At 49.2% G+C, this 121896-nt stretch overlaps 11 protein-coding genes, 1 long non-coding RNA gene and 1 pseudogene across 19 annotated transcripts in view; 6 read left to right on the top strand and 7 right to left on the bottom strand.

Annotated features, from left to right (window-relative positions):
* Window positions 1–3128: 3128 nt before the first annotated feature.
* znf234 (zinc finger protein 234) lies at window positions 3129–5653 on the top strand. The gene has a single exon (XM_031893025.1). The coding sequence runs from the start codon at window positions 3227–3229 to the stop codon at window positions 4850–4852; it is 1626 nt and encodes a 541-aa protein (XP_031748885.1). The 5' UTR covers window positions 3129–3226; the 3' UTR covers window positions 4853–5653.
* Window positions 5654–10231: 4578 nt separating this feature from the next.
* Window positions 10232–11044, top strand: LOC101734370 (gastrula zinc finger protein XlCGF7.1-like). The gene has a single exon (XM_004920944.4). It carries the CDS (start codon window positions 10232–10234, stop codon window positions 11042–11044), a length of 813 nt encoding a protein of 270 aa, XP_004921001.2.
* A 2793-nt stretch (window positions 11045–13837) lies between these two features.
* Window positions 13838–32083, top strand: LOC101733321 (annotated as a pseudogene).
* On the bottom strand, window positions 24262–26468 carry LOC101733272. The gene is made up of 3 exons (XR_208558.3): window positions 26427–26468; window positions 26212–26284; window positions 24262–24272 (listed from the first exon to the last, which is right to left on the bottom strand). It is a non-coding gene; the product is annotated as an uncharacterized LOC101733272 (long non-coding RNA).
* A 441-nt stretch (window positions 32084–32524) lies between the features above and the next one.
* Window positions 32525–38047, bottom strand: LOC101731242 (oocyte zinc finger protein XlCOF7.1-like; the record flags this gene model as incomplete). The annotated part of the gene is made up of 4 exons (XM_018097401.2): window positions 32525–37034; window positions 37525–37657; window positions 37755–37892; window positions 38003–38047. Coding segments are annotated over 4 exons (2091 nt in total), but the record flags the coding sequence as incomplete, so codon positions are not given.
* Window positions 38048–41007: 2960 nt separating this feature from the next.
* Window positions 41008–44364, bottom strand: LOC101730877 (oocyte zinc finger protein XlCOF8.4; the record flags this gene model as incomplete). The annotated part of the gene is made up of 4 exons (XM_004920157.4): window positions 41008–42914; window positions 43845–43974; window positions 44072–44209; window positions 44320–44364. Coding segments are annotated over 4 exons (1752 nt in total), but the record flags the coding sequence as incomplete, so codon positions are not given.
* Window positions 44365–45504: 1140 nt separating this feature from the next.
* Window positions 45505–55094, top strand: LOC105947078 (E3 ubiquitin/ISG15 ligase TRIM25-like). The gene is made up of 4 exons (XM_031893326.1): window positions 45505–45645; window positions 47451–49006; window positions 53016–53122; window positions 53487–55094. The coding sequence occupies exons 1-4, from the start codon at window positions 45620–45622 to the stop codon at window positions 55092–55094; spliced, it is 3297 nt and encodes a 1098-aa protein (XP_031749186.1). The 5' UTR covers window positions 45505–45619.
* A 10241-nt stretch (window positions 55095–65335) lies between these two features.
* On the bottom strand, window positions 65336–80313 carry LOC733566 (oocyte zinc finger protein XlCOF29-like). 7 transcript variants are annotated; one of them, XM_031892713.1, is made up of 7 exons: window positions 80225–80307; window positions 70996–71107; window positions 70253–70890; window positions 69866–70007; window positions 69551–69736; window positions 68282–68360; window positions 65336–67206 (listed from the first exon to the last, which is right to left on the bottom strand). In XM_031892713.1, the coding sequence occupies exons 3-7, from the start codon at window positions 70879–70881 to the stop codon at window positions 66581–66583; spliced, it is 1662 nt and encodes a 553-aa protein (XP_031748573.1). In that variant the 5' UTR covers window positions 70882–70890; window positions 70996–71107; window positions 80225–80307; the 3' UTR covers window positions 65336–66580.
* On the top strand, window positions 80301–87374 carry LOC101733085. 2 transcript variants are annotated; one of them, XM_004913824.4, is made up of 6 exons: window positions 80301–80389; window positions 82074–82769; window positions 84337–84487; window positions 84592–84768; window positions 85389–85476; window positions 86219–87374. In XM_004913824.4, the coding sequence occupies exons 2-6, from the start codon at window positions 82138–82140 to the stop codon at window positions 87106–87108; spliced, it is 1938 nt and encodes a 645-aa protein (XP_004913881.2). In that variant the 5' UTR covers window positions 80301–80389; window positions 82074–82137; the 3' UTR covers window positions 87109–87374. The 2 variants fall into 2 exon arrangements, with proteins under 2 accessions (XP_004913881.2, XP_004913882.2); XM_004913825.4 differs by having other exon boundaries at window positions 80306–80389; window positions 82061–82769.
* A 4343-nt stretch (window positions 87375–91717) lies between these two features.
* Window positions 91718–99797, bottom strand: LOC101731361 (gastrula zinc finger protein XlCGF53.1-like). Its single transcript, XM_031893002.1, has 5 exons — window positions 99681–99797; window positions 99433–99570; window positions 99203–99335; window positions 98422–98724; window positions 91718–93473 (listed from the first exon to the last, which is right to left on the bottom strand). Exons 1-5 carry the CDS (start codon window positions 99795–99797, stop codon window positions 91933–91935), a joined length of 2232 nt encoding a protein of 743 aa, XP_031748862.1. The 3' UTR covers window positions 91718–91932.
* Window positions 99798–100409: 612 nt separating this feature from the next.
* On the top strand, window positions 100410–101717 carry LOC116407629 (protein PELPK1-like). Its single transcript, XM_031893324.1, has one exon. It carries the CDS (start codon window positions 100410–100412, stop codon window positions 101715–101717), a length of 1308 nt encoding a protein of 435 aa, XP_031749184.1.
* Window positions 101718–108601: 6884 nt separating this feature from the next.
* LOC101731420 (oocyte zinc finger protein XlCOF7.1-like) lies at window positions 108602–113217 on the bottom strand. The gene is made up of 3 exons (XM_031893323.1): window positions 113144–113217; window positions 110598–110626; window positions 108602–110191 (listed from the first exon to the last, which is right to left on the bottom strand). Exons 1-3 carry the CDS (start codon window positions 113215–113217, stop codon window positions 108873–108875), a joined length of 1422 nt encoding a protein of 473 aa, XP_031749183.1. The 3' UTR covers window positions 108602–108872.
* Window positions 113218–119899: 6682 nt separating this feature from the next.
* The window catches only part of LOC116407571 (oocyte zinc finger protein XlCOF6.1-like), a gene marked incomplete at its 5' end in the record, with an annotated part of 2825 nt that continues 828 nt past the window's right edge, over window positions 119900–121896 (bottom strand). Inside the window, one exon of the mRNA XM_031893074.1 lies at window positions 119900–121236. Coding sequence (XP_031748934.1) covers window positions 120017–121236 — 1220 coding nt within the window. The remainder of the gene's footprint in view (window positions 121237–121896) is intronic.

The following is a 121896-nucleotide window of genomic DNA, read 5'->3' as shown; positions in this document are numbered from 1 at the left end:
TGGAGCGGCGCCACAGTCTTAGCCGAATATTCCCAAAAAAGCTTTTGATGCTCTTCCAGCATCTACACAACTACTTATATTCACAATACAGCTAGAAAGGGGAGCCTCTGGCTATACTGTCCAATTGCATGCTGGGTATTGTAGTTTTATATGAATCCTAGCTTTGGCTACTTGTTAGCTATAAACTACATTACCCAGCATGCAGTGGGACAGGCACACTAGGACGAAAAATTTTGACTAGTTTCCAAACTACAAACCCAAAAAATAGCCCAAAACTGTACCTTGGCGGGTTTGTACTTTGGAAACCCACACTCCGTCGCACATCCTCCCGCTCCCACCTCTGTTACTAGGGGAGAAGCGACGCGCAGCCTGTAGCTGTCAGAGGAAACGAAAAGCCGTCACTCGTTGGCTAAAAGAGATGAGAAGGCGGGACAGAAGCAGCCAATAGCACACGTTCTGCCGTGCCAACCAAACCTGATAGTGTCAGTGCTGCCGGTTCTTCTTATAGAGGCAAGCGCCGATCTACAGAGGCGAACGATTGGATTAACCGGCAGGGGGCGGGGCGGGAAGTTAGGGACAGTGTCATTTGCTTCATTTATCTAAATTGATGCTAAAAAATAGGACATTATGGATGAGGGGAGCTGGGAGATATCTGTGCGGTACATAGATATGTAGGGAATTGTCTCCCATCCCTTACTGAGCAGCTCTCACTCCCACCTCCCAAGCCCCCGGGACCATTGGTTTGTAGCCGGAGCAGGGAACTCTGGGAACTTCCGCACAGGTAGGTACTGACCCCCCACAATATACTGAGCCCATATGTGCTGCTAAATCCCCTGCTGCCTCCCTTATTCCTACCTTGTGTGGCACCGACCGACCGCCATTTACCCCCCTCACTCTCCTGTACTATGGGCTGTGTGTGTGGCACTGGGGTTACTCCTGCTGGGAGCTGTGGGACTGGGGGTCGGTGGGACTGGGGGTCGGTGGGAGCTGTGGGACTGGGGGTCGGTGGGACTGGGGGTCGGTGGGAGCTGTGGGACTGGGGGTCGGCGGGAGCTGTGGGACTGGGGGTCGGTGGGACTGGGGGTCGGTGGGAGCTGTGGGACTGGGGGGCGGTGGGACTGGGGGTCGGTGGGAGCTGTGGGACTGGGGGTCGGTGGGAGCTGTGGGACTGGGGGTCGGTGGGACTGGGGGTCGGTGGGAGCTGTGGGACTGGGGGTCGGTGGGAGCTGTGGGACTGGGGGGCGGTGGGACTGGGGGTCGGTGGGAGCTGTGGGACTGGGGGTCGGTGGGAGCTGTGGGACTGGGGGTCGGTGGGAGCTGTGGGACTGGGGGTCGGTGGGACTGGGGGTCGGTGGGAGCTGTGGGACTGGGAGTTGGTGGGAGCTGTGGGACTGGGGGTCGGTGGGACTGGGGTCGGTGGGAGCTGTGGGACTGGGGGTCGGTGGGAGCTGTGGGACTGGGGGGTCGGTAGGACTGGGGGTCGGTGGGAGCTGTGGGACTGGGGGTCGGTGGGAGCTGTGGGACTGGGGGGCTGTGGGACTGGGGGGCGGTGGGACTGGGGGTCGGTGGGAGCTGTGGGACTGGGGGTCGGTGGGAGCTGTGGGACTGGGGGTCGGTGGGAGCTGTGGGACTGGGGGGCGGTGGGACTGGGGGTCGGTGGGAGCTGTGGGACTGGGGGCGGTGGGAGCTGTGGGACTGGGGGTCGGTGGGAGCTGTGGGATTGGGGGTCGGTGGGACTGGGGGTCGGTGGGAGCTGTGGGACTGGGGGTCGGTGGGACTGGGGGTCGGTGGGACTGGGGGTCGGTGGGAGCTGTGGGACTGGGGGTCGGTGGGACTGGGGGTCGGTGGGAGCTGTGGGACTGGGGCTCTTTGATAGCAACTAATATAAGTGTTTATACTATGCTTCTAAATCACCGATATCTGCACCCATTAATTCCAGGCCAGTCCCTCCCACAAGGAGCCAATGGGAATGTGGGAGGAAGCGAGTGACCCAGTGATGGGGAAGAAGGATAAAAATGAGGAGCGGAAGGAGAGAATCCTGAATCTCACACTGGAGATTATCTATCTGCTGACTGGAGAGGTGAGGGGGGCACTGTGAGTGGCACAGTAAGAAGAGACTGTCTGTCTGTACAAAGGGGGTCTCTCTGCTGCGTTACACACTCATCATTCTCTCTCCCTCTCAATATAGGGCTACGTCATCCCTAAGAAGAAGAGCCCAACTGTGGGTTTGGGGGACCTGCATGCCCCTGGCTCCGTCATACAGAAGGAAAATGACAAGAAGATCCTGGAACTCATCTCCAACATCATCCAGCTGCTGACTGGAGAGGTGGGTGCGGCCCCCCAATCCCCCCTTATTGTTTAGTAACAGTGTATGATAATCCCTTTCTCTGGCTGGGGGATGACTGTAACATTGTGTGTGCCAGGTTGCCATAAGGTGTGAGGATGTTTCCATCTATTTTTCCTTGCAGGAGTGGGAGTATATAAAAGCAAACAAGGCCCTTTACAGGGAAGGGATAAAGGAGGAGGAGCCCCAGCAGCTCCGCCCACTGGGTGAGTAATGGGTGCAGGGCACCAAGTATCAGAACCCCGTGTGTAACGGAACTTATTAACAGGAACAGTACAAGGGCTGTGAGGGAACAATAGAAAGACAAATGCGCTGCTGACAGTAAAGCAGGGGCAGTGAGTTACATATGATGGCGGCACAGTGATACTGAGGATATGGGGACAGGATACTAAGGAGCAGTTTGCACATAAGGAAAGCTCATTAGATGTTTATCCGGGGTTGGGAGAAATGTCCCCCATGGATAGAAAAGGACCACAAAAGCAAAAAGTATCTGCACACCCAAGGAAAGTAAATACATAAGAAAAATGTATTAATTACAAAATCATATCAGGAAAAAAAAGCCCAACGCGTTTGAACCCAATAAAGGGTCTTCATCAGGGGCAAAAAATTAAAAAAAGGGCCCCTTTTCACCCTGTATCAGATCCTGTCGGGGTGACAGTTCCTGCGCTGGTGCTCCTTCTATTCCTGCATTCCCTGACACAATGAATCCCTACATATATGTATAAAATGTGATAATGATTTCTCATGCTTGTATCTCTGCCAGACGGTGAATATGAAGATAAGAGAGAGATTCCAGCTGATCTGGGAGGAACATTATGTTATAATAATGAGCCAAGCAAGATTGGGGCTGAAGGAGCAGATGGAAATCTCACAAGCCCTGAAATGTCTCCAGCGGAACAGCCCTCACCGGCCAATGGGATTAAAGAGAGAATTTCTTTGTGTAAAAAGAGAAACCAATCAGATTGCTGCATTAATCCACTTCCAGAAAAAAAACAGGGAACAGACACACCTACTCCTGTTGCAGGATGCAGCCGAAATGACAGCTCGTCTGACGATTATTTGTTAATTGTTGTGAAAGAGGAACCGGATTCATCTGAAGAGGAAAACCAATCAGATTGCAGCAACAGTTCACTTACAGAACAGATACAGGGAAGAGATACACCTACTCCTATCATGGGTCGCAGCCTGAATACCAGCTTATCAGATGATGATATATTAGATGGTATTGGAGATGATCCGGCTTCGCATGAAGAGGAAAACAATTCAGTTTCCAGTAGGAATAATCCAACGGAACAGACCCAGAGACCAAGTACATCTGGCAGTGATCATAACGCAACTGAAACGGGCCACGCCTCACACCCAGCGGCCATTAAGGGGATGCATAACTGTAATGAGTGCCATCAGAATTTTATGACTAAGGCCGGTCTTATCAGGCACCAGAAAACTCACACAAGACCACAGCAGTATATGTGCCCTGTGTGCGACAGGGGGTTTCCGCGTCAGGCAGAACTTATTGTCCATCACCGAAGTCACACGGGGGAGAAACCGTTCTCCTGCCCAGAATGTGGGAAATGTTTTTCTCGCCTCTCTTACCTTAACAGACATCAGGGAATACACAGCGGAGAGAAACCGTTCACTTGCTCCGAGTGTGGCAAACAGTTCAGATATCTGTCGGAGCTTAGCGTCCATTTTAGATGCCACACAGAAGAGAGACCGTACTCTTGTTCTCAGTGTGGGAAACAGTTCAAACATCAGTCAAACCTTATTATACACAACAGACTCCATACGGGGGAGAGACCCTTCTCATGCTCCGAGTGTGGGAAGGATTTTAAGGAACGCAAAAGCCTTAACGTGCACAAGAGAATACACACAGGGGAGAAACCATATACATGTTCCCATTGCGGCAAGAGTTTTGCCCACAGCTCCTATTATAATAGACACCGCAGGCTCCACAAAGAAGAAAACCCCTTTTCCTGTTCTCACTGCGGGAAACGTTTCACGTCTCAGTCCCAGCTGCACGTACATCGCAGGGTTCACACAGGAGAGAGGCCATATACCTGTGACGAGTGCGGGAAATGTTTCAAACATCACTCGCACCTCACTGTGCACAGCAGAATACACTCAGGGGAGAAACCATTCTCCTGCCTAGAATGCGGCAAAAGTTTCAAAGACCGCTCGTATCTGAAGGTGCATTGCCGAACTCACACAGGGGAGAAGCCATTTTCCTGCGCTGAATGCGGGAAGAGTTTTACCAGCCCCTCGTGCCTAAAAGTCCACAAAAGGATTCACACAGGGGAGAAACCCTTCAGCTGTTCTGAGTGTGAAAAATGTTTCGTTTCATACTCGGACCTTAAATCTCATGGCAGGGTTCACACGCAAGAGAAACCCTATATCTGCATCGAATGCGGGAAAAGCTTCATGCGTCATTCCCAGTTCGTCGCACACTCCCAGTCTCACGCGGGAGAGAAGCACCTTTCTGATAACGAATTCACAACAATAAATGAGTAACGTCGACTGGATTACTGTCCGTTCATCTTGATATTCATACTTTGGGTTCAATACACGGGAACCTCCTAACCAAGTTTTACTCTTTAGTAGGTATAGTCACTGTTCCACTAACACTTGTTTATCTGTGCCGTACGGCCATACGTGCATATTCACTACTCACATTATTAGGCTGTTCATTCCCCTCCCCCCAACAGTATAATTACACAGTAAAGTGAGCTAAATAACTATAAAAGACTTCTGCTTAACAGTAAACCCAATACTGAATCAATAATCCTGCATTAGTTTGCCGGAATCAGTACCTACATCCTCAGCCGGACTTGTTATCGTTGTACCAGGATGGCGTGATGTTTCCTACAGTTGATTCTACGGCATGACGTTATTGCACGTTGTGGATATTTTCCTCCATCTTGTCTCCTATGTGATTGAGAGAGCCTAAAGCAACGGCGCCTGTAGTGCCACCAAGACACATGGTGTCCAGTTCATCAAGGAATCTTTAGATATTCTATATTTCAAAGAAAGTGAAAGGGGAAGAGCCGCCTACAGTTATCGTACGGTTAAATATTCAAGAAAATGGAGGCGTTAACATAGATACAATTCATAATGAAGGAAAAATACTGATAGAAATACTTCACTTAACGAGAGAGAGAAAGATGGGAAGGGAAAACCGTTTAGTTACCACGTGTTCATATTATATGTTATGTTAACATAATCATCTATGTACCCCCTTCCTTCTTTTTTTCTCTACCCCGCTTATAAATATGTAAAAATAAATAAAAAAGTGTAATGGTTTGTGGGACGCGGCCCCAGCAGAGCCCGTATTATTATATAAGACTTTGAGGTGGGCCGTATTGGAGGAAAAGGTTTCTACGACGCCGCGATCACACACTCGCTGAAGGGTGAGGCATGCTGGGAGCTGTAGTCCAGCAACATCAGGGTTGTATTCTTAAAGCAATATTGCACAATAAAACTTTCCCAGCTCTCTAGGGCCCGCATTGGCAGCATTGAAATGCAAAAGAATCCTCCAATGAGAATCCCAGCTGATGTGAGTAAATCCTGTTCTCTGTTCCTGCAATTGGAGTTGGGGGCAATAATTACATTTTTTGACAACTTCTATAGCAAAACTAGGGCGTGCGGTGGGACAGTGTTATAATTGGGTTTACATCCCCTTTAAGCAACAAGCTGAACCCTGGTATATCTTTCGTTCATATTGCTCCAGATCACCTGACATTGCCAGGCCAATAGGGATGCCTGTAGACAAAACAAGAGGTCCCCTGTGCTTATCCAATAGGGATGGCTGACCTGACGCCCAAACCTAGAGACCCAACCAGCAGTTTCGGTTGTATCTGACACAGGAGGGGAAGGACAACAACTCCCCTACATTCTCCTCTGAATCCCCATATATACCTCAGGCCGGGTGTATTATGTTTGGGGTGGGGGTGGGAGAATACACTTTCTTTCCCTCTACCTTAGACTAAATTGATGCTTTCTCAGGGGAAGGTCCTCTCTATGGTTGGACCTGTAACTACGACTGACCCAGACTTGTTTCTCCTCCTTACTGACAGAGCCGGGTCTATTGATACTCAGGGCAATAATATTACGCTTCCATTCCTGCTGCCCTGTTCTTCCACCATCCCAGCGAAAGGTTCCATGCCTGCCCCTAACCCTGTAGGCAATTATGAATAATATCCGGTGCTGGTTTCCCTTTGGGCTAAACATTAACCCTATCTGTAACAATGGCCCCTTTATTGGAGCTCCCTATAGATCCTCTCAGGTCCCTGTCTGGGTTTCACATGAGGGGTGGGCGTGTCCTAACGGTCCTTGACAGAAGCACAGTAGGAGGGGGAGAGCCAATCACAGCCCTGCAGTCACACAAGCACAGACAGGCTTCAGTTCCCTATCAGGTCAGCCTAGCTGCTGATTGGTTCCGATCCTACAGTGCCGCCGGCCCCCCTGCACAGCCTGGGAAAGGAGGCAGCAGGAAGTGGCACAGATGGGCGGGGCTAGTTGGGTTTTTTTGAAACATTTTCAATAAATCAGCCCAAAACACTACTTTCTAAAGCCCATTCCCTCTATATTTAGATGAGTAAAATCATTGGCACAATATTGTTTTACACGCAATATGTCCCCTTTAAATCTGAGGGATTGGCATGATGACATCAGTAGGGGGCAGGGTTACGACAGTTCACACAATATGTCCCCTTTAAGGGATAAAGTGTAATGGTATTTGAGGTGAATAACACTACTTGTTCCACACACTGTAGCTCTTTAACTACAAGAATAAACACAAGGAATTCTGGGAACTAATCCCAAAATACATATATCCATGTGGTTTATCTATTAACCATTCCATAAATTCCAACAGCCATTAACATGGGAAAGGGATTCTTTCTCCCTTGTAGCTCAATGGCTGCAGATATATATTTATTAGCTTTCCTATGGTTTCCCTACAGCCTCTGTCCCTTACTAACCTGCCTGTAACTGTGCAGGAGCAGGGGGGCGGGACTCAACCGCTCATTGGCCAAGGGGAAGGGGGCGGGACAGAGACAGCCAGTAGCAGCTGCCAGTGTGCCCGGCCAAACAAACCTAATAGTGGAGAGTACGATTGGCTTGATAGGTAGAGGGGCGGGCATACAGTTAGGGACTGAGTGTAACTTGCGGTACTTTTCTAACTGTAAAAGGCAAATATGAAAGTAATTAGCTGCATTTAGTTAGAATAAAGCTGATAGGACTGGCGGGTATCTGATTAACCCTGGGATATACAGTAGAGTGATACAGTGTGGGTGAGGGGAGCTGGGAGATATCTGTGCGGTACATAGATATGTAGGGAATTGTCTCCCATCCCTTACTGAGCAGCTCTCACTCCCACCTCCCAAGCCCCCGGGACCATTGGTTTGTAGCCGGAGCAGGGAACTCTGGGAACTTCCGCACAGGTAGGTACTGACCCCCCACAATATACTGAGCCCATATGTGCTGCTAAATCCCCTGCTGCCTCCCTTATTCCTACCTTGTGTGGCACCGACCGACCACCATTTACCCCCCTCACTCTCCTGTACTATGGGCTGTGTGTGTGGCACTGGGGTTACTCCTGCTGGGAGCTGTGGGACTGGGGGGCGGTGGGACTGGGGGTCGGTGGGAGCTGTGGGACTGGGGGTCGGTGGGAGCTGTGGGACTGGGGGTCGGTGGGACTGGGGGCGGTGGGAGCTGTGGGACTGGGGGTCGGTGGGAGCTGTGGGACTGGGGGTCGGTGGGACTGGGGGGCGGTGGGAGCTGTGGGACTGGGGGTCGGTGGGAGCTGTGGGACTGGGGGTCGGTGGGAGCTGTGGGACTGGGGGTCGGTGGGACTGGGGGTCGGTGGGACTGGGGTCGGTGGGAGCTGTGGGACTGGGGGGCGGTGGGACTGGGGGTCGGCGGGAGCTGTGGGACTGGGGGTCGGTGGGAGCTGTGGGACTGGGGGTCGGTGGGACTGGGGGTCGGTGGGAGCTGTGGGACTGGGGGTCGGTGGGAGCTGTGGGACTGGGGGTCGGCGGGAGCTGTGGGACTAGGGGTCGGTGGGACTGGGTGTCGGTGGGACTGGGGGTTGGTGGGAGCTGTAGGACTGGGGGTCGGTGGGACTGGGGTCGGTGGGAGCTGTGGGACTGGGAGTCGGTGGGACTGGGGGTCGGTGGGAGCTGTGGGACTGGGGGTCGGTGGGAGCTGTGGGACTGGGGGTCGGTGGGAGCTGTGGGACTGGGGGTCGGTGGGAGCTGTGGGACTGGGGGTCGGTGGGACTGGGGTGGGACTGGGGCTGGGGTCGGTGTCCAATTCTGTAATCTTTATTAGCAACTAATATAATTGTTCCAGGGGCACTTCCAGGCCAGTCCCTCCCACAAGGAGCCAATGGGAATGTGGGAGGAAGCGAGTGACCCAGTGATGGGGAAGAAGGATAAAAATGAGGAGCGGAAGGAGAGAATCCTGAATCTCACACTGGAGATTATCTATCTGCTGACTGGAGAGGTGAGGGGGGCACTGTGAGTGGCACAGTGAGAAGAGACTGTCTGTCTGTACAAAGGGGGTCTCTCTGCTGCGTTACACACTCATCATTCTCTCTCCCTCTCAATACATAGGGCTACGTCATCCCTAAGAAGAAGAGCCCAACTGTGGGTTTGGGGGCCCTGCATGCCCCTGGCTCCGTCATACAGAAGGAAAATGACAAGAAGATCCTGGAACTCATCTCCAACATCATCCAGCTGCTGACTGGAGAGGTGGGTGCGGCCCCCCAATCCCCCCTTATTGTTTAGTAACAGTGTATGATAATCCCTTTCTCTGGCTGGGGGATGACTGTAACATTGTGTGTGCCAGGTTGCCATAAGGTGTGAGGATGTTTCCATCTATTTTTCCTTGGAGGAGTGGGAGTATATAAAAGGAAACAAGGCCCTTTACAGGGAAGGGATAAAGGAGGAGGAGGAGCCCCAGCAGCTCCGCCCACTGGGTGAGTAATGGGTGCAGAACCCCGTGTGTAACGGAACTTATTAACAGGAACAGTACAAGGGCAGTGTTGGGAACAGTAGAAACATGCATTAATATTTGAATGTGCTAAGAACTGTAGTTTAATCACACAGTCAGTATGATGGGGATGGGGAGGCAAACTCTGTTGGGTTGTGAGTAACTACAAACAGAAACGGATGTGGGTCACAGGATTCTTGAAGACTTAATTCAGTGCTAGAAGAAAGGATTCCATGAGGCAGTGGGAAGTAATTAAATAAACTGCTTCCATAGTGTGTAATGGGAGCCTTGTATGTCAGTTATATGGCAGTGCTTGATTACAGATCTAAGGCTTAACACACAAGGCTCAGCGGAACACTCCATAGAAACCATTTTTATCTTTATCAACACGGTATGTATCTGATATATTTTAGCAGAGTGCACAGTAGATGGGATTGTGGGAGTGAATACTCCCGACTGACTTGTTTGTTTTCATTTCTAGACGGTGAATATGAAGATAAGAGAGAGATTCCAGCTGATCTGGGAGGAACATTATGTTATAATAATGAGCCAAGCAAGATTGGGGCTGAAGGAGCAGATTTTTGTGCCGACGGAAATCTCACAAACCCTGAAATTTCTCCAGCGGAACAGCCCCCACCGGCCAATGGGATTAAAGAGGAGGCGGCTTCATGGGAAGGGGGAAACCAATCAGATTGCAGCATTAATCCCCTTACAGAACAGATACAGGGAACATACACACCTACTCCTATCATGGGGTGCAGCCTTAATAACAGCTCGGCAGATGATTACATATCAACTGATGTAAAAGAGGAGGTAGCTTTATGGGTTGAGGCAAACCAATCAGATTGCAGCATTAATCCCCTTACAGAACAGATACAGGGAATGGATACTCGTATCATGGGGTGCAGCCTGGCCAGTGCTTTGTCAGGATGTTATGGTAGAAGCAATGATGGGAATCCCGTTTCTCCGTTTCCACTAATATCACAACCCTATTACTGCGCTGAGTGCCACAAACATTACAGCAATAGGAGCTCGTTCCTAAGGCACCAGAGGACTCACAGAATGGAGAAACCCCACCACAAGTGCCGGGAATGTGGGAAGGGATTTGCCAGACTCTCCCAGCTCTCTCTGCACAGCAGAACTCACACCAGGGAGGCAACGTGTTTGGGAAATGGGCTGAAAGAAAGCAGCGATCTCCATCAACTCTTCTGGCCTCGCAAGGAAGAAATCAGATGTAATCAGAGCTTCCCCCAAAGCTGCGATCTTGATTGGCACCTCGGAACCCACACGGACCGCACCCCGTATACTTGCTCCGAGTGCGGCAAAACCTTCGGGTTAAGGTCCGACCTCACGAACCACTTCAGGATTCACAAGGGGGAGAAGCCATTTTCCTGCTTGGAATGCGGCAAATGCTTTAAGCGCAGCTCGGAGCTCGTCATCCATTACAGGAATCACACGGGGGAGAGGCCGTTCGCTTGCGCCCAGTGCGGGAAATGCTTCTCCCAGCGCCCCGCCCTCAATAAGCATCGCAGGAGTCACATGATCAGGAAGCCATTTTCCTGTCCTGAATGTGACAAGTGTTTTATACAAAGGTCCGACCTTAACAGGCATCAAAGGATTCACACCAGAGAGAAACCATTTGCTTGTGGGGAATCTTTCCTGCACAGCTCGGGCAGCCACAAAGGGAAGGAACTGTTTTCCTGCACTTAATGCAGACAGTATTTTACTGAAGTTGCCCAACTTGCCCTACACTTTCAGGGTCCTGCCAGCAAGAATCCCTTCTCTTCTCTATAAGGGAAATGGTTTAGGCCAGGGGTCCCCAACCACCGGGCTGTGCTGAACCGGGCCACCTGGTCTCCCATCCATTTTGTATTATGGTGAGCTGTATTATATTTATAATGTAATAATATCAATAACTATAAAAATAAAGTGCATAATATAAAATATAATAAATACATTTACATTAGATATGTAATAATTAACTTATATACTATGCACTAGTTGCGCCCTCCAACAGGTCCGTGGTGCAAAAAAGGTTGGGGACCACTGGTTTAGGCCATTTGTCATCTTAACATCTTGTTTTTATTCCAGCAATATTCCAGTTGAATTAAAAAAAATCTCATCATTTTCCGTGTTCTGATTGTGGAATATGATTTACCTGGGTCTCAATGAACATCAATAATCAGGTTCTGAGCTCAGGGCTAAATGCCCAGTACAAAAGTCACACAGGGAGAAACCCTCTGCGGGGCCACTCTGTTTCTTCCTAAAGTTGGCCGCTCGGATAAAGAGAGTGAAGTGCCACAGATTGTAGATTCCCAGTTTGGGAAGCAAAGGAGTGGCTTTTAAAGGCCCCTCCCTCGTTCCCCAGCCCTAGGCAACAAGCAGAGTAAGGGAGTGAGTGGCCCCTGCGACGCAATCACCCAGGGGCCCCATAGGAAGTAGCAGGAACATGGAAGCTACGTGTCTGCCACTTCAACTATTTCCTGCTCCCCCTCCCCTCAGTAGATCTCCTGCGTATGCCAGGTTAAGGTCCCCATACATGGGCCGATTGTAGCTGCCGATATTGGTCCCTTAGACCGTTTCGGCACCTAATCTGCCTGTTTAGGGGCAGTAACGATGGGCCTGCCTGACATCTGGCCTGAAATCAGCCAGATCTCGATCGGGCAGGTTTGATTTTTAGTCGGATTAGGGATTGCTTTGGCTCATTGATATGGTCCCTGAGCCGACGGACGCCTATACCCGTCGTTCGAATTTGATCATTTGGCCCCAGGTAATTACAACAACACCAAAATTTGCTCTAAGCCACTCTGCACATCAATTCTAATTTAAAATTTGAAACAGCCAATCTCAATTAGCGTTCCCTCACAAAGTTGGTCTGGGGGCCGTGCCCTGGACCCTTCAACCAGGGAAAATTATTTTCACGACTATTTCTTCATTAAATTATCATGTAAATCACAGTTTTTCATGGACATTCACCCCACTGATCCGGTGGTCCGGGTGCCCCAGGCCCGTAGCAAAGGGAGACCCAGCAGTCACAAGCACAATTTCTCGATGGGTAGGCACTCCAGACACAGGTGAAGTTGGTTTAAGAAATAGCTTTATTCACATTTGTCCTGACGCTTTTCGTGTCTTTCAACACGTAGTCATAGGCCCGTGGGCTGTATTTTGAGGATCCCTGATAGAACGTCTAATGAGCCTAGTCCCTTCAATGTTAGAGCCTACATAGAACTGGCCATGGAGAAGGTATCCTCGTTATGGGAGACCAACAGACAAGTATTCCGACAGGACCTAGCAGGGTAGGACTGGGACACCGGGAGAAATCCCAGTGGGCCCCAGCGGCCTAGACCCGACCCTTGTGGCGCTCCCCCTGCCCGACCGCTCCTGCCCCGACGTGTTAAATTCACGCACTCGGGGAAGGACGTCGGGTGGGGGCCTTGCGAGGGGGGTTAGGGGGCCCCCTCGGGGGGGGGAGGCTATGGGTGCGGGCCATATGGGTGTGGGCCCCGGTGGGCCCTTCACCCCCCAGTCCGACCCTGGCACCTAGGAAGGGCTGCTTGCATCCATAGAGGCAGGTATAGTTCTGGCTGAGTATTTAGTTGCCTGTTGGGGTTTGGCCTCATGCGGTAACCGTGGCTACTTCCTGGGCAGCAGAATCGGACATCTTGGCTGACTTTGAGGAGCAACTATTTTGGCAGCCTCCTTACCTTTCATTAAGCATCCACCATGGATTCTTGTGGCCTTAGCTTCTCACTGTGCCACTCACAGTGCCCCCCTCACCTCTCCAGTCAGCAGATAGATAATCTCCAGTGTGAGATTCAGGATTCTCTCCTTCCGCTCCTCATTTTTATCCTTCTTCCCCATCACTGGGTCACTCGCTTCCTCCCACATTCCCATTGGCTCCTTGTGGGAGGGAGGGGCCTGGAAGTGGAATTAAGCAGATATTACAAAATGTCAGTATCTGCGGCTACAGCACAAGATGACAATAACCCCAGTGAGATTAGTTGCCCCCCAAACTCTTTTGCAGCCTAAATCTGCAGTTTGCCCCTGGGGAAGAGAGGCAGGGGTGCAATTTGAAGCAGAGGGGGCAGTTTGCATGGGGCTGATAGGTGGGACAGTATCTGTGCCAGGGGCAGAAGTCAGGATGTTGCACAGGCAGCTCCACACTATTTGCTCCATGTTACAGTACAACAGCCCTGAGTGTGATTTTACCACATGAGCTGCCAAAACACTAGCCAGTTGGCAGCCAACCCTGATAGTCCCAGTGCAGCCCCTCCCCCTCACTGAGCCGCTTCCGCCCATTCTGCCAGTAGTTGAACAGGAGAAACATTCCCACGTTGGGTAAAACAGAAGGGGCGGGGCAGAGAGAAGCAGAGGGAAATGATTGGACATCACATGCAGTGAGCCCGCCTTTGGGATTTTGGGATTTAGGGAAAAACAGCTGCTTGTTTGCTTCCCTTCCCGTCTGTACGCACCGGCAATCTCATATTTTATTGGGTTTTTTCTATTAATAACAATCAAGAAAGGAATTTTTTCTGGCCACCTTGGAAAAATAGTATCCACGGGTAAAGTAGGTTCCTCAGTGATTTCTGCACAAACTGCCCGAGTAACATGTGATCATTCCCCTCCCTCCCTAACTATGCCCCGCCTCTTCATTCAATCTACCTATCATAGTGCTCTGTCCCTACCAACCTGCCCCTTCTGGGAACTCGGCAAACTGGCTTGCTCTTATCTGCAACAATATGGCTCCCTCAGCACATACATGGCAAGCAATGCTGGAGAATAAATAGAAATAAGGTTTGTACTATACCCTGCTAGGACTGGGGGTCGGTGGGAGCTGTGGGACTGGGGGTCGGTGGGAGCTGTGGGACTGGGGGTCGGTGGGACTGGGGGTCGGTGGGAGCTGTGGGACTGGGGGTCGGTGGGAGCTGTGGGACTGGGGGTCGGTGGGAGCTGTGGGACTGGGGGTCGGTGGGACTGGGGGTCGGCGGGAGCTGTGGGACTGGGGGTCGGCGGGAGCTGTGGGACTGGGGGTCGGTGGGACTGGGGGTCGGTGGGAGCTGTGGGACTGGGGGTCGGTGGGACTGGGGGTCGGCGGGAGCTGTGGGACTGGGGGTCGGTGGGAGCTGTGGGAGCTGTGGGACTGGGGGTCGGTGGGACTGGGGGGGGTCGGGGGGACTGGGGGTCGGTGGGAGCTGTGGGAGCTGTGGGACTGGGGGGTCGGTGGGAGCTGTGGGTCGGGGGGAGCTGTGGGACTGGGGGTCGGTGGGACTGGGGGTCGGTGGGACTGGGGGTCGGCGGGAGCTGTGGGACTGGGGGTCGGTGGGAGCTGTGGGAGCTGTGGGACTGGGGGTCGGTGGGACTGGGGGGGGTCGGGGGGACTGGGGGTCGGTGGGAGCTGTGGGAGCTGTGGGACTGGGGGGTCGGTGGGAGCTGTGGGTCGGGGGGAGCTGTGGGACTGGGGGTCGGTGGGACTGGGGGTCGGTGGGAACTGTGGGACTGGGGGTCGGTGGGAGCTGTGGGACTGGGGGTCGGTGGGAGCTGGGGGACTGGGGGTCGGTGGGAGCTGTGGGACTGAGGGTCGGTGGGAGCTGTGGGACTGGGGGTCGGTGGGACTGGGGGTCGGTGGGAGCTGTGGGACTGGGGGTCGGTGGGAGCTGTGGGACTGGGGGTCGGTGGGACTGGGGGTCGGTGGGGGTCGGTGGGACTGGGGGTCGGTGGGAGCTGTGGGACTGGGGTCGGTGGGAGCTGGGGGTCAGTGGGACTGGGGGTCGGTGGGGGACTGGGGGTCGGTGGGAGCTGGGGGACTGGGGGTCGGTGGGAGCTGGGGGTCGGTGGGAGCTGTGGGACTGGGGGTCGGTGGGAGCTGTGGGACTGGGGGTCGGTGGGAGCTGTGGGACTGGGGGTCAGTGGGGGACTGAGGGTCGGTGGGAGCTGGGGGACTGGGGGTCAGTGGGACTGGGGGTCGGTGGGAGCTGTGGGACTGGGGGTCAGTGGGACTGGGGGTCGGTGGGACTGGGGGTTGGTGGGAGCTGTGGGACTGGGGGTCAGTGGGACTGGGGGTCGGTGGGAGCTGTGGGACTGGGGGTCAGTGGGAGCTGTGGGACTGGGGGTCGGTGGGAGCTGTGGGACTGGGGGTCGGTGTCCAATTCTGTAATCTTTATTAGCAACTAATATAATTGTTCCAGGGGCACTTCCAGGCCAGTCCCTCCCACAAGGAGCCAATGGGAATGTGGGAGGAAGCGAGTGACCCAGTGATGGGGAAGAAGGATAAAAATGAGGAGCGGAAGGAGAGAATCCTGAATCTCACACTGGAGATTATCTATCTGCTGACTGGAGAGGTGAGGGGGGCACTGTGAGTGGCACAGTGAGAAGAGACTGTCTGTCTGTACAAAGGGGGTCTCTCTGCTGCGTTACACACTCATCATTCTCTCTCCCTCTCAATACATAGGGCTACGTCATCCCTAAGAAGAAGAGCCCAACTGTGGGTTTGGGGGCCCTGCATGCCCCTGGCTCCGTCATACAGAAGGAAAATGACAAGAAGATCCTGGAACTCATCTCCAACATCATCCAGCTGCTGACTGGAGAGGTGGGTGCGGCCCCCCAATCCCCCCTTATTGTTTAGTAACAGTGTATGATAATCCCTTTCTCTGGCTGGGGGATGACTGTAACATTGTGTGTGCCAGGTTGCCATAAGGTGTGAGGATGTTTCCATCTATTTTTCCTTGGAGGAGTGGGAGTATATAAAAGGAAACAAGGCCCTTTACAGGGAAGGGATAAAGGAGGAGGAGCCCCAGCAGCTCCGCCCACTGGGTGAGTAATGGGTGCAGGGCACCAAATATCAGAACTCCGTGTGTAACTTATTAACAGGAACAGTACAAGGGCTGTGAGGGAACAATAGAAAGTAGAACACGAAATAACATAGTCTCTGAGAACAAGCCCAGATCTTTATAGGAAACAGGCAGGACTTGAGATCTGTAGCACTCACTATTGACAGGTAAGCAGAAAGGCAGTGAACAATAAAATATATTATGAGGACTGAGCATAGAAGCAGTTTCAGGCAGCGAAAGATGGACAGACCCACCCAGCATGAGGCGGGAGAAAGAGAAAGTGAAAGGGAATAGAAAGGAATATCTAGCATCACAGTAAGTACTGCATTGGTCCATTTTACAGTGGTTTAAATTCTTTCTTAACTGGGATAATGTTACTATGGGCCCAGCACTGACCCTATTACTTACACTTTCCTAGTAGATTTGTATGTGAAATATTAATTCTACTTGTATCTCTGCCAGACGGTGAATATGAAGATAAGAGAGAGATTCCAGCTGATCTGGGAGGAACATTATGTTATAATAATGAGCCAAGCAAGATTGGGGCTGAAGGAGCAGATTTTTGTGCCGACGGAAATCTCACAAACCCTGAAATTTCTCCAGTGGAACAGCCCCCACCGGCCAATGGGATTAAAGAGGAGGCGGCTTCATGGGAAGGGGGAAACCAATTAGATTGCAGCATTAATCCCCTTACAGAACAGATACAGGGAACAGACACACCTACTCCTATCATGGGGTGCAGCCTGAATAGCAGCTCGGCAGTGGATTATATATTGGTTGTTATTAAAGAGGAAAAATCTTCATCCGAAGGGGGAAACCAATCAGATTGCAGCACTAATCCCCTTACAGAACAGATACAGGGAACAGACACGCCTACTCCTATCATGGGGTGCAGCCTGAATAACACACCCATATGTACATCCATCCCAAAGGAGACATATCGGTGTGCCACGTGCCAGAAACACTTTAGCTACAAAAGCACCCTACTTAGGCACCAGAAAGTTGTCCATAAAGAGGAGAAACCATATTCATGTTCCGAGTGTGGGAAATGTTTTAAACTCCGCTACGACCTCACTATACACGTTAGAACTCACACAGGGGAGAAACCATTTAGTTGCTCTGAATGCGGGAAATGTTTCAAACGGAGAACAGAGCTGAATGCACATTATATCATTCACACAGGGGCGAGACCGTTCTCTTGTTCCGAGTGCGGGGAAGGCTTCAGGCGAAAAGCAGAGCTCATCGTCCATTATATCAGTCACACCGGGGAGAAACCATTTCAGTGTTCTGAATGTGGGAAATCATTTAAGCGGAGAGCGGATCTCAATGAGCACTGTATCATTCACAAAGGGGAGAAACCCTTCTCTTGCTCCGAGTGCGGGAAAAATTTTATGCGAAGAGGAGAGCTGAATATACATTATATCATTCACACGGGGGAGAAACCATTCTCTTGTTCCGAGTGTGGGAGACGTTTCGCTAGGGGCTCAGACCTCACCTCACATAGCAGGACCCACATGAAACACAGACCTTTCCCCTGCACTGAGTGTGGGAAATGCTTTAAGAGGAGGTCAGATCTGAATACTCACGTTAAAATGCACACAGGGGAGAAACCATTTGCCTGTTCTGTATGCGGGAAATGTTTCTCCCAAAGCTCCAATCTTAACGCCCATCTCCGGAGCCACAACTGAGCCCTCCGCATGAGAGAACTGGTTCAGCAGGGGTGGCCCTAAGGTGCTTATACACAGGTAGATTTTAGACCATTTATCTGGGCACCCCCTACAGGCCTACCTTGGCCAGATCTCCATCAGGCGGGTTTGATATTTCGTTTAATGTGGTCATTGGTCCTACAGCGCTTATTCCTGCTGTTTTAATTTGATCATTTGGGTCTAGAGCCAATCAAATTAAGCCAATATTGTCCACCTTAGATATAAAGGAATATTATCACGGGAAAACTTTTTTTTTTTTTAAAATGCATCAGTTAATAGAGCTTCTCCAGCAGAATCCTGCATTGTAATTTGTGTTAAAAAGTGTTTCCATTTATTTCCTTGGTTACAATGTAAAAATAAACTTGTCCTTTGATTCGAGGAGATACGTTGCAGAAGGAGCGTCTCGGCTGCATGTACCTTATTACATCTATCCACACCAGGTACAATCCTGCATTTGGTACGGGGTTTGGGCAGGTAGCAGATAAATATCAGTAAGGCGTAGGGATAGTTACATTGAGGGTCAGCTGTTGGAGAGGATTTTGCTGCAATCAGCTCCTCCTCTCCCCTTCCCACTCTCCAATAACTTTGTTTCTGTGTTTAAATGGTCAACCAATAGCTGTTGAGTCAGGTTGTGGTTCATATCAGCTAAAAATGCAGGTTGCAGGCAGGGTTGGACTGGCGGGCTTTGTCAGCCCAGAACCGATACCGGCTGGGTCTCCGGGGCCCGTAGGTCCCCCTTTCTCACATACGTGCTCGGGGGAGGGGTGTGTGTATATGGGGACCATGGCGGGGGTCCCTTTGGGACCTTGTGGTGGCAGCCCTAGTGCGCCCTGCACCCCCTTTAGTCCGACCCTGTTTGCAGGTCAGGGATGGGTCCTGCTCTCTGCAGACCTGTGATATCAGCCAGTCTGTGCCCACAAAGTCACCACTCTGATAGGAGGCGGCTATATAATTACTCGTAAAAGTGCACCTGTTTAATAAATGCGTATGTTATTTCTGTGCTTTCTGACAACTACACTAGAGACTGGGTTGGCTGTAACTGACTCGCATCTCTCCATGGGCAATGATGGTCTCTGGAGACCCGGCAGGTAGAAGAATGACATCTAGGCGGTGCCAGGTAGAAATCCCTGTAATCATAGTAATGGCAGAGTCTGAAACGGTCTAACCAACTCCAAACTACAGGTAATTGATGGTGTTCTACTGCTACTGGGACCTGGGGATACACATCTTTTATACCTGTGGAAAGCAGACATTAGGGATGTAGCGAACCTCAAAAAAAAAGTTAGCGAACCTGTTCGCGAACTTCCGCCGAAAATTGCGAATATTTGCGAACCCCATAGACTTCAATGTGAAGGCGAACTTTAAAAAATAGAAAAGCCATTTCTGCCCAGAAAACTGATTTTAAAGTTGTTTAAAGGGTGCCACAACCTGGACAGTGGCATGCAGGAGGGGGATCAAGGGCAAAAACCTCTGAAAAATTGACACACGCCGTTTTTCGAAATGATCGGTAATTTTGCGACTTTTTCGTATTTTTTGGCGCTTTCGTAAAGTTATCGTAAGTTTTGCGACTTTTTCGGAGCTTTCGTAACGTTATCGTAAGTTTTGAGACTTTTTCGGAGCTTTCGTAACGTTATCGTAAGTTTTGCGACTTTTTCGGATCATTCGTACCGTTATCGTAAGTTTTGCGACTTTTTCGGATCATTCGTACCGTTATCGTAAGTTTTGCGACTTTTTCGGATCATTCGTAACGTTATCGTAAGTTTTGCGACTTTTTCGGATCATTCGTACCGTTATCGTAAGTTTTGCGACTGTTTCGGATCATTCGTAACGTTATCGTAAGTTTTGCGACTTTTTCGTACCGTTATCGTAAGTTTTGCGATTTTTTCGGAGAATTCGTACCGTTATCGTAAGTTTTACGATTTTTTCGGTGCCGGCGAACCCAAATTGCGAACATCACGAAAAGTTCGCGAATTTGCGGACTTGCGAACACCCGATGTTCGCGCGAATTAGTTCGCCGGCGAACAGTTCGCTACATCTCTAGCAGACATTCCCAGTTGACTCTTCAGATCCAGCTGCCGTTGAAATTGAAGAAATCTCTAACTGGTAACCTCACCAGGAGACACTTCTAATACATGCAAGTTACGGGGCTCTACTAAGTGCAGTCTGATTGCATTGGAATAAAATACATACAACATTTCTTGAGTAGTCGCCAATTTTACCCATGATCTGTGTGTGTAGTTAACAGGCGCACCCATTTGCCTGGGGATTAAAGGGGTCGTATGGTGTAAAGCAGGGGTGGCTGGACCTTTCTCATCGGCGATAGACCGATGACCAGGGAATGTGTAGGTAGGCATTTGCGCAGCTCTTCCGCATCCCCGGCTTCATCGCGGTCCACCAGAAATCCACGCGGGATCGACTGGTGGACCGCAATCGACGTATTGGACACCCCTGGTGTAAAGCCAATTGGAAATGTACATTCATGCGGCATAGCAGTGACATCACACTTACTCACCCCGTGGGCTCATTTACAGTTGGCTCCCGCTGCAAAGGGTAGGAAGCCCAACCCCTACCTGCTTGGTTCATGCAGGGCTGATTGAGTCCAGCTGCCAGGCAAGTGCTTCAATGGTTCCCCAATCATAATCATGTTTAATCCACACCATGCATTGCATCATCAATGTCCATCCCAACCATATGGTGCGAACACAGGGATCCCCAACCTATTTACCTGTGAGTCACATCAAATATAAAAAGAGTTGGGGAGCAATAAGTATGAAAAAGCTTCATGGGGTGCCAAATAAGGTGAGTGGCTATTTAGCCCCTATGTGGACTGTCAGCCAACAGCAGGTTCTGATTGGTAGTACCCCTGGTTTTATGCAACAGAAACTTGCCCCCGAGCCAGGAATTAAAATAAGCACCTGGTTTGAGGCCCCTGGAGCAACATCCAAGGGGTTAAGGAGCAACATGTTATTCACGAGCCACTGGTTGGGGATCACTGTGCTAAAACTGCCTTATTAATGCCTAATGCCTCCTTAATGGCTTTGTTCATTATCTATAAACCTGGCAACCAACTCTAAAAAAAAAAAACATATACATGGACATTAGGAAAGTCTAAAATAACTTATTCCAACCAAAATAATACGATAATAAGATTGCCTTGACAATTCATCCTGTGAAGAACTCAAATCACTGCAAAATCTTAGGTCGTCAGCTTGGAAAAATACAAAAATATCAGCCAATCCTTTTGATTCCTTCTCTCGAGATGTTGGTGACCAAGGAGTGTGGGTATATAGATATATTTATATACAGTATAACGTACATAGAACCTGTCCCTAACTGGCAAACATCACGTACAACAAGTTTCATTTTCATCATATACATCATTGTATGTGTGAGTATCATTTCCTACAGAGACATGCGTCAAATGTATTTTTTCTTTGTGCCATGAACATCCAAATGCTCTGATTGGTTGGTTCTTACTCTCCCCATTTCCGTGTAGGTAACAATGAGCAATCCCACTCCAGTGAACAACTCCTACGTATTCAGTTTATAGAAGTATTAGTGTCACTGGGGCTTTAATGTCAGAAGACTGCATCGGGGTGTTGATTTTCGAACCTGCCCAACTGATATCTGCCTCGACATTAGTCGAACGGGCCTTCTTGAGGGCCTAATACACAGGCCAATTAGCTGGCACCTTGGTTTGGCCAACTTTTAGTCTTTCCTGTTGGGAGAGGTTAATCCCTAAATCTTTTCTTTCTCCTACAGAGGACTGAGGACGACCCTCGAGGGAGCCTAATTTTAATTAGAATGGTGCACTGTGGCTCTATAATTACTTGTGTTTTTTGCCCCTTGGATATTCCTAGCAAGCTAGTCTGCACTGCAAGGCTACTTACCGTACTAGCAAGTTTTATCAGACATTAAGGGCTCTGGCACACGGGGAGATTAGTCGCCCGCGGCAAAACTCCCTGTTCGCGGGCGACTAATCTCCCCGAGTTGCCTTCCCCTGCCATCCCACCGGCGAACATGTAAGTCGCCGGCGGGATGGCACACGCGGCGGCGCAATTTCGCGCAAATCGACGAAAAAGACGCTCCGTCGCGTCTGCCATCCCACCGGCGACTTACATTGTCGCCGATGGGATGGCAGGGGAAGGCAACTCGGGGAGATTGGTCGCCCGCGAACAGGGAGTTTTGCCGTGGGCGACTAATCTCCCCATGTGCCAGAGCCCTAAGGGTGAATGGCGAGTTTTCATGATTTTCTTTTCTTTCTAAAGGCCATACATGGGCCAATATAAGCTGCTGGCCCGTCTCCTCTAGACCAAGACAGCAGATTATTGCCATGTACGGGGCCTCCCAAGTTATCAGGCTGATGCGGCCCTTGTCTAATGGATATGCATAAGCCGATATTAGGATCCTACAATAGGCCCAGTGGCCAAACGACTGTATCAGCCCAAATTAACCCCCATACAATGGTGCCAAAACCAGGCAAAGCTCCATCTGGTTGGCAACTTATGAGCAAATCTCTCATTGTACTGCCAGCTTTAGCTTCATGTCTGCAGATGCAGCTTCCTGCCTTTCAATTGGTTCTTAGCACTTTTGTGCACAGACACTGAGCAAGACTACTGTATACCAGGCATAAAGCAAATCTTTTCTTACAGATGAATCTTCCTGTGTACATTCAGGTGTGTGCGCTGTTTAAAACTTTTCCCACATTCATCACAGGAAAAGGGTCTCTCTCCCGTGTGAGTTCTACGATGTACATTAAGGTAGGAGAACTGCGAAAAACATTTCCCACATTCGGGGCAGGGAAACGGCCTCTCCCCTGTGTGAAGCCTACGATGGATGTTCATGTCTGAGCGTTGGGTAAAACTTTTCCCACATTCGGGGCAAGTAAAGGGTTTCTCCCCTGTGTGAGTTTTCAAGTGCACAATGAGGTGCGAGCGACGTGTAAAAGATTTGCCGCATTCAGAACAGGGAAATGGATTCTCCCCTAGGTGCAGCCTCTGATGGACTTTAAAATCAGCTCGATACTTGAAACCTTTCCCACAGTCGGAGCAGGTAAACGTTTTCCCGTCTGTGTGAGTACTGGAATGTGCGGTAAAGTTTGAGCGCTTTGCAAAGGATTTCCCACATTCGGAGCAAGAGAAGGGCTTCTCCCCTGTGTGGACTATCTGATGCCCTTTAAGGTGCGACCGGCGTTTGAAACATTTGCCGCATTTGTCACAAGAAAACGGTTTCAGATCCGTGTGAGTCTTTACGTGCGCAGCAAGGTTTGCGCGGTGTGTGAAACATTTCCCACAGTCGGAACAACAAAATGGTTTCTCTCCTGAGTGAACTCCCTTGTGGACATTAAGATCTGAGCGACGGGCAAAACATTTCCCACATACAGGACAAGGAAATGGTTTCTCCCCTGTGTGGGTTCTTTCATGTCTAACGAGGTCCCTCCTATTGGTAAAAGCAAAATGACACTCGTCGCTAGTACTTTTAAAAATTTTTAGGGGAGATTCACGTGATCCATTACTGTTAATGTTTTTATCACATTCATAAGTCTTTGTTTCGGCCGAGCTGTTATTCAGGCTGCTCCCCATGATAGGAGTAGGTGTGTCTGTTCCCTGTATCTGTTCTGTAAGGGGATTAATGCTGCAATCTGATTGGTTTCCCTCTTTCCATAAAGCCGGTGCACTGCCTCGCATTCCAGAAGATATAGAATTATCTGCCAAGCTGTTACCCAAGCTGCTTCCCATGACAGGGGTAGGTGTGTCTGTTTCATAAATGAATTCAAACTGCAACCTGATTGGTTTCCTCCATCATGCAAAGCTGTTGCACCTTTAACACTATCGGCTGCTGTTTGCTGTTGGCCCTGTGGGATATTCCCAGAGTGAGTTCTACGATGTACATTCAGGTTAAAGCGCCGAGTAAAAGATTTGCCACATTCCGAGCACGAAAAGGGTTTCACCCCTGTGTGAGTTCTCAGGTGCCTGATAAAATCATAGCTTTTAGTGAAAGGTTTATGGCAGGTAGGGCAGTTATAGGTCCCCTGGGTGGGATGTTTGGCAAGGTGGGCCGCATGTAGGGCATTTGTATGTATGTTTGTATCAAACCTATTGTGATTAACGTCTGAGCCTTTATTGAAAGTGTGTGCCATGATAGGAGTAGGTGTGTCTGTTCCTTGTCTCTGTTCTGTAAGGGGAATAATGCTGCAATCTGATTGGTTTCCCCCTTCCCATGAAGCCGCCTCCTCTTTAATCCCATTGGCCGGTGGGGGCTGTTCCGCTGGAGAAATTTCAGGGTTTGTGAGATTTCCGTCACAAAAATCTGCTCCTTCAGCCCCAATCTTGCTTGGCTCATTATTATAACATAATGTTCCTCCCAGATCAGCTGGAATCTCTCTCTTATCTTCATATTCACCGTCTGGCAGAGATATAAGCATGAGAAATCATTGTGCTGTATTCCTTTGATTGGTTAGCAGTTTATCAACTGACACATAACATAAAATGCTAAAAGCAATTATTGATTTCATTAAAGGGGCACCAACAGTTTGAGCAAAATAACAGTGGCTTGTATACTGCACGTGCTTTCATGGCTGAAGGCAATGGCCAAGACCTACTCTTTAGTTTGGCACAGATCTCCCAGCAGGCTGAGTGAGGTTTACAAACATACAAAAAGAAAAAGGGATTGATCAATGCACATTCCCTGGTCCCCTGTTTCATAACAGACAATTTACTTATGAAACAGGGGGCCAGGGAATGTGCATTGATCAATCCCTTTTTCTTTTTGTATGTTTGTAGTTAATTTGGCCAGATCAGTTGCACTTCCATTGTATTTTATACTTTATTTAGCCCTGGGTGCTCCCATAACTTCCTTTTGTGTATTTATGTATTTTAGCAGATTTAATTCTGCAGGAAGAATGGCCAAACTTCCATGTGGGTTCAGCACCCCCAGCACCCCCACACCCGTCTTATGACTTTAAAAAGAATGGGTGTTGGTTAATGGGCAGTCTTCTCCTGTACAAGCCGCAAGCGGGGGAGGATTAAGCCTGTAAAACCTGGCAATCTCTCTCTATATAAGCAAAAGGCATGGGAGTGACTAAGCCCTCTGATTCAAACCAGCCCCCAGGTCAAGAATGGCAACAGTGCCCGGGAGTGCCAGCCTTTGAAAAATATGACCAGAGGTAGATAGTGTAGATAGGGCCACCATACGGGGTTAACCTTGACGTGGTATGGTGGCTTACCCATCTTATGATCATAATTTTGTAACTAAAAACCCCTGTTTTTTGTCAATATACTGTATGCACTAGCATGAAACTAACAGACAATTTACTTATGAAACAGGGGGTCAGGGAATGTGCATTGATCAATCCCTTTTTCTTTTTGTATGTTTGTAGTTAATTTGGCCAGATCAGTTGCACTTCCATTGTATTTGTATACTTTTTTAGCCTTGGAGTGCTCCCACAACCTCTTTTTGTGTATTTGAGTGAGGTTTACCCTGGGCTGGAGCACTTTTCAACATGGACCAGCCCAGGATCTAAGGTTATCTATTATAGTAACTATATACACAAATAAGCAACAATGAGTGATTACAATCCTTTGCTTGTCCTTTTACATTAACATTTATTTATAAAGCGCCAACATACCCCGCAGCGCTGTACAATAAGTGGGTTCCATACATTGGGCATACAGAGTAACATATAAAGCAATCAGTAACCGATACAGGAGGGGAAGGGAGCCCTGCCCAAAAGAGCTTACACTCTACAAGGAGTAACATATAAAGCAATCAGTAACCAATACAGGAGGGGAAGGGAGCCCTGCCCAAAAGAGCTTACACTCTACAAGGAGTAACATATAAAGCAATCAGTAACCGATACAGGAGGGGAAGAGAGCCCTGCCCAAAAGAGCTTACACTCTACAAGGAGTAACATATAAAGCAATCAGTAACCGATACAGGAGGGGAAGGGAGCCCTGCCCAAAAGAGCTTACACTCTACAAGGAGTAACATATAAAGCAATCAGTAACCGATACAGGAGGGGAAGGGAGCCCTGCCCAAAAGAGCTTACACTCTACAAGGAGTAACATATAAAGCAATCAGTAACCGATACAGGAGGGGAAGGGAGCCCTGCCCAAAAGAGCTTACACTCTACAAGGAGTAACATATAAAGCAATCAGTAACCAATACAGGAGGGGAAGGGAGCCCTGCCCAAAAGAGCTTACAATCCTTAAATACAATTTATTGTTTATCTTAAGGCCAGAACCTTTACACAGTGCACACTTACAGACTCTTCTATTCATTAGTAGGATAATATCATTTTTAAGCATGAGGTTCTGATATTTGGTACCCTGCACCCATTACTCACCCAGTGGGCGGAGCTGCTGGGGCTCTTCCTTTGTCATTTCTTTAATTAGGTCTTTTTTTAAATTCTCCCACTTCTGCAAGGAAAAATAGATGGAAACATCCTCACACCTTATGGCAACCTGGCACACACAATGTTACAGTCATCCCCCAGCCAGAGAAAGGGATTATCATACACTGTTACTAAACAATAAGGGGGGATTGGGGGGCCGCACCCACCTCTCCAGTCAGCAGCTGGATGATGTTGGAGATGAGTTCCAGGATCTTCTTGTCATTTTCCTTCTGTATGACGGAGCCAGGGGCATGCAGGGCCCCCAAACCCACAGTTGGGCTCTTCTTCTTAGGGATGACGTAGCCCTATGTATTGAGAGGGAGAGAGAATGATGAGTGTGTAACGCAGCAGAGAGACCCCCTTTGTACAGACAGACAGTCTCTTCTCACTGTGCCACTCACAGTGCCCCCCTCACCTCTCCAGTCAGCAGATAGATAATCTCCAGTGTGAGATTCAGGATTCTCTCCTTCCGCTCCTCATTTTTATCCTTCTTCCCCATCACTGGGTCACTCGCTTCCTCCCACATTCCCATTGGCTCCTTGTGGGAGGGAGGGGCCTGGAAGTGGAATTAAGCAGATATTACAAAATGTCAGTATCTGCGGCTACAGCACAAGATTACAATAACCCCACTGACAGACTTAGTTGCCCCCCCAAACTCTTGCATGGGGGCAGTTTGCATGGGGCTGATATGTGGGACAGTATCTGTGCCTGGGGCAGAAGTCAGGATGTTGCCCAGGCAGCTCCACACTATTTGCTCCATGTTACAGTACAACAGCCCTGAGTGTGATTTTACCACATGTGGTGCCAAAACACTAGCCAGTTGGCAACCTTACTGTACTGCCCACTGTGCCCCGCAACCAAACCTGATAGTCCCAGTGCAGCCTCTCCCCCTTACTGAGCCGCTGCTGCTTCCGCCCATTCTGCCAGTAGTTGAACAGGAGAAACATTCCCACGTTGGGTAAAACAGAAGGGGCGGGGCAGAGAGAAGCAGAGGGAAATGATTGGACATCACATGCAGTGAGCCCGCCTTTGGGATTTTGGGATTTAGGGAAAAACAGCTGCTTGTTTGCTTCCCTTCCCGTCTGTACGCACCGGCAATCTCATATTTTATTGTTTTTTTTCTATTAATAACAATTAAGAAAGGAATTTTTTCTGGCCACCTTGGAAAAATAGTATCCACGGGCAAAGTAGGTTCCTCAGTGATTTTTGCACAAACTGCCCGAGTAACATGTGATCATTCCCCTCCCTCCCTAACTATGCCCCGCCTCTTCATTCAATCTACCTATCATAGTGCTCTGTCCCTACCAACCTGCCCCTTCTGGGAACTCGGCAAACTAGCTTGCTCTTATCTGCAACAATATGGCTCCCTCAGCACATACAAGACAAGCAATGCTGGAGAATAAATAGAAATAAGGTTTGTACTATACCCTGCTAGGACTGGGGGTCGGTGCTACTGGGAACTATGGGACTGGGGGTCGGTGATAGCTGTGGGACTGGGGGGTCGGTGGGAGCTGTGGGACTGGGGGTCGGTGGGAGCTGTGGGACTGGGGGTTGGTGGGACTGGGGGGTCGGTGGGAGCTGTGGGACTGGGGGTCGGTGGGACTGGGGGGTCGGTGGGAACTGTGGGACTGGGGGTCGGTGGGAGCTGTGGGACTGGGGGGTCGGTGGGAGCTGTGGGACTGGGGGTCGGTGGGAGCTGTGGGACTGGGGGTCGGTGGGAGCTGTGGGACTGGGGGTCGGTGGGAGCTGTGGGACTGGGGGTCGGTGGGACTGGGGGGTCAGTGGGAGCTGTGGGACTGGGGGTCGGTGGGAGCTGTGGGACTGGGGTCGGTGGGAGCTGTGGGACTGGGGGGTCGGTGGGACTGGGGGGTCGGTGGGAGCTGTGGGACGGGGGGTCGGTGGGAGCTGTGGAACTAGGGGTCGGTGGGAGCTGTGGGACTGGGGGTCGGTGGGAGCTGTGGGACTAGGGGTCGGTGGGAGCTGTGGGACTGGGGGTCGGTGGGAGCTGTGGGACTGGGGGGTCGGTGGGAGCTGTGGGACTAGGGGTCGGTGGGAGCTGTGGGACTGGGGGTCGGTGGGAGCTGTGGGACTGGGGGTCGGTGGGAGCTGTGGGACTGGGGGTCGGTGGGAGCTGTGGGACTGGGGGTCGGTGGGAGCTGTGGGACTGGGGGGTCGGTGGGAGCTGTGGGACTAGGGGTCGGTGGGAGCTGTGGGACTGGGGGTCGGTGGGAGCTGTGGGACTGGGGGTCGGTGGGAGCTGTGGGACTGGGGGTCGGTGGGAGCTGTGGGACTGGGGGTCGGTGGGACTGGGGGGTCAGTGGGAGCTGTGGGACTGGGGGTCGGTGGGAGCTGTGGGACGGGGGGTCGGTGGGAGCTGTGGAACTAGGGGTCGGTGGGAGCTGTGGGACTGGGGGTCGGTGGGAGCTGTGGGACTAGGGGTCGGTGGGAGCTGTGGGACTGGGGGGTCGGTGGGAGCTGTGGAACTAGGGGTCGGTGGGAGCTGTGGGACTGGGGGTCGGTGGGAGCTGTGGGACTGGGGGGTCGGTGGGAGCTGTGGGACTGGGGGTCGGTGCTACTGGGAACTGTGGGACTGGGGGGTCGGTGGGAGCTGTGGGACTGGGGGACGGTGGGACTGGGGGGGTCGGTGGGAGCTGTGGGACTGGGGGGTGGTGTCCAATTCTGTAAGCTTTAACAGCACCTAGTGTAATTGTTCCAGGGGCACTTCCAGGCCCCTCCCTCCCACAAGGAGCCAATGGGAATGTGGGAGGAAGCGAGTGACCCAGTGATGGGGAAGAAGGATAAAAATGAGGAGCGGAAGGAGAGAATCCTGAATCTCACACTGGAGATTATCTATCTGCTGACTGGAGAGGTGAGGGGGGCACTGTGAGTGGCACAGTGAGAAGAGACTGTCTGTCTGTACAAAGGGGGTCTCTCTGCTGCGTTACACACTCATCATTCTCTCTCCCTCTCAATACATAGGGCTACGTCATCCCTAAGAAGAAGAGCCCAACTGTGGGTTTGGGGGCCCTGCATGCCCCTGGCTCCGTCATACAGAAGGAAAATGACAAGAAGATCCTGGAACTCATCTCCAACATCATCCAGCTGCTGACTGGAGAGGTGGGTGCGGCCCCCCAATCCCCCCTTATTGTTTAGTAACAGTGTATGATAATCCCTTTCTCTGGCTGGGGGATGACTGTAACATTGTGTGTGCCAGGTTGCCATAAGGTGTGAGGATGTTTCCATCTATTTTTCCTTGGAGGAGTGGGAGTATATAAAAGGAAACAAGGCCCTTTACAGGGAAGGGATAAAGGAGGAGGAGCCCCAGCAGCTCCGCCCACTGGGTGAGTAATGGGTGCAGGGCACCAAATATCAGAATCCCTTGTGTAACTGATTAACAGGAACAGTACAAGGGCTGTGAGGGAACAATAGAAAGTAGAACACGAAATAACATAGTCTCTGAGAACAAGCCCAGATCTTTATAGGAAACAGGCAGGACTTGAGATCTGTAGCACTCACTATTGACAGGTAAGCAGAAAGGCAGTGAACAATAAAATATATTATGAGGACTGAGCATAGAAGCAGTTTCAGGCAGCGAAAGATGGACAGACCCACCCAGCATGAGGCGGGAGAAAGAGAAAGTGAAAGGGAACAGAAAGGAATATCTAGCATCACAGTAATTACTGCATTGGTCCATTTTAAAGCGGACCTGTCACCTTAAGAAATAATTTCAAATTGTTTTCTATTGTGTTTGGCAAGCAAAATAAACTTTACTTACACTATATAAATTATTTTAATCGTATTTTCTTCAGCCTTGGAGTTCACAATTGCAGCAAGCAGGCAGGGGCCATTTTGTGGACACTGTTATCAAAGCAGGCATTGCATTCTGCCAAAATCTTGTTTCTGTGCCAGTATGGGGGGAGCTGATGCCCATGTCCATGCACTGGTTACACAATTACATGGTGAGGAGGGAGGGGGAATGTGAGGAGGGCAGCGACATCTAAGAAGTTCTGAATTGAAAGTGAAAGTAACTGTCTGCCTAAGGCATAGAGGCGGGGCAGGCATTATATGATTGACAGCTGGGATTTTAAAATGCTTTTATAATGGGTATGGATGTGGTAATAAAAAAGTTATTTTGGGTTTCATGTTTAATTTGAAAAGGGCTTTTATTATACAGCTTTTTATATCTGGGTGACAGGTCCACTTTAACTGGGATAATGTTACTATGGGCCCAGCACTGACCCTATTACTTACACCTTCCTAGTAGATTTGTATGTGAAATATTAATTCTACTTGTATCTCTGCCAGACGGTGAATATGAAGATAAGAGAGAGATTCCAGCTGATCTGGGAGGAACATTATGTTATAATAATGAGCCAAGCAAGATTGGGGCTGAAGGAGCAGATTTTTGTGCCGACGGAAATCTCACAAACTCTGAAATTTCTCCAGCGGAACAGCCCCCACCGGCCAATGGGATTAAAGAGGAAGAGGCTTCATGGGAAGGGGGAAACCAATCAGATTGCAGCATTAATCCCCTTACAGAACAGATACAGGGAACAGACACACCTACTCCTATCATGGGGTGCAGCCTGAATAACAGCTCGGCAGAGGATTATATATTGGTTGTTATTAAAGAGGAAGAATCTTCATCCGAAGGGGGAAACCAATCAGATTGCAGCATTAATCCCCTTACAGAACAGATGCAGGGAACAGACACACCCATATGTACATCCATCCCAAAGGAGTCGTATCGCTGTACCACATGCCAGAAACACTTTAGCTATAAAAGTGCCCTACTTAGGCACCAGAAAGTTGTCCATGAAGAGGAGAAACCATATTCATGTTCCGAGTGTGGGAAATGTTTTAAACTCCGCTACGACCTCACTATACACGTTAGAACTCACACAGGGGAGAAACTATATAGTTGCTCTGAATGCGGGAAATGTTTCAAGCGGAAAACAGAGCTGAATGCACATTATATCATTCACACAGGGGCGAGACCGTTCTCTTGTTCCGAGTGCGGGGAAGGCTTCAGGCGAAAAGCAGAGCTCATCGTCCATTATATCAGTCACACCGGGGAGAAACCATTTCAGTGTTCTGAATGTGGGAAATCATTTAAGCGGAGAGCGGATCTCAATGAGCACTGTATCATTCACAAAGGGGAGAAACCCTTCTCTTGCTCCGAGTGCGGGAAAAATTTTATGCGAAGAGGAGAGCTGAATATACATTATATCATTCACACGGGGGAGAAACCATTCTCTTGTTCCGAGTGTGGGAAATGCTTTAAGAGGAGGTCATATCTGAATACTCACGTTAAAATGCACACAGGGGAGAAACCATTTGCCTGTTCTGTATGCGGGAAATGTTTCTCCCAAAGCTCCAATCTTAACGCCCATCTCCGGAGCCACAACTGAGCCCTCCGCATGAGAGAACTGGTTCAGCAGGGGTGGCCCTAAGGTGCTTATACACGGGTAGATTTCAGACCATTTTTCTGGGCACCCCCTACAGGCCTACCTTGGCCAGATCTCCATCAGGCGGGTTTGATATTTCGTTTAATGTGGTCATTGGTCCTACAGCGCTTATTCCTGCTGTTTTAATTTGATCGTTTAGAGCCAAACAATCAAATTAAGCCAATATTGTCCACCTTAGATATAAAGGAATATTATCATGGGAAAACTTTTTTTTTTAAAAAAATGCATAAGTTAATAGAGCTTCTCCAGCAGAATCCTGCATTGTAATTTGTGTTAAAAAGTGTTTCCCTTTATTTCCTTGGTTACAATATAAAAATAAACTTGTCCTTTGATTCGAGGAGACACGTTGCAGAAGGAGCGTCTCGGCTGCATGTACCTTATTCCGTCTATCCATGCCAGGTACAATCCTGCATTTGGTACGGGGTTTGGGCAGGTAGCAGATAAATATCAGTAAGGCGTAGGGATAGTTACCTTGAGGGTCAGCTGTTGGAGAGGATTTTGCTGCAATCAGCTCCTCCTCTCCCCTTCCCACTCTCCAATAACTTTGATTCTGTGTTTAAATGGTCGACCAATAGCTGTTGAGTCAGGTTGTGGTTCATAGCAGCTAAAAATGCAGGTTGCAGGCAGGGTTGGACTGGCGGGCTTTGTCAGCCCAGAACCGATACCGGCTGGGTCTCCGGGACCGTAGGTCCCCCTTTCTCACATACGTGCTCGGGGGAGGGGGGTGTGTATATGGGGACCATGGTGGGGGTCCCTTTGGGACCTTGTGGTGGCAGCCCTAGTGCGCCCTGCACCCCCTTTAGTCCGACCCTGTTTGCAGGTCAGGGATGGGTCCTGCTCTCTGCAGACCTGTGATATCAGCCAGTCCCTGCCCACAGTCACCACTCTGATAGGAGGCGGCTATATAATTACTCGTAAAAGTGCACCTGTTTAATGCATATCTTATTTCTGTGCTTTCTGACAACTACACCAGACTGGGTTGGCTGTAACTGACTCGTATCTCTCCAAGGGCAATGATGGTCTCTGGAGACCCGGCAGGTAGAAGAATGACATCTAGGCGGTGCCAGGTAGAAATCCCTGTAATCATAGTAATGGCAGAGCCTGAAACGGTCTAACCAACTCCAAGTTACAGGTAATTGATGGTGTTCTACTGCTACTGGGACGTGGGGATACACATCCTTTATACCTGTGGAAAGCAGACATTCCCAGTTGACCTGTGGAAAGCAGACATTCCCAGCTGACTCTTCTGATCAAGCTGCCATTGAAATTGAAGAAATCTCTAACTGGTAACCTCACCAGGAGACACCTCTAATACATGCAAGTTACGGGGCTCTACTAAGTGCAGTCTGATTGCATTGGAATAAAATACATAGAACATTTCTTGAGTAGTCGCCAATCTTACCCATGATCTGTAGGTGTAGTAAACAGGGTGCACCCATTTGCCTGGGGATTAAAGGGGTCATATGGTGTAAAGCAGGGGTGGCCGGACCTTTCTCATCGGCGATCGACCGATGACCAAGGAAAGTGTAAGTGCGGCGTGAATGTGTACATAGGCATTCACGTAGCCCTTCCACTTCCCCAGCTTCATCGCGGTCCACCAGAAATCCACTCGGGATTGACAGGTGGGCCGTGATCGACGTATTGGCCACCACTGGTGTAAAGCCAATTGGAATTGTACATAGATGCTGCATAGCAGTGACATCACACTTACTCGCCCGGGGGCTCATTTACAGTTGGCTCCCGCTGCAAAGGGTAGGAAGCCCTGACCCCTATCTGCTTGGTTCATGTAGGGCTGATTGAGTCCAGCTGCCAGGCAAGTGCTTCAATGGTTTCCCAATCATAATTATGTTTAATCCACACCATGCATAGCATCATCAATGTCCATCCCAACCATATGGTGCGAACACAGGGATCCCCAACCTATTTACCTGTTAGTCACATTCAAATGTAATAAGAGTTGGGGAGTAACAAGCATTAAAAAGCTTCATGGGGGTGCCAAATAAGAGCTGTGAGTGGCTATTTAGTAGCCCCTATGTGACTGTCAGCCAACAGGAGGCTCTGATTGGCAGTACCCCTGGTTTTATGCAACAGAAACTTGCCTTCGAGCCAGGAATTAAAAATAAGCATCTGGTTTGAGGCCACTGAAGCAAAATCCAAGGGGTTGGGGAGCAACATGTTATTCACGAGCCACTGGTTGGGGATCACTGTGCTAAAACTGCCTTATTAATGCCTAATGCCTCCTTAATGGCTTAGTTCATGATCGATAAACCTGGCAACCAACTCTAAAAAAACAAAAACATATACATGGACATTAGGAAAGTCTAAAATAACTTATTCCAACCAAGATAATAAGATTGCCTTTACAATTCATCCTGTGAAGAACTCAAATCATTGCACAATCTTAGGTCGTCAGCTTGGAAAAATACAAAAATATCAGCCAATCCTTTTGATTCCTTCTCTCGAGATGTTGGTGACCAAGGAGTGCGGGTATATAGATATATTTATATACAGTATAACGTACATAGAAATAATACCATCATTCAGACCTGTCCCTAACTGGCAAACATCATGTATAACGAGTTTCATTTTCATCATATACATCATTGTATTTTTTCTTTGAGCCATGAACATCCAAATGCTCTGATTGGTTGGTTCTTACTCTGCCCATTTCCGTGTAGGTGACAATGAGCAATCCCTCTCCAGTGAATGCCTCCTATATATGCAGTTTGTAGAAGTATTAGTGTCAGTGGGGCTTTAATGTCAGAAGACGACTCCATCGGGGTGTTGATTTTCGAACCTGCCCAACTGATATCTGCCTTGACATTAGTCGAACGGGTCTTCTTCAGGGCCCAATACACAGGCCAATTAGCTGGCACCTTGGTTTGGCCAAATTCAAGTCTTTCCTGTTAGGACAGGTTAATCCCTAAATCTTTTCTTTCTCCTATAGAGGACTGAGGACGTCCCTCGAGGGAGCCTAATTTTAATTAGAATGGTGCAATGTGGCTCTATAATTACTTGTGCTTTTTTGCCCCTTGGATATTCCTAGCAAGCTAGTCTGCACTGCAAGGCTACTTACTAGCAAGTTTTATCAGACATTAAGGGTGAATGGAGAGTTTTCATGATTTTCTTTTCTTTCTAAAGGCCATACATGGGCCAATATAAGCTGCTGGCCCATCTCTAGACCAAGACAGCAGATTATTGCCATGTATGGGGCCTCCCAAGCTATCAGGCTGATGCGGCCCTTGTCTAATGGATATGCATAAGCCGATATTAGGATCCTACAATAGGCCCAGTGGCCAAACGACTGTATCAGTCCAAATTAACCCCCATACAATGGTGCCAAAACCAGGCAAAGCTCCAACTGGTTGGCAACTTATGAGCAAATCTCTCGTTGTACTGCCAGCTTTAGCTTCATGTCTGCAGATGCAGCTTCCTGCCTTTCAATTGGTTCTTAGCACTTTTGCGCAGGTTCTTCTGTCTGCACAGACACTGAGCAAGACTACTGTATACCAGCCGTATAGCAAATCTTTTCTTACAGATGAATCTTCCTGTGTACATTCAGGTGTGTGCGCTGTTTAAAACATTTCCCACATTCATCACAGGAAAAGGGTCTCTCTCCCGTGTGAGTTCTACGATGTACATTAAGGTAGGAGAACTGCGAAAAACATTTCCCACATTCGGGGCAGGGAAACGGCCTCTCCCCTGTGTGAAGCCTACGATGGATGTTCATGTCTGAGCGTTGGGTAAAACTTTTCCCACATTCGGGGCAAGTAAAGGGTTTCTCCCCTGTGTGAGTTTTCAAGTGCACAATGAGGTGCGAGCGACGTGTAAAAGATTTGCCGCATTCAGAACAGGGAAATGGATTCTCCCCTAGGTGCAGCCTCTGATGGACTTTAAAATCAGCTCGATACTTGAAACCTTTCCCACAGTCGGAGCAGGTAAACGTTTTCCCGTCTGTGTGAGTACTGCAATGTGCGGTAAAGTTTGAGCGCTTTGCAAAGGATTTCCCACATTCGGAGCAAGAAAAGGGCTTCTCCCCTGTGTGAACTATCTGATGCCCTTTAAGGTGCGACCGGCGTTTGAAACATTTGCCGCATTTATCACAAGAAAACGGTTTCAGATCCGTGTGAGTCTTTACGTGCGCAGCAAGGTTTGCGCGGTGTGTGAAACATTTCCCACAGTCAGAACAACAAAATGGCTTCTCTCCTGAGTGAACTCCCTTGTGGACATTAAGATCTGAGCAACGGGCAAAACATTTCCCACATACAGGACAAGGAAATGGTTTCTCCCCTGTGTGGGTTCTTTCATGCCTAACGAGGTCCCTCCTATTGGTAAAAGCAAAATGACACTCATCGCTAGTACTTTTTAAATTTTTTACGGGAGATTCATGTGATCCATTACTGTTAATGTTTTTATCACATTCATAAGTCTTTGTTTCGGCCGAGCTGTTACTCAGGCTGCACCCCATAATAGGAGTAGGGGTGTCTGTTCCCTGTATCTGTTCTGTAAGGGGATTAATGCTGCAATCTGATTGGTTTCCCTCTTTCCATAAAGCCGGTGCACTGCCTCGCATTCCAGAAGATATAGAATTATCTGCCGAGCTGTTACCCAAGCTGCTTCCCATGACAGGGGTAGGTGTGTCTGTTCCCCATGTCTGTTTCATAAATGAATTCAAACTGCAACCTGATTGGTTTCCTCCATCATGCAAAGCTGTTGCACCTTTAACACTATCGGCTGCTGTTTGCTGTTGGCCCTGTGGGATATTCCCAGAGTGAGTTCTACGATGTACATTCAGGTTAAAGCGCCGGGTAAAAGATTTGCCACATTCCGAGCACGAAAAGGGTTTCACCCCTGTGTGAGTTCTCAGGTGCCTGATAAAATCATAGCTTTTAGTGAAAGGTTTATGGCAGGTAGGGCAGTTATAGGTCCCCTGGGTGGGATGTTTGGCAAGGTGGGCCGCATGTAGGGCGTTTGTATGTATGTTTTTATCAAACCTATTGTGATTAACGTCTGAGCTTTTATTGAAAGTGTGTGCCATGATAGGAGTAGGTGTGTCTGTTCCTTGTCTCTGTTCTGTAAGGGGAATAATGCTGCAATCTGATTGGTTTCCCTCTTCCCATGAAGCCGCCTCCTCTTTAATCCCATTGGCCAGTGGGGGCTGTTCCGCTGGAGAAATTTCAGGGTTTGTGAGATTTCTGTCGGCACAAAAATCTGCCCCTTCAGCCCCAATCTTGCTTGGCTCATTATTATAACATAATGTTCCTCCCAGATCAGCTGGAATCTCTCTCTTATCTTCATATTCACCGTCTGGCAGAGATACAAGCATGAGAAATCATTGTGCTGTATTCTTTTGATTGGTTAGCAGTTTATCAACTGACACATAACATAAAATGCTAAAAGCAATTATTGATTTCATTAAAGGGGCACCAACAGTTCGAGCAAAATAACAGTGGCTTGTATACTGCACGTGCTTTCATGGCTGAAGGCAATGGCCAGACCTACTCTTTAGTTTGGCACAGATGTCCCAGCAGGCTGAGTGAGGTTTACCCTGGGCTGGAGCACTTTTCAACATGGACCAGCCCAGGATCTAAGGTTATCTATTATAGTAACTATATACACAAATAAGCAACAATGAGTGATTACAATCCTTTGCTTGTCCTTAAATACAATTTACTGTTTATCTTAAAGCCAGAACCTTTACACAGTGCACACTTACAGACTCTTCTATTCATTAGTAGGATAATATCGTTTCTAAACATGAGGTCCTGATATTTGGTGCCCTGCACCCATTACTCACCCAGTGGGCGGAGCTGCTGGGGCTCCTCCTCTTCCTCCTTTATCCCTTCCCTGTAAAGGGCCTTGTTTCCTTTTATATACTCCCACTCCTCCAAGGAAAAATAGATGGAAACATCCTCACACCTTATGGCAACCTGGCACACACAATGTTACAGTCATCCCCCAGCCAGAGAAAGGGATTATCATACACTGTTACTAAACAATAAGGGGGGATTGGGGGGCCGCACCCACCTCTCCAGTCAGCAGCTGGATGATGTTGGAGATGAGTTCCAGGATCTTCTTGTCATTTTCCTTCTGTATGACGGAGCCAGGGGCATGCAGGGCCCCCAAACCCACAGTTGGGCTCTTCTTCTTAGGGATGACGTAGCCCTATGTATTGAGAGGGAGAGAGAATGATGAGTGTGTAACGCAGCAGAGAGACCCCCTTTGTACAGACAGACAGTCTCTTCTCACTGTGCCACTCACAGTGCCCCCCTCACCTCTCCAGTCAGCAGATAGATAATCTCCAGTGTGAGATTCAGGATTCTCTCCTTCCGCTCCTCATTTTTATCCTTCTTCCCCATCACTGGGTCACTCGCTTCCTCCCACATTCCCATTGGCTCCTTGTGGGAGGGAGGGGCCTGGAAGTGGAATTAAGCACTTACACATTTCTATAGGGGATTATTCCCAGCAATATCCCCCAAAACAATTACAGGGGCCCAGATCTATAGACTCTCATAAAATCTCCCTACCCTCTGTGTCCCGGCAGCGGGGGTCTGTTCCTGGATTCCCACATTGATGTGCAGAGTGGGATGTTCTGCCAGTGTCACCCTGGGGCAACACTATTCCTTCCTGCTTATGTAATAAAAGGAACTAAAGGTCCCCATACACGGGCCGACTATAGCTGCCGATATAGGTCCCATGGACCGATTTGGCAGCTAATCGGCCCGTGTATGGGCAGAACAGAGCGGCCTGGCCGACCGATATCTGGCCTGAAATTGGCCAGATCTTGATCGGCCAAGTTAGAAAATCCGGTCGGATCGGGGACCGCATCGGCTCGTTGATGCGGTCCCCGAACCGACTGCCCCATGGCTGCAAATGTAATCTGATCGTTTGGCCTCAGGGCCAAACGATCGGATTATTTTTTTTTCAAGCCACTTGCTACCCGATATCGCCTACCCGTAGGTGGGGATATCGGGTGAAGATCCGCTCGCTTGGCGACATCGCCAAGCGAGCAGATCTTATAGTGTATGGGGGCCTTAAGTTTGCCCAGGAGCAGTAACCTATGGCAACCAATTAGATGTTTGCTTCCAAACAGGTGACCAGTAAATTCTACCTGCTGATTGGTTGCTTAGTGTTATTACTCCGGGGCAAATTTAGTGCTTTTTATTATATAACCCTCCCCCCCCTTGTGCATGAACAGCAACATGTTTGGAGAAACCCTATGGAAAGACAGACTTCCCCCACTATTAACTCCTTATGGCAAGCCTTGTGTTTGTGCCAGTGACATATTAACGCATAGACTACAAATCCAACATCTACTTGAGTCTGTCATACATTTCTCATCAGTCTCAGGCAGCCTCCATGGAAGCTCCGCCCCCCGCTCTGTGAGGAAGCGTCAGGGGGAGGGGCTTATACCAGTAAAAGTGAGGGCTGATACCTACGAGCCGTGTGGTACTCGGCACATTCCCAAATTCCCGCCCGGGGGGGTAAAGAGCGTAAGGGTTGGAAATCCCACAACACGAAACCCCTCACTAACCTTATGTCTTATTCCTGCCGGGAACTCGCAGCCATCAGCCGCGGCATCATGTGACAGGCAACCTCAGGGAACCGGAAATGCCCCCAAATCCTGGCAGGAAGTGCTGAAGCCGGGACAAGTGACCGGAAGTGCGGTCTGGCCACACAGCAAAAGCCCTCACAAGACGTTATTTGCCCTGTTCTTGGCAATATTTTGTTATAAACGAATGTAATACCCAGTATATCGTCCATAAACATGTCATGTAATTCTGTTGGATGGTGGAATCATTTCTCTCAGGATCATGGAAAAATACACACAAACACTAGTAAAGTCTATAAATATAATTTATTCCAACCCAAATAACGTTATTATACCTGAAGATGAATGCAGTAAAGAATGTAGATCCTCACAGGAACCTAAATAGTCCCTACAATTAATATGAAAATATAAATAATGCCATTACCCACTCACACATGATCTCAAGTGGCACAGTTCCATTTAACCACATACATTTGAATGGGTTGTTTACCCGTGAGTTTACATCATACTAAAAATTGAGAGTAATCACAGACAATTCACAATCAGTCTTCATTTTTTATTTGTGGTTGTTTAGTTATTTCACTTTTTGTTCAGCGGCTCTTTAGTTTGGCGTTTAAGCAGTTATCTGGTTGCTAGAGTCCAAATTACCTTAGCAACCAGGAAGTGATTTGAATGAAATATGAATAGGAGAGGATCCGAATTGAAAAATAAGCTGTAAAATATAACAATTTCCCATTGCTCTGCTGATCGGCTGCTGGGGGTGAGGAGGGGGGATATTACTCCAACTTGCAGCGCAGCAGTAAAGTGTGCCTGAGTCTGAGCTTTCAGAAGGAGCCAGCGCTACACATTAGAACTGCTTTCAGCTAACCTATTGTTTCTCCTACTCCCATGTAACTGGAGGAGTCCCAAGCCGGACTTGGATTTCTTACTATTGAGTGCTATTCTGATACCTACTGGGAGCTGCTATCTTGCTCCCTTCCCATTGTTCTGCTGATCGGCTGCTGGGGGGAGGGGGGGGATATCACTCCAACTTGCAGCGCAGCAGTAAAGTGTGCCTGAGTCTGAGCTTTCAGCCAGCTCTACACATTAGAACTGCTTTCAGCTAACCTATTGTTTCTCCTACTCCCATGTAACTGGAGGAGTCCCAAGCCGGACTTGGATTTCTTACTATTGAGTGCTATTCTGATACCTACTGGGAGCTGCTATCTTGCTCCCTTCCCATTGTTCTGCTGATCGGCTGCTGGGGGTGAGGGGGGGGTGGATATCACTCCAACTTGCAGCGCAGCAGTAAAGTGTGAGTGAAGTTTATCAGAGCACAGGTCACATGGCTGTGGCACCCTGGGAAATGAAGAATATGGCTAGCCCCATGGGAAAAACAGATTACAATGCAGGATTCTGCAGGAGAACTCAATTAACTGATGGGTTTGTAACAAACATGTTTTCACATGACAGTGTTCCTTTAATCACTGGTGGTAAAACATTTGGATTGCTCTCTCCTGCATTTTCCATTGCTTAAGCAATTCAAATGTATTACCACCGTAGATTTCTTGTTGGGGTGGTTCACCTGAAAATTAACTTTTAGTATGGTATAGAATGGCTCATTCTAAGCAGCTTTTCAATTGGTCTTTGTTGTTTATTTTTTATAGTTTTTGAATTATTTGTCTTCTTCTTCTACAGTTTTATAGATACTGTTGCTTTTTATTTTTTTTTTCTATTCTGGTCCTCTCCTATTCATAAACCAGTCCCCCATTTAAACCACTCCCTGGCTGCTAAGGTAATTTGAACCCTAGCAACCAGATAGCAAATCCCAGCCCTGCAGACAGGGTTCAGTTCCCTATCAGGTCAGCCTAGCTGCTGATTGGCACCTATCCTACAGTGCCACCGGCCCCCCTGCACAGCCTGGGAAAGGAGGCAGCAAGAAGTGGAACAGATGGGCGGGGCTAGTGGGGTTACAGGATATGCCCCCTTTAAGACAGGTGAGATTTTACAGCCTCACTGAAACTGAATGAAACATTGCAATTTTCATTTGTGATCAGTTTTTCTACCGAGATTATAGTTAACCCATTCATACCACTCTATTTTTTTGGCTATTCGGCTATTTTTTCCCCTACCTTTTCTTCTCACAAAGCAACTGTCAGTTTGGGGCAGTTACTCTGCCCAATCAAATCCTAGCATAGTTGCCACTTCTTTTTTACATCACAGATGAATTTTGCAGTGCACGTTTAGGTGTGTGCGCTGTATAAAACTCTTCCCGCAGTCATTACAGGAGAAGGGTCTCTCTCCCGTGTGAATTCTGCGATGTATATTGAGGTACGAACACTGGGAGAACCGTTTCCCACATTCAGAACAAGCAAAAGGTCTCTCTCCAGTGTGAGTCCTTCGATGGATGTTCATGTCTGAGCGCTGTGTGAAGCATTTGCCACAGTCGGGGCAGGCAAAGGGTTTCTCCCCTGTGTGAATTTTACTGTGCACGTTGAGGTGCGAGCGACGAGTAAAAGATTTGCCGCATTCAGAGCATAAAAATGGTTTCTCCCCCAAGTGAAGCCTCTGATGGACTTTAAAGTCGGCTCGATATTTAAAACTCTTTCCACAGTCGGAGCAGCTGAATGGTTTCCCCTCTGTGTGAGTACTGCGATGTGCGGTGAAGTTGGAGCGGTTTGTAAACTTCTTCCCACATTCAGAGCAAGAAAACGGTTTCTCCCCCGTGTGAGTTCGCTGGTGTCCAATAAGGTGCGAACGCCGTTTAAAACTTTTCCCGCACTCGTCACAGGAAAACGGTTTCAGATCCGTGTGCGTTTTTACATGCGCGGCGAGGTTTGCGCGGTGTGTGAAGCACCTCCCACACTCAGAACAAATAAATGGTTTCTCCCCTGTGTGAACTCTCTTGTGGACATTGAGATCTGTGCGACGGGCAAAACATTTCCCACATACAGGACAAGGAAATGGTTTCTCCCCTGTGTGAGTTCTTTCATGCCTAACGAGGTCCCTCCTATTGGCAAAAGCAAAATGACACTCGTTGCTAGTACACTTGAACTTTTTCAGCTGAGATTTATGTGTTGCTTTATCATTGCTGTATTTACTGCTCTTTTCTCCAGACAAGTAGTTTAGGCTGCATTCCATGATATTAGTGTTTGTATCTGTTCCTTCTGTCCATTTGGGCAAAGAACTATTGCTGTTTTCTGCATCATTTCCTCTTTCCCATGAGGCAGCCTCGTCTTTATTAGAATTTGATATAGAATTATCTGACAAAGAGCTAAAATGTTGCTTACATCTCATTATATAATTACATTCACATGAAGGCGGTTCCTCTTTAATACCATTCGATACATAATTCTCTTTCGAGCTGTTATTCAGGCTGCACCCCATGATAGGAGTAGGTGTGTCTGTTCCCTGTATCTGTTCTGCAAGGGGATTAATGCTGCAATCTGATTGGTTTCCCCCTTCCCATGAAGCCGCCTCCTCTTTAATCCCATTGGCTAGTGGGGGCTGTTCCACTGGAGAAATTTCAGGGTTTGAGGGTTTTCTGTCGGCACAAAAATCTGCTCCTTCAGCCCCAATCTTGCTTGGCTCATTATTATAACATAATGTTCCTCCCAGATCAGCTGGAATCTCTCTCTTATCTTCATATTCACCGTCTGGCAGAGATATAAGCAGGAAAAATCACACACAAACTAATTTTTTATAGGAAAATATAATATTGTGATTATACCACAGTGCCAGGGATCTCCCCAGAAAAAGCAATACATATTTATGTGCCTTCCTTGCCTCATCTGCACCCCACTCTGTCCCCAGCCACACCCGCTCCACTGCATACATGCAGTGAAAAAATAAAGATGGCAATGCGTTCCAGAGTGGAACACGCAGCCATCGTTATTTTTTCACAGTAAATAAGTAAGTAAGCAGCGCAGGAGCAGAAACAGCAGTGGGCCCTTGAGTTGGGTACCTGGTGGGCCCCGGGTCCCCCAGTCCGACTCTGGCGTGCAGTGCTACTGACTGACTGTAAGAAGTGGTCTGTTATAGCAAGTGAGGTGGGGAACAGACTGGGGTGGCTGAGGAATAACAGCAGCCAAAATGACCTTAGAACACTAAGGGGGAATTCACAAAGGTGGAGATTACTATTTTGCTTTTGAATTTTTTTCCTCTGTATCCATTCACACCTCTCTCAGGTGCAGTATGGGGTGGGGTTAAAGTAGGTGATAAAAGCTTACTTTTAGGGGACAAGCCCTACTTTTTGTTTCACCCTAGAATAACAATAGATCTAACAAAGCCCCATTAGCATTAAGTGTATTTTATAGAATTTTATATAAAAATGTAGATTATTGTCAACATGAATCAGATTACAAAAACATATTTCTACCTCACATTTGCTATTTGGTAGCATTGCTTAGTAAATGAGGAAATGAGTGTTGAGTGAATATATTAGTAAATATTTTGTCTGAATTGTTAGTTTCCCATAGGCCTGTCATCTATATGGGACATCTTTAATCTGTTACAAAAACCTCATGACAATTCTCACATACATTAGATAATATATTGTCAAAAAATGCCCTAAAACCATTACTCACCCAGTGGGCGGACCTGCTGGAGCTCCTCCTCCTCCTTTATCCCTTCCCTGTAAAGGGCCTTGTTTCCCTTTATATACTCCCACTCCTCCAAGGAAAAATAGATGGAAACATCCTCACACCTTATGGCAACCTGGCACACACAATGTTACAGTCATCCCCCAGCCAGAGAAAGGGATTATCATACACTGTTACTAAACAATAAGGGGGGATTGGGGGGCCGCACCCACCTCTCCAGTCAGCAGCTGGATGATGTTGGAGATGAGTTCCAGGATCTTCTTGTCATTTTCCTTCTGTATGACGGAGCCAGGGGCATGCAGGGCCCCCAAACCCACAGTTGGGCTCTTCTTCTTAGGGATGACGTAGCCCTATGTATTGAGAGGGAGAGAGAATGATGAGTGTGTAACGCAGCAGAGAGACCCCCTTTGTACAGACAGACAGTCTCTTCTCACTGTGCCACTCACAGTGCCCCCCTCACCTCTCCAGTCAGCAGATAGATAATCTCCAGTGTGAGATTCAGGATTCTCTCCTTCCGCTCCTCATTTTTATCCTTCTTCCCCATCACTGGGTCACTCGCTTCCTCCCACATTCCCATTGGCTCCTTGTGGGAGGGAGGGGCCTGGAAGTGGAATTAAGCACTTACACATTTCTATAGGGGATTATTCCCAGCAATATCCCGCAATATAAGCATTTTTTGAGTTTAAAGCAACGTTAGATCAGTGACACTGCCATTAATATTACACCCTATTTAGCCATGTGTTGTTCCCACCACAACCTTCTGTAATGTTCTATATTAGCACAGTTGATTAGAACCAGTACCTGATAAGCTGATAATTCCATTCATATCAGTGAAGATTCCCCAGGTATAGGGAAAGCCATATTCCCATTAGGATATCACACACTGCCCCAGAGTAACTAATGCAACAACTAGTTTAATTCTCATTGTCTCATTATTTCCAGTTATTTCTGGTGCAATTCCATAGAATATTCCCTGAAAATGTTTGAATTCACCATGAACTATTAACTACTTTCACCAGTGATCTTAGTCGTTTATGCCAAGACTTATCGTATTTATTCTCTTCTTAGCCAGGTTCCCAGTAACCGCCCCCTATTAGAACTATGAATGGTAGGTCCTGCAGGGCTCTAGAAACAGGAGAGCGATACCATGATGACCAGTATAGGGGGGTAGCAAACTGCACCGTATCATTCACTAACCTGATATATATTTGCTGGCACCGGTTATCCCTGGAATGGGTGGAGCAATAGCATCGGCAGCATCACATGACCGCTTAGTTTCTTCGACAGGAAGTTGTCTTTGGCCCTTTCAGGAAGTCCTGGAACGGGGCGATTGTTTATACGACAAATTGCTGAATTATATTACTATAGATGGCAAATGTGACTATCGAGTCTGCCCTGACACCGATAAAGCTCAGCATTTTCTATATTAGTTTGCCTGACGCTGCAGTTCTGCAGCTTGCGTTCCACAGCTTGCGTTCCACACCTCCTTTAAACCCACCCCCATCACTTTGTTGAATCCCTGCCCCGCCCCTTCAGCTAATAAGAAACACGCTGTTTCTAGTTGGTCACTTCTCGGACCGCCCCCTCTGGCCTTACAGCCAATCGTTTTCAAAAAGTCGACAACTTTTGTCCCGCCCTAGTGGGTACTTAAAACTTTACTGTGCGTTGTCTTTCAGTTTTTTTTATCTTTCTTACTCTCTTTGCTTCTTTCAGGCGCTGATAAGTTGTTGCTGTACAGCTGTGTTCGTACGAAACGGGAAATGATACCGAGCCTGGCTTCTTGTGGGTGGGTGGTGATTCCCTCACGTTACTCTGTGTGAGACTGTTTGTATCTCCTGTACTGTCTGACTCTTATTCCTGCCATTTACCCACCTCACTCTCCTGTACTATGAGCTGTGTGTTTGTAGGAACATTGAAGTGGCTTTGGGAAGGGACTGGAGCTGTGGGATAGCAGGTATAGTAGGGAGAGATGGTGCCTATAGTAGCAGTGGGGGGATAATAGCCTCTGGGAAGGGACTGGGGCTGTGGGATAGCAGGTATAGTAGGGAGAGATGGTGCCTATAGTAGCAGTGGGGGGATAATAGCCTCTGGGAAGGGACTGGGGCTGTGGGATAGCAGGTATAGTAGGGAGAGATGGTGCCTATAGTAGCAGTGGGGGGATAATAGCCTCTGGGAAGGGACTGGGGCTGTGGGATAGCAGGTATAGTAGGGAGAGATGGTGCCTATAGTAGCAGTGGGGGGGTAATAGCCTCTGGGAAGGGACTGGGGCTGTGGGATAGCAGGTATAGTAGGGAGAGATGGTGCCTATAGTAGCAGTGGGGGGATAATAGCCTCTGGGAAGGGACTGGGGCTGTGGGATAGCAGGTATAGTAGGGAGAGATGGTGCCTATAGTAGCAGTGGGGGGATAATAGCCTCTGGGAAGGGACTGGGGCTGTGGGATAGCAGGTATAGTAGGGAGAGATGGTGCCTATAGTAGCAGTGGGGGGATAATAGCCTCTGGGAAGGGACTGGGGCTGTGGGATAGCAGGTATAGTAGGGAGAGATGGTGCCTATAGTAGCAGTGGGGGGATAATAGCCTCTGGGAAGGGACTGGGGCTGTGGGATAGCAGGTATAGTAGGGAGAGATGGTGCCTATAGTAGCAGTGGGGGGGTAATAGCCTCTGGGAAGGGACTGGGGCTGTGGGATAGCAGGTATAGTAGGGAGAGATGGTGCCTATAGTAGCAGTGGGGGGATAATAGCCTCTGGGAAGGGACTGGGGCTGTGGGATAGCAGGTATAGTAGGGAGAGATGGTGCCTATAGTAGCAGTGGGGGGGATAATAGCCTCTGGGAAGGGACTGGGGCTGTGGGATAGCAGGTATAGTAGGGAGAGATGGTGCCTATAGTAGCAGTGGGGGGATAATAGCCTCTGGGAAGGGACTGGGGCTGTGGGATAGCAGGTATAGTAGGGAGAGAAGGTGCCTATAGTAGCAGTGGGGGGGATAATAGCCTCTGGGAAGGGACTGGGGCTGTGGGATAGCAGGTATAGTAGGGAGAGATGGTGCCTATAGTAGCAGTGGGATAATAGCCTCTGGGAAGGGACTGGGGCTGTGGGATAGCAGGTATAGTAGGGAGAGATGGTGCCTATAGTAGCAGTGGGGGGATAATAGCCTCTGGGAAGGGACTGGGGCTGTGGGATAGCAGGTATAGTAGGGAGAGATGGTGCCTATAGTAGCAGTGGGGGGGATAATAGCCTCTGGGAAGGGACTGGGGCTGTGGGATAGCAGGTATAGTAGGGAGAGATGGTGCCTATAGTAGCAGTGGGGGGATAATAGCCTCTGGGAAGGGACTGGGGCTGTGGGATAGCAGGTATAGTAGGGAGAGATGGTGCCTATAGTAGCAGTGGGATAATAGCCTCTGGGAAGGGACTGGGGCTGTGGGATAGCAGGTATAGTAGGGAGAGATGGTGCCTATAGTAGCAGTGGGGGGATAATAGCCTCTGGGAAGGGACTGGGGCTGTGGGATAGCAGGTATAGTAGGGAGAGATGCTCCAACCTGGTGGTTTTGAATCACTAGAGGTGTTAGGTTTAATTTCTTCTTTCTGCTTCCCAGGATGGCGGCGGCTGATCTGAGAGACGAGCTGAGCTGCTCCATCTGCCTGAGCATTTATACTGATCCTGTAATGCTGCCCTGTGGCCATAATTTCTGCCGGGGCTGCATTGGGAGGGTGCTGGGTACCCAGGAGGGGTCTGGGGGTTATTCCTGCCCTGAATGCAGAGCCGAGTATCGGGAACGCCCGGCCCTGCCCAGGAACAGAACTCTGGGGAACATTGCAGAGCGATTCCTTTCTGCTCAGCCGGAGCCGGGGGAGACTGGGATCCTCTGCACTTACTGTGACTCCCCTGTGGCTGCTGTTAAATCCTGTGAGCAGTGTGAGACCTCCCTGTGTGATACCCACTTACACAAGCACAACAAGTCTGTACGGCACGTACTAACTGAGCCCACCAACTCCTTTATGGAAAAAAAATGCTCCACCCACAGAAAGATCCTGGAGTATTACTGCCCTGAGGACTCTGCCTGTGTCTGTGTGTCCTGCTGCCTGGCCGGGGGGCACCGGGGCCACAGGGTGGAGCTGCTGAGTGAGGCCTCTGAGAAGAAGAAAGAGAAACTGAGGAAAGTTCTGGAGAAACTGAGCCCAGAGAGAGAGGAGACTGAGAGAGGAGCCCAGAGGCTGCAGGAGCGCAGGAGAGACGTGGCAGAAAGAGCAGCCGGTGAGACAGAGAGAGTCACTGCCCTGTTTAGAGACATCAGGGAAGAGCTGGAAGCCCTAGAGAAGAGACTCCTGAGTAACATCTCCAGGAAGAAAGAGAAGCTTTCCCTCCAACTCACTGAGCTGATCCAACAGCTGGAAATAAAGAAGGATGAGCTGTCCGGGAAGATCCGGCACATTGAGGAGCTGTGCAACATGGCAGCTCCACTCACTGTCCTACAGGAACAACTGGAATCAGATGGAGCTGCAGATACTGAGGGCAGAGAGACAGAGGGTATAAAGATTCCTGCTTTTGGGAATCTGAATAAAGGACTGATCTCAGAGACATTACTCACAGGCTTAGCTGGGATTGTGACTGGGATAAAGGGAAGGATCTATGGGCAGGAGGCTACAGACCTGGTACTGGATATAAATACAGCGAGTGATTATGTTGCTTTATCAGAGGACAGGAAAACTGCATCCGGGTCAGAGACTGCCCTGTGTTACCCACACACACCAGAGAGGTTTATAGAATACGCCCAAGTGTTAAGCAGCAGGAGTTTCCCATCAGGGCGACATTACTGGGAAGTGGAGGGCAGTGAATCAGGGGAGTGGGATGTAGGGGCGGCCTATCCCAGTATAGAGAGAGAAGGAGATGATTCCAGTTTTGGAGATAATATCAAATCCTGGAGTTTGCGTAGATTAAATGATAAATTTACTGTGGTACATGACTCCATAAAAACTCCTGTATCCCCCTCCTGCCGGAGATTCAGGATCTCACTGGACTATGAGGCCGGACATTTGTCCTTCTATGAGCTGAGTGAGCCAATCAGGCACTTACACACCTTCACTGCCTCCTTTACTGAGCCCCTGCACCCTGCATTCTATATGGATTGCGAAGGCTGGGTGAGAATCTGCAGCTGATCCCATTGATCTCTGACTGGAATATTTCCTGCTCCTCCTGTGAGCGACACTATGTTACTTAAATGATACGCAGGTTGGTATCACCCATTCTAAGGCAGTGGCCTCCCATGTTACAGGCACTTGTAGTTTGTATATTCATTGTCTATGCAAAATATTCCTATTAAAGTCCACAAACATAATAAAATGGGGCTCACCATTACTGTCCCAGTATAAAATCACACATGTACAAACATGGCGGCAATAGGATATGGTCACAACACAGACTAGAACGTTATATAAAGACTGCATGAGATATATTGATGTATTCTTTTGGGAAGGTTACAGGATTGAATTGGGAACATTTTCTGAAATCACATTTAAATGTACCTATGAGGTGTCTGAAACTGCGTTTTTATTTCTTGATTTTTCTTAGGTGAAAGTTCTGTTATCACACAGGACATATTTAGGAAAAATCCTTTATTCTGATAGCGCACCACTCCGGCAGTACAGAGTGTGATACCCAGGGTGTGATTGGATTTTTGAATTTCTTTTTACCCTTTAGGTACCTGATGGTCGTTCCCCCTAAAGCTTTCACCCTAGGCCCTTGAGTGCCTGTATGGTAAACACAATGTATTAATAGTTAATACGTTAGAATATATTAGTCTCTGTTCCCTAGTGGCTATAATATTGAGCAGCCTGTGATAGATATAGTGGGTGGCCACTACCCTAATAATCCATCATTTAGCCAATTCCCTATGCTACATGCATTTAATAGACTGCTATGTATACCAAAGAATGTTTTAGGCTATAGGGATACATTGCTTTCCCTAGTGCTATTAATGACTGCCTTGGGAATCCTCTAATACTTTGCCTATAGAAAGTATTTACCCCCTTGGAAGTTCCTGGTTTATTGCCACACTATATGGAATTACAGTGGATTAAGTTGTTTCTTTCTTACTCGGGAGCCACAGTCAAATCTAAAAAGACTTGGAGAGCAACACAAGCATCATAAAAGTTCATGGAGGTGCCAAATAAGGGCTGTGATTGGCTATTAGGGGCCTCTATGCACCCTATCAGCTTACAGGGGCTTTATTCGGCAGTAAATCTTGTTTTTATTCAACCAAAACTTGCCAGGAATTCAAAAATAACTCCCTGGTTTGGGGGCACTGAGAGCAACACCCAAGGGGTTGGGGAGCAACATGTTGCCCCCAGAGCCACTGGTTGGAGATCATTGTGTTAAAGTGAAAGTTTTCTTCAAAGCGATTGGAATGAATGAGTGAATACAGAAGTATTCACCCCCCTCCCTTCAGGTAGATGCACCTTTAGCAGCAATGCCAGCTTCGGCCAATCCCTAAAATGACTGATATCCATAGTGTGCTGTTATCAAACATTAAGCAAAATGAATGGCCCCTCTTTAAAATATATAGAAGCAGAAGGCAATTTAAAGGCTCTTAAAGAGAAAAAACAGAATATGCCTCATAGATCTATATTTCATTTGCTTCATCTTCTAAAACTGACAAAGAGACCCGAAGACTGGGTCGGCTGAGAGCAATTAAAATGGTGGTCGCTCAGATTCACTCGCTCAGTTGAGGCAAATAACGTAGATTAAGATAAAATGGGAAAGTGAGGCCAATCTGCTTGTATTTAGGAGCAAAGCTTTGGTTTGCCAAGAGGGTAGACTTCCCAGACTGACTGCCCAAGTGGGAGGGTGATAAGCAACAAATGCCTTCTAGGGCCCAGATAGCATGGAATACAACATAATATGCCCAACGTCACAAGGCCTGGACTTCTGGAAGGACTATGATGGCTTTAAAAATTTAGACCAGAGACAAAGCTATTATTCAGGGATACTTGCTAGATAACAATAGGTATTGGTCAGTGGTGAGGTGAGTACTAATGTGCGGTGGGTTTTCTTTCCCACCAAGGGTCTGCTTTAAAGGAGACATATCCTATAAAAATGATGAATGTACCAGGGAATTATACTCCTCTAGATATAGAAGGATTGGGCTTAAAGTTGTGTTTCTGACTGATTTATTGAGAAATTCCCCCAAACCCCACTAGCCCCGCCCATCTGTGCCACTTCCTGCTGGCTGAATTCTCTGGATGAGCTGGGGGGCCGGCGGCCCTCCGTACCCTGCACTGTAGGATAGGAACCAATCAGCAGCTAGGCTGACCTGATAGGGAACTGAAGCCTGTCTGTGCTTGTGTGAGTGCTGGGCTGTGATTGGCTCTCCCCCTCCTACTGTGCTTCTGGCAGGGACCATTAGGACACGCCCCCCCTCATGTGAAACATGGACAGGGACCTGAGAGGATCTATAGGGAGCTCCAATAAAGGGGCCATTGTTACAGATAGGGTTAATGTTTAGCCCAAAGGGAAACCAGCACCGGATATTATTCATAATTGCCTACAAAATTAGCCACAGGCCTATCTGAACAACAATCAGACACTGCACTTACCTGCCCATCTTATCAAGGGACACGTCACATAATCTTGCCTGATACATTCTATCCCTGTAGAAATGCTGCACTTACTGTACGGTAGTTTCATATTCCATTTCTGTAACCTGTATAAGACACTCTAACAGGAAACATTTGAAGTTAATTTGATCGTTGGACCCCTTCGGTTGCATTGTATCCAATAACCTCATCCATTTGTTTTCTTTTTGTAGCAACAATTTAACTCTATTACCCCCTCTTGGAAGCGGATCAAGTGAGCTGTGAAATATGATGTTCTGCTTCAAAAAAAAAAAAAAGGTTTGGCTAACAGGGATTCATTGGGGTTTTCCTTATATAACCCCTGTGTTCACCTATACGGGTTCTGATTGGTCTAATGCTCTGTCCCACATGTGCATACCTGCACAGACATTTAATCACATAAACTACATATGTGCTCCTCATGTGCTTAAGGGTATATCGAAACCTTTCACTTATTCTCCTTTAATGATTGAGTTACACAAACTACAATTAAGGCAGGGAAACGTCCCCATTTTTGGTTTATTTAGGAACTACATGAGGTTTTTTTCTTTTTAAGATCAGAGCTGCATAAACCATTTTTTAATGACCTGCCCTGTTCCTTGAATATTCAGACTGATTTATTGAGAAATTCCCCCAAAACCCCACTAGTGTCCTAACGGTCCCTGCCAGAAGCACAGTAGGGGGGGGGGGAGAGCCAATCACAGCCCTGCACTCACACAAGCACAGACAGGCTTCAGTTCCCTATCAGGTCAGCCTAGCTGCTGATTGGTTCCTATCCTACAGTGCCGCCGGCCCCCCTGCACAGCCTGGGAAAGGAGGCAGGAGGAAGTGGAACAGATGGGCGGGGCTAGTGGGGTTTTGGAGAAATTTTCAATAAATCAACCCAAAACACTACTTTTTTCAGTACATTCCTTCTATATTTAGAGGCGTATAAGGCACAGGCATATTCTTGCTTTTCACACAATATGTCCCCTTTAAAATGCCTATAGCAGTCAGCAACCCCTTCCTTTAGAGTTAACTTACCTGAGAGAAGTTGCTCAAATAAACATGAAGAAGTGTCTCATAGAGCTCTGCAAATACAGAGAGAGAGGATCCCTTATGGGAAGCAGGCTGTGCTCTCTGTATGGGACCCATAAAACATCCATTTTTGTTCCTATCTAAGCCCCACCCCCAACACACATTCTTCTCTCATACCCAGTTCTTTCTGTTCCGTTACACATTCTTATTAAATGTGGGAGGAGCACCGCCTCACCTGCCCCATAACTGTGGGTTTCCAGGCATTCTAGATGCTGATTGGCTAATCAGGGTTCATTCCTTCCAGCTGATAGGAAGAGAAATGTGAAATGTCAAACAAGTATAGAAAGCTCCCATTTACTGGACTGTGGGACTGTACAGATCACTGCATAGGTAAATCCTTTTAGGATAAATCATGGGTCCATTTACATTGGCCTAACAAGGCTCCTCCCCCTGGGTAAGTGAATCCTATCTCCCCCCACAGCTCTGACTCTCTGCACTTCCTGTCCCTGGGCTGCTCTCTTTCCCATTGGCAGCTTGGGTGAAACCAAGTAGCTGGGTGTGTATGTTCCTGTGCATTGATCTGTATAATTACTGGGACCAACGTTCCCCTCCGTTTAGCAGAAAGTGGTTTCTCTCTTGTGTAAGAGGAAATGTGGGGCCCCATGTATAGCAATGATCTCAGTCTGTAAGGCTCTGTGTTCCCATCCTCTGCCGAATGGGCCGCTTCCACATACTGTGCTTATTGCAGTGATATATAGGACACAGCTTTTCTAGATGAGTTGAGGCAGATGGCTGAGGATTATGGGACTTTTTACTACAATCACTGCAATTTGCCCAATCAATTTACGGCAATTTGGAGTCAGTGGAAGGTTTTGAGGCTTGTTTTACATTGCCTATAATTAGTTTCATGATAATGACTCGGGGAATCTGATGTTGGATCCTGATGTTGCTCTAATATGGGCAGGGTACATAGGGTTAAGGAATAAGCCCCGCCCACCGCTGAGCTGAAGCATCAGACACTTTCTGTTTCACTTCTTTTCCCGCGTCCCAGGATGGCGGCTGCTGATCTGAGAGACGAGCTGAGCTGCTCCATCTGCCTGAGCGTTTATACTGATCCTGTGTCCCTGCCCTGTAGCCATAACTTCTGCCGGGGCTGCATTGGGGGGGTGCTGGGTACCCAGGAGGGGTCTGGGGGTTATTCCTGCCCTGAATGCAGAGCCGAGTATCGGGAACGCCCGGCCCTGCCCAGGAACAGAACTCTGGGGAACATTGCAGAGCGATTCCTTTCTGCTCAGCCGGAGCCGGGGGAGACTGGGATCCTCTGCACTTACTGTGACTCCCCTGTGGCTGCTGTTAAATCCTGTGAGCAGTGTGAGACCTCCCTGTGTGATACCCACTTACACAAGCACAACAAGTCTGTACGGCACGTCCTAACTGAGCCCACCAACTCCTTTATGGGAAAAAAATGCTCCACCCACAGTGAGTTTCTAAAATATTACTGCTGTGATGATTTGGTCTGTGTCTGTGTGTCCTGCTGCCTGGCCGGGGAGCACCGGGGCCACAGGGTGGAGCTACTGAGTGAGGCCTCTGAGAAAAAGAAAGAGAAACTGAGGAAAGTTCTGGAGAAACTGAGCCCAGAGAGAGAGGAGACTGAGAGAGGAGCCCAGAGGCTGCAGGAGCGCAGGAGAGAAGTGGCAGAAAGAGCAGCCGGTGAGACAGAGAGAGTCACTGCCCTGTTTAGAGACATCAGGGAAGAGCTGGAAGCCCTAGAGAAGAGACTCCTGAGTGACATCTCCAGGCAGAAAGAGAAGCTTTCCCTCCAACTCACTGAGCTGATCCAACAGCTGGAAATAAAGAAGGACGAGCTGTCCGGGAAGATCCGGCACATTGAGGAGCTGTGCAACATGGCAGCTCCACTCACTGTCCTACAGGAACAACTGGAATCAGATGGAGCTGCAGATGCTGAGGGCAGAGAGACAGAGGGTATAAAGGCCCCGACTGTAGGGGATCTGGATGTGGGACTGATCTCAGAGACATTACTCACAGGCTTAGCTGGGATTGTGACTGGGGTAAAGGGAAGGATCCCTGGGCAGGAGGCTACAGACCTGGTACTGGATATAAATACAGCGAGTGATTATGTTGCTTTATCAGAGGACAGGAAAACTGCATCCGAGTCAGAGACTGCCCTGTGTTACCCACACACACCAGAGAGGTTTATAGAATACGCCCAAGTGTTAAGTACCAGGGGTTTCCCATCAGGGCGACATTACTGGGAAGTGGAGGGCAGTGAGTCAGGGGAGTGGGAGGTTGGGGCGGCCTATCCCAGTATAGAGAGAGAAGGAGATAAATCAGGTTTTGGAATTACTATCAAATCCTGGTGTTTGTGCAAATATCATGATAAAATTATTATGGCACATAACTCCATACAAACTCCTGTGTCCCCCTCCTGCCTGAGATTCAGAATCTCACTGGACTATGAGGCCGGACATTTGTCCTTCTATGAGCTGAGTGAGCCAATCAGGCACTTACACACCTTCACTGCCTCCTTCACTGAGCCCCTGCACCCTGCATTCTGTGTGTATAACAAAGGCTGGGTGAGAATCTGCAGCTGATTGCCCCCCCCACCCCGGTCTCTGCTCCTATTTTGCTCCCCGTGCCCTGGCTGCCTGGAATACTATCGTTCCAGCTCCTCCTGTGAGTAACACCACGTTGCTAACATGCTGCACATACAAACCTCCCAACATTTAAAAGTACAAAGAGGGACAAAAATATCAACCACACCCACTTTATGGCCACGCCCCAAACAAGCCCATTTTACAAAACCACACCTTAAAAGCATTACACGCACAAAGTGCACCAGAAGATAGACACGGTGGTACCTGCATGCCATGACTCAGTGTGGCACAAGCACCCCATGTTACACTTTGCCCCTCAGCATCTCTAACCCCACTGTGAATCTACTCATAAGCCAAAGTGCATACCAGCAGTACCACCAGTGTCACAACATGGCTGCCGGCTGATTTGCACATAATTATAAATGCTCCCATGTATGAAATGAGATACAAATGGCCCTGGGTGGGGAAGGTGGCATTTCTAAACAATTCAAAACTCAGAAAATCCAGCACCGCATGAAGTTGCAATGTTTTATATATTTAAAAAACAACCCCTTTATACTCCATTCAGTTCTGTAAGCTGTTTTTGCTAAAATCAATTGCACTTATTTACTTTACATTTGTTCACTCAGCACTTCCCTGCTGCCCACACTGCTGTTCCCTAGGCACCTCCCCCCCCCCCTCAGCTTTTTGACTACTCCCCCCTCCATCTGGGTATTGCCATTCCTATTTAGTGTTTATGCCCCCTCCCTCCACTTTCAATGGAGTAAATCTTTCTCCAAGCACCTTCATACACTGGGCTTCAACCCCCTTTCCCCAGCTCTGTTCCCCCTACGTGCTCCTCCCTGAGCTTTCCCCAAATTGAGCGTTTAAGATAAGAAATTCTCAGTGCTTCAAGAAGAAAGAGGAGGCACAAACACTAAAAAGCCACAGCTGGAACAGAAGGAGAATTGAAGCATAGTTTCAGCAGAATCTATATGGGTGTATACTCTAAATATGCAGATTTACATACAAAAACAACTAGTAACAGATCTAAGAGGTAAATAGGGCCCTGCCCAAAAGAACTTACATTCCAAAAGATGATCTGCTCTGTATCTTAATGCTTGGGGAAGGGAGGGGTTTGTTTATACAGAGCTTCCTATCTTGCTTTGAACACATTAACATGTATACCAAGAGTAAGGTTAGTGGAAAAAAAACTTTTTACATTTGTGCTTTATAATGGCAAAAAAAATCAAGTTTTTAAAATAAAACACATGTTAAACACATGCTATTTGTTGTGCTCATTTGTAGAAAAGTTTTTCTTAAGTGTATACTGAGCAGGCCAATGGGAAAGAGGGAGCGGGCCAATGGGAAAGAGAGAGAGCTGGCCAATGGGAAAGAGAGGGAGCGGGCCAATGGCAAAGAGAGAGCGGGCCAATGGGAAAGAGAGAGAGCTGGCCAATGGGAAAGAGAGGGAGCGGGCCAATGGGAAAGAGAGAGCGGGCCAATGGGAAAGAGAGAGCGGGCCAATGGGAAAGAGAGAGCGGGCCAATGGGAAAGAGAGAGCGGGCCAATGGGAAAGAGAGAGAGTTGGCCAATGGGAAAGAGAGAGCGGGCCAATGGGAAAGAGAGAGCGGGCCAATGGGAAAGAGAGAGCGGGCCAATGGGAAAGAGAGAGAGTTGGCCAATGGGAAAGAGAGAGAGCTGGCCAATGGGGAAGAGGGAGCAGGCCAATGGGAAAAAGAGAGAGCTGGCCAATGGGAAAGAGGGAGCGGGCCAATGGGAAAGAGGGAGCGGGCCAATGGGAAAGAGAGAGAGCTGGCCAATGGGAAAGAGAGAGAGCTGGCCAATGGGAAAGAGAGGGAGCGGGCCAATGGCAAAGAGAGAGCGGGCCAATGGGAAAGAGAGAGAGCTGGCCAATGGGAAAGAGAGGGAGCGGGCCAATGGGAAAGAGAGAGCGGGCCAATGGGAAAGAGAGAGCGGGCCAATGGGAAAGAGAGAGCGGGCCAATGGGAAAGAGAGAGAGTTGGCCAATGGGAAAGAGAGAGCGGGCCAATGGGAAAGAGAGAGAGTTGGCCAATGGGAAAGAGAGAGAGCTGGCCAATGGGGAAGAGGGAGCGGGCCAATGGGAAAAAGAGAGAGCTGGCCAATGGGAAAGAGGGAGCGGGCCAACGGGAAAGAGAGAGTGGGCCAATGGGAGAGAGAGCGGGCCAATGGGAAAGAGGGAGCGGGCCAATGGGAAAGAGAGAGCAGGCCAAGAGGGGGAAATACAGAGAATTACATTCTGTACATTGGTAAGAACTGAAGAGAGAGAGGATTCACTTACCCAGAGAAGTTCCTATTGGGCCCAATACATACCCTGTGTTCCATACCCATTAACAGCAAAGCACACAGTGCATCATAGAAAATAATGTATTTATAATTCAGTAAAATATATCCGTCTTACACAGTAGGTGAGGCTGGAAAAATCAAATGTATTCCCCCCCCAGCAGACCAGCTGCTAATCCCTACATATTTATTACTCTGTACAGCCCCCAGAATAACATACCTTTCTCTCTGCATCCAGATTTATTTTGTTATTACAGGCAGATGAACTGCAGCTCTTTTACAGACTTCCTTGTCTAGTTTGAAGTTCCTCCCAGCTTTGTGCTAGACAAGGAAGTTAGTAAAAGAGCTGCAGTTGAGCTGGATGTAATAGAGAAACAAAATAAATCTGAATGCAGGTAGAATGGTAGTATTCCGGGGGGTGTACAGAGTAATTTTAGAGAGATTATACAATAAAAGGCTTCATTATACTTTCACAAACATATTAATGCAAATAATCTCTGGCAGAAAGACACAGTATATCATTAAGACCACAGTGACATGTGGCGTATTTGTCTGCTTCATCTGAAAAAGTGGTTCCGCTCCCATCCGCACCCATGACAGGTACAGTTTCAGCCTGAGTGCCGCTACACGGAGCAGAAAGCAGACAGAGAAACGCCAAAAGTGGCCATTTTGGGCTGATCTCCTCTGTGGGGCTGCACTCAGGCTGAAACTACCTGTCGGACCAGCGAGGCACAGAAGCATATAAAAGTCAACAGGGCCCCATACAACAATATTATCGGGGCCCCACAGGAGCTTAGTGCATAAAACCCACATTGGTGTCCCTAATGGTCCCAGGATCTCCATTAAAAAAGAAACCTGTCCCCCACCCCCTTCCCATTTAGCTGAGTGGTTTTGTTGTTTATTGAACCTTTTGTCTCGCTTTGTGACTCTTGCAATGTTTTTTCAGGTCTGTGCTGTATATATAACATTTCCCACATTGGGAGCAAGAGAATGGTTTCTCCCCTGTGTGAGTTCTCCGATGGTCTTTGAGGTTGGAGAGACGGGTGAATGGTTTCCCACATACGTTACAGGAAAACAGGTTGGTTCCTGTGTGAACTCGCTGGTGTCGGACAAGGCTGCTCTTACTGCTAAAGTCCTTGTGGCACTCGGCGCAGTTATACCCGGCACCGTTATACCCCCCCGGCGAGGGCTGTTTTGCTTGGCGACACACACGCACGGGTCTGGTAACATTTTTACTGGGTTTATGTACTATGGATCCCATGATAGGAGTAGGTGTGTCTGTTCCCTGTATCTGTTCTGTAAGGGGATTAATGCTGCAATCTGATTGGTTTCCGTCATCACTTGAAGCCGCCTCCTCTTTAATATCAACTGATATACAATTAACCAATGAGCTGTTACTTTGCTTACATCCCATAACAGGTGACTCTGTCCCTTCTTTACATGAAGCTGGTTCCTTTTTTATTCCATTTAATATATAATCCTCTGCCGAGCTGTTATTCAGGCTGCACCCCATGATAGGAGTAGGTGTGTCTGTTCCCTGTATCTGTTCTGTAAGGGGATTAATGCTGCAATCTGATTGGTTTCCCTCTTCCCATGAAGCCGCCTCCTCTTTAATCTCATTTGCTATATAATTGGCTGACAAACTGTTATTCAGGCTGCATCCCATAATACTAGAAGGTATATATGTTCCCTGTATTGGTTCTGAAACTGTAATAATGTTATAATCTGATTGGTTTTCCTCTTTGCAGGAATCCGGTTCCTCTTTAATACCCTCCGATATATCCAGTCTGCACCCAATGATAGGAGTAGGTGTGTCTGTTCCCTGTATCTGTTCTGTAAGGGGATTAATGCTGCAATCTGATTGGTTTCCCCCTTCCCATGAAGCTGCCTCCTCTTTAATCCCATTGGCTGTGGGGGGCTGTTCCGCTGGTGGAAGTTCGATGCTTACGATATTTTCTTCCGAATATAAAACCGTTTCTTCAGTCAGACTGTTGCTTGGCTCATCTTTACAACATACCATCGCTTCCAGAAAGGCTGCAACTTCGCGACTCTGTTCCCGTTCTGGAATATGACAGAGAAATGATCATTACAGTGTATTATTATTTATTAGTATTAATTAGTATTATTGCCCATATAGTTCAGCTCAAAGAGGAACTCCAACTTCCGAACCAAAATTTGTTAAAGAGTCCCACACAACACAGAAACCCCTACTATCCCTATCCCTGTAACCTGTTCCTTCATAAAGAATAAATACCATGTTTATATGCTGAAATACTGCTGTTCTTCTCTTCTGCATCATTTGAAATCCTGGCAGGGGAGGAGGGACTAAAACACTGATACTACAAATTGTAACTCTCCCCAGCTTAAAGACAGCATGCAGGAACTACATAACCCACAATGCATTGCACCGGTATGTTCCTTTCCTTATTGACATCACGTGTGCAGCAGGGAATTGTGTTTCGTTGTGTTACTTATGTCCGTCTACAAACGTTACTCACCCAGTGGGCGGAGCCGCTGGGGCTCCTCCTCCTCCTCTTGTATCTCTTCCCTGTAAAGGGCCTTGTTTCCTTTTATATACTCCCACTCCTCCAAGGAAAAATAGATGGAAACATCCTCACACCTTATGGCAACCTGGCACACACAATGTTACAGTCATCCCCCAGCCAGAGAAAGGGATTATCATACACTGTTACTAAACAATAAGGGGGGATTGGGGGGCCGCACCCACCTCTCCAGTCAGCAGCTGGATGATGTTGGAGATGAGTTCCAGGATCTTCTTGTCATTTTCCTTCTGTATGACGGAGCGGTACAAATGCGCCACAGCTGGGGTCACGTGGCGCTTGCAAGATCCCTCCAACAAACAGTCAGTGCAGATTTGTGAACGGACAAGGTGGGACTTCCTCTTAGGGACATATTCCTGTATAATTGAGTGGGAGAGAGAATCGTTCGTTCAGGATCTGCCCTCAGTTTGCACCACAAATCGCCCCATCTTCTCAAGCATCTCTGTATCTCTGCAGCAAGGCAAGTAAATAAAGGGCTGCTGCCATTGGGCTATACTGCTTGGGGGGTCGGCCTGATCAGGTCAGTCCCTTGGTGAGACCAATTGTCAGTGCCATGGTAGACCCAAAATTATTTGACTTTTAATAATGGACTTATGTTTATAGGATGCTGGTGTCTTCTTGTCATAGGGCTGATTCCACACAAAGACGTGTCTACATGGTACCCTACCTACCTCTCTAATAGCTAGCTGGACCTGACAGGGAACCATGTCATCTTGTGCTTTTTGAGAAGAACTATTAGGAGATGCCCACTTAATACCTTCAATGTTATACAGGTGTTTTAAAGGTTAAGGGGAATACATTATAAGGGACATGCATGGCCAGCTTAATATTGCTGTGGTCAACTGACTGAACATTCGGAAGAGTAGAAGGGAAGAGGAGCCAAGAGTTCCGACCTCTGTGAAGAAAAATAATCCTCGATCAACCAGGATCAAAGGATCATTAGTCTGAACAGCCCCGCAACTGATTAGCTATTTCCAACAGGCACGTATGGCCAGTTTAGGAGGCGTCTCACTGTGCCACTCACAGTGCCCCCCTCACCTCTCCAGTCAGCAGATAGATAATCTCCAGTGTGAGATTCAGGATTCTCTCCTTCCGCTCCTCATTTTTATCCTTCTTCCCCATCACTGGGTCACTCGCTTCCTCCCACATTCCCATTGGCTCCTTGTGGGAGGGACTGGCCTCTGTGATTCCTCTGCGTCCTCTGTAATTCAAATGAAAAGGTTTCTATAGACCAGCATTCCCACCAAGACCTCCCTTGCTTGCCATAGGCTACTCCCTGGCCTCGGCATTACACTTGTACCATGTACGTGGGGGAGGTGGCTACCTAAGCCTTGGCAGGACTGTGGCTGAATGGATCATAAGGATGAAGCTTTGCACGAACCTTTGAGATTTGTCGAGCGTCGGAATCAAGGAAGGATACAAGTGATCGTGGTGAACTTTCCACAGGTCCCCCCTATAGACATACTGGTGCTTGGGGCAGTGCGAGCATCGGTCCGCAATCAGCTTCTTGCAGTCGACACAGAATCTTTTCTTGGTCGAAGAGACCTGCGGGCCGAATATGGTGGGCACGGCGTTCCTGGAGAGGTACATGACTCCGTTCATGCTGGTGTAACATTCCTGGGCGAAATGCTCCGAGCAGATCCGATAAGGGTTTGTCTTCTTTGTTTTTAAAATCTCCTCGGCAAAGGAATCCTGGTCCCTAAACTGCTGGGGAATGGCCCGCAGCCACACCTTGATCCGCTCCAGGGTGTTGGGGAACGTGTGCATTCGCACCCCTCTCTCCGACGCCTTGTAGCTGTAGTTGCTACAGCTCCGAACTATACAGCTCGGCATCTTGAGAGTCTGACGAAGGGAACATTGGTCACAGAGTTAAAGGCCACAATAACCCCACTAGCCCCGCCCATCTGTTCCACTTCCTGCTGCCTCCTTTCCCAGGCTGTGCATTGGGGCCGGAGGCACAGTAGGATAGGAACCAATCAGCAGCTAGGCTGACCTGATAAGGAACTGAAGCCTGTCTGTGCTTGTGTGACTGCAGGGCTGTGATTGGCTCTCCCCCTCCTACTGTGCTTCTGGCAGGGACCGTTAGGACACGCCCGCCCCTCATTTGAAACCCAGACAGGGACCTGAGAGGATCTATAGGGAGCTCCAATAAAGGGGCCATTGTTACAGATAGGATTAATGTTTAGCCCAAAGGGAAACCAGCACCATATATTAATATCCCTATCACTATAATCTGACCAGAGGGTTGGTTTGGGGCAGCTCTCCCTGGGGCAGTGAGAAAAGGGACTCAGGCTTAGTATTGACTCCCTGCTCCTTTCTGCTGGGGATCCCAGAGACACTTGCTGGTGGTCCTAAAGGTGGAACCTGCCAGAGCATCTCCCCAGTGGGGCACGTTACCTCGGTTGATGCTGTGAATATGAACCCCCTCTTGAGAGCTGTAGTGCCACTACTCCCCTTCTCCGCACAGCGAGGGCCTGGCTGAGAAAGATAGTGCGAATTTAAGCTGTGTATGTAACAGTGTGGGGTCATCTGGGCAGTAACCCATAGCAACCAATCAGACATTTGCTTTCATTGTTCTACCTGCAGCTGCACGGATTGGTTGCTATGGGTTACCGGCAATGTGCAAATTTGCCCAGTGTTTATAAATGAGCCCCTCGGACCATGGGAGCCAGCCCTGGGATGGGAACGGGTAGCTCAGCTACAAGCCTCAGTACTGGTAACCCCCAACAAAAATGGCTGCCTGGGGTCTTTATTATGGGGCAGGGGGGAACAGCACATAGTATAACAAGAGAAGCAATAAGCAAATACTCACAGGCAGCAGAGCGGTACGATTGGCAGATAATCAGTCACATGACACCACCCAATCCTGAGGGAACCCCCTAAATCTCACAGCGAGGGTGTCACACTGTGTTTATAACTGCACAGACTGGCACTGCTCCATATAAACACACTTCCTGGCACATGGTTTGGGGGAGGAGTCAGGGAGGCACTGCTAGCAGAACAAAAGTGACATCATGGAGAGGAGGAGCCAAGCTGCACCACTCAGTGGAGTTGAAGGGGGAGACTGGGGTTCTTTCCTCCCCCCCAGCGGCTGTATTGTGCTTCCCAATGCTGCTCCTACACAGGCATAAATGTGCCGGTACAACTAGAACTCACACTGCATGCAGAACTCTTCCCTGGGATACATATAAAGCATAGAAATAGAAAGCATATACACAGTGGCTGCTGAACTACAACACTCAACCTATATTTATATAATATAAAAGCCTGACTATACCCCCCCCCTATATTTATGGAACAGTTTAACCCCTTACCTGCCGCAGAGCCAATGGCCCTGTCCTGCAAGCACCTGAGTGGCAGCTGTATAGTAAGTGCAGCTCCTTGTCCCTCAGTAGGGGGAGGGGCCAAGCAGGTGAGGCCTTCATTGTTGCTAATAGCAACCAACACTAATGACTCATTTCCTCTGCTAAAGTAAAACTACAACCCCCACAATGCATTGCACCCCTCTGAGTGAGATATTATAGGGATGAGTTCTTACTGCCCCTCCTGCAAGTGCATTGTACCAAGTCCTTACTGCCTGCGTGGCGCTGAGGATGCTGGGAATCTGAGGCTGAACTGTAAGACTATGAGCCGACTAGTGCAGCCAGTGATAGTCAGACTGAGCAGGGCCCCTGAATGAACTCCCTCATACACTGCCAGTATTTATATAGAGTATTTCTGAGTGACCAATGGGTAGAAGTTATACATACTGGGGCGCAGGGAGTGTTCCTGAGTGGAACCTACCAACAGCGTAGGCGGGGGAGCTGCACAACTCGACTAAAGGGTTCTAATTTCGCCCGTGGCTACAATATTGAAGAGGCGATTCTTAGCAACTTTTCAATTGGTCTTCATTTTTTTCTCTTTTATAGTGTTTGAATAATCTTCCGACTCTTTCCAGATTTCAAATGGGGGTCACTGCCCTGTAAGAATGTGGCAACTGTTTGTGATTGGTGGGTTGTTCTGTCAGTACCCTGGGTCTCTCTGAAAGTCTCTCCAAAAACCCCACTAGGCCCGCCCACTTGTGCTGATTGGATGTCTGATTTTTATAGTCTCATTCCTGCATGTTGGGTGGGAGGGAAAACCTTGACTGAGGAGGAGGAGGGCCCCCTATTCTGTACAGTAGTCCTAGCTTATCAGCCAACCCCGCAACCCATTACTTCTGCACCCCCAGAGCAAGCCGATTGGGTCTGTGGCCTTTGTGCTTGGGCACCATTGGACAGCAGCCTCGGCTATTAAAAAGAACAGAAGCAGAACCTTATTCCTGAATAAGCATTTAAAGTGGTAGTTTTCCTTTAAATTAACTCTTAGTATGATGTAAATATTAATAATCTCAGACAGTTTGCAATTGGTCTTCCCTTTTTAATATTTTTTTTTCTAGTTATTAAGCTATTGGTGTAAGCAGCTCTCCAGCTTGGGATTTCAGCAGCTGGTTGCTAGTGTGTTATTAACCCTAGCAACCAGGCAGTGGTTTGAACGAATATAGGGGGACATGAATAGAAAGAAGGCCTGCCTAGAGAGATAAAAAGTAGCAACAATATTGTAGCCGCACAGAGCAATAGTTTTCGGCTGCCGGGGTCAGTGACCCCCTTTTGAAAGCTGGAAAATGTAGAAGAGGATGGAAAATAATTAAGTTTCATAGTTTTTTAAATAAAGACCAATTGCAACGTTGCTAAGAACTGGTCATTCTATAACATACTAAAAGTTAACGTAAAGGTCAAATCATCCATACCTGTTATAAATGAATGTAAAAATCTGAGCTGTCAATCATATATTGCCTGCCCCGCCTCTATGCCTGAGGCATAGAGGCGGGGCAGGCAATATATGATTGACAGCTCAGATTTTTAATTACAATTGCTTCAACTTTCCATTCAGCACTTCCTAGATGGCAAATGCATAAGATTTTGGGGGGATAGAAAGCTTTGCCTTAATAACGGTGCCCACAAAATGGCGGCTGGCTGTTGGTTGTGACTGTAAATTCCAAGACTGAGGGGAAAAAACAAGTCCCCTTTAAAAGAACCTTGAGTGCTGCAAGTGCTAGAACTGAACCAGAACCACACTTGGCATCTGTACGTCACTGCATAGTGTAACTGCTGGAGTTGGCAACGGTTACATATGGAACTACTTCTCACTCAGAACTGGATCGGAGGCAGTTATTCCCACTGCCATAATGGATGGGTCCGGCTCTTGCAGGAATGGAATTATGGGAAAGTCTCTATTGTATATATAAGGATACAGGAGCAGGTAGGGCGCAGCTTTATATGGTGGGCATTTGTACCCCCAAAAAGGAGTTGGCAGAAAGCCATGTGGCACAAAAAGCGGAATTTTTTAAAAAAAATTCTCTACTGTTTTGGGCCCTTTATTGGCGCCAACCCCACAGTTTGGGAACCACTGCCCCAGGGCAGGGCAGGATCCAGTAAGGATGCACCCCCCCCCCCCCCCCCGACAGATTCATCCGAATACAGAAAGGTTATGCTAATTTGTGCTAATTAGGATTCGGTTCAGCCAAGACTATAGATTTGGCCGAAACCGAACCCTGCCAAAAAAGGCCGAATACCGAACCCAATCCTGGATTTGTTGCATCCCTATTATCCAGCTACATGTACTTACCTCTATCATCAGTCTAAAGGTAAGAGCCGAGGTCGCCAAGCGAGTGGATCTTCTCCCGATATCCCCATCTACGGGTGGCCGATATTGGGCTAATTCGGTTGTTTGGCCCTGGGGCCAAACGATCGAATTACATGGGCGGGTATATGCGTCCGTTGGTTCAGGGACCATATTGACGAGCCAATGCAGTCCCTGATCCGAGGAAAAAATAAAACCTGCCCGATCGAGATTTGCTCGATATATTGGTCGGCAGGCCCGTCGTTACTGCCTATACATGGGCAGATAAGCTGTTGAATCGGTCTAAAGAACCAATATTGGCGGCTAGAATTGGCCCGTGTATGGCCACCTTCAGCCATTATGTCCCATTCACCAACCTAGTGAAGCCATAAAACAAACCATATATTTGTGCTGAGCCAGGCCGGGGGTTAGTAAGGCATGGGCAGGATTTATACTCCATAATATTGAGTGTGTATACATACCCCACGCTTACAGAACAGGGGGAATATTGCTGGGGGCGGGACACAAATCAATAGATCACTATATAAACCATATGTATTACTTTGTGACGCATGTTTAATTACACCGCAGGACATTATCAAGTGACTGTGTGCGCGGTTTCTTTTATCCTTTAAAAAACGTTAATTGTAGTTTAGCAACAGAAAAACTGACCCAACACGTCGATTCTAAAAGCCCAGCGAGCAGATACAAACGCAGAATATTTACAGAGGAATCCCGCGCGGTAAAGGGTTAGCATTGAAATACTGAGGGGTGTGCGTTGTCCAGTGAGGAGTAACGTGTGTCCCGAGTACGAGGAATCGGTCCCTGCCCAGTTTGCTCCATACTATGGGCTTATGTACAGTAAAAACACCCCCCCCCCCTCACCTCACATACCGTCCTATAAAATCCCCCCACAAAGCAACTGTCTTTTCTACATGGAAATGTTTCCTCTTCTGCCTCCCTATGAATTCCGTCAGACTACCTGTTATCCAGGCTGTTCCCCATGATAGGAGTAGGTGTATCTGCTCCCTGTATCTGTTCTTTAGGTGCCTTACTGCTGCAATGGGAAGCCAGCTTATCCTTATTGGCATCGGATATATAATGAGGCGCCGTGCCGGTGTTTGGGCGGCACCCCGTGATAGGAGTAGGTGTGTCTGTTCCTCGTATATGTTCTCTAAGGGGATTAATGCTGCAATCCGATTGGTTTCTCCTTTTACATGAACTCGGCTTCTCTCTGGTTGTAGAAACAGGGCTGGGTGTGACTGTAGGTGTCTGTTCTGTCACTGCGGCAGAATGGCTTCCCTCTTCTTCATATGAAATTGGCTCCTCTTTAACAGAAGTGGCTATAACATTAGCACTGCGCGCCATGGCGGGGGACGGAGCTGCTCCCTGCCACTGGGCATTTATACAGTAATAGTTTTCTTCTTCTTCTTCTTCCCATGAAGGCGGTTCCTCTTTAATAGTAATTTCTGGGGTAGGGTGCTCAGGTGTAGGAGTGTTTGTCAGACACCCACCTCTGCCCACAGTCTCGCTGGAACCAACTCTACTACACAGTGTTGCTTGTAAGTGGGCGGCAGTGCCCGTCGGCTCTCCATAATCACCATCTGGCAAAGATAGAAGCACCGGAAATCATCATAATGTCCTGGCTACCGGTCTATGTGCCGGCTATATGGGTATATGCCATGCATACAGTGATCACGCCACTGTAGCCAATGAGAAGGATGAATACATTACAATTACAGCTCGTGGAACGATGGGTTAAATGGGTGGTTCACCTTTGAGTTAAGTGTTAATATGATGTAGAGAGTAATATTCTGAGACAATTTGCAACTGGTCTTCATTTATTATTTGTAGTTTTTTTAATGATTTCACTTTTTGTTCAGCAGCTCTGCAGTTTGGCGTTTCAGCAGCAATTAGGTTGCTAGGGTTCCAGTTACCTTAGCAACCAGGTAATGAATGGAAAGAGAGACAGGAGTATGAATAGGAGAGGGCCTGAATGGCATGATAAGGAATGAAAAGTAACAAAGAAAATTGTAGCTGCACAAAGTTTTTTGGCTGCTGGGGTCAGTGAAAGCTGGAAAGAGTCAGAAGAAGAAGGCAAATAATTCATAAACTATAAAAAATAAATAATGAAGACCAATTGAAAAGTTGTTTAGAACTGACCAATTATAACATATATTTATTTATATTCAATTGGTCTTTGTTTTTATTTGTTGTTTTTAAAATATCTTCTTTTCTCTGACTCTTTCCAACTTTCAAAAGGGGGTCACTGACCCTGCAGCCAAAAAACTTGCCCTTTGAGGCTACAATTTAATTCTTATTGTTACTCTTTATTATTTACCTTTCTATTCAGACCCTCTGCTATTCATATTCCAGTTTCTCATACGAACCACTGCCTGGTTGCTAAGGTAATTTGCCCTCTAGCAACCGTATAGTTGCCGAAATTCCAAACTACAGAGTTGCTGAATATAAAATGAATTAATTCAAAAACCACAAATAATAAAAACTGAACACCAAATGCAAATTGTTTCAGAATAGCACTCTCTTCAACATTCTAAAAGTTAATCAAAAGGTGAACAACCCATTTAAGAAAAGGCACAGTGATTACACCCTGCACACCAAGCTCTAAATGTTTTGTAAATGCAATATATAACCTGGCACACCCTCATCACTACTCACCCTTTGTGCAAAGCTGCTGGAAATTCTCCATTATCTCTTCCCTGTAAAGGGCCTTGTTTCCTTTTATATACCCCCACTCCTAAAATGAAGAAAAAAAAATATGGTTATATATTATTAAGGTTGGGCAGTTTGGACTCCTGTGACCCTGGTGGATGGCTAAACATGGCCAGGATAATGTTGGGCAGTTTGGACTCCTGTGACCCTGGTGGATGGCTAAACATGGCCAGGATAATGTTGGGCAGTTTGGACTCCTGTGACCCTGGTGGATGGCTAAACATGGCTAGGATAATGTTGGGCAGTTTGGTCTCCTGGGACCCTGATGGATGGCTAAACATGGCCAGGATAATGTTGGGCAGTTTGGACTCCTGGGACCCTGGTGGATGGCTAAACATGGCCAGGATAATGTTGGGCAGTTTGGACTCCTGGGACCCTGGTGGATGGCTAAACATGGCCAGGATAATGTTGGGCAGTTTGGACTCCTGGGACCCTGGTGGATGGCTAAACATGGCCAGGATAATGTTGGGCAGTTTGGACTCCTGGGACCCTGGTGGATGGCTAAACATGGCCAGGATAATGTTGGGCAGTTTGGACTCCTGGGACCCTGGTGGATGGCTAAACATGGCCAGGATAATGTTGGGCAGTTTGGACTCCTGGGACCCTGATGGATGGCTAAACATGGCCAGGATAATGTTGGGCAGTTTGGACTCCTGGGACCCTGATGGATGGCTAAACATGGCCAGGATAATGTTGGGCAGTTTGGACTCATGGGACCCTGATGGATGGCTAAACATGGCCAGGATAATGTTGGGCAGTTTGGACTCCTGGGACCCTGGTGGATGGCTAAACATGGCCAGGATAATGTTGGGCAGTTTGGACTCCTGGGACCCTGGTGGATGGCTAAACATGGCCAGGATAATGTTGGGCAGTTTGGACTCCTGGGACCCTGATGGATGGCTAAACATGGCCAGGATAATGTTGGGCAGTTTGGACTCCTGGGTCCTTGGTGGATCAAGCATAATCTGACGGAAAATATCCATTATTTGGCTAAAGGAAAGTGAGAAGTACCTGCGGCAACTCTTTGCTTCCTAATGTTCTGATTACTGGTGCTTTGGGCCAGAACCAACTGAACAATAGAAGAGAGGCCATTCGTATGGTAGCCCTGCGCTCCAGTCAGACAGGGGCCACCTTTACAGTCATCCCCCAGCCAGAGAAAGGGATTATCATACACTGTTACTAAACAATAAGGGGGGATTGGGGGGCCGCACCCACCTCTCCAGTCAGCAGCTGGATGATGTTGGAGATGAGTTCCAGCACAATCTTATCATTCTCTTTCTGTATGGCGGCACTGGACGTTTGCGACACCGTCGGGGTGTGGCGCCGGCAGAACCCTTCCAACATACAGTCGGTGCATCTCTGCGGGACGCCATCACCTGACTTCTTCATTACGGCAAAATCCTACAGGTTCAGAGGAAGAGAGAATGGTGAGGAAAATCCCTTTCCTGCCCATGTGGCTCCCCCATACAGGCACACATTTGGGGAGCAAGGTGATGGTTTAAATAAACAATATGAACAAGGGGGGCTCACCTCTCCACTCAGCAAGTAGATAATCTCCAGTGTGAGATTCAGAATTTTCTCATTCCGCTGACTTTTATCCATGTTTCCCATCACTGGGTCCGTCTGCTCCTCGGAGAGCTCCATTTCCTTCTGACAAACCTTGAAGCGCCCTCTGTAATTAAGCAGCCGGATTTTAACAATGGGTTGCTGGGGTCAGGCCCCCCCCTGCACAGGTTTATACTATAAATATAAATGTGTTTTCCCTACACAGACATATCTGAAGAGTGAATTAGTTGCTATGTACACAGTGTCATTTAGAAACACTACACTTCTGTATAGGTGCATTTGGCGCTGCTTAGTCCGTCCTGCCTTCCTTCCTCTAACACCAACCCAGAATAATAAGACCCCCATACTGACCTCTGGCTCCGGTAGAAATCATACTCGGGGCACTGTGACCATTTATCCGCTGTACTGACCGACGGCCTCGGGGTGATGATTTTCACCTTCTTCCCCCAGCTGCTGATCTGCGGCTCGGCCGTTTGTATCCGTGGGTCCGTGAATGTGGCCACGTCCCTAGTGAAGCTCTTGGGTTCCGTGGCGACCTTCCTGCTCTTCACTCCATAGTAACGATCAAACTGAGTGCCCCGGTCCCTGCCGAAGTTGTATATGTCCGTGCGAGTGCTAACGTCGACCCCCTTGGGTTTCTCTTTCCAACCGGCGTGGGCCGGATCCATGCAGAAGCGCTTGGCGGGCGGGGGGAGGCAAGAGAAGATACTAGGGACAGCATTTTTGGACAAGATAAATTTCCCGTTTGTCTCAACGTAACATTCCTTGGGGAAGTGATCGGAGCAGACGCGATACGGGTTGGTCTTTTTGGCCTCTAAAATCTGCTGAGCAAAAGAATCCAGGTCCTCGTACTTCTGGGGAATGGCCCGGAGCCACAGTTTCACCCGCTCCAATTTGGTGGGAAACGTGTGCAGTTTTACTCCTTTCTCGGACGCCTTGTAGCTGGAGTTGCCGCAGTTCTCAACTATACAGTTTGGCATCTTGGCAGCCTGTCAGTGACAATAGGTGTGAAGCTGTTAAATACAATCCCACGTAACCCTGTATTTCCCACAGGTCCATATAAATAGCTCATATACACTGTGTATATTACTTACTGGCCCAGAGTCTGGCCCCGTGCATAGGCTCTTCTCTGAGATCTCAGGGGCACTGCTGTCTTGGGGCTGTTGGACTGACCCCCCTGCAGAGATGGCCTTATCTACAGCTCCCCTACAGATACAAATATAATATATATAATCTCAATATTCAGGATGTCACCCAACCTGATCCCAAGAAACAAGGCACAAATAAGCACTCACCCCAAATCCCCCCCTAACTGGCCTTCAGGCTGGGCCCCCTTAGCCCATAACAAGGTTACAGATATATAGAAACATTGGGGTAACAGTCACCCCGCTATAGTTCCAGGGGTACCCAGGGCACATATAAGCACTCACCCCAAATCCCCCCCTAACTGGCCTTCAGGCTGGGCCCCCTTAGCCCATAACAAGGTTACAGATATATAGAAACATTGGGGTAACAGTCACCCCGCTATAGTTCCAGGGGTACCCAGGGCACATATAAGCACTCACCCCAAATCCCCCCCTAACTGGCCTTCAGGCTGGGCCCCCTTAGCCCATAACAAGGTTACAGATATATAGAAACATTGGGGTAACAGTCACCCCGCTATAGTTCCAGGGGTACCCAGGGCACATATAAGCACTCACCCCAAATCCCCCCCTAACTGGCCTTCAGGCTGGGCCCCCTTAGCCCATAACAAGGTTACAGATATATAGAAACATTGGGGTAACAGTCACCCCGCTATAGTTCCAGGGGTACCCAGGGCACAAATAAGCACTCACCCCAAATCCCCCCCCTAACTGGCCTTCAGGCTGGGCCCCCTTAGCCCATAACAAGGTTACAGATATATAGAAACATTGGGGTAACAGTCACCCCGCTATAGTTCCAGGGGTACCCAGGGCACAAATAAGCACTCACCCCAAATCCCCCCCTAACTGGCCTTCAGGCTGGGCCCCCTTAGCCCATAACAAGGTTACAGATATATAGAAACATTGGGGTAACAGTCACCCCGCTATAGTTCCAGGGGTACCCAGGGCACAAATAAGCACTCACCCCAAATCCCCCCCTAACTGGCCTTCAGGCTGGGCCCCCTTAGCTCATAACAAGGTTACAGATATATAGAAACATTGGGGTAACAGTCACCCCGCTATAGTTCCAGGGGTACCCAGGGCACATATAAGCACTCACCCCAAATCCCCCCCTAACTGGCCTTCAGGCTGGGCCCCCTTAGCCCATAACAAGGTTACAGATATATAGAAACATTGGGGTAACAGTCACCCCGCTATAGTTCCAGGGGTACCCAGGGCACAAATAAGCACTCACCCCAAATCCCCCCCTAACTGGCCTTCAGGCTGGGCCCCCTTAGCCCATAACAAGGTTACAGATATATAGAAACATTGGGGTAACAGTCACCCCGCTATAGTTCCAGGGGTACCCAGGGCACATATAAGCACTCACCCCAAATCCCCCCCTAACTGGCCTTCAGGCTGGGCCCCCATTAGCCCATAACAAGGTTACAGGTATATAGAAACATTGGGGTAACAGTCACCCTGCTATAGTTCCAGGGGTACCCAGGGCACAAATAAGCACTCACCCCAAATCCCCCCCTAACTGGCCTTCAGGCTGGGCCCCCTTAGCCCATAACAAGGTTACAGATATATAGAAACATTGGGGTAACAGTCACCCCGCTATAGTTCCAGGGGTACCCAGGGCACATATAAGCACTCACCCCAAATCCCCCCCTAACTGGCCTTCAGGCTGGGCCCCCTTAGCCCATAACAAGGTTACAGATATATAGAAACATTGGGGTAACAGTCACCCCGCTATAGTTCCAGGGGTACCCAGGGCACAAATAAGCACTCACCCCAAATCCCCCCCTAACTGGCCTTCAGGCTGGGCCCCTTAGCCCATAACAAGGTTACAGATATATAGAAACATTGGGGTAACAGTCACCCCACTATAGTTCCAGGGGTACCCAGGGCACAAATAAGCACTCACCCCAAATCCCCCCCCTAACTGGCCTTCAGGCTGGGCCCCCTTAGCCCATAACAAGGTTACAGATATATAGAAACATTGGGGTAACAGTCACCCCGCTATAGTTCCAGGGGTACCCAGGGCACAAATAAGCACTCACCCCAAATCCCCCCCTAACTGGCCTTCAGGCTGGGCCCCCTTAGCCCATAACAAGGTTACAGATATATAGAAACATTGGGGTAACAGTCACCCCGCTATAGTTCCAGGGGTACCCAGGGCACAAATAAGCACTCACCCCAAATCCCCCCCTAACTGGCCTTCAGGCTGGGTCCCCTTAGCCCATAACAAGGTTACAGATATATAGAAACATTGGGGTAACAGTCACCCCGCTATAGTTCCAGGGGTACCCAGGGCACAAATAAGCACTCACCCCAAATCCCCCCCTAACTGGCCTTCAGGCTGGGCCCCCTTAGCCCATAACAAGGTTACAGATATATAGAAACATTGGGGTAACAGTCACCCCGCTATAGTTCCAGGGGTACCCAGGGCACAAATAAGCACTCACCCCAAATCCCCCCCTAACTGGCCTTCAGGCTGGGCCCCCTTAGCCCATAACAAGGTTACAGATATATAGAAACATTGGGGTAACAGTCACCCCGCTATAGTTCCAGGGGTACCCAGGGCACAAATAAGCACCCCAAATCCCCCCCTAACTGGCCTTCAGGCTGGGCCCCCTTAGCCCATAACAAGGTTACAGATATATAGAAACATTGGGGTAACAGTCACCCCGCTATAGTTCCAGGGGTACCAAGGGCACAAATAAGCACTCACCCCAAATCCCCCCCTAACTGGCCTTCAGGCTGGGCCCCCTTAGCCCATAACAAGGTTACAGATATATAGAAACATTGGGGTAACAGTCACCCCGCTATAGTTCCAGGGGTACCCAGGGCACAAATAAGCACTCACCCCAAATCCCCCCCTAACTGGCCTTCAGGCTGGGCCCCCTTAGCCCATAACAAGGTTACAGATATATAGAAACATTGGGGTAACAGTCACCCCGCTATAGTTCCAGGGGTACCCAGGGCACAAATAAGCACTCACCCCAAATCCCCCCCTAACTGGCCTTCAGGCTGGGCCCCCTTAGCTCATAACAAGGTTACAGATATATAGAAACATTGGGGTAACAGTCACCCCGCTATAGTTCCAGGGGTACCCAGGGCACATATAAGCACTCACCCCAAATCCCCCCCTAACTGGCCTTCAGGCTGGGCCCCCTTAGCCCATAACAAGGTTACAGATATATAGAAACATTGGGGTAACAGTCACCCCGCTATAGTTCCAGGGGTACCCAGGGCACAAATAAGCACTCACCCCAAATCCCCCCCTAACTGGCCTTCAGGCTGGGCCCCCTTAGCCCATAACAAGGTTACAGATATATAGAAACATTGGGGTAACAGTCACCCCGCTATAGTTCCAGGGGTACCCAGGGCACATATAAGCACTCACCCCAAATCCCCCCCTAACTGGCCTTCAGGCTGGGCCCCCATTAGCCCATAACAAGGTTACAGGTATATAGAAACATTGGGGTAACAGTCACCCTGCTATAGTTCCAGGGGTACCCAGGGCACAAATAAGCACTCACCCCAAATCCCCCCCTAACTGGCCTTCAGGCTGGGCCCCCTTAGCCCATAACAAGGTTACAGATATATAGAAACATTGGGGTAACAGTCACCCCGCTATAGTTCCAGGGGTACCCAGGGCACATATAAGCACTCACCCCAAATCCCCCCCTAACTGGCCTTCAGGCTGGGCCCCCTTAGCCCATAACAAGGTTACAGATATATAGAAACATTGGGGTAACAGTCACCCCGCTATAGTTCCAGGGGTACCCAGGGCACAAATAAGCACTCACCCCAAATCCCCCCCTAACTGGCCTTCAGGCTGGGCCCCCTTAGCCCATAACAAGGTTACAGATATATAGAAACATTGGGGTAACAGTCACCCCACTATAGTTCCAGGGGTACCCAGGGCACAAATAAGCACTCACCCCAAATCCCCCCCTAACTGGCCTTCAGGCTGGGCCCCCTTAGCCCATAACAAGGTTACAGATATATAGAAACATTGGGGTAACAGTCACCCCGCTATAGTTCCAGGGGTACCCAGGGCACAAATAAGCACTCACCCCAAATCCCCCCCTAACTGGCCTTCAGGCTGGGTCCCCTTAGCCCATAACAAGGTTACAGATATATAGAAACATTGGGGTAACAGTCACCCCGCTATAGTTCCAGGGGTACCCAGGGCACAAATAAGCACTCACCCCAAATCCCCCCCTAACTGGCCTTCAGGCTGGGCCCCCTTAGCCCATAACAAGGTTACAGATATATAGAAACATTGGGGTAACAGTCACCCCGCTATAGTTCCAGGGGTACCCAGGGCACAAATAAGCACTCACCCCAAATCCCCCCCTAACTGGCCTTCAGGCTGGGCCCCCTTAGCCCATAACAAGGTTACAGATATATAGAAACATTGGGGTAACAGTCACCCTGCTATAGTTCCAGGGGTACCCAGGGCACAAATAAGCACCCCAAATCCCCCCCTAACTGGCCTTCAGGCTGGGCCCCCTTAGCCCATAACAAGGTTACAGATATATAGAAACATTGGGGTAACAGTCACCCCGCTATAGTTCCAGGGGTACCCAGGGCACAAATAAGCACTCACCCCAAATCCCCCCCTAACTGGCCTTCAGGCTGGGCCCCCTTAGCCCATAACAAGGTTACAGATATATAGAAACATTGGGGTAACAGTCACCCCACTATAGTTCCAGGGGTACCCAGGGCACAAATAAGCACTCACCCCAAATCCCCCCCTAACTGGCCTTCAGGCTGGGCCCCCTTAGCCCATAACAAGGTTACAGATATATAGAAACATTGGGGTAACAGTCACCCCGCTATAGTTCCAGGGGTACCCAGGGCACAAATAAGCACTCACCCCAAATCCCCCCCTAACTGGCCTTCAGGCTGGGTCCCCTTAGCCCATAACAAGGTTACAGATATATAGAAACATTGGGGTAACAGTCACCCCGCTATAGTTCCAGGGGTACCCAGGGCACAAATAAGCACTCACCCCAAATCCCCCCCTAACTGGCCTTCAGGCTGGGCCCCCTTAGCCCATAACAAGGTTACAGATATATAGAAACATTGGGGTAACAGTCACCCCGCTATAGTTCCAGGGGTACCCAGGGCACAAATAAGCACTCACCCCAAATCCCCCCCTAACTGGCCTTCAGGCTGGGCCCCCTTAGCCCATAACAAGGTTACAGATATATAGAAACATTGGGGTAACAGTCACCCCGCTATAGTTCCAGGGGTACCCAGGGCACAAATAAGCACTCACCCCAAATCCCCCCTAACTGGCCTTCAGGCTGGGCCCCCTTAGCCCATAACAAGGTTACAGATATATAGAAACATTGGGGTAACAGTCACCCTGCTATAGTTCCAGGGGTACCCAGGGCACAAATAAGCACCCCAAATCCCCCCCTAACTGGCCTTCAGGCTGGGCCCCCTTAGCCCATAACAAGGTTACAGATATATAGAAACATTGGGGTAACAGTCACCCCGCTATAGTTCCAGGGGTACCCAGGGCACAAATAAGCACTCACCCCAAATCCCCCCCTAACTGGCCTTCAGGCTGGGCCCCCTTAGCCCATAACAAGGTTACAGATATATAGAAACATTGGGGTAACAGTCACCCTGCTATAGTTCCAGGGGTACCCAGGGCACAAATAAGCACCCCAAATCCCCCCCTAACTGGCCTTCAGGCTGGGCCCCCTTAGCCCATAACAAGGTTACAGATATATAGAAACATTGGGGTAACAGTCACCCCGCTATAGTTCCAGGGGTACCCAGGGCACAAATAAGCACTCACCCCAAATCCCCCCCTAACTGGCCTTCAGGCTGGGCCCCCTTAGCCCATAACAAGGTTACAGATATATAGAAACATTGGGGTAACAGTCACCCCGCTATAGTTCCAGGGGTACCCAGGGCACAAATAAGCACCCCAAATCCCCCCCTAACTGGCCTTCAGGCTGGGCCCCCTTAGCCCATAACAAGGTTACAGATATATAGAAACATTGGGGTAACAGTCACCCCGCTATAGTTCCAGGGGTACCAAGGGCACAAATAAGCACTCACCCCAAATCCCCCCCTAACTGGCCTTCAGGCTGGGCCCCCTTAGCCCATAACAAGGTTACAGATATATAGAAACATTGGGGTAACAGTCACCCCGCTATAGTTCCAGGGGTACCCAGGGCACAAATAAGCACTCACCCCAAATCCCCCCCTAACTGGCCTTCAGGCTGGGCCCCCTTAGCCCATAACAAGGTTACAGATATATAGAAACATTGGGGTAACAGTCACCCCGCTATAGTTCCAGGGGTACCCAGGGCACAAATAAGCACTCACCCCAAATCCCCCCCTAACTGGCCTTCAGGCTGGGCCCCCTTAGCTCATAACAAGGTTACAGATATATAGAAACATTGGGGTAACAGTCACCCCGCTATAGTTCCAGGGGTACCCAGGGCACATATAAGCACTCACCCCAAATCCCCCCCTAACTGGCCTTCAGGCTGGGCCCCCTTAGCCCATAACAAGGTTACAGATATATAGAAACATTGGGGTAACAGTCACCCCGCTATAGTTCCAGGGGTACCCAGGGCACAAATAAGCACTCACCCCAAATCCCCCCCTAACTGGCCTTCAGGCTGGGCCCCCTTAGCCCATAACAAGGTTACAGATATATAGAAACATTGGGGTAACAGTCACCCCGCTATAGTTCCAGGGGTACCCAGGGCACATATAAGCACTCACCCCAAATCCCCCCCTAACTGGCCTTCAGGCTGGGCCCCCATTAGCCCATAACAAGGTTACAGGTATATAGAAACATTGGGGTAACAGTCACCCTGCTATAGTTCCAGGGGTACCCAGGGCACAAATAAGCACTCACCCCAAATCCCCCCCTAACTGGCCTTCAGGCTGGGCCCCCTTAGCCCATAACAAGGTTACAGATATATAGAAACATTGGGGTAACAGTCACCCCGCTATAGTTCCAGGGGTACCCAGGGCACATATAAGCACTCACCCCAAATCCCCCCCTAACTGGCCTTCAGGCTGGGCCCCCTTAGCCCATAACAAGGTTACAGATATATAGAAACATTGGGGTAACAGTCACCCCGCTATAGTTCCAGGGGTACCCAGGGCACAAATAAGCACTCACCCCAAATCCCCCCCTAACTGGCCTTCAGGCTGGGCCCCCTTAGCCCATAACAAGGTTACAGATATATAGAAACATTGGGGTAACAGTCACCCCACTATAGTTCCAGGGGTACCCCAGGGCACAAATAAGCACTCACCCCAAATCCCCCCCTAACTGGCCTTCAGGCTGGGCCCCCTTAGCCCATAACAAGGTTACAGATATATAGAAACATTGGGGTAACAGTCACCCCGCTATAGTTCCAGGGGTACCCAGGGCACAAATAAGCACTCACCCCAAATCCCCCCCTAACTGGCCTTCAGGCTGGGTCCCCTTAGCCCATAACAAGGTTACAGATATATAGAAACATTGGGGTAACAGTCACCCCGCTATAGTTCCAGGGGTACCCAGGGCACAAATAAGCACTCACCCCAAATCCCCCCCTAACTGGCCTTCAGGCTGGGCCCCCTTAGCCCATAACAAGGTTACAGATATATAGAAACATTGGGGTAACAGTCACCCCGCTATAGTTCCAGGGGTACCCAGGGCACAAATAAGCACTCACCCCAAATCCCCCCCTAACTGGCCTTCAGGCTGGGCCCCCTTAGCCCATAACAAGGTTACAGATATATAGAAACATTGGGGTAACAGTCACCCTGCTATAGTTCCAGGGGTACCCAGGGCACAAATAAGCACCCCAAATCCCCCCCTAACTGGCCTTCAGGCTGGGCCCCCTTAGCCCATAACAAGGTTACAGATATATAGAAACATTGGGGTAACAGTCACCCCGCTATAGTTCCAGGGGTACCCAGGGCACAAATAAGCACTCACCCCAAATCCCCCCCTAACTGGCCTTCAGGCTGGGCCCCCTTAGCCCATAACAAGGTTACAGATATATAGAAACATTGGGGTAACAGTCACCCCACTATAGTTCCAGGGGTACCCAGGGCACAAATAAGCACTCACCCCAAATCCCCCCCTAACTGGCCTTCAGGCTGGGCCCCCTTAGCCCATAACAAGGTTACAGATATATAGAAACATTGGGGTAACAGTCACCCCGCTATAGTTCCAGGGGTACCCAGGGCACAAATAAGCACTCACCCCAAATCCCCCCCTAACTGGCCTTCAGGCTGGGCCCCCTTAGCCCATAACAAGGTTACAGATATATAGAAACATTGGGGTAACAGTCACCCCGCTATAGTTCCAGGGGTACCCAGGGCACAAATAAGCACTCACCCCAAATCCCCCCTAACTGGCCTTCAGGCTGGGCCCCCTTAGCCCATAACAAGGTTACAGATATATAGAAACATTGGGGTAACAGTCACCCTGCTATAGTTCCAGGGGTACCCAGGGCACAAATAAGCACTCACCCCAAATCCCCCCCCTAACTGGCCTTCAGGCTGGGCCCCCTTAGCCCATAACAAGGTTACAGATATATAGAAACATTGGGGTAACAGTCACCCTGCTATAGTTCCAGGGGTACCCAGGGCACAAATAAGCACTCACCCCAAATCCCCCCCTAACTGGCCTTCAGGCTGGGCCCCCTTAGCCCATAACAAGGTTACAGATATATAGAAACATTGGGGTAACAGTCACCCTGCTATAGTTCCAGGGGTACCCAGGGCACAAATAAGCGCTCACCCCAAATCCCCCCTAACTGGCCTTCAGGCTGTGCCCCCTTAGCCCATAACAAGGTTACAGATATATAGAAACATTGGGGTAACAGTCACCCCGCTATAGTTCCAGGGGTACCCAGGGCACAAATAAGCACTCACCCCAAATCCCCCCCTAACTGGCCTTCAGGCTGGGCCCCCTTAGCCCATAACAAGGTTACAGATATATAGAAACATTGGGGTAACAGTCACCCCGCTATAGTTCCAGGTCTGGGAGCGCTGAATTACTTCGTTGCAGTTGGTCAGTTTGTGCAAGGCCAGAGATGAAGCCCTGGGACTGTACACAGAAATCCCGGCCGGACGGGTGACGGTATAGCCTAACGCCCCACTGCATGATGGGTAGAACCGTTTCGGTACTTACTGGGCGGCCACTCACCGTTATCTCCACACAAAATCCTCTCCCTCAGGTTCCAAGCGCCTTTGCGTCTATTCCCGCCCCCTCAGAACCGGAAGCTGACGACGCGGTGGGCGGAAGTAACATGGCGCTGCCTATTGGTGTGTCAGACGGCTGTTAGGATTGTCCTGTTGCTCCGAGGCTGCGGTAAGTGAGTGCTGGCGGGAAGCAGAGCCGGTTAGCCCCGCCGTTAATATGACCCTACAGTCGGGGGGGAACCTGGCAGCCCCCAAGGGGCAAGTATGGGGGGGGGGGGGTTGCTAGCAGAGCCCTGATACACGGTGTGAGGCACAGGAAGCTGTATATTAGCGAGGGACTGGCTATATCACTATATATTGCCCATTGGCTGTATCAGGGGCGGGATGGGTGCAAATAAAGTCACAATTATACAGAAATCCCCCCCCCCAAGTATTCAAGGGGTGCCTTGCCTTTACAAGTGTTGCTCACCTTAGAGTAGGATGCAGAGAGTAATTTTCCGAGTCAATTTGCAATTGGTCTTCATTTTTTATTATTTGTAGTTTTATAGTTATTTGACTTTATGTTCAGCGGCTCTGCAAGTTTGGAGTTTCAGCCGCTGATTGGTTGCTAGGGTCCAAATTACCTAGTAACCAGGGAGTAGTTTGAATCTGAGGATGTTTAAATGAATAGGAGGGGGACTGAATAGAAAAAACACATTATAATAAGTTACAATAGAAATAAAACTGGAGCCTCATAGAGTGATAGTTGTTTTTGCTGCCGGGGTCACTGACCCCCCCCCCCATTCCTCATCTGCATCTTTTAAGTTTTCAAATGGGGGTCACTGACCCCGGCATCCAAGGAACTATTACTATGAGGCTACAGTTTTATTGTTTCTCTTTCTATTCACTTATTGTACAGCGCTGCGGAATATGTTGGCACTTTATAAATAAATGTTAATAATAATATTCAGTCCCTCTCCTGTTCATATTCCTGTCTCTCAAGTCCCTGTCTGTGTTTTAAGTGCGGGGGGGGTGAGCCAATCACAGCCCTGCACTCACACAAGCACAGACAGGTTTCAGTTCCCTATCAGGTCAGCCTAGTTGCTGATTGGTTCCTATCCTACAATGCACTGGAACATTTTTGTTTTTCACACAATATGCCCCCTTTTAATTGTATAACCTGAAACTGACCAACTGCACAGATGTATTTCAGGTGCCTAATAACACAGTTCTCTGTGGCATATAGTAAAGGGGTGTATATACATATTTAGCTTTGATAATTTTTTTGGGGGGTGGGCAGTATAATCTATAAGATCCCAGGTTATTAAAGGAGACATATTGGATAAATGGGGGAAAACGCTAATTTTGTAGGCAATTATGAATAATATCCGGTGCTGGTTTCCCTTTGGGCTAAACATTAACCCTATCTGTAACAATGGCCCCTTTATTGGAGCTCCCTATAGATCCTCTCAGGTCCCTGTCTGGGTTTCACATGAGGGGTGGGCGTGTCCTAACGGTCCCTGCCAGAAGCACAGTAGGAGGGGGAGAGCCAATCACAGCCCTGCACTCACACAAGCACAGACAGGCTTCAGTTCCCTATAAGTTCAGCCTAGCTGCTGATTGGTTCCTATCCTACAGTGCCGGCCCCCCCTGCACAGCCTGGGAAAGGAGGCAGCAGGAAGTGGAACGGATGGGCGGGGCTAGTGGGGTTTTGGGGGAATTGAATAGCACAGTTCTCTGTGGCATATCGTTAATGGGTGTATGTACTTATATATAGCTTCGATCATTTTGTAATGAATGTTGCGGCTCTTTAGGGCCACAATGATTCTATATTATTCCATTAAGTTATAATTTGACACAGTTTGTTTGCACAGGTGCTGCTGAATAGGATTGGCCCAAGAGTCCGTAAGGAAACCCTACACTAGCCAGACAGACACAATGCCGAGCTGTATAGTCCAGAACTGTGGCAACACCAGCCACAAGGCCTCTGAGAAAGGACTCAAACTGCACCCGTTCCCCACTACCCTGGAGAGGATCAAGCTGTGGCTCCGGGTCATTCCCCAGAGGTTTGAGGATTTGGATTCCTTTGCGCAGCAGATTTTAGACGCCAAGAAGACCAAACCCTATCGCGTCTGCTCCCAGCATTTCACCAAGGAGTGTTACGTCTACATGAGCGGGAAGCCCTTTTTATCCCAAAATGCCGTCCCCTCTGTTTTCAACTCCGCCCGCTCCCCGCCGGCCAAGCGCTTCTGCATGGATCCGGCGCATGTCGGCTTGAAGGAAAAACCGGCGTGTGTCGACGTTAGCACTCGCACGGACATATACAACTTCGGCAAGGACCGGGGCACTCAGTTTGATCGTTACTATGGAGTGAAGAGCAGGAAGGTCGCCACGGAACCCAAGAGCTTCACCAGGGACGTGGCCACATTCACCGACCCACGGATACAAACGGCCGAGCCGCAGATCAGCAGCTGGGAGAAGAAGCTCAAGGTCATCACCCCGAGGCCGTCAGTCAGTACTGTGGATAAAGGGTCACAGTGCCCCAAGTATGATTTCTGCAGGAACCAGAGGTCAGTACTTATAGTTGATATAAATACCCCGGGGGCAGCCATTCCTGCACTGGTACAGCTGGGGCGTTTGCTACAGAAACCCTACTATAGTTTATATAAATACCCCGATGTGTAGCCCCGGGGGCAGCCATTCCTGCACTGGTACAGCTGGGGTGTTTGCTACAGAAACCCTACTATAGTTTATATAAATACCCCGCTGTGTAGCCCCGGGGGCAGCCATTCCTGCACCGGTACAGCTGGGGTGTTTGCTACAGAAACCCTACTATAGTTTATATAAATACCCCGATGTGTAGCCCCGGGGGCAGCCATTCCTGCACTGGTACAGCTGGGGTGTTTGCTACAGAAACCCTACTATAGTTTATATAAATACCCCGCTGTGTAGCCCCGGGGGCAGCCATTCCTGCACTGGTACAGCTGGGGTGTTTGCTACAGAAACCCTACTATAGTTTATATAAATACCCCGATGTGTAGCCCCGGGGGCAGCCATTCCTGCACTGGTACAGCTGGGGTGTTTGCTACAGAAACCCTACTATAGTTTATATAAATACCCCACTGTGTAGCCCCGGGGGCAGCCGTTCCTGCACCAGTACAGCTGGGGTGTTTGCTACAGAAACCCTACTATAGTTTATATAAATACCCTGCTGTGTAGCCCCCGGGGGCAGCCATTCCTGCACTGGTACAGCTGGGGTGTTTGCTACAGAAACCCTACTATAGTTTATATAAATACCCCGCTGTGTAGCCCCGGGGGCAGCCATTCCTGCACTGGTACAGCTGGGGTGTTTGCTACAGAAACCCTACTATAGTTTATATAAATACCCCACTGTGTAGCCCCGGGGCTGTTCATGCTGAATTGTGCTTAGTACAGGGGAATCCCTATGTGCCATAGTTTTATGGTATCTCTCTGTACAGGCTATGAGCAAACTTAGGGTGCTGTTCCTGCTGAATTGTGCTTAGTACAGGGGGATCCCTATGTGCCATAGTTTTATGGTATCTCTCTGTACAGGCTATGAGCAAACTTAGGGGGCTGTTCCTGCTGAATTGTGCTTAGTACAGGGGAATCCCTATGTGCCATAGTTTTATGGTATCTCTCTGTACAGGCTATGAGCAAACTTAGGGGGCTGTTCCTGCTGAATTGTGCTTAGTACAGGGGAATCCCTATGTGCCATAGTTTTATGGTATCTCTCTGTACAGGCTATGAGCAAACTTAGGGGGCTGTTCCTGCTGAATTGTGCTTAGTACAAGGGAATCCCTATGTGCCATAGTTTTATGGTATCTCTCTGTACAGGCTATGAGCAAACTTAGGGGGCTGTTCCTGCTGAATTGTGCTTAGTACAGGGGAATCCCTATGTGCCATAGTTTTATGGTATATCTCTGTACAGGCTATGGGCAAACTTAGGGGGCTGTTCCTGCTGAATTGTGCTTAGTACAGGGGAATCCCTATGTGCCATAGTTTTATGGTATCTCTTTGTACAGGTGTATCTACCCTCTAGCTATGAGCCCCTGTAATTACTTTGGTATAATATTGCTGAAAATAAAACACTATATAAATCTATCTGCTTAATTACAGCGCACACTTCAACGTCGGCCCCTCCTACAAAGATCTGATGGGAATGTCAGAAGGTCGCACTTACACAGTGATGGGGAACAAGGATAAAAATCAGCGAAATGAAAAGATCCTGAATCTCACAATGGAGATTATCTATCTGCTGACTGGAGAGGTGAGGGGGGCACTGTGAGATGAGTAATAACTGCTGCTAAATATAATATATAAATTGGGTATTCCTTGCCATGGTCATAGTTGTGTCTCTCTCTCACAATGTAGGACTTTATGGTTATGAAAAGGTCTCCTAACGGCTTCCCAGAGAGGTGCAGCGACTGTATGTCGGAGGGGCCCTGCAGGCGTCACACCCCAACTGTGTCTCATTCATTCCACTCTGTGACCAATGAGAAACTGGTCCTGGAACTCATCTCCAACATCATCCAGCTGCTGACTGGAGAGGTGGGTGCGGCCCCCCAATCCCCCCTTATTGTTTAGTAACAGTGTATGATAATCCCTTTCTCTGGCTGGGGGATGACTGTAACATTGTGTGTGCCAGGTTGCCTGAAAGGGGACATATTGTGCCAATGAATTGTACTCATCTAAGTACAGAAGGAATGTGCATTAAAAAGTAGTGTTTCCGGCTGATTTATTGAAAATGTTTCCAAAATCCCCACTAGCCCCGCCCATCTGTTCCACTTCCTGCTGCCTCCTTTCCCAGGCTGTGCAGGGGGGCAGCGGCACTGTAGGATAGCAACCAATCAGCAGCTAGGCTGACCTGATAGGGAACTGAAGCCTGTCTGTGCTTGTGTGACTGCAGGGCTGTGATTGGCTCTCCCCCTCCTACTGTGCTTCTGGCAGGGACCGTTAGGACACGCCCACCCCTCATTTGAAAGCCAGACAGGGACCTGAGAGGATCTATAGGGAGCTCCAATAAAGGGGCCATTGTTACAGATAGGGTTAATGTTTAGCCCAAAGGGAAACCAGCACCGTATATTATTCATAATTACCTACAGGGTTAGGGGTTTCCCATTTATCCAATATGTCTCCTTTAACATGTTTCCATCTATTTTGTCTTGCAGGAATGGGAGAATTTAAAAGATTTTAACAAGGCCCTTTACAGGGAAGGGATAAAGGAGGAGGAGGAGCCCCAGCAGCTCCGCCCACTGAGTGAGTATTGTGGGGCACAAAATATCACAACCTTGTGTTTCACTAAATGTATTACTACTTTAGCCAGCAGTGACTCCCATTGTAGCCCCCCAAGGATATCAGCAGATACACAGATACATTTTATCTTTATCTGACACAAATTTTTTAACCTGTCCCATCAACTAAACAGCTGATCACCATGGTCCGAAATTATCAGGACGAGAACTTGGAACCCACACGGTCTGGAAATCACACAAACTATATTTCATAGGATTATATTGGTGTGTGTATGGGCAGCTTTAGAGGTGGAAATTGAAACTTGGATCTTCAAGAGGAAAGATGGCTCCCAGTCTCACAGAGACCCAATCAGGCCTCTGCACTCTCCCTTATGGACATACTGAACCTGCTAAGAGAATATGCTCCTTTGTGATCCATATGGAACCCATTTTTTTTAAGCAGGGCCTCCTGATAGGGAACTGAAGCCTGTCTGTGCTTGTGTGAGTGCAGGGCTGTGATTGGCTTTCCCCCTCCTACTGTGCTTCTGGCAGGGACCGTTAGGACACGCCCACCCCTCATTTGAAACCCAGACAGGGACCTGAGAGGATCTATAGGGAGCTCCAATAAAGGGGCCATTGTTACAGATAGGGTTAATGTTCAGCCCAAAGGGAAACCAGCACCGTATAATATTTATAATTGGTTTAACCTATATACATTTGAGGTTAGTTGGCCATAATATCACATAATGATTTCCGTATTTTGCCAGGTTGTCGCTATGAAGATATGAGGAACAATTCAGTTCATCTCCAAGCAACGGTGCGCACCAATCCCGTCACAAACAGGAGGGGAACCAAAAGGGCAGCAAGTGCCCCCCTACAGCCCCCAGCAGCCGTTGTTATTAAGGAGGAGCCGACTGAATGGGACGTAGGAGATTATTCCCACTGTAGCGCTGCTGATACACTTCCTGGTGTTACAGGGACACATACAGCTGCTTTGGGATGCAACCAAAATATCAACACTACGACCATTAAGGAAGAGGCAGCTTCATGGAAAGAAGAAAACCAATCAGATTGCAGCATTAACCCATTTGCAGAACAGGGAACAGACACACCTACTCTGATTATGGGGTGCACGGTCTCTACTATGACTATTAAGGAGGAGCCTGATTCATGGGAAGGAGAAAGCCAATCAGATTGCAGCATTAATCCCCTTACAGAACAGATACAGGGAACAGACACACCTACTCTGATTATGGGGTGCACGGTCTCTACTATGACTATTAAGGAGGAGCCTGATTCATGGGAAGGAGAAAGCCAATCAGATTGCAGCATTAATCCATATACAGAACAGGGAACAGACACACCTCTGATTATGGGGTGCACGGTCTCTACTATGACTATTAAGGAGGAGCCTGATTCATGGGAAGGAGAAAGCCAATCAGATTGCAGCATTAATCCATATACAGAACAGGGGACAGATGCACCTACTTCCATCACGGGGAGCCGCCATGATTATATAGCAAATACTATAAAGAGGGAAGCAGCATTATACGAAGGGGGGAACCATTCTGACTACAGCAATAATCCATGTAGAGAACAGATACAGGGAACCGGAGAACCGAGTTTTAGAACTGGATTCATCCTGAAGAACAGCTAGTCGGGAATGCACTGCATATAATATATATATATAGTAAAATAAATGCTTCCGGGACAGAATCAACGAGAAAAATGCAACGCGGCCCATTTCCCTAATGCGAGAGGAATTCCGAGACAGACCCTAATTTTTTGTTCTGTTTGTGGTAAATGTTTAACCCACTTTGGAGCAGATGAACGACACTTGGTCTGTATTGTATAGAGGGGCTTAGTGACCCCTCGGATAGAAAGCCTGGAGCTAAACTTGCAAATAAACCCCCCACACATTTATGTGCTGCACATTTCCTCTGATGCCCCCTTAGCTCTCTGCACCACAAGCCAATGGGAATCCACTGTGGAAGGAATGGCACAAGTACTGAAATGCTGCCCCCGACTGTGCCCACAGGATGTTTATCTGCCAATGAGTGAGTTAGTAGTTAAATGGCACTGCTGGCCCCCATTTTGTTCTGCATTTCCCTATTGCTGGACGGACGTGCTGTAAGTATACTTGCCTCACTGACTAATACAGTGGTGTGAAAAACTATTTGCCCCCTTGCAACGAGTCTTTTACAGCGATCTGGAGGAATTTTGGCCCACTCATCTTTGCAGAATTGTTGTAATTCAGCTTTATTTGAGGGTTTTCTAGCATGAACCGCCTTTTTAAGGTCATGCCACAACATCTCAATAGGATTCAGGTCAGGATTTTGACTAGGCCTCTCCAAAGTCTTCATTTTGTTTTTCTTCAGCCATTCAGAGGTGGATTTGCTGGTGTGTTTTGGGTCATTGTCCTGCTGCAGCACCCAAGATCGCTTCAGCTTGAGTTGACGAACAGATGGCCGGACATTCTCCTTCAGGATTTTTTGGTAGACAGTAGAATTCATGGTTCCATCTATCACAGCAAGCCTTCCAGGTCCTGAAGCAGCAAAACAACCCCAGACCATCACACTACCACCACCATATTTTACTGTTGGTATGATGTTCTTTTTCTGAAATGCTGTGTTACTTTTACGCCAGATGTAACGGGACATGCACCTTCCAAAAAGTTCAACTTTTGTCTCGTCGGTCCACAAGGTATTTTCCCAAAAGTCTTGGCAATCATTGAGATGTTTTTTAGCAAAATTGAGACGAGCCATAATGTTCTTGTGCTTAAAAGTGGTTTGCGCCTTGGAAATCTGCCATGCAGGCCGTTTTTGCCCAGTCTCTTTCTTATGGTGGAGTCGTGAACACTGACCTTAATTGAGGCAAGTGAGGCCTGCAGTTCTTTAGATGTTGTCCTGGGGTCTTTTGTGGCCTCTCGGATGAGTTGTCTCTGCGCTCTTGGGGTAATTTTGGTCGGCCGGCCACTCCTGGGAAGGTTCACCACTGTTCCATGTTTTTGCCATTTGTGGATAATGGCTCTCACTGTGGTTCGCTGGAGTCCCAAAGCTTTAGAAATGGCTTTATAACCTTTACCAGACTGATAGATCTCAATTACTTTTGTTCTCATTTGTTCCTGAATTTCTTTGGATCTTGGCATGATGTCTAGCTTTTGAGGTGCTTTTGGTCTACTTCTCTGTGTCAGGTAGCTCCTATTTAAGTGATTTCTTGATTGAAACAGGTGTGGCAGTAATCAGGCCTGGGGGTGACTACAGAAATTGAACTCAGGTGTGATAAACCACAGTTAAGTTATTTTTTAACAAGGGGGGCAATCACTTTTTCACACAGGGCCATGTAGATTTGGAGTTTTTTTTTCTCCCTTAATAACGTAAACCTTCATTTAAAAACTGCATTTTGTGTTCAATTATGTTATCTTTGACTAATAGTTAACGGTTTTTGATGAGCAGAAACATTTAAGTGTGACAAACATGCAAAAGAATAAGAAATCAGGAAGGGGGCAAATAGTTTTTCACACCACTGTATATATGTTTCCATAGCGAGTTCCTTAATGACTTGTATTTACAGGCTGCACGCAGCCACTTGGGCCCCTGACTCCCCCATCTTTCAGCAATGTTGCCGCCGGCGTGACTGGGGTGCCATGTGTTGCCCCTTCATGCTGCTTTGCTGAACGTTTCCCCCAAAACCTGCTTTTTGCAGAGTAAAGGGGGCTGGTAAACTGCACCTCAAAGCAAAATAAGTTGTGTTTGGGTGGAGTTCCCCTTTAAAGTTCTTATTGTCGGTGATTAGAGGTGGGAATTTACCTAAAAGAAAAGGATTGAACTGTGGTGTCCAATAAATGTATTTGATATAGAGAACTGTTAGCAGGGTTGGACTGGGGGGGGTGCAGGGCCCACTCGGGTTCCCGCTCCAGGGGCCTCTGCCGGCCGCGTCCCTTTACTCCCCCTCCCCACAGGGGCCCCCCTAACCCCCCGCAGGGTCCCCCACCCGACATCCTCCCCTGAGCGTGTGTAAGTTTAACACATCGGGGCGGAAAGGTTGGCAGGGGGAGTGCCGGCAAGAGTCGGGGCCCACTGGGATTTTTCCCGGTGTCCCGGCGGCCCAGTCCGACCCTGATTGTTAGGGGTGGGGCTTCCCTGCTCTTATTAAAGGATGAGCTCTCAAGGAAGAGTCCTTCCCAATGACCAGTGATATCTATTAGCAGCAGCTCCCGAGTGACGTGGGTTTCCCTTATTGCCCTGCCTGGGAGGAACAGAGGGAAGGAGATTCCACCATGCGGGGGCTCAGCTATCCATGGACAGGGTCGGACTGGGGGGTGCAGGGCCCACCGGGGCTTCCGCCCCAGGGGCCCTGCAGGTGCCCCAGCCGCGTCCCCTAACCCCCCCAGGGGCCCCCCTAACCCCCCCGAAGGGCCCCCGCCTGATGTCCTCCCCGGGCGCGTATAAATTGAACGCGTCGGGGAGGAACAGTCAGTAGCGGGGAGCGCCGGAAAAGGTCGGACTGGGCCGCTGGGGCCCACTAGGGCCGGGGCCCACCGGGATTTTTCCCGGTGTCCCGGCGGCCCAGTCCGACCCTGTCCATGGAACTAGTTTTCTCTTCATACCCCTGTGATCTGTTTCAAATTACTGTTTATTTTCATTGTTATTGTTACTTTTTGTGAGTTTCTTTACTATTCACTCCTATTCATATACCAGTCTCTCATCCACTCCCTGGTTGCCAAGGTAATTTGGACCCTAGCAACCAAAAAGCTTCTGAACCTCCAAACTGGAGAGCTCCTGAACTGAAAACAAAATAACTAAAAAAAAACTACAAATAATAAAAAATGAAGACCAATTGCAAGATGTCTGAGAATATTATTATCTATTTCATACTAGAAGTTAACTCAAAGCCCTTTAATAAGAAGTGGCTTGGTGAGTGCATTGTGAGTAGTGGGGGGGGGTAACAACATCACATTACACTGAGTCACCTGAGTGATCTGAAAGAAAAGTGCCCCAGGAGAGAGCACATGGGGGGCATCTGACCGCAACAAACCCAGCACTCTCCCTCCTGCCAGCAAACTCTGGACCCTGTGTTCCCTACAGGTAGCATTATTCCTCTTAGCTCCTCGCTTTCATACCTCCAACGAGGATTGGCCGGCGTGCTGTTCTGAGTGCCACCCGTTACTTTGAAATGCCAACAGGAAGTGAAAACAGATGGGCGGGGCAAGTGGGGGTTTTGGGGAATTTCTCAATAAATCAGTCAGAAACACAGCTTTTTAAGCACAATCCTTCTATATCTATGTTTCCATGCCGAAATCAGCTCTGTGTGCCAACAGATAGGCCAGCATACACCATCGGATTGGGTGACTCCTATCCACAGCCTGAGAATAAAGGGGGCCATATACAGGCGGCACAGACAGGCTTCAGTTCCCTATCAGGTAAAAAAAAACAAAACACTAGCCCCTGCCCATCTGTTCCACTTCCTGCTGCCTCCTTTCCCATGATGCTCTGCTGATATTGATGCAGGAAGCTGTATAAGACTGCTAATATGAAAACAAAAGTAAAAATATAATACACACACTCACACACACATATATATATATATTTTATATAATAACAATAATATAAACTCAAAGTAAAACTCAGAAGAGCACTCTGAGCGCTATAAAAGCATGACAAACATTTTATTAAATCATTATTTGGTGGCACTATGTAAGTTAAGCCGGCCATACACAGTAAGATTTAGGTGGCCAATATCACACTAATGTGATCATTTGGACCAATGGCATTACAATGTAGGGGATGGGAGAAGTGGACCAAAGACATTAAAGGAGACATATTGGATAAATGGGAAACCCCTAACCCTGTAGGCAATTATGAATAATATCCGGTGCTGGTTTCCCTTTGGGCTAAACATTAACCCTATCTGTAACAATGGCCCCTTTATTGGAGCTCCCTATAGATCCTCTCAGGTCCCTGTCTGGGTTTCACATGAGGGGTGGGCGTGTCCTAACGGTCCCTGCCAGAAGCACAGTAGGAGGGGGAGAGCCAATCACAGCCCTGCACTCACACAAGCACAGACAGGCTTCAGTTCCCTATCAGGTCAGCCTAGCTGCTGATTGGTTCCTATCCCACAGTGCAGGGTATGGAGGGCCGCCGGCTCCCCAGCTCATCCAGAGAATTCAGCCAGCAGGAAGTGGAACAGATGGGCGGGGCTAGTGGGGTTTGGGGGAATTTCTCAATAAATCAGTCAGAAACACAACTTTAAGCACAATCCTTCTATATCTAGAGGAGTATAATTCCCTGGTACATTCATAACTTTTATAGGATATGTCTCCTTTAATGAGCCAATGCAGTCGTCAGTCTGACAGACAAAGCAAGCCCACCCATCGACATGTGGCTGATTTTTGGCCAAATATTGGTCGGCGGGTCCATACACAGGGTCTGAAGGACCTGAATCTGCAGCTTAAATCTGCCCATGTATGGCCCGTTCCCCTTTACACGCTGTTTACGGTAGATACAGTTACTGGTTTCCCCCCTGTGTGTAACTGGGAATGGGCAGTGAGCAGGGAACGTCGTGCAAAACATTTCCCACATTCAGTGCAAGTGAATGGTTTCTCCCCTGTGTGAATTCTGAGATGTTGGTTGAGGTTCGAAATGCGGCTGAAACATTTCCCACACTCAGTGCAAGGGTAGGGTTTCTTCCCTGTGTGGCCTTTGAGATGGACTTTAAGGTCCGAGGGCCAGGGGAAACACTTGCCGCATTCAGAACAGGAAAATGGTTTCTCCCCTGTGTGAGTTCTCTGATGTACAGTAAGTTGCGACTGATATTTAAAACATTTCCCGCATTCGCTACAATGGAGCAGTCTCTTCACTTTGTGACTTTTCCGATGTACAGTGAGATCTGAGTGAGACGTAAAATGTTTCCCACAGTGAGAGCAGGTGAATGTTTTCCCTTCTGTGTGGAGTTTCTTGTGCGTATTAAATTGTGAGCGATATGTAAACCTTTCCCCACATTCAGAACAGGAGAATGGTTTCTCCCCTGTGTGAGTTCTTTGATGCTCGGCGAGTTTCGAGGGCTGAGAGTAACATTTCCCACATTCAGAACAAGAGAACGGCTTTTTCACTCCGTGTTTCTTCTGATGCGCAATAAGAGCTGTGTCATGTGTAAATTGTTTCTCACACTGAGAGCAGGGAAATGGTTTCTCCCCTGTGTGTATTCGGGAGTGTCTGTTAAACGCTGATTGGTATGAAAACTTCTCCCCACACACAGCGCAACAATACGGCCTCTCCCCTGTGTGACCTCTTAAGTGATCAGTGAGGTTCGAGCGTCGCGCAAAACATTTCCCACATTCAGTACAAGAGAATGGTTTCTCCCCTGTGTGAGTTTTCTGATGGACAGTGAGTTCTGATGAGCTACAAAAGCATTTCCCACACTCAGAACAAGAAAATGGTTTCTCCCCTGTGTGTATTCGGAAGTGTCTGTTAAAGGTTGATTGTTGTGAAAACTTATCCCCACACACAGCGCAGGAATACGGTTTGTACCCTGTGTGACTTCTTAAGTGATGAGTGAGGAGCCAGCGACGAGCAAAACATTTCCCACATTCAGAACAAACAAACGGTTTCTCCCCTGTGTGGGTTCTGTGATGTACAATAAGATCTGAGTGACAAGCAAAATGTTTCTCACACACAGAACAGACAAATGATTTTACCCCTGTGTGAGTTTTCTGATGCTCGAGAAAACCGGCCTTAGTGCTAAAGTGTTTATGGCACTCAGAACAGTTATACGTCTCTGTGCTGGGAGTAGGTGTGTCTGTTCCCTGTATCTGTTCTGTAAGGGGATTAATGCTGCAATCTGATTGGTTTCCCCCTTTCCATGAAGCTGCCTCCTCTTTAATCCCATCTGATACATTTCTGTCTGACAAGCTGGTATTTAGGCCACGCCCCATGATAGGAGCTGATATATTGGTTTCCTGTATTGATTTTGAAACAATAAGGTTTCCTTCTTCACATGAAGCCGCCTCCTCTTTTATATCCTCTGCCGAGCTGTTATTCAGGCTGCACCCCATGATAGGAGTAGGTGTGTCTGTTCCCTGTATCTGTTCTGTAAGGGGATTAATGCTGCAATCTGATTGGTTTCCTCCTTCCCAAGAAGCTGCTTTGTCCGGTGGGGGCTGTTCCGCTGGAGAAATTTCAGCATTTGTCAAATTTCCGTCGGCACAAAAATCTGCTCCTTCAGCCCCAATCTTGCTTGGCTCATTATTATAACATAATGTTCCTCCCAGATCAGCTGGAATCTCTCTCTTATCTTCATATTCACCGTCTGGCAGAGATACAAGCATGAGAAATCATTATCACATTTTATACATATATGTAGGGATTCATTGTGTCAGGGAATGCAGGAATAGAAGGAGCAGCAGCGCAGGAACTGTCACCCCGACAGGCTCTGATACAGGATGAAAAGTCACATATAAGTTCAGTTACACACGGGGTTCTTATGTTTTATGCCCTGCACCCATTACTCACCCAGTGGGCGGAGCTGCCGAGGCTCCTCCTCCTCCTTTATCCCTTCCCTGTAAAGGGCCTTGTTTCCTTTTATATACTCCCACTCCTCCAAGGAAAAATAGATGGAAACATCCTCACACCTTATGGCAACCTGGCACACACAATGTTACAGTCATCCCCCAGCCAGAGAAAGGGATTATCATACACTGTTACTAAACAATAAGGGGGGATTGGGGGGCCGCACCCACCTCTCCAGTCAGCAGCTGGATGATGTTGGAGATGAGTTCCAGGATCTTCTTGTCATTTTCCTTCTGTATGACGGAGCCAGGGGCATGCAGGGCCCCCAAACCCACAGTTGGGCTCTTCTTCTTAGGGATGACGTAGCCCTATGTATTGAGAGGGAGAGAGAATGATGAGTGTGTAACGCAGCAGAGAGACCCCCTTTGTATAGACAGACAGTCTCTTCTCACTGTGCCACTCACAGTGCCCCCCTCACCTCTCCAGTCAGCAGATAGATAATCTCCAGTGTGAGATTCAGGATTCTCTCCTTCCGCTCCTCATTTTTATCCTTCTTCCCCATCACTGGGTCACTCGCTTCCTCCCACATTCCCATTGGCTCCTTGTGGGAGGGAGGGGCCTGGAAGTGGAATTAAGCACTTACACATTTCTATAGGGGATTATTCCCAGCAATATCCCCCCAAAAGAATTCCAGGGGCCCAGACCACTCGGGGGCAGTAATGATTATACAGTTATTAGGGAGGGAGAGGATGGAACGTGGGGCTGGTACCAATGTCCCTGCAATGGGAAAGGGAAAAGGGAGTTAGGCCACGCCCACCCCTCATGTGAAACCCAGACAGGGACCTGAGAGGATCTATAGGGAGCTCCAATAAAGGGGCCATTGTTACAGATAGGGTTAATGTTTAGCCCAAAGGGAAACCAGCACCGGATATTATTCATAATTGCCTACAGGGTTAGGGGTTACCCACATGTCTCCTTTAAATTCCAATTTCCAAGAAACCCAGTAGCCACTCCCCTCTGGCCCCTAATGACAGACAAGCAGTTACCGGTGTGGGTTCAGCCCTGAGCAGGACACCGTTGCGAATTCCCTTCTAATCACTTGCCCAGTAGCCAGGAAGGCTGTTTGGGGCCCAAGTTACTGACCTGCTGCTGCTTCCCAGGGGTAGAAGCGCTGTGCCGCCTGTAATTGTGCAGGAGGGGCGGGACGCTCTCACTCATTGGCTGAGGGGTGGATGGGCGGGACAGAGACGGCCAGTAGCGTTCAGTGTGCCCTGCCAACCAAACCTGATAACATCAGTGCAACCTACGGCACAGGGGTAGAAGCTCTGTACAACAGTAGCCGGGCAGCATGAGGGGGATGAGACACGCACACTCATTGGCTGAAAGTGGAGAGGGGCTGGGCTTACACTCATTGGCTGAAAGTGGAGAGGGGCTGGGCTTACACTCATTGGCTGAGCGGGGAGAGACGGGACGCCCCTTGGTTGGATTGACTGAATGGACCTGGGAGGGGAAAGGAATAAAGTGAGTTAGGGACCGGGGAAAAGCTTTGCTATTGGCTTTATAGCGAAACCTGCTGCGTTCCACCCTCCCCTCTCTATAAATGAGCGACAATGAGGCGGCGCAGCCTATCGCACATGATTGGGTTAATGGGCGGAGAGAACTAGGGACCAGGGGCAAATTCAGGGATTGGTTTGTAAATGTAGAACTATAAGTGTAACCCCATCCCTGCTGATTGGAGGAGTAAGGATTTCAGCACCACACGCAGTACCCTGACTGCCCCATAGGGGGGCCAAGCTGCCCCGGTGTATTTACCCTGCCCAGACTGTAAGGGAGGTGGGATAAATCCTCTCTTGTTCCTCAGAGAGTACTATCATGTACCGTCTGTGAGTATTATTACCCTGAATCCTGATTTCATTGTCTCTGACAATAAACCCAATTATTATTATTTTAACTGCAAGAACCTTCTGGCGTCCATTATTGCTGAATTGCTCTGCACACAGTTACAGTGAGTTGTAGTTGCGCTACACCCCTGGCTTCTTCCATATAGCGAAGGCCCATCCTGAAGGATAGAGTCACATGTACCCCATGCCCTACACTGGCCGAGCTTTAACTGCTTTACTGCCCAATAGGGGTGACACCTCCTTGGTACCAGTTTGCATTAACCCTTACAGCGGGGACCCCCAACCTTTTTTACTCAGGGGGAGCCATAGAAACATGATAACAGTTCTAGTGCCTGCTTAATGATTGGCTGTTCGGCAGCCCTATATGCAGTGGTGTTCTGTGACCACTCCGAGCCCCCCTGCAAAAAACTCTTTGGAGGGGCCCAGCGTGCAACATAAACACTCCCGGCCCCTCCCGCCTGGCTCTCATGTCCCGGCTCCCTGCTGGCTAGTTCTGCGGTAGGAGATGGGGGGGTTATAAAGCTATAGGGGAAGCAGACCTTGTGGTCCAGACCACCCCCCCAACCGCAGGGTCTGCTTCTTCTATAGTTATGCCACTGCTGGCCTGCAGGGGGCTCTGCTTGGTGCAAAACTATGTCTCTGGGCTTCCAAACCTTGTCTCCAAGCCTGAGATGTACCAGAGGCCCCTGTGAGCAACATGAGGGGTTGGTGGGCAACATGTTCCCCCCGAGCCACTGGTTGGGGAACCCTGCGGACACTGACACATGAGAGGGAATAACAAGCCTGAACTCCATTGTCCCCTGGGGTGTCCGTCTAAGTGTTCTGGCTGCCACAGCAGTGGTGATATTGACAAAACAAATTGAGCACAGCAATATTCAAGTAATCCTGTTATATGATCAACATAGTTTAAAGGATATCAGATAAAAACCCCTAACCCTGTAGGCAATTATGAATAATATCCGGTGCTGGTTTCCCTTTGGGCTAAACATTAACCCTATCTGTAACAATGGCCCCTTTATTGGAGCTCCCTATAGATCCTCTCAGGTCCCTGTCTGGGTTTCACATGAGGGGTGGGCGTGTCCTAACGGTCCCTGCCAGAAGCACAGTAGGAGGGGGAGAGCCAATCACAGCCCTGCACTCACACAAGCACAGACAGGCTTCAGTTCCCTATCAGGTCAGCCTAGCTGCTGATTGGTTCCTATCCTACAGTGCCGCCGGCCCCCCTGCACAGCCTGGGAAAGGAGGCAGGAAGTGGCACAGATGGGCGGGGCTAGTGGGGTATTTGGAGAAATTTCCAATAAATCAGGATGAAACACTACTTTATAAAGCCCATTCCTTCTGTATTTAATTGAGTACAATTCATTGGCACAATATTGTTTTTCACACAAATAAAAATAAATCAGTCCGGACCCGGGTTCAGTACCCAATCATAGGCCTTTATTTATATAGCGCTACTAGAGTACGATGCTAGGAATCCTGGCACAATACATTTATCATACAGACAGGGAATAAGTGCAGGACACAATGATGAGATGAGAGGGCGGGGGGGTATATATATATATATATACAGGGCCCAAGAGTCCCGTTTTTGCACTGACCTGCTCATTCTCTGCTCAGTAGGGGTGGGCGGAGTCCTAGGGCAGCCCTGTATCACACATATATATATATATAGGTAGAAATATATGACCACCATAACACTGCTGAATGCTGGGAAACTCTACATGAGACCCAAAAGCCCCTCCCATTAGTGGCTCTTTTTCTGCACATTAAGGGCCGAGCAACGCGCAAAGGTTTTCTTCTCCCTCGTGTGAGTTCTCTGGTGCATGGTGAGGGTGGAGCGCACGGTGAAGCTCCTGGCACACACGGGGCACGAGTGCGCCTTCTCCCCGGTGTGAATCCGCCGGTGCACTTTCAGGTTGGAGCGATGGGTAAAGCGTTTGCCACACTCCGAGCAGACGAACGGTTTCTCCCCCGTGTGAATCTTCAGGTGCACGTTGAGGTTGGAGCGCCGCGTGAAGCACTTGCCGCAGTCGGGGCAGGGGTGCGTCTTCTCCCCTGTGTGAATCCGTATGTGCACGTTGAGGCTGGAGCGGTCGGTGAAGGACTTCCCGCATTCGTGGCAGGAGTACGGCCGCTCCCCGGTGTGGATTTTCCGGTGCACGCTGAGGTACGAGCGGTGGGTGAAACACTTCCCGCACTCGGAGCAGGAATACGGCTTCTCCCCCGTGTGAATCTTCTGATGCACTTTGAGATACGAGCGACGCTTGAAACATTTACCGCAGTCGTTACAATGAAATGGGTTCTCCCCCGCGTGATTGGGCTTGTGGCTATGGCTGACGGGATCTCTGCTCCCATTGTACAAGCACTTGGCACAGTTACACATCACAGGCAGTGGGAGGGGCTCATATATAGATTTAATAATGTCTTTACTGTACTTTGTTGTTAACAGATTGTTAATGAGGTTGTACTCCATGACAGGAGGAGAAATCTCTCTTCCCAGTATCTGAACCGCAAGTGAATGGTTCCCCCCTTTACAGGCAGTTGGTTCCTCCTCTTTAATACCTTCTGCCGAGCTGTTATTCAGGCTGCACCCCATGATAGGAGTAGGTGTGTCTGTTCCCTGTATCTGTTCTGTAAGGGGATTAATGCTGCAATCTGATTGGTTTCCCCCTTCCCATGAAGCCGCCTCCTCTTTAATCCCATTGGCCGGTGGGGGCTGTTCCGCTGGAGAAATTTCAGGGTTTGTGAGATTTCCGTCGGCACAAAAATCTGCTCCTTCAGCCCCAATCTTGCTTGGCTCATTATTATAACATAATGTTCCTCCCAGATCAGCTGGAATCTCTCTCTTATCTTCATATTCACCGTCTGGCAGAGATACAAGCATGAGAAATCATTACATTTAACAACCTGCCCCCCTTACGAATGTGCGATCTGAGCTTCCAATGGCTATAACTGCAGCAGGAAGCTACCGAGATATAGTAGAGCTTTCTGCTGAATAAATATTGTGTTCTAGGTGGCACTAATGTGGCGAATGTATTGGCAGTAAAATGCCTTTCCTTCTCCCTTAAGGAGACATATAGGATAACGGAAAACCCCTAACCCTGTAGGCAATTATGAATAATATCCGGTGCTGGTTTCCCTTTGGGCTAAACATTAACCCTATCTGTAACAATGGCCCCTTTATTGGAGCTCCCTATAGATCCTCTCAGGTCCCTGTCTGGGTTTCACATGAGGGGTGGGCGTGTCCTAACGGTCCCTGCCAGAAGCACAGTAGGAGTATGTCTCCTTTAACATATACAATTAAAGAAGTCTGATATTCTCTGTTCAAGCACCCATTACTTACCCAGTGGGCGGAGCTGCTGGGGCTCCTCCTCCTCCTCCTTTATTCCTTCCCTGTAAAGGGCCTTGTTTCCTTTTATATACTCCCACTCCTCCAAGGAAAAATAGATGGAAACATCCTCACACCTTATGGCAACCTGGCACACACAATGTTACAGTCATCCCCCAGCCAGAGAAAGGGATTATCATACACTGTTACTAAACAATAAGGGGGGATTGGGGGGCCGCACCCACCTCTCCAGTCAGCAGCTGGATGATGTTGGAGATGAGTTCCAGGATCTTCTTGTCATTTTCCTTCTGTATGACGGAGCCAGGGGCATGCAGGGCCCCCAAACCCACAGTTGGGCTCTTCTTCTTAGGGATGACGTAGCCCTATGTATTGAGAGGGAGAGAGAATGATGAGTGTGTAACGCAGCAGAGAGACCCCCTTTGTACAGACAGACAGTCTCTTCTCACTGTGCCACTCACAGTGCCCCCCTCACCTCTCCAGTCAGCAGATAGATAATCTCCAGTGTGAGATTCAGGATTCTCTCCTTCCGCTCCTCATTTTTATCCTTCTTCCCCATCACTGGGTCACTCGCTTCCTCCCACATTCCCATTGGCTCCTTGTGGGAGGGAGGGGCCTGGAAGTGGAATTAAGCACTTACACATTTCTATAGGGGATTATTCCCAGCAACATCCCCCAAAATAATTCCAGGGCCCCAGACCACTCGGGGGGCAGTAAGGGTTATACAGTTATTAGGGAGGGAGAGGATAGTACCAATGTCCCTGCAATGGGAAAGGGAAAAGGGACTTTCTGTTCTATAGGAACTGCCCCCTTAAAGCACCATAAAGTGAAAATATATATTTTTAACATCTAATGTTTGTATCTGTTGATCCAGCACCTAAACACAAACCATTACTTGCCAAACATCTCTATGTAATACAAGGAATTTGCACCTATTTATCTTCCTGTGTAAGAACTAAATCCATTAGATTTTACTGAGCATATCTGTTATGTGACAATGGGCACCCTAGATCCTAGTTTTGGCAAATGGCTGCCCCAGTGGCACAGTTTGGACCGGCACATTTGCGCAGTACCCACATTCTCTGCATGATGCTGATAAGGATATGCACCCCCATAGAGATACCCTAAGGCAGGATTTCCAACGTGAACAAAACCCTGCCTATTTGTCTTGCACAGAGATAGCAACAGACAGACAGCACCCAAAATGCCTGGCACCCAGTATGCCCAGAGCCCAGTATGCCCAGCACCCAGTATGCCCAGCACCCAGTATGCAGCAGAGCCCAGTATGCCCAGCACCCATTATGCAGCAGAGCCCAGTATGCCCAGTACCCAGTATGCCCAGAGCCCAGTATGCCCGGCACCCAGTATGCCCAGAGCCCAGTATGCCCAGCACCCAGTATGCCCAGAGCCCAGTATGCCCAGCACCCAGTATGCCCAGAGCCCAGTATGCCCAGCACCCAGTATGCCCGGCACCCAGTATGCCCAGAGCCCAGTATGCCCGGCACCCAGTATGCCCAGAGCCCAGTATGCCCAGCACCCAGTATGCCCAGAGCCCAGTATGCCCAGCACCCAGTATGCCCGGCACCCAGTACGCCCAGAGCCCAGTATGCCTGGCACCCAGTATGCCCAGAGCCCAGTATGCCCAGCACCCAGTATGCCCAGAGCCCAGTATGCCTGGCACCCAGTATGCCCAGCACCCAGTATGCCCAGAGCCCAGTATGCCCAGCACCCAGTATGCAGCAGAGCCCAGTATGCCCAGCACCCAGTATGCCCAGCACCCATTATGCAGCAGAGTCCAGTATGCCCAGCACCCAGTATGCCGAGAGCCCAGTATGCCCAGCACCCAGTATGCCCAGAGCCCAGTATGCCCGGCACCCATTATGCAGCAGAGCCCAGTATGCCCAGTACCCAGTATGCCCGGCACCCAGTATGCCCAGAGCCCAGTATGCCTGGCACCCAGTATGCCCAGAGCCCAGTATGCCTGGCACCCAGTATGCCCAGAGCCCAGTATGCCTGGCACCCAGTATGCCCAGAGCCCAGTATGCCCAGAGCCCAGTATGCCCAGCACCCAGTATGCCCAGAGCCCAGTATGCCCGGCACCCAGTATGCCCAGAGCCCAGTATGCCCAGAGCCCAGTATGCCCAGCACCCAGTATGCCGAGAGCCCAGTATGCCCAGCACCCAGTATGCCCAGAGCCCAGTATGCCCGGCACCCATTATGCAGCAGAGCCCAGTATGCCCAGTACCCAGTATGCCCGGCACCCAGTATGCCCAGAGCCCAGTATGCCTGGCACCCAGTATGCCCAGAGCCCAGTATGCCCAGCACCCAGTATGCCCAGAGCCCAGAGCCCAGTATGCCTGGCACCCAGTATGCCCAGAGCCCAGTATGCCTGGCACCCAGTATGCCCAGAGCCCAGTATGCCCAGCACCCAGTATGCCCAGAGCCCAGTATGCCCAGAGCCCAGTATGCCCAGAGCACAACCAACCTGCTCCTGCTGCTCAGCTCAGGCTAAGAGAGATATAAACACATCAGTACATTTTCCCTCGGTCCCTTGTCCCTTAGCTCCGCCCCTCTCCTTGTCAACCCAATCATTCTCCTTACAGCTCTGTCTCTCGGCCCCTCCCCTCCCAGCCAATCGGATGGTATAACTCAGGCAGGGACCGCTATGTCCCCTCCGCTGGATTTAACCATTAGATCCGTTTCATGTTACAGGCCCACGGTGACTGCTTTGCTGCTTCTTGCCAACTGTTTATTACACAAATAATGTACAATATACTGTTTATTACATAACTTCTTGTCCCATACAAATCATATCAGCGGTTTATGTTCCACTATACATCATACCGACATCTCCAGCATTTTACCTGTGCCGAATCCTCCTTTTACTTCACATTCAGGGCAAATCAGCATATAGGTCACATGACAGTTTCACCCTATAGCAGTGGGGCAGTATTTACACACACAGGGGCACTTCCCTTTACAGTAATGTTATTTACGCGCTAATAGAAGAAATATGGTAAACGCACAACAGACTACAGGGTATCTATTGATATCTAATTGGTTCCCAATACAGTTTGCAGCAGTAGCCCAGTTAAATGTTTAATCTATAACCCAGTACAGAAGCAAAATAAAGCAGGCAGGCCGATGCTGTCTATCAGACAAAATGGCTGCAGCGGCCAATCTGTTTAATTAGCAACAAACTGATTAACAGAAACTCTGTTTTGGTTTGTGAAACATATCCCATATACACAAGCATCCATATACCTAAAACAGTATGAAAAATGTAGCATCGGCCATTTTGTCATTTGTTTCAGTTACCATGTTAACATAACATATCTTGGGGGCGGGGAGGAATAGATACCCCAGACATACACATTAACTTCCTTTCTTTGTGTATTATTTTAAACTGTGTATATATCCATACATTTATTCATGTAAATGTGGCCTCATATTTACTGGGGTCGCACATAGAGCCCTTGTGTTCCCGCCACCCGGCTGAATAACACGGGGGCAGTGTTAGCGTTGCACGCATGGCTGCACATAAATCAGTTCAGTCTGCGGCAGACATCTAAATTAATTGCTAGTTAGCCACATAGTATGTTGATTCAATTTGTGGCTAGTATTAGTGGTGAACTGGCAAGCCTAGGCACAGGGTCGGCAGGTGCCCCCACCGGCCACGCCCCCCCCCCAGCAGGTGCCCCCGCTGAGCCTCCTTTTTACATTACATAACATTAACATTTATTTATAAAGCTTCAACATACCACGCAGCGCTGTACAATAAGTGGGTTTCATACATTGGGCATACAGAGTAACATATAAAGCAATTAGTAACCGATACAGGAGGTGAAGGGAGCCCTGCCCAAAAGAGCTTACACTCTACAAGGAGTAACATATAAAGCAATCAATAACCGATACAGGAGGGGAAGGGAGCCCTGCCCAAAAGAGCTTACACTCTACAAGGAGTAACATATAAAGCAATCAATAACCGATACAGGAGGGGAAGGGAGCCCTGCCCAAAAGAGCTTACACTCTACAAGGAGTAACATATAAAGCAATCAATAACCGATACAGGAGGGAAGGGAGCCCTGCCCAAAAGAGCTTACACTCTACAAGGAGTAACATATAAAGCAATCAATAACCGATACAGGAGGGGAAGGGAGCCCTGCCCAAAAGAGCTTACACTCTACAAGGAGTAACATATAAAGCAATCAGTAACCGATACAGGAGGGGAAGGGAGCCCTGCCCAAAAGAGCTTACACTCTACAAGGAGTAACATATAAAGCAATCAGTAACCGATACAGGAGGGGAAGGGAGCCCTGCCCAAAAGAGCTTACACTCTACAAGGAGTAACATATAAAGCAATCAGTAACCGATACAGGAGGGGTAGGGAGCCCTGCCCAAAAGAGCTTACACTCTACAAGGAGTAACATATAAAGCAATCAGTAACCGATACAGGAGGGGAAGAGAGCCCTGCCCAAAAGAGCTTACACTCTACAAGGAGTAACATATAAAGCAATCAATAACCGATACAGGAGGGGAAGGGAGCCCTGCCCAAAAGAGCTTACACTCTACAAGGAGTAACATATAAAGCAATCAATAACCGATACAGGAGGGGAAGGGAGCCCTGCCCAAAAGAGCTTACACTCTACAAGGAGTAACATATAAAGCAATCAGTAACCGATACAAGAGGGGAAGGGAGCCCTGCCCAAAAGAGCTTACACTCTACAAGGAGTAACATATAAAGCAACCAGTAACCGATACAGGAGGGGAAGGGAGCCCTGCCCAAAAGAGCTTACACTCTACAAGGAGTAACATATAAAGCAACCAGTAACCGATACAAGAGGGGAAGAGAGCCCTGCCCAAAAGAGCTTACACTCTACAAGGAGTAACATATAAAGCAACCAGTAACCGATACAGGAGGGGAAGGGAGCCCTGCCCAAAAGAGCTTACACTCTACAAGGAGTAACATATAAAGCAATCAGTAACCGATACAAGAGGGGAAGGGAGCCCTGCCCAAAAGAGCTTACACTCTACAAGGAGTAACATATAAAGCAATCAGTAACCGATACAGGAGGGGAAGGGAGCCCTGCCCAAAAGAGCTTACACTCTACAAGGAGTAACATATAAAGCAATCAGTAACCAATACAGGAGGGGAAGGGAGCCCTGCCCAAAAGAGCTTACACTCTACAAGGAGTAACATATAAAGCAATCAGTAACCGATACAGGAGGGGAAGGGAGCCCTGCCCAAAAGAGCTTACACTCTACAAGAAGAAAGGGTTGAGACACAAGGTGTGGGAATGGGCATGACCAGAGTTGTGAGAGGTGGGGCACAGGGTGTTGCTAAACTAGATTAGGGTAAGCCTCTCTAAATAAATGTGTTTTTAGAGATCTCTTGAAGGCAGAGAGATTGGGAGAATGTCTGACAGTTTGTGGAAGCGAATTCCAGAGAAGGGGGGCAGCCCTTGCACAGTCTTGAATGCGAGCGTGTGAGGGGGGAATGAGAGAGGAGATGGGGGGCAGGTCAGTAGGGGGGTAACAAGCGGGTTGGATGGTACCTAGAGATGAGTTCAGAGATGTAGGGTGGGGCAGAGTTATGGGCTGCTTTAAATGTGAGGGTCATTAGTTTGAATTTTATCCTGGATGGTAGGGGAAGCCAGTGCAGGGATTGGCAGAGTGGCATGGCAGGGGGACTGGCAGAGTGGCACGGCAGGGGGACTGGCAGAGTGGCACGGCAGGGGGACTGGCAGAGTGGCACGGCAGGGATTGGCAGAGTGGCACGGCAGGGGGATTGGCAGAGTGGCACGGCAGGGGGATTGGCAGAGTGGCATGGCAGAGGAGGAGCGGTTGGAGAGGTGTATGAGCCTGGCAGCAGTATTCATTATGGACTGGAGAGGGGACAGGCTTTGGAAGGGAAGGCCAATTAATAGGGAGTTACAGTAGTCCAGGCGGGATATTATGAGAGAGTGAATAAGGATTTTGGCAGCATCTTGGGTGATAAATGATCGGATTTTGGAGATATTTCTTAGGTGAAAGTGACATGATTTGATAAGTGATTGGATATGAGTGAAGGACAGGGCAGAATCAAGGATAACCCCAAGGCACCGGGCCTGGGAAGATGGGGTGATGGTAGAATTGTTAACCGTTATAGATACCTCGGGAACAGTGTGGGCGTTGGATGGGGGAAAGAGAACCAGTTCAGTTTTAGAGAGGGTTAATTTGAGGTAACGTTGGGACATCCAAGTGGAGATAGCGGCCAGGCAGGGAGAGACGCCAGTTAGAAGCTCTGGGTTGAGATCAGGAGAGGAAAGATAGATCTGAGTATCCCCAGCATAGAGGTGGTACTGAAAGCCAAAAGAATTGATTAGTTTGCCAAGTGAGGAGGTATAGAGAGAAAATAGTAAGGGGCCCAGGACAGAGCCTTGAGGAACCCCGACAGAAAGAGGCAAGGGAGAAGGGGATTCCCCATTGTAAGAGACACTGAAGGATCTGAGAGATAAGATGGAAACCAGGATAAGGCAGTGTCACGAAGGCCAAGAGAGCGGAGAGTCTGGAGGAGAAGAGGGGGATCCCACGGTGTCAAAAGCAGCAGAGAGATCGAGAAGTATTAGTAGCGAGTAGTGTTTTTTGGCTTTAGCCGAAAGGAGGCCATTTGTTAGTCGGGTTAGAGCAGTTTCGGTGGAATGTTGTTGTCTAAAACCAGATTGTAGGGGATCCAGGAGGTTATTGACAGAGAGGAATAGCGTCAGTCGGTTGTATACTAGGCGCTCAAGCAGTTTGGAGATGAATGGGAGCAGAGAGATAGGTCGGTCAGTAGGAAACTAGGCGCTCAAGCAGTTTGGAGATGAATGGGAGCAGAGAGATAGGTCGGAGGTTAGTAGGATTGGAGGGATCAAGGGAGGGTTTTTTCAGAATAGGGGTTACCAGTGCATGTTTCAGTTGGGAGGGAAAGATTCCAGTAGAGAGCGAGAGATTGAATAGATGAGTTAAGGCTTTGATAAGACAGGGGTTGGCATTGCGTAGAAGTTTGGTAGGAATGGGATCAAGCGGGCAGGTAGTAAGGTGGGAGGAAGACAGCAGTTTTGAGACTTCAGTCACAGGGGAGAAGGAGCCAAGAAGAGACTGGGGAGCATGTAGGGAGGGAGGGGAATGGTTATGGGGATTTAGTTGTGCAATGTCACTTCGGATGGTGTCAATTTTATTTTTAAAGTGCTCAGCAATAGCTTGAGCAGTGACTGAAGCACACGGAGGGGGCGGAGGAGGGGACAGCAGAGAGTTAAAGGGAGAGAAGAGTTGTGCAGGTTTTTTAGAGAGTTAATAAGTGCAGTGAAGTAGGTTTGTTTAGCTTGGCAGAGGGTGGTGTTGTAGGAGAGCAGAGCAGATTTGTAGCTGCAGAAATCTGACTCTGACCTTGATTTGCACCAGCGGCGCTCAAGTGTACGTGACTGTTTTTGGAGGGATTTGGTATGAGCAGGGTGCCAGGGTGGGTACGAGCAGGGTGCCAGGGTGGGTATGAGCAGTGTGCCAGGGTGGGTATGAGCAGGGTGCCAGGATGGGTATGAGCAGGGTGCCAGGGTGGGTATGAGCAGTGTGCCAGGATGGGTATGAGCAGGGTGCCAGGATGGGTATGAGCAGGGTGCCAGGGTGGGTTGGAGCAGGGTGCCAGGGTGGGTAGGAGCAGGGTGCCAGGGTGGGTAGGAGCAGGGTGCCAGGGTGGGTTGGAGCAGGGTGCCAGGATGGGTATGAGCAGGGTGCCAGGGTGGGTTGGAGCAGGGTGCCAGGGTGGGTAGGAGCAGGGTGCCAGGGTGGGTAGGAGCAGGGTGCCAGGGTGGGTATGAGCAGTGTGCCAGGATGGGTATGAGCAGGGTGCCAGGGTGGGTTGGAGCAGTGTGCCAGGGTGGGTAGGAGCAGGGTGCCAGGGTGGGTAGGAGCAGGGTGCCAGGGTGGGTAGGAGCAGGGTGCCAGGGTGGGTATGAGCAGGGTGCCAGGGTGGGTATGAGCAGGGTGCCAGGGTGGGTTGGAGTGGTTTGGGCCTCACGCGTTTAGTCTTGGCAGGAGCAAGCTCATTGAGGGCAGGGGTGAGTGTGCTGTAGTAGACAGAGGGGCCTGATTAGGACAGTTAGGATGTTAGAATGAAGAGAGTCAAAGGAAGAAGAAAGGTGTGACGTGTTTAGGGATTGCAGGTCTCGATATGTGTATGTTTGGGGGACAGCAGAGGGTGTAGAGTCCCCCTAGGGGGGGACTTAGGGTCCCCCAACAGACATCCACCCCTGAGCGAGCATAAGTTTAACGTGTCAGGGGAGGAACTGTCGGCCAGGGGGGGCGACTGGGTTTTTCCCCGTGTCCCAGTCCCACCCTGCCTAGGCATCATATTGAGGGCTCTCTGGAGTAAGAGTCTGGCAGCTGCAGTACCACGAGTTGTGCCCCCTGTATTCACTGATCATAAAGGACACAGGGGGTCGGACCCTGGGAACAGGCAGGGATACGTTTAATGCATGAAATTTGCCGTTATTGGCATTAAAACCAGGGGCCCTTGTAGCTGCGTTTGCTAAATGTGCCCCAGCTGGGGTATATTCCTGTGTGTAACTGGGAATCGGATTCCTCAACTCACAATCCAAACATTTCAAGCCCACTGAGCCCTAAACAGCCCCCCAGTGTGAGAGTCTGCAGCTGTGTGATCCTTACTGGTTCCACCGCCTTCCTTGCCCCCAGGAATGGGCAAACTCAGTCTAGTGGTCCAACTACAATGGCCGATGGGCACTTTGCTGCAGAATACCCTCCAAGTGTTCCTATTTGGGGCCACGTCGGCTCACTGATACAGTCCTTGGTACAATGGCTCCTATAGCTGTTGTTGCATTTGGATCATTTGGCCCTAGGGCCACATAATCAAAAATAACAATTAAAAAATGTACAGCTCTGCACTATTGGACATGCAATTCTCCATTCATAGATTGTGGACTCTATGAGTGGAAAATTGCAGGTCCAGTAGTCCAGAGCTGTAAAGTCACATGACTTTAATGGAGAAAAAAACCCTCCCCCTCCCCAACCCCAGGGATCTGACAAATAAAAAATGGCGCCTGCCAACCTCACCGCGAAATTCTGTACAAAGATGGCGGCACAAGAACCCCACTAGCCCCGCCCATCTGTTCCACTTCCTGCTGGCTCCTTTCCCAGGCTGTGCAGGGGGGCCGGCGGCACTGTAGGATAGGAACCAATCAGTAGCTAGGCTGACCTGATAGGGAACTGAAGCCTGTCTGTGCTTGTGTGAGTGCAGGGCTGTGATTGGCTCTCCCCCTCCTACTGAGTCTTCTCTGCCTCAGGCGCCTCCTATGATTTATTTTGCAGGGGGGCCCAGCTGTTTCCCAGTAGGATTCAGAGTCTAAACTTCCACCTAGCAAATTCATTCCAAATATTATTTTATTACTTTGAATGAACGAGTGGGTTAGTAAGAAAATGAGTCACAAGTTCTGCTGATTGGCCACGCCCCTTTAATTGCTGCCCCCCTCCCCAGGGGTCTCAGGGCCCCGCAGCTCTGTACTTAATGGCAGCTCAGGGCAGTCCTTATCCGTTGTTATGCAGAACTACATAGCAACCAGCACACCAGGCAGTTATCCCTTAGTGTTACTGGGGGGCGGTTTGGACCGACTAAATCCCTTTCTACAGAGCCCAATCAGGTTGGGAGCACATTGGCTCTTCCTGTATGAGTTCTGAGATGTTTATGGAACCATGATCGATCCGCAAAGCCTATGCCGCAATCCGAACAAGTAAATCGCTTCTCCTCCCTGTGAGTCTTTAGGTGTAGGCGCAGCAGTTCCAGACATGAGAAACATCTCCCGCAATCGGCGCAGGCGTGTGGTTTCTCTCCCGTGTGGATCGGCAGATGTTTATTGTAGGTGGAGCGATGGGCGAAAGATCTGCCGCAGTCGGGACAGGAGAACGGCTTCTCCCCCGTGTGAACGATGCGGTGCGAGGCCATATGCTGCACGCTGGCAAAGCGTTTCCCACACTCGGCGCAGGTAAATGGTTTCTCCCCCGTGTGGGTTCTCCGGTGCACAGTAAGGGTGGAGAGACGCGCGAAGCTCTTCCCACAGTCGGGGCAGGAATACGGCTTCTCCCCCGTGTGCACTATCTGGTGGCGCTCCAGGGTTCTCTTACTGATAAACAGTTTATTGCACACAGCGCAGCGTAACTTTCCCTTTGTTTTACTGGAATCATTAGCGGTTTCCCCTTCCCCATAGTCACTGATATCTGTGTGGCTGTTATATAGAGTGTATCCGCCCCCAGGCGTGGCCTGATCTGTACCTGGTGTTGTCATCATTCTGATTTGTGATTGGTTTCCCCCTTCCCATAATCCCACCCCCTCTTTAATATTATTTAATAAATAATTAGCTGCCGAGCTGTTATTCAGGCTGCACCCCATGATAGGAGTAGGTGTGTCTGTTCCCTGTATCTGTTCTGTAAGGGGATGAATTCTGTAATACGATTGGCTTTCGCCTTCCCATGAAGCCACCTCCTCTATAATAACAAATGATAAATAATCCGCTGGCGAGTTGGTGCTCAGGCTGCAGCCCATGGTGGGAGCTGATTGGTCCGTTCCCAGGGGCTGCTCTGTATTTATGTTGCAGTAATTATGGTCTGTTTCCCATGAATCCGATTCCTCTTCAGTACCATGGGCTGTATCCTTAGGGAAGCCGCTGCTATTCAGGCTCCGCCCCATGAGAGTCGCTGTGTCTGTTCCTTGTGTTCCTTCAGCGAGGGGCTTTTCTTCCTCCCATGAACTCGCCTCCTCTTTAATAACAACCGATTTATAATCCTCTGCCGAGCTGTTATTCAGGCTGCACCCCATGATAGGAGCAGGTGTGTCTGTTCCCTGTATCTGTTCTGTACAGGGATTAACGCTGCAATCTGATTGGTTTCCCCCTTCCCATGAAGCCGCCTCCTCTTTAATCCCATTTGTTGCAGTATCACTTCTAACATCAGATTCCCAGCCTAGAATAAACAAGATATGGCTTTAATTTCATCTACAGAATAATGTGCAGATACAGATGTAATGCTGGTCTGTTATTGGGTCACTAATGGTTCCAGTTACAGAGGCCTGTAGGGGGCAGCACATGTCACACTTTTATTTCATATCAGTAACTTAGGGTCATGCACATTCAGGCTGCATCATGTAGAGGTTGCATGTATTATATGCACACAGATACTATTTATACTGTACTGGGGATCAGCTGTAATACTTCATCAGATCCGATCTCCTCAACTCTCGTCCCCTGATTTATACCGATTACTGCATTGTATTTACATAGTAACTGTATATTTATAAATCCCTTCCACTATGCCCATTGATACAGGGATACATCAACTTAGCAACATGTGCCCTGCACCCATTACTCACCCAGTGGGCGGAGCTGCTGGGGCTCCTCCTCCTCCTCCTTTATCCCTTCCCTGTAAAGGGCCTTGTTTCCTTTTATATACTCCCACTCCTCCAAGGAAAAATAGATGGAAACATCCTCACACCTTATGGCAACCTGGCACACACAATGTTACAGTCATCCCCCAGCCAGAGAAAGGGATTATCATACACTGTTACTAAACAATAAGGGGGGATTGGGGGGCCGCACCCACCTCTCCAGTCAGCAGCTGGATGATGTTGGAGATGAGTTCCAGGATCTTCTTGTCATTTTCCTTCTGTATGACGGAGCCAGGGGCATGCAGGGCCCCCAAACCCACAGTTGGGCTCTTCTTCTTAGGGATGACGTAGCCCTATGTATTGAGAGGGAGAGAGAATGATGAGTGTGTAACGCAGCAGAGAGACCCCCTTTGTACAGACAGACAGTCTCTTCTCACAGTGCCACTCACAGTGCCCCCCTCACCTCTCCAGTCAGCAGATAGATAATCTCCAGTGTGAGATTCAGGATTCTCTCCTTCCGCTCCTCATTTTTATCCTTCTTCCCCATCACTGGGTCACTCGCTTCCTCCCACATTCCCATTGGCTCCTTGTGGGAAGGACTGGCCTGGAAGTGCCCCTGGAACAATTATATTAGTTGCTATTTAAGATTACAGAATTGGACACTGATCCCCAGTCCCACAGCTCCCACCGACCCCCCAGTCCCACCGACCCCCAGTCCTACAGCTCCCACCGACCCCCAGTCCCACAGCTCCCACCGACCCCCAGTCCCACAGCTCCCACCGACCCCCAGTCCCACCGACCCCCCAGTCCCACCGACCCCCAGTCCCACCGACCCCCAGTCCCACAGCTCCCACCGACCCCCAGTCCCACAGCTCCCACCGCCCCCAGTCCCACAGCTCCCACCGACCCCCAGTCCCACCGACCCCCAGTCCCACAGCTCCCACCGACCCCCAGTCCCACAGCTCCCACCGCCCCCAGTCCCACCCCCCCCAGTCCCACAGCTCCCACCGACCCCCAGTCCCACCGACCCCAGTCCCACAGCTCCCACCGACCCCCAGTCCCACAGCTCCCACCGACCCCCAGTCCCACCGCTCCCACCGACCCACAGTCCCACCGCTCCCACCGACCCCCCAGTCCCACCGACCCCCAGTCCCACAGCTCCCACCGACCCCCAGTCCCACCGACCCCCAGTCCCACAGCTCCCCACCGACCCCCAGTCCCACAGCTCCACCGACCCCCAGTCCCACAGCTCCCACCGACCCCCCAGTCCCACCGACCCCCCAGTCCCACCGACCCCCAGTCCCACCGACCCCCAGTCCCACAGCTCCCACCGACCCCAGTCCCACAGCTCCCACCGCCCCCCCAGTCCCACAGCTTCCCACCGCCCCCCAGCTCCCACCGACCCCCAGTCCCACAGCTCCCACCGCCCCCAGTCCCACAGCTCCCACCGCCCCCCAGTCCCACAGCTCCCACCGCCCCCAGTCCCACCGAACCCCAGTCCCACAGCTCCCACCGACCCCCAGTCCCCACCGCTCCACCGACCCCAGTCCCACCGCTCCCACCGACCCCCAGTCCCACCGCTCCCACCGACCCCCAGTCCCACAGCTCCCACCGACCCCCAGTCCCACCGACCCCCAGTCCCACAGCTCCCACCGACCCCCAGTCCCACAGCTCCCACCGACCCCCAGTCCCACCGCCCCCAGTCCCACAGCTCCCACCGACCCCCAGTCCCACAGCTCCCACCGACCCCCAGTCCCACAGCTCCCACCGACCCCCAGTCCCACAGCTCCCACCGACCCCCAGTCCCACCGCTCCCACCGACCCACAGTCCCACCGCTCCCACCGACCCCAGTCCCACCGACCCCCAGTCCCACAGCTCCCACCGACCCCCAGTCCCACCGACCCCCAGTCCCACAGCTCCCACCGACCCCCAGTCCCACAGCTCCCACCGACCCCCAGTCCCACAGCTCCCACCGACCCCCAGTCCCCACCGACCCCCCAGTCCCACCGACCCCCCAGTCCCACCGACCCCCAGTCCCACAGCTCCCACCGACCCCCAGTCCCACAGCTCCCACCGCCCCCCAGTCCCACAGCTCCCACCGCCCCCCAGTCCCACAGCTCCCACCGACCCCCAGTCCCACCGACCCCCAGTCCCACAGCTCCCACCGACCCCCAGTCCCACCGACCCCCAGTCCCACAGTTCCCACCGACCCCCAGTCCCACAGCTCCCACCGACCCCCAGTCCCACAGCTCCCGCCGACCCCCAGTCCCGCCGACCCCCAGTCCCACCGACCCCCAGTCCCACAGCTCCCACCGACCCCCAGTCCCACCGACCCCCAGTCCCACAGCTCCCAGCAGGAGTAACCCCAGTGCCACACACACAGCCCATAGTACAGGAGAGTGAGGGGGGTAAATGGCGGTCGGTCGGTGCCACACAAGGTAGGAATAAGGGAGGCAGCAGGGGATTTAGCAGCACATATGGGCTCAGTATTTGGGGGGGGGGGAGACACACACTGTTACCGCTGCCGGACAGTAAACTAGTGCGTGAGTTCAGGACTTTGGAAGGGCGGAAATGGATGTAGTCCCGTACAGCAATGGGAAACATGGCGGAAGTACACAGTGATAGGCTGCATATACAAAGAGGCGGGGCGGATAATTTAGGAGGAGAATGATTGGATGAATGGGCAAATGGGCGGGACATGTTGCTAACACACAGAAAGGCGCTGCGACTAGCTACACTGACAGGGAATAGGGAATAGAGATTAGTAAACAAGGGATCGAGGATACGTTTACATCTATTTATCACCAAAGTTCAATTCTCAGCGCTGCTGCTGCCCCTGTCTGATTTCAGGTTTGTTCATACAGAAACCCACATCAGCCAATCAGAGATTTGCTTTCAGTATTCCTACAGGCTGATCCGAGCCAATGGCTGGTTGGTTGCTATGGGTTACTGGGAGACCCAGGGAGGGGCGGGGCCACAGAGGGTTAGTGTATAACACAGGGGCAGTCTGGCTGGGATCTCACTGATCTCACCATTATAATATTTTTAAATTGAAACAACATTTTACTTACAGATTAGGGGAAATGACATGGGGGCGGGTATCCGGGTACCTTATACTGATTATATTGTGGGAGGGGCCCCAGAACAACTGGATCCTTTGTTAGGCTCCTGAATTGGGTCCTTAAAGGAACAGTAGCACCAAAAAATGAAATTGTTTTGACGTAATTATATCATAATGTATAGTTGCTCTGCACTGGTATTTGCTTCAGGAACACTGCTATAGTTTATATAAATAAGCTGCTCTATAGCCAAATAACAGATAAGCTCTGTAGAATACAATGGTGTTTTATCTGTTCTCTGCTAAGTAACCTGTGCCTTTTCTGCCCCCATGGCTTCACAGCAGCTTTGTTTTATACTGTATAACTATAGAAGTGCCTTTACCAGCTGTACCAGTGCAGGGCAACAGTACATTATATTGTAATTACTTTACTGTTCCTTTAAGACCAACTTGGAAGCTTATTAGCCTGTGTATGGGCCCTCCAACAGCCCCCCCCCCCCAAATCTGTCCAACTATTTGGCAGATTTTGATTGGACGGGTTTGATTTTTCAGCGCATCGGGGATCACATTGTGCTCCTCACCCTGACCTTTCATATCCCCTTCATTGCAATGTGATCGCATAGAGGTAACGTAATAAGTACAAAGGGGTACAGAAAGGAGAGACAAATACTAAAGGAGACATATTGGATAAATGGGAAACCCCTAACCCTGTAGGCAATTATGAATAATATCCGGTGCTGGTTTCCCTTTGGGCTAAACATTAACCCTATCTGTAACAATGGCCCCTTTATTGGAGCTCCCTATAGATCCTCTCAGGTCCTCTTCATTCCCCCCCAGACTTCTATCATGCCTGCTACATGCCTCTGCAAATCCACCTGTCACTAAGCTTGAGCAATGCAAAGTAGCAATTAAAGTGTATGGTGCAGTTCATACCCAAGCCATGGTGAGCATACTTGTCTCCACTCCAGCTGCTCTGGGAGTGCGGCAGGGCAGAAACGCGCAGGAAGGGGAGCGCGTGACATCACATCCGCCTGACGCGCAGTCTTAGGAAGCCTGGCGGTGGATCTGGCAGCGGCTCTGACGGCGGGTCTGGCAGCGGCTCTGGCGGCAGGTCCAGCGGCGGGTCTGGACCTGCCGCCAGAGCCGCTGCCAGACCCGCCGCCAGGCTTCCTAAGACTGCGCGTCAGGCGGATGTGATGTCACGCGCTCCCCTTCCTGCGCGTTTCTGCCCTGCCGCACTCCCAGAGCAGCTGGAGTGGAGACAAGTATGCTCACCATGGCTTGGGTATGAACTGCACCATACACTTTAATTGCTACTTTGCATTGCTCAAGCTTAGTGACAGGTGGATTTGCAGAGGCATGTAGCAGGCATGATAGAAGTCTGGGGGGGAATGAAGAGGACCTGAGAGGATCTATAGGGAGCTCCAATAAAGGGGCCATTGTTACAGATAGGGTTAATGTTTAGCCCAAAGGGAAACCAGCACCGGATATTATTCATAATTGCCTACAGGGTTAGGGGTTTCCCATTTATCCAATATGTCTCCTTTAGTATTTGTCTCTCCTTTCTGTACCCCTTTGTACTTATTACGTTACCTCTATGCGATCACATTGCAATGAAGGGGATATGAAAGGTCAGGGTGAGGAGCACAATGTGATCCCCGATGCGCTGAAAAATCAAACCCGTCCAATCAAAATCTGCCAAATAGTTGGACAGATTTGGGGGGGGGGGGCTGTTGGAGGGCCCATACACAGGCTAATAAGCTTCCAAGTTGGTCTTAAAGGAACAGTAAAGTAATTACAATATAATGTACTGTTGCCCTGCACTGGTACAGCTGGTAAAGGCACTTCTATAGTTATGGGCAGGCACTGGTGCTACCATTTCCTAAGTGCCAACATTTCACAAGTGCTAGGAAGAAGGGAATGGCAGTTGGACAAGGCATTGACAAGGCTACAAACTATCTGCTATCAACACTGAACAACGTGGAATCGCAAGAAAACAACTTTGCTTATTCATGGTAGTTTGTTATTTCCTATCCCAAAATGTTTTATCCTGCCCTCCTCCTCTTTGCACTTTCATGTTTCCTAAAACATCTCCAGCCACACCCTCCATCCAGTCAGAAAGGTATAGCAATCACTGCCTCTCTCCTCTCCTCTCCTTCCCTCTCAGCACATGAAGTTTTTAAATTGCTCTGCTCCGTAACCCCAGTTAACTCTTTCTCCTCATATAAAACAAAAACGTACAAATCCCGCTCTCACCTTGCATTCCTCTCCTTCCTGTTACTCGCTGCCGGTGACATTTCCCCCAACCCTGGCCCTTACCCCATCCCTGTTCTGTTAGAGACACGTTCCCCAAACCCACCCTGTACCCCTCTGAAGTACAGGACCCTTACCCCTATACCCAAAGCCTCTATTCAAATTTCCTGTGCCCTCTGGAATTCCCGCTCTGTCTGCAACAAACTCACCTCCATCCATGACCTTTTCATCGCTAAATCGCTTAACTTGTTTGCAATAACTGAGACCTGGCTTTCCCCTACTGACACTGCCTCACCTGCTGCTCTGTCCTTTGGGGGGCTACACCTTACTCACACTCCCAGGCCTGGAAACAGGGCAGGGGGTGGGGTAGGGCTCCTTCTCTCCCCCCGCTATTCATTTAAAGTCCTTCCACCTCCTCCTTCTCTTTCATTTTCCTCATTTGAGGTTCACTCTATTAAGCTCTTCGCCCCTGTTTCGCTTCGCATTGCGCCCATATACCGACCTCCTGGACCGACCTCACAATTCTTTGACAACTTTTCTGCCTGGCTTCCTTACTTCCTTTCCTCTGACTCCCCATCCATTGTACTAGGTGACTTTAACATACCTGTTAACAATCCTAATGCCCCTGCTACCTCTAAACTCCTTTCACTAACATCCTCCTTTGGGTTATCTCTGTGCTCTGACTCCCCCTCTCACTCTAATGGAAACTCCCTGGATCTTATATTTACAAAATGTTGTTCTACCTCCAACTTCACTAACTCCCCTTTCCCCCTCTCTGATCCCAATCTGCTCACATTTCACCTCTCGCTTACTCCCTCTACACCCTCTGCTGCCCCCCAAACATACACATACCGAGACCTGCAATCCCTAAACACGTCACATCTCTCTTCTACCTTTGACTCTATTCATTCTAACATCCAAATGGTCTCTTGTCCTAATCAGGCTACCTCTGTCTACTACAGCACACTCACCACTGCCCTCAATGTGCTTGCTCCTGCCAAGACTAAACGCATGAGGCCCAAACCGCTCCAACCCTGGCACACTGCTCATACCAAATCCCTCCAAAAACAGTCACGTACACTTGAGCGCCGCTGGCGCAAATCAAGGTCAGAGTCAGATTTCTGCAGCTACAAATCTGCTCTGCTCTCCTACAACACCACCCTCTGCCAAGCTAAACAAACCTACTTCACTGCACTTATTAACTCCCTCTCTAAAAAACCTGCACAACTCTTCTCTACCTTTAACTCTCTGCTGTCCCCTCCTCCGCCCCCTCCGTGTGCTTCAGTCACTGCTCAATCTATTGCTGAGCACTTTAAAAATAAAATTGACACCATCCGAAGTGACATTGCACAACTAAATCCCCATAACCATTCCCCTCCCTCCCTACATGCTCCCCAGTCTCTTCTTGGCTCCTTCTCCCCTGTGACTGAAGAGGAAGTCTCAAAACTGCTGTCTTCCTCCCACCTTACTACCTGCCCGCTTGATCCCATTCCTACCAAACTTCTACGTAATGCCAACCCCTGTCTTATCAAAGCCTTAACTCATCTATTCAATCTCTCGCTCTCTACTGGAATCTTTCCCTCCCAACTGAAACATGCACTTGTAACCCCTATTCTGAAAAAACCCTCCCTAGATCCTTCCAATCCTACTAACCTCCGACCTATCTCTCTGCTCCCATTCATCTCCAAGCTGCTTGAGCGCCTAGTATACAACAGACTGACGCTATTCCTCTCTGACAATAACCTCCTGGATCCCCTACAATCTGGTTTTAGACAACAACACTCCACAGAAACTGCTCTAACCCGACTAACAAATGACCTACTTTCGGCTAAAGCCAAAAAACACTACTCGCTACTAATACTTCTCGATCTCTCTGCTGCTTTTGACACTGTGGATCACCCTCTTCTCCTCCAGACTCTCCGCTCTCTTGGCCTTCGTGACACTGCCTTATCCTGGTTTTCATCTTATCTCTCAGATCGATCCTTCAGTGTCTCTTACAATGGGGAATCATCTTCTCCCCTGCCTCTTTCTGTTGGGGTTCCTCAAGGCTCTGTCCTGGGCCCCTTACTATTTTCTCTCTATACCTCCTCACTTGGCAAACTAATCAGTTCTTTTGGCTGTCAGTACCACCTCTATGCTGACGATACTCAGATCTATCTTTCCTCTCCTGATCTCAACCCAGAGCTTCTAACTCGCGTTTCTTCCTGCCTGTCCGCTATCTCCACTTGGATGTCCCAACGTTACCTTAAACTAAACCTCTCTAAAACTGAACTGGTTCTCTTTCCCCCATCCAACGCCCACATTGTTCCCGAGGTATCTATAACGGTTAACAATTCTACCATCACCCCATCTTCCCAGGCCCGGTGCCTTGGGGTTATCCTTGATTCTGCCCTGTCCTTCACCCCTCATATCCAATCACTTATCAAATCATGTCACTTTCACCTAAGAAATATCTCCAAAATCCGATCATTTATCACCCAAGATGCTGCCAAAATTCTTATTCACTCTCTTATAATATCTCGCCTGGACTACTGTAACTCCCTATTATTTGGCCTTCCCCTCCAAAGACTGTCCCCTCTCCAGTCCATAATGAATACTGCTGCCCGGCTCATACACCTCTCCAACCGCTCCTCCTCTGCCATGCCACTCTGCCAATCCCTGCACTGGCTTCCCCTACCATCCAGGATAAAATTCAAGCTATTGACCCTCACATTTAAAGCAGCCCATAACTCTGCCCCACCCTACATCTCTGAACTCATCTCTAGGTACCATCCAACCCGCTTGTTACGCTCCTCTACTGACCTGCTCCTCAACTCCTCTCTCATTCCCTCCTCACACGCTCGCATTCAAGACTTTGCAAGGGCTGCCCCCCTTCTCTGGAATTCGCTCCCACAAACTGTCAGACTTTCTCCCAATCTCTCTGCCTTCAAGAAATCTCTAAAAACACATTTATTTAGAGAGGCTTACCCTAATCTAGTTTAGCAATACCCTGTGCCCCACCTCTCACAACTCTGGTCATGCCCATTCCCACACCTTGTGTCTCAACCCTTTCTCCTTGTAGATTGTAAGCTCTTTTGGGCAGGGCCCTCTTCACCTCTTGTATCGGTTATTGATTGCTTTATATGTTACTCTGTATGCCCAATGTATGTAACCCACTTATTGTACAGCGCTGCGGAATATGTTGGCGCTTTATAAATAAATGTTAATGTAATGTAATGTAATGGCGGTGGCAGCTCTGGGGGCTCTGGCGGGTCTGGCACTGGCAGGGGATCTCTACTTTGGCTCGAGTATAAGCAGAGTTTGAATTTTTCAGCCCTTTTTTGGGGCTGAAAAACTCGGCTTATACTCGAGTATATGGGGCTGTCTTCAACTCTCCCGCCCTTTGCAGCAGGAAGAAACATATTTGCCTATGGAACCCCAATAATTTCCATTGCTTACCTGCATCCCCTGGAACACAGCCTGGGAAACTATTTTAGTGAGCAGGGAGCCGCCATCTTCTTCCTGTTCCCAGAATCCCTTTAGGCTGGTCTGGGCTCTGCACATTAGCAGTAGAGTTAAAGTAGACATATTGGATAAATGGGAAAACCCTAACCCTGTAGGCAATTATGAATAATATCCGGTGCTGGTTTCCCTTTGGGCTAAACATTAACCCTATCTGTAACAATGGCCCCTTTATTGGAGCTCCCTATAGATCCTCTCAGGTCCCTGTCTGGGTTTCACATGAGGGGTGGGCGTGTCCTAACGGTCCCTGCCAGAAGCACAGTAGGAGGGGGAGAGCCAATCACAGCCCTGCACTCACACAAGCACAGACAGGCTTCAGTTCCCTATCAGGCCAGCCTAGCTACTGATTGGTTCCTATCCTACAGTGCCGCCACCCCCCTGCACAGCCTGGGAAAGGAGGCAGCAGGAAGTGGAACAGATGGGCGGGGCTAGTGGGGGTTTTGGAGAAATTTCCAATAAATCAGCCGGAAACACTACTTTATAAAGCCCATTCCTTCTGTATTTAGATGAGTACAATTCATTGGCACAATATTTAATTTAAACCAAATTGTGGTTTGAACCGACTGGTACCGGCTCCTTCCCAAAGCACAACTATAAAAGCTTTGCCCCCCCCGTGTGAGTCCTACAGTGCGCCACAAAGCGCGAGTAATGAGAGAAGGATTTCCCGCAATCAGAACATGAGAAGGGCCTGTGTCGCGGGTGCGCCCTGTGATGCTCGCTCAGCAGTTGGGGACTCTGGAAACATTCGTCGCATTCCATGCACGTGTGCGGCTTCTCCCCTGTGTGAGTTGACTTGTGTTTATTGAGGGAGGAGCGATGCATGAAACTTCTCCCGCAATCAGAGCACAGGAACGGCTTCTCCCCTGTGTGAATCCTGTGATGCCCAATCAGCAGCTGCAGCCGCGAAAAGCGCCTCCCACATTCCGTGCAGGTGTATGGTTTGGCCCCAGTGTGGATCTTGCGATGGTCAGTGAGGGTGGAGCGCTGAGCGAAAGATTTCCCGCATTCCGAGCAGGAGAATGGTTTCTCCCCTGTGTGAGTCCTGCAGTGGTTCCGCAGCAAATACGCAGCTGAGAAACATTTGCCGCACTCTATACACGTGTGCTTCCCCGCGTGAATCTCCCGGTGTTTAACGCAGGAGGAGAGCTGACTGAAACACCTCCCGCAGTCGGGGCAGGGAAATGGTTTCTCCCCGGTGTGAATCCGCCAATGCTCCTTCACAAGTGCCAGTTTGGAAAAGCGTTTTCCGCATTCGGCGCAGGCAAATGGTTTCTTCTGTGTGTGGGTTGTACGGTGCAGAGTGAGGCTGGTAAGGCGCACAAATTGTTTCCCACACTCAGAGCAAGAATATGGTTTCTCCCCTGTGTGCGCCTTCTGATGGCGTGTAAGGGTTCGCTTACTAATAAATAGTTCATTGCACACGGGGCACTGAAACTCTCCCTGTGCGGGGGGCGTTGCTAGGGGAGATATGAGTATGAAATCACTAACAGGTTCCCCACACTCACTGGTATCCGAGAAGCTGTTACACACAGCGTCTCCACTGCCAGGAGTAGTCTGGTCCGTACCTGCTACTGGTCCTGGTCTTGTCAGAATTCTGTCATCTGATTGGTTTCCCCCTTCCCATGAAGCCGTCTCCTCTTTAATCCCATTGGCCAGTGGGGGCTGTTCCACTGGAGAAATTTCAGGGTTTCTCAATTCTCCATCGGCACAAAAATCTGCCCCTTCAGCCCCAATCTTGCTTGGCTCATTATTATAACATAATGTTCCTCCCAGATCAGCTGGAATCTCCCTTGTAACATCACATTCCCCATCTGGAATATAATATGATTTGGGTTAAATCCACAGAGAGAGAAGGGGCAGCCCCAGTGAGTGTGAGTGAGGAGGGAATGAGAGAGAAGGGGCAGCCCCAGTGAGTGTGAGTGAGGAGGGAATGAGAGAGAAGGGGCAGCCCCAGTGAGTGTGAGTGAGGGGGGAATGAGAGGGAAGGGGCAGCCCCAGTGAGTGTGAGTGAGGGGGGAATGAGAGAGAAGGGGCAGCCCCAGTGAGTGTGAGTGAGGAGGGAATGAGAGAGAAGGGGCAGCCCCAGTGAGTGTGAGTGAGGGGGGAATGAGAGGGAAGGGGCAGCCCCAGTGAGTGTGAGTGAGGGGGGAATGAGAGAGAAGGGGCAGCCCCAGTGAGTGTGAGTGAGGAGGGAATGAGAGAGAAGGGGCAGCCCTAGTGAGTGGAGTGAGGAGGCAATGAGAGAGAAGGGGCAGCCCCAGTGAGTGTGAGTGAGGAGGGAATGAGAGAGAAGGGGCAGCCCCAGTGAGTGTGAGTGAAGAGGGAATGAGAGAGAAGGGGCAGCCCCAGTGAGTGTGAGTGAGGAGGGAATGAGAGAGAAGGGGCAGCCCCAGTGAGTGTGAGTGAGGAGGGAATGAGAGAGGAAGGGGCAGCCCCAGTGAGTGTGAGTGAGGAGGGAATGAGAGAGAAGG

Source organism: Xenopus tropicalis, chromosome 9 (genome assembly GCF_000004195.4).
Source record: "Xenopus tropicalis strain Nigerian chromosome 9, UCB_Xtro_10.0, whole genome shotgun sequence".
In the NCBI taxonomy this organism is placed as follows: Eukaryota; Metazoa; Chordata; class Amphibia; order Anura; family Pipidae; genus Xenopus; species Xenopus tropicalis.
The sequence above is the reverse complement of the archived record's forward strand: the minus strand, read 5'-3'. Positions and strand labels throughout refer to the sequence as shown.

What these genes read in the sequence shown, in the direction of transcription:
- znf234 (XM_031893025.1), top strand. Translation starts at nt 3,227, where the DNA reads ATGTCTCCAGCGGAACAGCCCTCACCGGCCAATGGGATTAAAGAGAGA.
- LOC101734370 (XM_004920944.4), top strand. Translation starts at nt 10,232, where the DNA reads ATGGGGTGCAGCCTGGCCAGTGCTTTGTCAGGATGTTATGGTAGAAGC.
- LOC105947078 (XM_031893326.1), top strand. Translation starts at nt 45,620, where the DNA reads ATGATACCGAGCCTGGCTTCTTGTGG. An exon ending in CCGAGCCTGGCTTCTTGTGG is followed by an intron (nt 45,646 to 47,450) that starts GTGGGTGGTGAT and finishes TCTGCTTCCCAG; the next exon opens with GATGGCGGCGGCTGATCTGA. An exon ending in GAAAGTGGTTTCTCTCTTGT is followed by an intron (nt 53,123 to 53,486) that starts GTAAGAGGAAAT and finishes CCCACCGCTGAG; the next exon opens with CTGAAGCATCAGACACTTTC.
- LOC733566 (XM_031892715.1), bottom strand. Translation starts at nt 70,881, where the DNA reads ATGCCAAACTGTATAGTTGAGAACTGCGGCAACTCCAGCTACAAGGCG. An exon ending in TCTACTTGCTGAGTGGAGAG is followed by an intron (nt 69,737 to 69,865) that starts GTGAGCCCCCCT and finishes CTGAACCTGTAG; the next exon opens with GATTTTGCCGTAATGAAGAA. An exon ending in CCAGCAGCTTTGCACAAAGG is followed by an intron (nt 67,207 to 68,281) that starts GTGAGTAGTGAT and finishes TATCTTTGCCAG; the next exon opens with ATGGTGATTATGGAGAGCCG.
- LOC101733085 (XM_004913824.4), top strand. Translation starts at nt 82,138, where the DNA reads ATGCCGAGCTGTATAGTCCAGAACTGTGGCAACACCAGCCACAAGGCC. An exon ending in TCTATCTGCTGACTGGAGAG is followed by an intron (nt 84,488 to 84,591) that starts GTGAGGGGGGCA and finishes CTCACAATGTAG; the next exon opens with GACTTTATGGTTATGAAAAG. An exon ending in TCCAGCTGCTGACTGGAGAG is followed by an intron (nt 84,769 to 85,388) that starts GTGGGTGCGGCC and finishes TTTGTCTTGCAG; the next exon opens with GAATGGGAGAATTTAAAAGA.
- LOC101731361 (XM_031893002.1), bottom strand. Translation starts at nt 99,797, where the DNA reads ATGGGAATGTGGGAGGAAGCGAGTGACCCAGTGATGGGGAAGAAGGAT. An exon ending in TCCAGCTGCTGACTGGAGAG is followed by an intron (nt 99,336 to 99,432) that starts GTGGGTGCGGCC and finishes TGTGTGTGCCAG; the next exon opens with GTTGCCATAAGGTGTGAGGA. An exon ending in GAATAACAGCTCGGCAGAAG is followed by an intron (nt 93,474 to 98,421) that starts GTATTAAAGAGG and finishes ACAGCTCGGCAG; the next exon opens with AGGATATAAAAGAGGAGGCG.
- LOC116407629 (XM_031893324.1), top strand. Translation starts at nt 100,410, where the DNA reads ATGCCTGGCACCCAGTATGCCCAGAGCCCAGTATGCCCAGCACCCAGT.
- LOC101731420 (XM_031893323.1), bottom strand. Translation starts at nt 113,217, where the DNA reads ATGTTTCCCATTGCTGTACGGGACTACATCCATTTCCGCCCTTCCAAA. An exon ending in AACTCACGCACTAGTTTACT is followed by an intron (nt 110,627 to 113,143) that starts GTCCGGCAGCGG and finishes AAAGGAGGAGGA; the next exon opens with GGAGGAGCCCCAGCAGCTCC. An exon ending in CCAGCAGCTCCGCCCACTGG is followed by an intron (nt 110,192 to 110,597) that starts GTGAGTAATGGG and finishes TGTTTATTCTAG; the next exon opens with GCTGGGAATCTGATGTTAGA.